Source organism: Sceloporus occidentalis, unplaced genomic scaffold, assembly GCF_023333645.1.
Source record: "Sceloporus occidentalis isolate IW3139 unplaced genomic scaffold, rSceOcc1.0.p SCAF_195, whole genome shotgun sequence".
Lineage (NCBI taxonomy): Eukaryota > Metazoa > Chordata > Lepidosauria > Squamata > Phrynosomatidae > Sceloporus > Sceloporus occidentalis.
In genome coordinates this window covers 1-102973 of record NW_028317175.1, presented here as the reverse complement: position 1 = coordinate 102973, position 102973 = coordinate 1, and the positions used below count along the sequence as shown (strand labels likewise).

The 102973-nt window shown below is 38.0% G+C and overlaps 2 protein-coding genes across 2 annotated transcripts; one reads left to right on the top strand and one right to left on the bottom strand.

The window, feature by feature from the left end:
* Positions 1 to 13889: 13889 nt before the first annotated feature.
* LOC149278284 (suppressor of cytokine signaling 1-like) lies at positions 13890 to 14525 on the top strand. Its single transcript, XM_089502149.1, has one exon. The coding sequence runs from the start codon at positions 13890 to 13892 to the stop codon at positions 14523 to 14525; it is 636 nt and encodes a 211-aa protein (XP_089358275.1).
* A 33745-nt stretch (positions 14526 to 48270) lies between these two features.
* Positions 48271 to 101121, bottom strand: LOC149278283 (protein CLEC16A-like; the record flags this gene model as incomplete). The annotated part of the gene is made up of 18 exons (XM_089502119.1): positions 48271 to 48626; positions 56062 to 56217; positions 66934 to 67101; positions 69499 to 69703; positions 70735 to 70886; positions 81863 to 81983; positions 84918 to 85046; positions 85555 to 85605; positions 87970 to 88014; positions 88379 to 88488; positions 88795 to 88917; positions 89260 to 89360; positions 90256 to 90382; positions 90962 to 91190; positions 95513 to 95626; positions 98386 to 98439; positions 98810 to 98984; positions 100998 to 101121. Coding segments are annotated over 18 exons (2540 nt in total), but the record flags the coding sequence as incomplete, so codon positions are not given.
* Positions 101122 to 102973: the final 1852 nt, after the last annotated feature.

Sequence of the window (102973 nt, the reverse complement as noted above, 5' to 3'; positions counted from 1 at the left end):
TGATGATGCTTTGTAGTTTTTGGATGTAAGCTATCGGGAGAAAAATTGGAACAGTACGGAACAGATATAAGATCTTGGGAAGGATCAACATCTTAATAGCTGCTACTCTGCCTAACCAAGAAACGCCCAAAGAAGGTAGATTAGAAATTGTGTGTTTCATGTCTTTCAACAACACCGCATAGTTTGCGTCAAAAAGATGTGCGCTAGGGAACGTCAAATGCATACCCAAATAAGGGAGATAGGTGGATGTCCAGGTGAATGGAAATCTTGATTTAAGGATTTTAACTGTTTGAGGAGAAAGACCCATATTAAGGATTTGTGATTTAGTTTCGTTGATTTTATAATAAGAGACATCTCCAAATTTCTGTAAAACGTCAAGTATGGATGGGAGGGATGACAAGGGATCCCTACATGCTATAATGATATCATCAGCGAATAAGCCTATGCGATGGTCTTTCCCGCCTATCTGTAAACCTGATATAGAGGGGTCAGTTCGTATTGTCTCAGCTAAGGGCTCCATCACGAGAGCAAATATGAGGGGCGACAGGGGACACCCTTGACGAGTGCCATTTGAAATATTAAATCTACGCGATAAAAATCCTGAAGAATAAACTACAGCAGAAGGGTTGGAATATAGGGCTTGTATAGCTGAAAAAATTTTGTCTGTGAAGCCAAATTTTGTGAGGACCGATGACAGAAAACCCCAGTGCACCCTGTCAAACGCCTTCTCCGCATCCAAGGAGAGAAGCAGAGAAGGCATCCGACGAGTTTCAGCACAGTAAGTCAGGTTAATAAATCGTCGTGTCCCATCTACTGTTTGTCGGTCTTTAACGAAGCCAACCTGGTCATTATTAATTAAAGACGGAAGAATATCGTTGATCCTGTTAGCCAGGATTTTAGTATACAATTTTAAATCAACGTTCAGCAGAGATATCGGTCTAAAATTTTCGGGCCTGTTAGGGGGTTTACCTGGTTTAGGGAGTGTGATGATAATTGCATGTAACATCTGTCTGGGCCCGGGGATTTATTTGGTTTCAAAGAGGAGATTGCCGATGTAATCTCCTCTCTTGTTATAGGCTGATTCAAAAGAAGTAAATTGTCATTGGTAAGGGAGGGGAGATGAATAGCTTTCAGAAAAGAAGAAATGGAGAGTGGTGTCGGTTGGGGGGTATTCGGGTCTAGATGGAGATTGTACAAGTCCCCATAATAATCTGCTAGTACGTTTGTGATCATTTGTGGATTTAGCACCTTCTTCCCCTGTTTATTGTATTGTTCTTCTCCTGTTTATTGTAAAGAAATGTTTTTCTGTTTTTGTTGCACTCAACTTGTTCGCAATTTTTCTATATGATCACTGTCGCTAATGGTATACTACTCCTTTTTTTTTGGAGTTGGGCGGGTTCGTTACTTTACCCAAATACTATAACTTATCAAGATGGTGATTAAATTATCTACTTTAAATGTGAAAGGTTTAAATAGCCCCTTTAAACGAAATTTATTTTGGAAAGAATGTCGCAATTTACAGTGTGATGTAATTTGTGCACAGGAGACTCACCTGCTCGACTCCGACACCTTTAGGGTTAAACATAAGAATTTTCCTCATATCTTTTTTACACCTAATACAAAAAAAAAAGGGGGAGTCCTCATAGCTATTAGGAACTCAGTGGCGTTTCACTTGTTTAATGTAACCTATGATGCTAACGGTCGATACATAATTTTGAACTGCGACATTAATAATGTAAAGTTTTCTATTGTATCACTCTATGCTCCTAATAGGCGACAGGGGAAATTTCTTTCTCACCTCCTTACTACTCTTGACAAACATAGATATGGGGCGATTATATTGGCTGGGGACTTTAACAAGGTCCTCTCCCCTTGCTTAGATAAAAATCCCCATGACGCCTCGGATAAAACCACAGACATTTATAACATTCTCTTTAAAGAGGACCTATATGATACATGGCGAACCCTTCACGCTGATGAGAGGGACTATACGTTTTTCTCTAACCCACATCACACATACTCACGTATTGATCTTATAATGGTAGACAAATGGCTTCTCCAGAAAATTGTCTCTTCCACAATTGGAATTATATCGTGGTCGGACCATGCTCCTGTCTCCATCTCCATTAGGGAACAATTTAACACTCCGCCTACTGCCCCCTGGAGACTCAACCACTCTATTTTTGGTGATCCAACTGCTAATTCTACAATAGAACGGGACCTTACTGAATTCTTTCATTTTAACTCCCCTGCAGATACTAATGCTCTTACGAATTGGTGTGCCCATAAAGCTGCCTTGCGTGGTACTTTTATAAAATTGGCCTCGGCCCCCCAAAAAAGCAGATTAGCCAAGACACAAGACATTTTGCACAATATTAAACTCATTGAAGACACACACAAATTATCCAGGGACCCTACTTTGCTTAAGGAACTTAAATCATTACGTTTCCAACTATACCAACTTTTAAACTTTAAATTCGACTTTTATCTTAATAGGACGAGAACCCAATTCTACTGGCAGGGTAATAAAGCTGGCAAATTATTAGCGAATCGCTTTAAAACAAGAATAGCAAAAACTGACGCTCCAGCTTTAGAACATGACCTCTTCTAACATTTCTCTTCCCTTGAAATATACCTTCCTCTACTGTCCCCCATGTTAGCTTTCCTGTTCCGTTACCGAAAATGTTATGGAAAATGTTTGCTGAATTCAAAGAATGCTCTGTGAGAAGCAAACTATTTGGGTAAAGGGGTGCATTTCTGGATGTTTATGAATAGCTCCTTTAAATATGAGCCATCTTACTTTTAACCATTTTCCTGATTATTATATGCTTTCTGTTTTACTAAAAGTCACGGCAAAACAATTTATTTCACTGACTCTTCCATAAAATATTGTAATAATTTAAATATGTCGGTGTTTGTGGTTAAAAAAAGAACAAAAAAGCCTACATTAACAAATCATTGGCGGAGAACTGTTGAAGCAGTCCCCCGTCCCCCCCATTTATCAAAATAGCTTGGATCTTTTGGTTCGCCAGACTCTATTATAATCACTTCACTGTAGCGTGGTAAACGTCCCTGATTTCCCATGAATATTTAAAAAGTAAATTGTTGATAGCAGCTTGTTAAATCAGCAGCTCTGCATGCTTTGTTTATGGAGAGATTCTCTAACTTTACAACAGCTATCACTGTCTTAAGGTTAAAAAGCTAGCCTTTCTCAGGAAGTTGAGTAATACTGCGACTTAAGCTGTTCCCAGGAATTGGCCGTAGCTAAACAAAGAAAATAACTCTTTGTATTACAAGACTACATTTTTTTAAAAAAATCTCTAAAGCTAAAATTATCAGGAGAGTTGTAATATATTTATACATTATGAAAGCCCAACCCCAGTGAGCTTCTGCTGCAAGAAGAGCTTACTTGGTTATGGGGTCAGGAGACAGTCCAAGGGTCAAAATCCAGAGGCTACCAGATACAAAACGGAATAGGAGCAGGATGGGGGGCGAAGGGGAACAGTGGGTGAATTCACTACCACTGGGGAGCTGGTATAACCAATCAATGATGAACTTGCGTGATGCACTTTTATAGGGTCATCTATTCACGCTATAGCGTTAACGGGTGACATTTTGCATGTTCTTGCACCCCGTTTTCTATTACCTATGCTGGAAATAGGCAATGTGCCACATTCCGCACCGTACTTGCAGTTGACGCAGATGGCGTGCACCCTTGCTGTGCTGCAGATACCCGAGAGGTGGCCGGGAAGACCCAGAGAGAAGACATGACGGTGGCCACAATAGTATCACTGAATTATTTATTGTAAACCTAATCTAAGATTTAGATTAGATTTGTGCATTTGGATTCATACATATTTTAATTTAAACAACATTTTGTTAATTTATAGGAATGCCCTAAAACGAGGAGGAGTCCCCACTGAAACAAACGAAAACAAAACAGAGAGCTCTGAGTTTTTCTTAGAATTTTGTTTTTATTTTACTCACTCTGACATGCTCACTCACTCTCTCTCTCTCTCTCTCTCTCGATTTTTCCCTACCTTCTTTGTCTAATTTTCCACGGCTTTGCTTCTTATTCTCTGCTTCTTCTCCTTCCTCTTTTTGGATCTCACTTATCTTTGTTCATGGATCTGTTTGCATTTCCATGGCCTCCTGGAGCACTTCCACATCAGGGTGGAGGCTCATGCGCACCATGGGGGTGCCCATGTTGCAGTTGTCCCTTTGGTGTGTGCCGAGGCTCTACTCTGATGTGGAAGTGCTCCAGGGGGCCAGGGAAATGCAGCTTTTCATTCTCCATGGATCTCTCTGCTTCAGGGCCGGCCCAAGGCAAAATGCCGCCTGGGGCGAATTTTAAAATGCCGCCCCCCCCTTATCTACCCTTCCTCTCCCTCCGTCCCTAACGCCCCCCCCCCATTATCTACCCTTCCTCTCCGTCCCCCCCCTTGTACTTACCTTTCAGCAGTCCTGCGGCGAGTCTCCCTGTTCGGTCTCGGTGCCGGCTTGTAATGCTGAGTGCCGGAAATCTTCTGGCACTCAGCATTACAAGCCGGCACCGAGACCGAACAGGGAGACTCGCCGCAGAGGAGAGAGAGAGGGGCGCCGAGCGGGTACTGACAGCTTGGTAAGCGAAAACCACTCGGCGCCCCTTTCTCTCTTTCGGTTTTTAAAAAAATAAAAATAAAAAAAAAAAAGTGCCGCCCCTTCAAAAGTGCCGCCTGGAGCGGTTGCCCCACTTCGCTCCATTGTCGGGCCGGCCCTGCTCTGCTTTATTCTGGCCCACTGGAGCAGTTTTGCAACAAGTCGAAGCTTCAACGTGCACCATGGGGGCCACCTCTCCACCATTACTTAAATCGGGGAGATTTCATCTTGTATGACTATTGACACACGTGTTAAAATTAATTTATCGTGAGGGAGGCTGACAGGTATTGGGTCCACTTTTGACATCCAAGTAGAAATTAGGTAGTTGTTCATGCGTACTGCAAAGCTGATCTCTGAATTGGAGCTTGGTGGAAGAAATTACTTTTCTTTGCACCCTCATATTGAGGGAAACAGAGTTAAAGCAATACCAACAACAAGATCTAGCTCATACTTATGAGTCCCAGTCATCCTGTACTAAACAAAGTCCTCCACAACTCAAGAATAATACTTCAGGATCCTGGCAGTGATCACAAAGCAGAGGTATTTTCAATGCCAGGAATTCACAAAACAGAGGCTTGACAGAGGCTATTCCAAGTCTGCGCGTTCTAAACAAAGTTCAAGGAGGGGATGTTTTCCTCAGTACAGTTAACAAATTGAGGACAGTAGGAGATTACAGTGAAGGACAAAAGACCACTCAGTTTTCAGGACATGGAAGACATCATAAAGGATCACAGTGACAGAAAGCACAGAAAAAAGTGCACACTCAGCCTGGGCACTGGTTGAAGAATTGGAATGAGGCAGTGGATAACTACTCCTAGCCATCTACACTGGGCACAGAGATGGGAGAAAAAGTGGACAAGTTCTGGCTAAAGTGTTTATGGTAATAGCACACGCTAAAACAGTGTCAGAGCTCCAAAGTGCCACGATCTGAGGACCTTCTGGAGAGATCATTGTTGTCCACTGGGTAGATGGAGTCACACTTCAGGACAACGAAAACCTGGAACAGTGGCTTTCTTCCCCCCCAACACCAATGAACTTCATTGAACACCAGAAGTAGATGTTAATTTATGCTACAGCCCATTAAATAAAGGGGAATCTGTTCCCTGCTGCAAAGGGAATAAAGACTGGTCCTGACTCATTTATCTGTACTACTTTCCACAGCATAGATAATTTGGAGTAAATTAAATATTCAATTTCAATGTTTATTGGAACCACACCATAAAAATATAATCAAAAATGTATTTTCCAAAATGGATTCATATCAGAGAAATATCTCAAGCTAATTTGTGAACAATATTGGATCCAAGGAACTTATAATAGTGATTTGTCAGTTTTCATCTTTTTCACAAAAACCATGATGCCATGATAGCAAACATGATGGTAAATGAAAACAATGTGAGCAAATTTCCAAAAATGAGGGAAATCTACCTTTTGCATTCTGGTATCAGTTTTAAAACCACTGCCCTAAAAAAATAAAGACCACAAAATTGTTATGAATACAAGGATGGAAAGGGGAAGTCTTACAGAGACTAGGTCATTTCTCCCATTTAGGATCTTGGAAGCTCTCCAAGACTTAAAAAACAAAAGAAAAACAATAAAAGACATGAGTTCGCAAACCTGGAAATGACAAAATCTGATCGTATCATCAGGATACAAGGGGACAAAGGTTTTGCAATGGCACAGTGTTTATCTCATTGATAGACATTCTTATATACTTAGACTTTTAAAGCCAAAGCAATGTGTGAAAAATGTACAATGGCAACAGTCATGAAATATTTCCAAAAAAAAGGAATAGAACAGACGTAACAAGTTACAATGGATAGGAAGATGACATAGTTAAACACACACACATTAAAGAGAACAACTTGTGCATGAAATTTAAGAAAAATGTATGACTCATCTTATCTTTAGGAATAACATGCAGTCTCTTTGATTGAAGTCATACCAAGTTCCGAAGAAACCAAATGAAGAGATATCTTGGTATGATACTGCAAAGATTATTCATAGAAATATATTTTCTATTGCTGTAAATCAAACATCCATAATCCTATTTTATATATATTAGGTAACGTATGTGCCCATCACTACATCTTTAAATTAGAGTATAGAGCTGCATGTTTTACAATCCATCCTTTAGGGGTATATTACACGGGTAATACTTGTGTTGGTGTCAAGACTATATTCCATGATATATGTTTTTGCCTAGGTGGATATTAATGGTGGCTACATTCCAAAAGAGTGGGCCATAGAGGAATTATTTAAAAAGGGAATGCTTTTTATCATCGCATGACCTACCAATGGTATTGTGTTGGATCACTGATCAGCTGCAAAGCATTTTGAGGCAACTCGTGGAGGCTTATTAATCAGCTTGCTATGGAAATCCAGGGGTCAACTCAAAGTTGGTTCTGCATTTGGAAATGCCTTAGGGTAAGACATTTTTGGAGTTCTCTGGATTATTATTCATGAGTGGTCTATTTGAGACCTCAGTGAATTTACGTAAATCAACACAAAATATTGCAAAACCTTAATCCCAATGTATTTATAAATAATTTGTTTGATCTTAATTATCACTGTGGTGCAGCTATTGTCTAAACCAGTGAATTAATAGCACTTTGCCTAATGCCGCCGTTTTACACAGTGCCTGTTACTTTACAGTAGAAACTGACCATATTTATAAAACACTGAAGGACTACTAAATGAGGACAATAGTTATAAAGTGCAGTTTACCACCAAGCTATTCTCGAGCATAGGGTTAAAATGCTAAGAAATAGAAAATAGAGGAAATGGCTTATTAGAACATAATGTAATTTTTGATATTGGGTTGTCGAGTTTGTTACATTTAAACAATTTTGTGAATTTATTTCTTGCAATAATGAGTCATCTTTTCTAGGAAGTGAAACATGCGGCAGTAAAGATTTCTGACCTATTTGTATTTGGCAATACCAACATTGACCAACAGAAGGCGCAGTTACTACAATAATAGTAACATTCATCAATCCATTGTATGGCCTCAAATATCAATATCTTAGAATGAATGGACTGCTAATTTGTAGGTCTTAAAATTCCTGCTTATGTGTTACGGACAAGTACCAAGTGGAAACAAGATACTTACACTTCCATTTTTCTTTTATTCAGAATATTTTAACCAGGAGGAAATACATTTTACACTCCAGATGTATATATATATGTATATGTTGTACTCCAGATGTAAATGAAAATAATGTATTTATAATAAAAAAAACATTTAACTATACCGTACACTAGTTCCATGCCACATTGTGGAAGTCAGCCCCCATACATTCATTTAGGCGTTACATTACATAATACAAATGCACCAGTTACTTATACAGGAGGTGTTAAAGCTTTTGTCGGTACATGTAAGAAAGAATAATGCCCCACTACATAATAGTCTTGCTATTTAATTCCTGACTACTTAATCTGGTATTACATCATCAAGTAGTTATTCCAGCACTGACAACAGTGGTCCATTATTTTTGAAAACGTACACATACTCATGTATATATATTCTATATATATATATTCTATATATATATATATATATTCTAGAATATATACGTTAATGTGTACGATATGCAGGGCTGTCAAGAGTTGGATCATTTCTAAGGAGAGAGGTGCAATTATGTTCCATATTACTAGCTATATGTAGAGGGCAGGAGTAGACCTGAAGTGTAAATTTAGGCCTAGAAAGAGAAAAAAAAGAAATGTTACTCAGGAGCTGCTTTATTGCAATATATCCTTGTATAATTTTTTTTATTAAAGCTTAAAATTAAAATATTAATTGCACTGCATTAAATGTGTGCTTTTTTAGTTTTGGATATATTTATATTAACATGATGCTCTGTTTTACTTTAATGAAATCAATTAAAGTTAGTAGCAAAACTGAAAGTGTAAAAGAAAGATTAGGTCAATTCTAAATGGTTGAAGTTTTTCTTAGAATTCCTAATAAAACCTAGACAGAATACAATTTTAAACCAGTGTTTAAAAAAGGAAAGTTTAATTTTATTTGTTAAACTATAAAAAGTTAAACTCAACCACATGTGGCTATCAGGAACAGGAAACTGTTTCGGAAAAAAAAAAGAACCTAACATAATCAAATAGCCAAGGGTTGGGGGCAACACAAAAGGAATTGTTGAGAATTCTAGGAAGCCGAGAGAGGCCACATCAAAAAAATTTACCACATTTTATCATAGCAGATGATTTTTACAACTTTCATAATGTGGTACGGTTTCTCTGAAATAAACCCAGACAAACCACTGTCTCTCAGTGGGATCAGAAACCAGTTTCAGGAACTAGAACCAACTTTGATGGTAAATTAAGCTTCTAAGAGAATGCCTATAGCTATCACAAATGAGTGAATATTGGTTTTACTTCTTCATCTGTATTTGATAGATTTGAGAATAGAGCTCTGACGTTCAGCTGTGTTTATGGGACCTGCATGAACGCAAAAGTTCTTTGCGCTGGTGCTACATTTGTTTTTTTTTACTTGTGTCGCGCTATATCTGCCAGTCTAGATCATGAAATACGACCACTCTAGAAAGCAATGTGATAAGGACTAATTGGCTTAAACTAAATAAATGTGAAGACAAAGGAATATATTCACCTGCCACCAAAGCGGGTGAAGGTGGGCTGAAGGTGTTTTTGAGCAATGGCATACTGGGCATTTACAAAGTGTGCCCAATGGCCAGTCTGGGTCTGGTCAGACGCTGTCATTAGAGATGGCATATTTGAGGCTCTCCCCAACTGGCCCATGGTCTCCACCGCCCACAAAAATCAAATAGTGGTGCTCCTGTCTGGGAAAGTGGGGTAGTGTTCGAAAATTAGGGTTGCCGCCATGTGCTTAGAACATCTGGGGAGTTGACAAATTGCTGCTGAGAGCAGTTCCAAAGTGTACAAGTGTACTTGCCAAAATGGATAATAAACTTTGCAATTGTTTGACATGTTTAGTTTGTTGTACACATTATGCTCCCATAAGGTAATAAAAATATTAATTCCAGAGTCACCTTATTTTCTTATGAACAAAAACCTTAAAGGAAAGTTTAGTTTCCCATGCAGCCTTGTCAATAAAGAATGCATCTTAAAATACTTTAATATGCAATCATAAACCTGTTAAAAAAAAAGAAACTGCAGCTTCAGAGCTGCAGTGCAACAACCTTTCTGAGGACCTCATTAGGACCTATTTTCATGCCACTGATTGCCCCCTAAAATAGCAGTGCTTTCTGCACATGCAAGTGGGGTCACTCTGGTTGAGCCAGCGCTGGAGCTAACTGGTATACCATGTGGATGAAGTGTGGAAAAAGATGTGTTCAGCTTCACAGATCACAGGGAAAAAAAAGCAAGAAATTATTACTTCGGTCCTGTCAATTAGTTAAATGGACACTGTGATTGTCACCAATTGTGGCTGCTGAAAGTGGCCAATTGCCCCATATCAACGCAATAAGGGTAATTAAAAGGTAACACTCAGCTATCATACGCATTATCGTATGCATTAGGGTGTGAAAAGGCTGCAGCCCATCTTTATGAATCTGTGAGATGTGGGTGTATAGCGCTCATAAAATGCACAGAATGACATTTAAACAGTAATATAAAAAAAAATGAAGAAAAACCCCAGAAAGGTTAATAGTGATACAGCGGTGTTACCATAGGGGTCCAACCAAAATTATTACTTTATATAAAGACAAATGATAGACAACCCTGATTCATTTTCATGCAAAAATCTATTCTAATTAAGTGTTTCATGTAATTTGCCTCTGTTCTGTAAGTAATACCGGTTGCTGGATATATTTATAGTGTTCATTTCTAAAAGGATGCAGTCTTGTTTCCTGAGAATAGAAACTCATGGCCATCTAGCTGTATTACCTACACCATCTGGTATAACCAGTGAGTTTGCCAATCTCTTTTGTATCATTTGTGTTCAAACCCTTTGGAGTGGATATTCCAGCAATCAAATTCGGTGCTGGGCTTCATGGTAAACAAAAGGGGGCTAGTAAGGGGGCAACTGCAACCGGAGCTGCTCTGATTTCATGATTTTGACTCACTGCCTGAAGCTTTTTCGTGTTTCACTTGCAGTTCCTCATACAGCCACTAGGGCGTTAGAGTAACAAGGGCTGTAGCCGGCGTTTTAACCCTTTCTTCTGCTCCTTTATGGCTAATCTGCACCTGCGGGGACTGGATTGCGTGCATGGAGTCTTGTCGCCCTTGTTTGCCCTGATATTTGAGGACAGTGAATTATTGGGCTGGCGACCTTGGCTGCACAGTGCCAGCCCTCCCCTGATAAGCAATGAAATCTGCCTCCCTCCTGTTTCTTTGTAAACTGAATAGAAAGCGAAAGTCCAACCGAGCAGCTTTCAGAGAAACGCAGTGCCTCTAAAGAAGGGAGAGGGGAGGGGGGGTTCATAAGAGAGCGCTGAAAAGAGAATGAGACAGTCAAAGAGATGACAACGAAGCAGAGACACTGTGCCCTCGCTCTGCTAAACCCATCACACTGTCTGGGCTCTGGGATTCTCCTGCACTGGTTTGGATTGTACAGGAGATTATGATTTATTTCAATGGAGGAATCATAAGGACTAGTCTTTTTGTGATTGTACCCTTGGAATACTCTGGTGATCTTCACCATCACGAATACGCCGGTTTGTTGCTGTGCAGGAGGGAGACACCACAGCCAAAAGGTGAGATGCAATATGGGGATCTGGAATCAGACCGGTTATTTCTATTTTATCCTTGATTTCATCCTTTTAGCTTGGATCATTCACTGATTTCATTAGAACCTAGTATTTAAATGGCAGGTCTCTTTGCAGGGTGTGCAGTGTATAGGGTATATTATTAAATAATGTTAATTCCTGGCTTTATGATGTAGATATAGCAGAGGGATTCTTTCTATGTACTCTGTATGTCTCTTATGATCCCTCTGTGATGAGGAAAGCAGGGCGCAGAGCCCTGCTTACTGATCACTGTCTGATCAGTAGATGTTAGAAGATGGAGATACAAAGTTTCCCCCTCTACAAATAAACAACATATAACATGGACATACTATTAAAAAACATTCTGAAACGTCACCAGGGTTTCCCTTTAGAGCAAAAGAAAAAGAGTAACATGAAACATGCATAATATTTTTAAAATAGTTGGTTAATAAACAGACCCCTAAAATTGACACCTAACTACAACTAATTCATGTTACTGATGTTTGAAGAAACAGAAGCAGGTTTCAGTTTGGACATGTTTGAACCCTGGGAAGATTTTAAATACAGGGCAGGGCTTCAGGCTAATGAAAGGCAAAACTTTACCAACAGTGGCTTTTAATTCTTTAAATCCTGAAAGTGAGGGATAATCTTGCATTGTCCTGGCTTGCAAAGCACCAACAGGTATGTAATATAATGCCTCACCAGTATTTAGGGTGCTATGATATGCTGCATATACCAATGCTCCACAGAGTGAGAAATATATCAGAATTCTCTGATACAGCATATCATTTAAAGAATTACTGCTTTAAAAGAAGCCTCAGATCTAAACATCTATCCTCTAGAATAATTTGGGATTCTGCATGTGCTTGCTTGCTGGTGTTATATTGCCCTTGTTTATAATAAGATACTGATATGAAGGTCATAAATAGTCATCATACTTTAGTCCATCAGGCAACTTTGTCAGTAATATTTGCTTGCTTTCTTCTTTATTCTGCCTATTTCTAGTTCATTTTCATGTAGAAACTACATGCCAAAGCCAAGAAAATGTAATAATAGCCTACAAGCTGTGACATGCTGTTACCATCCAATAAAGCACAAAATATGGTTCCTTCATTGATGCTCAATGCTCTTCTTTAAATGCATATAAATACCAGCTTCTGCACTTTGGTTGCATGCAGCATCAAGTCTTATGTTTGTTTTTTTCCTGTGATCATTAAATTATGATGTAATTCACAAAAAACAAGTTTTTTATTAGTTGTGATGTTAGTACAGTTGCAGAGGTTTGAGTATATAGGTTTGAGTTGGCAGACTGCGTAAAGGAATTTCTTCTGCATGCACAGCCTTGGTGCTTAATACATAGTTGGAAGCACAGAATGGTTTCATTTTCTTTACATGGTTAACTATACAATATATATATATATCTTGCAGGAGAATAGAATACCTGTATTGTACTTCTCGAGGCCTTTGGAATTACCATGCTTTATCTGAATTTAAATACCTGGCAAAGCTGCTGGGGGTGGAGTAAACTTCTCTGTGAATATAGTATTTATTGCAAAATCTGTACTGGTAGTGAATAGGTTACACATACAGGAGGGATACGGATATGAAAATAAATGTTCTTTAGGTTGCCAACAGACTAGAACCACCTCTGCCAGCGGCCATTCAGAGAAACGGCAATCAAACTAAATGCTTGTTTTGAAATCAATGCCTGCGTGCAAGAGTACCTTTAAAAATGGCTGTAGGGAATTGTTTTCTGAGAAGGCCTTCTGGCTTTTCAACCATTTACTGATGCAGTCAATAAGTGTATACTACATCTACCAGAAAGTCCTGAAATCTAAAATCTCAAGCAGAGGTAAGGTCAAGTCAATCAACAAAGATTTATTGAACCGTGCTGTCTGTAAAAGATGTTAAAAGATATATTGGTAGGAAGCAATTTAGCGTCGACAATTTTCTATGGTAAGCGATGAGTAACAGGATAGAGGAAAAGTGCAGAACTGCATCATTCGTCAGAGCTTGTGAGCTTGACTTTACCAAAAAAAATCATGACTTACTGCAAACTGTGTAAAAATAGATGTAGTTTATGATGGTGTTGGCAGAACTTTTGAGTACCAGGGTGGGCAGAAACACTAATATTATATTGTTGGTTGTTCTTGTTGGTTTGCTGGTCGGTCAATATGATACAGTGTGGTAATATATTGTAGGTAAAAGGACTTTTTAGTGAAAAGATATCTCTAAAAACTATTTTCAGCACTGAGATATTTTAAACAGTTTGCATGTTTTAGAAATTGGATATTAACGCTTCACAATGACCTTTTCCCTTATGTATGATTTTAAACACAATATCCTAAGCTCCATATTTCTTCAGTACTTAATAGATTTGTGTTTTATAATGCATTACGTGTTAGTGCTTGTTTTTTATGTAGCTTTCTATTTACTCTAATTCTAACCTTATTTTTCATTCTGTCTTGTTTTCAGAACAGCCACTCAAGAACTGTAGTACCGTCGCTAGGACGGACGCTATGGAAGACCACAAAGGTTGGTCAAGTCTATAGGATGGTAGCACACAGCAAGGTGGAAGCAGATAATGCAGTTGCAGACAGAAGATCACCACACCTGGAAGCCTCAGTGTCTGATCACTCCCAGCTCCAGCCTGGCAGAGCCTTCCACCATAGTCCAGGACGTCCGATCCCTGCTACTCTGCTTAGTGACACTCATTTCAAAACCTTCCGCTCTCATTCAGACTTCACTGTCATTACCAAAACCAGCAGCATGTTGGATACCTGTGGATTTTACTGGGGACCTATGACAGTCAATGTTGCCCATGAAAAACTCAAACCTGAACCTGTAGGTACCTTTCTTATCAGAGACAGTAAGCAGAAGAATTGTTTTTTTGCCATCAGTGTTAAAACTGCCACAGGTCCCATCAGCATCAGGATTACATTTCAAGCTGGGCGATTTTGCCTTGATGGCAGCAAAGAATCGTTTAACTGTCTCTTTCAACTGGTGGAACATTATTTGACTTCTCCCAAGAAGATGCTGGTCTTTCCGTTGCGGAAAGTTAGGTTAAGACCTTTGCAAGAACTCTGTAGAAAAAGCATTTTAGCAACATTTGGTAGGCAAAATTTGGACAGCATTCCTATCAACAGGGTTTTAAAGGACTACCTAAAGTCATTCCCGTTTCAGATATGACAACACATGGCATTAACAACTAAGGCTACAAGAACGAACGTGTTACTAATTCAGCTTCCTGGGATTATTTTTAAATGTTATTTAATGGTGGTCAAGTTTATTTTTATATCAATTTAACTGTATTTTGGAATGAAACTTGAACATTTGACTTCTAATGTTTACAAAACCAATTGTTTGCACAATGTGAAAGGGGTGACCTCCCCTCGGTTAAGGTTTTTCTGCTGTGCAGAAAACAATATTTTATTACATTTTAAAAGTAATAAACCTTACAAAATATTTAAAAAAAACCCCAATGTTGTACATATGCTTATTTCAAGTGGACACTGAAAAAATACCTTAAGGACCAGGATTATTAAAAATCTGTAGGAGCAGAGCAATGCTTTTGTGTATATTCCATCTTTATACGGCTAGGTTTCCACTTGGGTTTTTGTCCTGCGTTTTTTTCTTGATGAAAAACGCCAGCAAAAACGCCAAGAAAACTGCCACTGCATTCCCCTGCGTTTTGGCGTTTTTTCTGGAGTTTTTTCTAGCTTTTTAGCCTTTCTGTGGAAATTGCTTTTTTGACCTTAGGCAGTTTTTCCAGCCTTTACAAATTAGAATTGTCACCCAGCTAAAAGGGATTAGGATTAATGGCAAGTATCTTCCCCCTCCTGATGTCATTTCCTTGGGAGAGTTCTACCTGAACACGCCCCGGCGGACCCTTTTGTCTCTTTTCTGTGGTTTGTAAGGCATGCTTTATTCCGAATGTCTGCTCCTCTAGGAAGATTGGCCCCAAATGATGGTGCAAATTGTTTGCTGTTGCTTTTGGCAGGCAGGATCCGGTTGGGTATGTTTGTTTGTAATGGCATGTTTGTTCCAAATGGTGTAAAATTCAGTATGAACTTTGTTTTGTGTGAAACTGTTTGTTTCCAGCCTATTTCTCGTAGGACACACAGATACTGGGTCCATCCTCTGCATTGTAACTGTGGAAAAAAAACGCCATAAAAAACGCCAAGGCAAAAAACCCACATGGCTTTTTCATTTGGAGAAAAACGCCAAGATTTCCTTGCAAAAAACGCCAGAGTGTCAACATGCTGCGATTTTGAAAAACTGCCACAGAGCCCCAAAAAAGCAGAAAAACGCCAAAGAGGACTGAAAAAACGCCAAACAGAAAAACCCCAAGTGGATATGCCATTGTGCGATTTCCTATTGCAGAACAGCTAACATCTGGACGGCTGAATTGGTGTTTTTATGGGCGTTTTTAGCAAAAAAAAACCAAGTGGAAACCTAGCCTACAAGAGACGTTCAAAAAGTTTTCCACACTTTTTAAATATAAAATATATATATAAATGTACCTCGTATGATTTTTACAGGACAAGTAGGGCTTACAAGGGGGTAGACCTGCCACCTTCCTGGTGGAAAGAGCCAGATGGATAATGATTTAAGTAAATGAGAAGAATGATTGAGTGTGACAAAAAGGGAGCACTATATATATATATATATATATATATATTATATATATTATAAATTAAATATATATATAATATATATATAATATATATATATATATAAAATACATATATGATTGTGCCCATTGTATAAAGGAAATCTATTCTCTGCTGTAGCTCTGGACTGTCCTTGTTGGTTGATGTGCTGATGAGGATTTTGCTTTATTAAAAAGCCAGTGAGTGAGTGAAAATGTAAAGCTCCCCCTACCCGGGCAAGTTATTAAGATACTCCTCTATTCCTGGTTTAACTTGTTTTGCAGGTGCCCAAGAGAAAATATCATAAGCACCCCACAAACACATTTGTGCGGTCACTATATTGAATATTCTCTGTTTCAATAATATGAGTCATTTGGTGCAAGCAGATGATAGTTGTGAAAAAAACAACCGTTTTTTAATTACCGGTATATTGTGACCAACTACTCCATAAACCACACTTGGCTGAAAAAAAAGTAATCTTTGTATAAAACATACACAAGGTCCAGCTACTGTTAGCTGACGTTTCTTCCAAACATGTTTCCGTACCCCTTCACAAGTTGTTTCCACCAGCTTTATTCCTTACACCATGCACAATACCTTTCACAAAAATCCAGTAAACAATTGTTTTTTACATTCAAAGGCATACATCTAAAATCTGTGGCAAAACACGTTTTTTGATTATTTGGATCATTTTGCAGCAATTTGCTTTTTAATTTATTTGATAGATATGGAGACATTATGTCCAACTATTAAATAACAGTTCTTTGTTAATAAAAGTTCAGAGAATGTCGCGTTATGTCTTCATATCATGCATTAAACTAGTCAAACCCGTACAGCTGCAAATTTGTCAGGCTAAGAAGTACACATAATAGATAACGTATTAAAATATGTTAATTTTTAATAGAATTATGTAACACTCAGATGCAATGTAAAAATATTGGAAGACTCCATCGCAGTAATCACATTTTTTTCTCCAATTTAACACAATTACGGTTTTAAATGGTGTTTGCTACAGAGAGCACGAGATATAACTTTCGAGCACCAGACTAAATGAAATTCTCAGACAATGAGATCTATTCACCAAATGAAGAATTGATAGGAGACTTTGCAGAGCAGTTGTGGTTTTATCTCCTTAAAGTCACTAAACATTAGAAATGTCCAACCCTTGTGAGCCTCTGTTGCATGAAGAGGGTTCCTAGCCATGTATCATGAATAGTTGAATAGCAGGAACTATCCAAAGTCTCCTTTCTATAGAATTCTGCATGATACAGAGCCAGCTCCATTTGAGTAGATTTTGTAAAAACTAAAAACATTTTTTGTTGGGGAAAGACCTGAGCAATGACAATAGTCTCTGATGTATTTAGGTTTTATACTGACCTAGGCCTGACCAAGTCCATGTGTCCTCAAACCCACATTTACCACACTCTTTACCCACATCAGATTCATCAGTAACTTCAGCCCAAATTAACTATTCTGCCTCTTAACTGTTATAGTGGCAAACCCATTTGACTGATCCAACCATGGCCATTGCTTAGGTTTTTGTATTATTTAATTATAGGTGGAAGTAATAGGGATAAAAACACATTTCTGTGCATGTGATGTGATTCCTGTGATGTAATGCAAGGTTTGCCTTAAACAATACATTTATGAATAGCGTAATTTAAAAATCATAACTATAACAAAACCACAAAAATGACCCAGCCTCTTGGATTATCATTATGTATTGTGTTATATAGCTCCATCATATTCCGTAGCGCTGTACAATGGGTAGACAGGACATAGCAAATAATATATAATATAATAATTTGACTTACAGAAACAACAGGTGAGGAGGGCCCTGCTCAAATGAGCTTACAATACTAGCAATCCATTCAGGAAGTCCAATGACTGCAAGTCAGTCTTAGCAGGTAGTAGAAAGAAAGATTGTTCCAGTCTTTTAGGGCTCCGATTTGTGGTGTCACATGCCACTTGGAGAAGGCAGTCAACTCGTCAATGGCTGACTTTAGCTTGAGAGCAGATGGCAGCAAAAACGTACAGAAACCGGCACTCGCTGATGTGTCATCAGTCCCAGCTTCATCCAGAAGATGTGACCATTGTCCCTCTCAACCTATGTGGACACCCCTATCAGAGAACTGTGCTATGGGCTACATTGGGCAGGTAATCTCTGCTCAGTGACCATTGCAGCTCAGGGAAAAAAAGCATTTACACATAGTCATCTATAATTCAATAATTTAAAAATTCCACTTATACTGAAGGAAAGCATTCCTGGATATCTTTAATGTCCCACTTCACATGGTCCAACAACATGCTAACCTTTTAAAGGCAACTTCATTAACATACTTGACAGTAAATCTTGAGGATTAATATATACCATCCTCACATCTTCAACTCCTGATGGATTAGACTAAGATTAAGACTTCTTACCCTTTAGTCTACCATTCTATCAGAAGATATGGAGAAATCTTTCTCCATTTCGGCCCAATAAAGGTAACAACTAAGGACGTTTTTTCTCGGGCTCTATCCATATATCCAGGGCCGGCCCGACAATTGAGCCGAGTGGGGCAATCCAAGCCCTTTTTTTTTTTAAAAAGCGAAAGAGAGAGAAAGGGGCGCCGAGTGGTTTTCGCTTACCAAGCTGTCAGTACCCGCTCGGCGCCCCTCTCTCTCTCCTCTGCGGCGAGTCTTCCTGTTCGGTCTCGGTGCCGGCTTGTAATGCTGAGTGCCGGAAGATTTCCGGCGCTCAGCATTACAAGCCGGCACCGAGACCGAACAGGGAGACTCGCTGCAGGACTGGAAGGTAAGTACAAGGGGGGGGGGGGGGCGTTAGGGATGGAGGGAGAGGAAGGGTAGATAAGGGGGGGGGGGCGGCATTTTAAAATTTGCCCCAGGCAGCATTTTGCCTTGGGCCGGCCCTGCATATATCTTATCTTGAGGTGCAGTGGGTTAGCCAATTTGGTATAGGTACAGAGGCAAAATAGGCAGAAAAAAGAATCAATGAGAATAAAGTGACAGTATAACATTACCCGACCGTCAAACTGTGGTCGCGCTTAATCCTGTTATGAGTGAAGTCATTTACAAGAAGCAAGGCTTTTGTTGTTATCAGCAAAGAAGCTATTTTTAAACAGGCATTGAAAAAAAAATGCTGAAGGCAACCCACTAACCATTATGAAAGTATTCCACTGTACACAAACAGAAACTATTTAACAAACATATTTATTGTTCAAGATACAAATTATACATAGTTTCGTTAAAGGAAATATCCACCTGTATCTTTATAGCTATTTTTTTGAGTACTTAAGAAGAACTCATTCTGTGCCCCATCTAAAATTTGTTGCTGAAAATTAAGATCTCATGCTAAAACCATGCCTACAAGTTACCAATTCAACGCTCAGGGCACAACTAAAAACAGGTGCTAGCTGCTCATATGCATGTATGTATTTAGTGCGTGGATGCATGTTTTAACATCCTAACCATTGTATGTCAAATGTAATGGTGGTGAATTGTTATTAGTGCATATTAATGCCACGGAAGAAGCTCATTATAGCCAAAGTGGAACAGCCAATACTGTGATTATTTTTCTCTCCCTCTTATGGAAAGTGAAATATATGTTTAAAGATCCTAATTTAGTAGTGTATAGTTTTGTGTAGGAGTAGCCTTTAACGTTCATTTTACAGAACATTTATGAGCGGCCTATAAATGTGTCAAAATCTATTGGTTTATATGACGGAAGATTTTGATGTGTGCAAATGCACATACAGACTGTAACTATCCTCAATAATAATAATTGTGGACTCTGCATTATTTATTCAGATCTAAATTTCAAGTTGTTCACAGCAACAGGGTATATATTATAACTAATGAAAGGTGGGCAGTTGAGTGAAACAGCAAAACATATGCATGGATTAGCCATATGGACTATATGGGCCGAATGGTTCTTATCTTCTCTCAAATATTATGTTTCTATGACTACAAGATGGCAATTTCATGTTCCGTAACGCAAGTAGATAACATATTATCTCATTTTCTCAAAATACAGGGATACGTTATAGGAAGAACTGTGGCTTGTCTCAAATACATTTTATATCTTTAGTTTAATACTTCTGGGCATGTCACAATTAAAAATAATACACTGATATGCAAATAAATTAACAAAAAGTGAAAGCTTCAATATGGGAATTTACTATGATGGTGACGGTTTCCCTTTAATTCCTTGAACTTACTCTTAAAGTGGCAGGATCATAAGAATTGAGTTCATGTTCTCCTTTTTAGTGGCTTGGGGTTACTTGTGCATTGTTAACTGAATTCAGAGGTTAAGACTTTTGTGTTCTATTCAATCCGCCAGTAATAAAAGCTCAGAAATAAGCAGTAGTAAACTTACTTTTTGAGAACCTTTTTTATTAGAAGAAAAAATAAATATTGCTTGATGTGGAAGCTCTATCTTTTACACAGAATATTTCTTACGCCACATTTTCATTTGTAATATTCATCATTATGCATTGAATTATACATAGTCGCTTTGTTGTTACATCAAAGCCAAATGTTCTGCCCGGCCCTTCAGGTTTTTTAAGGACACTCTTGACAAAAACTTATGTAAAAAAAAAATAAAAAATAAAAAAAATAAATTTGTAGATAAAAGTGCCTGCTGCCAAATACCTTATTGATAAGCACGACTCAGTAGCCTAAAGCTATAGTTTTTGTGTTCCCCTTTCTTGGAAGCCCGTCAAGTTTGCCTTTCGCACTGCTGGTTTGTATTAAGCAGAACGTTTTAAAGTTAGGTTTCCTGTATCCATTTCAGTTTGGTTTTATTTTTGTGTTTATTCAGTATTAATGTGTAAAATAAATACATCGGTTTTCTTTTTTTTTCTTCTTTAGCATAAGTTAAATGTGCTGTTTTTTAATGGTATACCCCACGCAAGGTTAGAGGTTATTTCCTAAATTCAGTCTGTATTTGCTTTAAAATGTTACTTAATAATAGCTGATAGAACAGGCTAGAACCTGCTAGAATCTCCATAGTATGTCTGGATATGTGAAACAGTATTAAATGCAACAATGCCATACCTCCTAAGTGTTTCTGATTTTCAGGTATTGGCTCGCATAGCTACATTACTGCTTTTGTGGGTGGTGGCGGATCAAGGGCTGGTTGGTGAGGTCCTCTGATCTCTACTGACCGTCCCATGGAGCCGTAAAGGACCTGCAACTCTCCACCCTCAGCCCATCCACTCCATGTGTCCGTGCACAGAGACCAGCGTCCGTGACAAGGCCTGTGGAAGTCGTTATTGCTTAGGGGGCATTTAGTCAAATGTCCTTCAAAAATAATTCTGCTGCCTATCCCTGAGTCCCAGACCTCTCGCCACATGATTTGGGTACTTGAAATATTTTTGGTTGTGCAATATTGAAAAATGTATTACAGTGTGATGACTGTACAAACATGAAGTACAAGCATGAAGAAGGAAAAGGGTAAATCGATGTGGGATTTTGGCTCCTTTACAAGATCTTGAATAGGACAATGGAAACAGCGTTTCAAATGAGGATTTTTCTATCACTTTATTTTTTACATCTTTCATGAGTTGGTCTTAACATCAATGATATATCATCTGGGTAAATGGCAAGCGTGTGTTTTACTCAAGTAACTTGTCACTAGGGACTTTCTAAGTAAAGAGCTGTCAAGTGTGTGTTGCACAAACATTGCTTTTGACTTCATTCCCACGCAGTATGAAAATAGTATGTAATGCTGCTGCACACGACATCCACATGCAGAATGTACAGTGTCCCAAAATTGGAGTACGTGGGACATGTTTCCTGATGGCATGACTGTCCTGAGTGATCTGGGATACATAGCTGCACAAATCTATATACTAACATATCTATAACCAGGCCTGGACTGGCCATCTGCGGCAGGGCCGGATTGACTTAGGGGCTGATGGAGCTGCAGCTCCAGGCCCCTACCTTAAAATAGGCCCAGTAAGGACCGGACTGACTGGGCCTATGCGGCCGTCCTTAACGCAGGGCAAAAGGGGCACCTGCCCCTTAAGCCCGCAGCAACTGCTTACCTGGCAGACGCGCGCGAGCAGCGTCTCTTCTACCGGCAGGGGAGCGCAAGAATCTAACGGAGTCATGTGACGTTCATCACGTACGTCACATGACCCTGCTGCATGTCTGCTTCCCCTGTGCAGATCCGTGGAAGTCTGCGAGCAGCGCGTACATCATCAGTTCAGGTAAGGGGGTGAGGGAGGCTGTATGGAGTATGTGAGATTGAATCTGTGAAGGAGTGAGTGAATGAATGTGAATGAGTATCTGAATGAGGGAATTAATGAGTATCTGAATGAGGGAATTAATGAGTATCAATGTATGAATGAATATCTGAATGAGTGAATGATTAACTGAATTAGTGAATAAATATTTGTGAATGAGTGAATGAATATGTGTGTGATAGCATGGATGTGTAAGGGGGGGCAAAGATGCAACAGGCAGACTGTTTTGGTGGCAAAGATGCCACAGGCAAGCTGTTTTGGTGGCAAAGATGCCACAGGCAGGCTGTTTTGGTGGCAAAGTTGCCACAGGCAAGTTGTTTTGGGGGCAAAGATGCCACAGGCAGGCTGAGTGAAACAGTCCGTGGAAACCCTCCGGATGCGGGTGTCAGTGTGGCAAAGCCTGTCCTGGTGTTTTTGATTGGGTGTCAGTGTGGCAGAGCCTGTCCTGTTGTGTCCTGTTGTGTGTGTGTTTGGGTGTCGGTGTGACAGAGCCTGTCCTGGTGTGTGTGTGTTTGGGTGTCAGTGTGCCAGTCCAGAGCCTGTCCTGGTGTGTGTGTCTGGGTGTCAGTGTGGCAGAGCATGTCCTCATGTGTGTCTGGGTGTCAGTGTGGCAGAGCCTGTCCTGGGGTGTGTGTTTGGGTGTGTGGTGTGTGTACGAACACAGAAAAGAACCCCAGCCCTCCAATCAGCTTCCAGGTTACTTTATTCAAAGAAAGCAAAACAAAAAAGCAACATTTCGGCCAAACAGGGCCTTTGTCAAGCTCAAAAGGCCATGTTTGGCCGAAACGTTGCTATTTTCGGTTTGCCCTTTTTTCCTGCTAGCACCCAGCTTCCTGGGAGCTGAGTGCTGAACCATTTCTTCTTTTTTAACTGTCCTGTTGTGTGTGTGTGTGTGTGTGTGTGTTTGGATGTCGGTGTGGCAGAGCCTGTCCTGGTGTGTGTTTGGGAGTCGGTGTGGCAGAGCCTGTCCTGGTGTGTGTCTGGGTGTCGGTGTGGAAAAGCCTGTCCTGGTGTGTATGTTTCGTTATCTGTTTCCTTAATTTACAGTATGTACTATTTAATTTTTACTTATCCAGAGATAAAACGCCCTCCTGAATTTGTAGTGACTTCAGGGGACAAAACATTCAAGGCCCTGAAATCATTTAGTGGAAAAGTTAAAGGTATTGTGTTATTTACTCTATAATATTTATTTCAAGGATTAGTCGCACTAAATTGTGGCCTCCGGCTTCCCATGTTGAATGACCAAGTATTATGTATATGTATGTACATATATGTTTTTTCATAAAAATGGGCTGCTCAGTCTGAAATGCCCCGGCCTATTTTTTGTCCCAGTCCGGGCCTGTCTATAACCCACAAGAAGCTCCACTGGGTTCCTTTGCATTACAAAGCTTTATGTGTAAGAATGGTTTTACTTGCGTATGATGAGGAAATCCACAAAATGTCTCATTTCCCAGCCCATGAAACACCATCTATGCTTAAGAACTCAAACCCCAAAAGTAGAATTAGGACAAACTGGCAGGTGTGTAAAACCAATGTTAGATGGCTGATTCCGATTCATATGGGAATTATGTCAGACATGGTCAGGCATTTAACCTGACCTCAACCTAAATGCAGCTGTCTCCCCACATTATCACTGACTCATTCTACCACATGCATAATATTCAGCTGAGCAACTTCTGAGCAACAATCAGTTAAATCTCAGCATCTTGATACATTTTGACTTCATGTGACACTGAGAAAACATCTAGTCCTGGCCTAGGCAATCAAAACTTTTACCGTATTTGCTCGATTATAAGACGAGGTTTTTTCCAGAGCAAATGCTCTGAAAAATACCCCTCGTCTTATAATCGGGGTCGTCTTAAAATCAGACCTCAAATAGGTCTGACTATGAGACTAAGATCCAGATCCCCTGCAGCGATGCAGGGGACCTGGATCCTCCTGTGTTATGCCCCCCCACCACCACTTACCGGTGCTTCTGAGTCCCCGGTGCTTAGTCCGGGCAGCATGTAGAGCTCTACGTGATTCGCGTAGACAACTTCCGCTCTAAGCGAATCGCGTAGAGCTCTACACACTGCCCGGACTAAGCACCGGGGACTCAGATGCAGGGGACCTGGATCCTCCTGTGCTATGCCCCCCCCTCAACTTACCGGTGCTTCTGAGTCCCCGGTGCTTAGTCTGGGCAGCGTGTAGAGCTCTATGCGATTCGCGTAGACAACTTCCGCTCTACGCGAATCGCGTAGAGTTCTACACGCTGCCCGGACTAAGCACCGGGGACACAGATGCAGGGGACCTGGATCCTCCTGTGTTATGCCCCCCCCAATTTACTGGTGTATCTGAGTCCCCGGTGCTTAGTCCCGGCAGCGTGTAGACCTCTACGCGAATACACGCTGCCCGGACTAAGCACCGGGGGACTCAGAAGCACCGGTAAGTTTGGAGGAGGGAGGGGGAGGGAGTGTTAAACGGGGGCTGTGACGGATCGTCCTGTGCCCCAGACTGGACACATCCGCCCGTCAGCTCCTTCCCTCTCCCAGTAAGCGGACACGCTGTGGCTGTCCGAAGAAAGCAGTCACAGACCAGCACTTCCCTCAATCATGAGACAGGACTTCATGCTTTGAGGTTAAAAACAGAACTCTCTTTATTACAAACACACAGAATTTATATACAATCTACATTCACTGTGCACCGAACCCAACCCCCAATCCTATCAGCCACATCCCATGACAAATCCCATCAGCCACATCCCCTCACAAATCCCATCAGTATACAGGGGATGTATCAGGTGAGGGGATTAAGGGATACAAAGGGTTCCCCCACCTATTTTATCCCCCCTGTAGTGCGGGTGCCGTCTGGGCAGACAGGGCTGTGCTGGCTGATTAAGAGCCCCAGCCAGATTATAGGATCGTCTCTTTGAAGGCTGGAGCTGCAGCCACATTCAAACAGGGTACAAATAAATATAATAATAATAATAATAACAGTGAAGATCAGACATAGGTTCTTCACAGGGGCATAAGGCATTTCTGGAGGCAGAGTGCTCTGTGAAATGCCTTTTAACCCCCTTAATGCCACAATAAGAAAAAACTAAATATATAAGCTGGCTAGCTAAAACATAGTATTAAATGGTATGCCTTCTAAAAAGAAAATTCAGGGCCAGAATAATGCTGGTTAAGTGGCTCTGGCACTTTAAGGTCACCGGCTGCGACATTGCATACATGCAGCTGCTGGATATGCATGGCTGCACACCAGCAGCCACACACTTTTGGACGCGATCTGCCATTGAAGCATGAGTACATGGACCTATCCACCACCGGCCCACCGGTCATTTGCTCAATGTGCCAGATGGACAGTCAATGGCTGGGTAAATTCCCATCATGTCTGAAAAGTTATCATAATCTCTATATAGTAATCTCATATTTAAAAGGAATGCTACTCTTTGTGTATCACAATATTGATAAATTTACATTGTGCTATGTTTTCTAAATTTACTATAAACCTGCTTAGCATTGCTAAAAAGTTTGTAATACAAAAATAAAAACAAAATAATAGCACATTGTTAAATATATCAATACCAACAACAAAATAAATGGTAAATAGTTCCTGAATTTATCCCAAAATGCTTTTACCACCAAATAAAATGAAGTGATAAATAAAGTCTTAATTTAGTAACAATCCGAAAAATAATATACCGGTTGCATACTTACATAAATAAAATGCGTTATGTGTGTAATGAGGACTTTGAGCCAAGTACTCTAAGTGCATTAATCAAATTAGCCACTGGAATTCATAGATACTGTATTCTGTAATACAGATCATTTTTAATAAAATTAGTAAATTACAAGCTATTTTAATTTTTGCAGAAAGTTCAGATACCACAGTTTCCTTTGTGCATTTTTGTGGTTTGATCCAGCAGTCTGAAAGAAATCTTACCTTTTTGTTTTAATTTGTGAAATTGGATGTGGAGTATTAATCAAAAGAATTACACTCGGGAGACTCATACAAAGGAACTCATTCCACAACAAATGCTTTGGTTTCCTATGACTGTCCTTTCTAGATTTAGATTAGAAATACTGAACTGTCATATTACAATAGGGGAGGTGCTTTAATTAAGGACAATCATATAAATTAGGGATATCACGGGTCCATTAGCTCACATTATCAGATGTGTACTTTCCTCTGGAAATGCTCTAAGCCTGACACAGGGCAACACCTTCAGCAGCCACCATGTTCATTACAAAGCGCTGGGATATGATGTATATAAAACTCAGCTGTGTTTGTTGGCAACTTCCTGAAGTAGAGTTCGAGCATATGACATCATATCCCAAGGAGACTGGGTAATACAACCGATGACCTAATTATTATTTACCAAGATTGTTTTGTCTTTTTTATAATATACCTGCAGCCAAATGAGTTCCTAATTCACACATGTATAGCGGCATGTGCAGACATACAGCCATTTTCATAGACATTTTTTTAACACAACACAAACATGGTTTGAGGGGCTCAACATTTTGTGTTACATGTTGCATACCAATCCATACACAAACACGATTGCTTGATTATCCAAGGTACTCTGGTGGTTATCCACAGGCAGCCATTTTTTTATTCTTGTAAGAAATATACCAGTATATTGATATGTGTATACAATACAACATTTTTAGCATATTTTTCCTAATACTGTGTGTGTAACAGTAAGTGAAGAACTTAATTTTGAGAAGCTTCAATGAATAGATAACATACAGGATAGAAAACAGAGAAACACTGGTAAAACAAAATGGATGCAATAAACATTCACATTGACACTGATATGAATAATGTCCATGTTGTGACAAACCCTGTAGCACGAGGGATATAAATGCCACAGTTTGGGGTCTTAAGCACAGTCCTCTAGGGCAATCAGAGTCAGGAACACCAGCTTGTAGCAAAATCAGTGTCTTATTTTTAACTGTTCAAACCCCAAAACCAAATCATAAAAAGAAACACCTAGCTCCCAATTGGATCCCTCTCTAACTATACTATTCTGGTCCAGACTGACCAGCCTAAACACGGACTAACTCAACCTCCCAGCCAGACCCAGCTATGCCAGGCTCTGGAAAACCTCCCCCAGGCAGCACACAAAAGGTTCAGGCAGGTATTGCTTCACTTGGATCAGGGATGGTCTTCTACAGGGCCTCTCCTTGCCCTGGGAGCGCAGGGAACTTCTACTACCCCCAACAGTCTCTCTCAGCTCAGGCTCCAGGAGGTTTTACTACCCAACACCTGGGCCTGATGCTGGCCCCATAGTAATCCTGGACTGGATCCTGCAGACCTCTAACCTATTGGAAAAGCTGGCACAGATTTTCCACTGTACGGGGGAGATGGAGCATTGGCCCACCCTGCTCTCCTATTGCTCCACCCCAGGGACCCATATGTATGATCTTCATAGCACTTACGCACAAATGCCATGCTAATCATCTCCCTGGGGTTAACAGCCTCACAATGTATATACGTCTGTTAAATCCCAGTCAGATAGCTGTTAAAGTGGTGTAGTAAGAAGAGATATGCACAGTTTCAAATAGGTTATAATAAACTATCCCCATACAAATAGGTATTACCAGGCCTGCTAATACCAGCATCAAGCACAATGGAGAACTAGAGGCATTCTAGACAAAATCAAATTTATTTTCAAGTTCAAGTAATAGAGAATGAACACATTTTCATTTTATGATCTTTTTTCTTTCCTTCGTAGGCTTACATAGTAAACATACTTGTGGCTTAGCACTCTGTTGCATGTATGGTGTACGATACGTCACATAGCTGCATGTGATTAAAGAAAAGCCACAGAATGATGATTCAATTTAGTTATCTGTTCCTGGAAAACAAACTACTCTATTTCCCCGAACTTTGGTGTGATAATTGCAGTTTAGATGTAGACATTAGTATTGTGGAGCTAATTGTCCTCTCTCATTGCTTTAGCAAGCTCAGCTTTACGCCTTAGGTCAACAAGGGTTTATGTGACCTGGCATTGTTCGAAGATAAAGCTACACACAGATTCTCTTACTAGTAGCTGTTAAAGCCTGGGATATATATATATATATATATATATAAAGGTTTACTGTCTATAAAACTATTGCACATTTCAAAAGTAGAATTTTAGTTTCATGCACCCAGATAGTGAATGCCACAAAATATAACTCAATACGAACCCAAGTGTAACTCTCTTTTGCATCCTCAACTGGTCAAATCATTGTGTTCTTGTAGTGTTTCATTTGGGAAAAAAATTAAGGTGAGTTTAGGCTCAACCCAACAGAACTCAACAGGACCTCTACAGCTCAGCAAATATAAATTTCTCTGAATTGTAACAGGTCATATCATGTTTCAAAGCTGGGTTCAAATCGCCTATGCCTTGGTACCTATCTCTACAGACAGGGGCGGACTGGGCCGGGGGGCAGGGGGGCAATTGCCCCCCAGGCCGCCCTGAATCCGGGCCGGCAGGCTGGCCGGGCGTCCGGCAGATGACCATTCATGGCAGCCGCAAAGTTAAAAACTAAGCGGCTGCCACCGGGACTGGCCGCCGTGCCCCCGAAAATGATGCGCGCGGCAACTGTGGCTGTGCGTCGGGACTTGATGTCAAATCTCGGCGCACAACACTGAAGCCACGCCCACCAGGACACAGAAGAGGAAGAAGAAGAGGAAGAATGAAGAGGAGGAGGAAAAGTGACAGTGCCAGAGGAAAGGTAGGAAAATATTAGTAAGTGTGTGAGAGTGATGGGTGTTATGCTGTAGTTTATGATGAATGTTTGTGAATGAGGGTTTCAGATTGCATGGAAGTGTGGGGGGATAGCATGGCATAGGGAGGCTGTCTGGGCATGATGGGAGTGTGATTGCTGTTATCAATATTTTTTTTTTTTCGTCCTATAATTCAATAACAGTATTAATAGATATATATGGTTGCAAACAGCAATCAGCCAGTCAGCCAGTACATGCTAGAACCTGGGCATGATAGGATTGTGATTGCTGTTAATTATATGTATATATATATATGTATATATATATATATATTAATATTGTTATTGATTTTTTTTTTTTTCTAATTTTGGTGTGTTACTTTTAATAAAGTATTTTAAACGGGTTTTTTTCGGTTTTGGCCAAATTAATGCAGAATTTTCAGTTTAGGTCCAGAATTTTAATTTCGGTGCATCCCTACTATATATTAAGCCAGTCACTGAAGTGGTAGGCCTACACCACATCAATGTTTGGCTTAGTATATAGTGATAGGGGTTGTACTGCAGTATTGTCAGTGTCTGGCTCAAAGTATAGGCACACATTGACAGTGGTACAGCGTAATCCCTAAGTATATAATGATAACAGTTATGCTGTACCACCGTCAATGTGTGCCTCAGTATATAATGATAACAATTTTGCTGTACCCCTGTCAATGTTTGCCTAACCATAGAAACTATGCAGTTTTAAAGTGTGTGTGGGGGTGCCACATACAGGATCTGCCACAGGTGCCAAATACTCTAGGTACGCCCCTGCATCATGCAGCAGTCAGACCCAATGGCCATTCCTCAGCTCTTCGTCCCACGTCTTAAAAGGGGTGGGATAAAGAGCTGAGGCACGGCTATTGGGCGGCGCGGTGCGTGCACGCCGGCCGCTTTAATTTCATTAGGCGCCGGTGGAGTGACTGCTATCAATGTCGCTCGCAGCCGCTTTGGTGGTGCAATGGGCCACTTGACTAAACTTGCCCCCAGGCCTTAGGCTGCCAGCCCTCCCCTGTCTACAGATCTAATTTTCAGTTGCTGTCATTCTTTGACTCGCTGATTATTGACTATTGACTGCTTGCTTTTTCCTTTGTACAAGATACAAAAACTAATAAAGCGCTATATGTTTGCCTTTTTCATAAAAGCAAATATATAAGTTTCCAGGAGAGTACAATACATAGATCATAGGTCGCCTACATGCTCAGAAATATATCTATAGCAAAACCATAGGGAAAGCTAGCCTTTGACAGATGTTGGCTTAGATAAATTCACTTAAAATTAACTGTAACTTGGGACTTTTGTTTGCAACAAGAGTTATTATTCTGGGGATATTTACAGTACTTTTAAAGCTACGTCTTATCGCATGAATATAATCTAATTTATCTATTTTTATATATTGGTGGATTTCTTACAGTGTAATTGTGAAAATACGTAGCATGCAGAAAGGCATACTACTGTCTCCATGGTTCTTATACTATAAGTATGTAACATGTATGTGTCATTTATGTGCCACAATATTGTGGAACAAAACTAGGTGCCATGCTTGGTAATGAATAATTACTAAATTCATTAGCATCTGATGTCATTATTGTCATCATCAAAGGATCTTCTTCCCGAAAAAAGAGGCTTTTGAGGGCGATCTGCCCTTTGGAGCAGGTGATATAGGTGCCTTATTTCTGTCCCAGTGTTTAGCCCAGTTCTAATTTTCATTTGAAGAGATGTAATTGTCGTAAGATCCTTAAGCCGAGGCAAAAGTAAGCTGAGTACTGAGAGTCCTGGATACCGTGTATTGCTACATGCTTCTGATAGCAGAGAAATTACATCACATACCAGGAAAGGCTTGACATCTGCATGAAAGTGATAACACTTCTAAGAATGTGCGGTAGCTTTTAGAGAAAAATAGATCAAAGCGAGAACATTGCCTTAGAAACTAGGTAGCAAAAAAGTTAATATGACATTTTAAGGCATCGTGGTTCTTTCTTTGTGCCACATTATAGTAACGTTACAGGAACAGCACACCTAAATGGAACGAATTAGTAACTAAGCAGCTGTAGCCTGTGGCCAGATTCCGTTTTTTTTGCATTAACTGTTTTACAAAGAACTCACAGCACACAACTTCTATTATTCTGAACAATTAGAACAATTAACCTCAGCTTCTAGTCTGGTTAGTGGCATTCTAGTTCATCAGAATAGTAGGCTTTCATATAGATTGTGGCTTCCGTTAGATACAGAAAGATAATGGAGTTTGGATGGACGGTTAGCATCCAATAATGTTTTAATCATTGGTGAAAAGTTTCCAAATTTAGTTTGGAGTTAGCTACCGCTGACATATGACATGTAGCTGTTTTTATCATGTTAATTTGGTAGCAGAGACTATCACATCCAGCAATGTTTTGAAGACTGAGCTAACAGCCCTGGACTGCCCATCTGGAGGACTGGGCTAATGCCCAGAAGGCTGGTAGCCGAAAGGGTCTTATATTAACTGATACTGCCGCTCCAGCAGCATATTGGGTCCTGCTGTATTTGTCCATTGGCTGCACGCTTAAAGTCAATGCTGCCTGGGCGAGTATAAAATGTTAGCGTCCCTTGGCAGCTGCTGGCCGTAAAGTGCGAGGGCTGCTTAATCATACCTTAGTCCGACACTAAAGCCAGTGCATTCAAATAAAGTAATAATAATTGTGCATTTTATGTGCAGCATATTCGTATTTAGGATTTTAGAATTATTAGTCGTGTTTTCAATATGTAACTTGCATGTCAAATAATACTACTGCTCCACAGAATAAATATGTTAAATGTGCTTCTTTTAATGGTGTTAATGGTTTGTAGAGCTATGTATGGCATATGACATCTTAACTAAACAGAAATAGTTTTCTAATTTTCAAGCCGTTACTAGCCACGATCCACTTGTTTACAGGATACATTATATGATAAGTAGTCATGGCTGGCCTAGGATTTTTAGCACCCAAGGACAAAACTCAAGGAGTAGTGAGTGATTGTCGGCGACCAGATCACTGTCTACAAGCAGGCAGTGCCTGGGAAAGCAGCTTGTTACTTCCAAAGAACAAGCAGCCTTTTCAAATAAAGGGGGGGCATGTATGCATCTTGTTTTGGATTTAAATGGCTGTGCCTTGGAACATGTTATTAACCGTGTGAAGTTAGTACCCACTTATAATCAAGGAGCCAACACCTTCTGTGCACTCAGTAATAAAATATCACAGACTTCATTAAGAGCTGATTAGTCAATTTCAAGGGTCCTACTTCTGCCCTAATAAGTTATTGGAGGGTTCCAGAGACCTGCTCTTGTACCGCATCTACTATTTTAATAAATAACATAAGATTTCAAAGTATGTAAAATCTGTAAGAGCTGAACACATTCTAGAATCTGGCGGAATCTTAAAGTCTATCTCATTTTCCAAGCATTACATTTTTCTATTCAGCACATTAAATAAACCTTTGTATTGGTGCTTAGACCTTATTGTCCCCTCTGTTTTAATCATTTTCCATCTGAAGAGTTGCATGATCTGTAATCAGCATAATGTTGATTGTAGTTATCCTGAATGCTAAAGACCTTTAAAATGAGCTATAATTAATCAGATACGCATAGAAATAATCTTAAATTCAATGGTTCAAAAAGCAGTTTCATGTTGTTTCTCATAAAATCACTTAATTTGCTCTTGAAAATCAGGGAAATTGTTATTAAAACACAGACAAACCTTAAATTCTACAGTAGTCCTGTATAGTAGACTTCTTGTCTCCTTAAATTGTTATGTGCTAAGCCAGCAACTGATGTCATCCCGTCACTTAGTCTGGACAATTATATCCTTTTTAATGTGATATATTCCGTTATCTTATTTTTCTGCTGACGATATATATGAAAGCTGTGTTATTTAAAATGTGTGACATTTTAAGGTTAGTGTGCCTTTAAGGTATTTGTTGGCTTGCGTCACATTCTGGACTGCCCTTATGGCAGGAGCAGACTAATATGTCAATGGAGAATTTTTATTGCGCCACTAAAATTTGACATGTTCCCGGGCAGTGATGCACTATACGGTATATATGGGCTATATGGGACATGGACCTACCCATAACTACCATGTATCTTTTGCCATTTTTGTATGTAAAACATACAATACAGCACATACTAATAACAATAATATTGCATGGTCAATGTGTTTTAATACTTTGGTGCTAGGACCATGTCTCAGTTGTAAAGTTGGCAAAAATGTGTTCTCTGATACCATTTGGAGTGGATGGTGGACACCTGGATGACAAGTGGGCAGCATGGGTATGATGGATGCCTCAATGTGTCCCCAGCAGGAGGATGTCTCTTGAGAAATGTATGACCCAAGAGAATTTCTTACTTATATTCTATGTGGTTCTAATGTTTTCCATATTGTAAGTGATCCTCAAATACCAAGCAGAATACAAAAATATTAAATAAAATTTTATTAATGTAATCCCACACCTGTCACAGGCACTGACAGTAGTTTACAAGTTAAAAAAAAAACAGGGTTCAATTTACCAAGCTAAGATAAGATTTGCTTATTTAATAACTTAGTTTACTATAATATTGTCCTGGGGTTCAAGGATGAATTGTGGCAGCACTATTAACTTCTTATATACCAACATTGGCACTGAGTCTTCTTTGTTTAAACCCCTATACACAATCCATGTGTAGGCTGCCGTATGTTCCTTTGTTGTCTACTGTTGAAGAATAAAGAAATACTGGGCGTTGGGAAATGTTGCCTCTGCATTAATTCCTTCAAACAGAACTCAGTACACAATAGCTTCTTTCATCCATTTTTGCCTCTACAATAAATACAGAGGGATGCTTACCAACCTACACTTAACTAAGAATAGTTGGATTAAGCAATTTCTCATAATAAAATATATTTTGGCAATTGGTGATAAAAAAGGCAAGATAACTACCATCTATTAAATGTATTGGTCATAAATTAATGGAATGAACAAATATAGAATCTCAAGGTTTTTTACTACAGCCTCTTGGTGAGTGAGCAGATTCTCATGGTCGCAGAGTCTGGAAATGACTCATATTTTACATTGATTTAATATCTGAGCATCTTTGACATCCTGCACTTTTCACTGGTATTGTAATATCTAAATTTTACAAGCCGAAACTCTGAACAGAAAACTAAACTCTCAGTACAGCAGACATTCTGCTTTCAAAGCACATATTCCCCCCCAAAAACTAAAATTACATTATTTTTCACAATACATTTGCCCACTAACCTCTTGAATGCATAGATAGTGACCTATATAGTATAAAAAAGAAATCGGCAGATTTCTTTTTTTTTGGTAGTTTAAATACTCATATAATGTTGAGATGTGCTGTACTAGTATGATGAACAGGAAAAACGTTGTTTAAGTGTCACAATATATATGTGTAGTTCAGACACCTTTTCCTGTACAGTCATCCCCTGTCACATAGAATCACCTTTAATAAGTTTACAGTAAATGATCCAGATAGCTGGCTCCAGACAGTTTTCTTACAGTAAGGTCAAAAGTTATCCTGAAGGCTCTGACTAAGTAAGTATATAATTTTATGACCAACTAAGACAACAGAAAAGCCTACATCTTATTGACTGAAGTGTTTTATAAGTTGGCTGGCTATTTTAGGCTATTTTTCAGTTACAAGGGGAATATTACTTTCAGTATTAATCCAGTATTAATCAGTATCCAGTATTAATTATTTACCTGATTAAATGTTTTTGGAAACAATCATTTCCCCTGCTATTACAGGCAAGCATGTTTATGGTGAGTAGACACCGTTTCCGTACATATGAAATGAGATGATAATAAATATTTGTGAATATACGGAGAGGGATAACTATATATTTGTATAAAATGAGATGTAATTGTTTTCTTTTCCTGCTCTTATCCTGTAAATTCGCTTCCTGGGGCCCACATTCACTCTCACTCCCTCTGATGCTCTCTAAATGTTTCCCAACCTTCTCTGCTGACCACTTCCACTCCTGCTAACCACTTCAGTTTCCGAATCTTCTTCTGCATTTTCTTCGTCATCTTCTACCTTTTATTGTCTCCCTTCCTTTCTCCCTTCTATCTTTGGCCACATCTCTGCGGACATAAAAGGGCGGGACTTTCCACCAAATGGCGGTGGGGGAGAGGACGTCACCAAAAGCAATACTCTTTGCCTTTTCTGCCTAGTATATCTCCTGCAGACTTAGTGCCACTGCTGAAAAATGCACGTTTTTTTATTTGTTGGGAAAGGTTAAAGTCCAAAACGCTCGCTAGTGCACTATACAACACTCTACTTAAATTTTTTGGTGGATTGGGGTTTTATGTTTCTGTTTATTATTTTTTCAAGTAAGTATTGAGTTTTTGTTGGTCAATTCACACATTTTTGGTTTCTGACCTTACAGATAACCTGCATGTAAGCTACCTTTGGACCACCCCATGGTATAGATATCATGTACTTCTCAGTGATTGATTCAGATAGTTCATAGCAAGCTGCACAAACTAGTCATCTCCATTATTTCAGTAGCTCTACTAGACAGCATCAGTGAAGTTGTTAGCATTGGCAGAGTCAGTGGTATGGTCCCCACAAAGTCTCTGTCATACACAGTATTCTTTTGCTGTCCTATGCTTACCCCAGTTGCCTCTCAATATTCCATGACATAATGTAATCCTCACTGGTTTTCATTGAGATTATCCTTAGATCATCCCGTAAGAATAGAGAAGATTATTGGCAAAATCACATATCTTCATTGTCATGACTGACGTGAACTAGGAGCACACACCAAAAATATTTTATTATTCATATAAAAAGACATATGTTTTAGAAAGGTTAGTTTCATAGTACGTTGAATACAACTATTTCCCCAAACAACCTTTAAACTAGCTTTACATATTATTATTTATTTGAAGTGTCATAATCAAAGCTAACATGTTGAATGATAACAGATGGCAACAACTCTTATTTTTACCATATGAAGTGGGTGAGAAATTAGAACAATGATTGGCAGAGATGCGTAAAGGGAAAGGATAGAAATGCTTATTCCCGTAAATTGTAGAGAGGGAGAGGAATTCCTGTTTATTTAAGATAAAAACTGTTTCTGGAAACTCTTAAAATATCAATGACAGTAACAGTTAGTATATGTAATGTTGTCATTTGCAGCATGAACAAGAAGGATATGCATATGGATAATATTTTCATAGAAAACCAATAAATACCTTAAAAATGCACAAATAATGAACTCTTTGACACATTGGGGGGTTTTGTATCCTGTTCTCAAAACATGCATGGAAACAGGCACAAAAATGACAACCATTACCCAATTTTCAAGGAAGCATGGAAGGAAATTTTGGTGGACTGTACCAACTTGGTGTTAACAAGCCAGTTGGGGTGATCAGTGAGCTCTCTTTTAGCCAGCCTATTGAGCCTAAGGGTCCCTGTTGTGCGCCAGCCCTCCTGGACCTGGGGCCCTAGACCCAGCCAGTCTAGACCAGAATATATCACTGGCTGGAATATCAACTGCAAAGATTCCTAGGGAAACATCACTTCACTGAAGCAGTGGGGAAACCATTTATCAGAAATATGGATTTTAAGAGCAAACAAGTAAAATGTATTTTTTTATAAATGTGATTGCATTTAAATTAAATCTATTATTAAATAACATTAAGTATGCTTTAAAGCTTTGATTCCAATAGGTCAAAAAATGTAATATATTTCATTATATATTGTTTATCTAATTGCTTCCAGGAATTCTACAGTCAAATACTGCGTGACCTTGATTGACCTCCATTGGGAATCTATATTATGGAGACTTATGCTTAAGGGAAAAAGAAGAGATTGAGTTTGTGACTTTTCATGGATGGGCAGTATGTACTGTAATCAAGTAATTCATCTTCAACCCATTTAAATGTAAAGAATTAGACTCTAAATGTCAAAATCTAAAGTAAAAAATAAGCTGGTAAAGATATATTTTAGAAGGATATTTTATGTCTAATATGCATACTTATGATCTATCAGGATTTGTCCAAGAGTCTTAAGGTTTTTTGCCCCAGGGTAAAGGGGCAGATTCCTTGGGTCACACAGCCTGGAGCTGATGCCTTCATATATAAGACTTCCAGTTAGTGCTTTTGCTACCAGTATGTTATGGTTGATACCCCTCCTTGAATACAGATGGCTGAATGAAGTGCATCTTGAAATAATGGCAAATCAAGAATTCCATGAAGACTGGCATTAGAGTTATTTGGTTAACACACTTGGTGAGTAACTAAATGGAGTCTTCACAATGGGCTATTAAAGGACTAATATTTATCAGGTAGTCCAATGCTGGCCTGAGAGTGAGGATGGCAATTATCCTCTGGGCCAGTGTAAAATTCTTCTAAAATAGTAGGTCCCCTCATGGAAGGGGAGATGTTACGGGACCCAACATAAAAGCGAGACTGCTCACCAAGTGTGTGCAAGTAGCTAGAAAGAAGGCTCTGAACTAGGTAAAGGTGTAAGCGGGTAAAGCAGTATGAGGGTAAGGGAGTTAGTAAGGGACTATGTATGTCTGTTATAGTGAGTCTGTATATGTAAGTGTACATGTATACTTAAGTGTGTGTTAGCATGAGTGTTTACGTGTAAATGTATGTGTTAGCATGAGTGCGTAAATTCGTGTTAAAGTGTGTGATTGTGTGAGTGCGTATGAATGCGTGTGTGTTAGTGTAATATGGTCTCTGGCTATCAGTATGCATCTGACCGGTAAGTCTCTCTCACGTGTAAAAGTGAGTTGGCTGGAAACCGACACATTCCAGACAGGACACTATTAACCTAAGGATCGTGAAGTTTAGCCAGTATCCTCAACATTATGGTATGGTGGTATAATTCACGATGCTGTGAAAACATTTTGTTATTTACTCTAGATCAAATCATTTCAAAGGGAAAGGAATGATTTGTTTGTTTTCAAGAATTAACTGGACAGCAGTCCCCTGAAAGTTTAGGGAAATTCATAGATCTATTCAATTCTGGTCATCATGCTGCTTTCTGGAAATTCGTAAAATACAGTAAATTATTTTACGATTCTCATAGTTCCTTTGTAAAGCAAATGTTACCATAAACAACATCCCAAACTTGACAGTCATTGTAGAGGTATTGCAGCATCGCAAGGGTAATCTACATCTCGGTCACTTTACGAACAGACAGAAAAAAACTGGAAAATAAAGTTTAAAAACAACAACATCCTGTGAAAAGTAAACAAGTTACAGCATTGCCCTGGCTACCATTAAACAACCAAAGAACCACCATAGTGGGGTCATGAGAGAACTATGCACTTAGCATTAGTTTCGAATTAGTTTTTGTATTTGATGTGTAGGGTAAGGCCAAAAGCAAAACCAACTAAAGAGAGAAAAAACACACCTATACAATTTTAAATAACCAAACATACTCATGCTTGAACACTTTCGGCCTGTGCGTCTTCCTCCCATAAACATACCTGGGGTTTGACCTGGAGTCTCCAAGTGAAGCTCTGCTTTCCTGGGTCGCTTTCTCCATGCAGGGGAAGAGCATTTGGCCATGTTCACTTCCCACTCACTTAAGATTGTCAGGGGCTAGTCCTGCCTCTACAGAGCAGAGCCCCCAAAAAGTGGGAAAGCTGCAGGTAACCTACCTTGCATAGTTCATGCTGAGTCTATCAGACTTTATGACAGTTATAGAGCAATGAGTAACATATACACTATATGGACAAATAGAATCAGCAGATCTGCGTCTCAGCACTCAATGACCCGGCTCTGTGACTTTATGCAGTCTTCCGCTTCATGGCCGAGTTGCTGCTGTTCTGAATAGTTTAGCCCATATCGTGTACCAACAGGGACAACGTTGGAACAAAACAGTGACCAAAACCTTTATTAGTTTCTTTGTTAGGAACTGACCCTGTTCAAAGAATTTGGACCACCCCTGTATACAGAAGTTTATATATATATATATATATATATATATGTATTTATGTTCAAATGTGTACTACTGAACGACATGCAGTAAAATTAAATATGTTAAATAAACCTATTATTATTGTTGTTAATATATCTCTGCGGTGTGAAGACGTTACGCCATTATGACACCAACTCTCTAACTGCCCTTAAATAAGGAAAACTGTATCAGTGATATTTCATAGTATTTATTGAGCTGTATTTTCCTAAAACTAGAATATTTTTATTGTTTTTGTAGCACTTATATTCTATATATGTAGTGTAGAAATGTAAGCATTAATAACAATAGTCCTCAGATCTGAATACAGCTAAAGCTACTTTAATGCAGCTTACATGGGATATCTTATATATTTTGGAAAGCACCTTATCACACTAGTATGACTGTTAATCATATAAAATTCTTATGTACAAACCAACAAAACTAACACCTAGACTTGGAAATTTATAAACTGTTCTCACTGGGCAAAGAAGGTAATTTCCAGAACTAGAAATTGCTCTTTAACATTGTCACCAAAGAAGTGGTTGGATCATAAATGGTAATCTTCAGTGAATTCCATACGATCTAAGGTTGTTGGGTGTAATTAACCACTGATGTTTAATGCTATATAAAATAATCAATGGAAAACCCTGAGTATAATATGCTCGTCTAATGCTTAAACCACCATTAAAAAAAATAGCAGGAAGACACTTTATGCAGGAAATGCTATAATATGATTATATATATATATAAAATATATATATATAGTTAGGTCCCAAAATATTTGGACACAGGTACAAGTTTTGTTATTTGGGCTGTTTACTAAAATAAATTAAAGTTACAGTTGAGTAAACAATATGGGCTTAAACTGCAGTCTCTCAGCTTCAATTTGAAGGGTATTCAGATCCAAATTGGAGGAAGGGTTCAGGAATTAATATGTAATACTAATCTGTAGCCCCCTCTTTTTCAAGGGACCAACAGTAATTGGACAATTAAACAGCTGAGTCAAAAGCTGTTTTATGGACAGGGTTGAGCAAACATAGGGGGTTCACCACAAGGTGCAAACCATTCATAAACCACAAGAATAGAAAGGCCAGTTTAGACCTAGATTATCAACCTGTACCAGAATGATGGGAAGAAAGAAGTATGGAGAAGGCTTGGAATGGGTCATGATCGGAAGCATACCGCATCATCTGTAAAACACGCTGGAGGCAGTGGGATGGCATGGGCATGCGTGGCTTTCAATGGCACTGGGGCATTTGTATTTATATATTTGTATATTTTTGTATTGGTTGTTAAAGATCTTTGATGTTTATGATGGCTTTTGCCCAGGGGCGGACTGGGCCGGGGGGCAGGGGGGCAATTGCCCCCCAGGCCGCCCTAAATCCGGGCCGGTGGGCCGGACGGACGAGCATTCAATGCGGCTGCGGCCGCAAAGTTAAAAACTAAGCGGCCGCGAGCAGGATTGAATGCGGCCGTCATGCGTACCTGGCTCAGTGCACCGGAAGGACAGGAAGAAGAAGAAGAGGAGTAGGAGGAAAAGTGAGAGTGAAAGAAGAAAAGGTAGGAAAGAGTGGATTAGTAAGTGTGTGAGAGTGATGGGTGTTATGCTGAATGTAAGTGTGTGAGAGTGATGGGTGTTATGCTGAATGTAAGTGTGTGAGAGTTATGGGTGTTATGCTGAATGTAAGTGTGTGAGAGTGATGGGTGTTATGCTGAATGTAAGTGTGTGAGAGTGATGGGTGTTATGCTGAATGTAAGTGTGTGAGAGTGATGGGTGTTATGCTGAATGTTTGTGAATGAGGGTTTCAGATAGCATGGATGTGTAAGTGTTGGGGGATAGCTTGGCATAGGGAGTCCGTAATCACATTCCTTTCATGCCCAGATTCCAGCATGTAGTGGCTGCCTAGGCATGATAGGAGTGTGATTGCTGTTATAAATAATTTTTTGGTCCAACTTCGGTGTGTTAACACTTTTATTGGACAGAATAATTCAATGACAGTATTAATATATATATATATATAATTGCAAACAGCAATCACACTCCTATCATGCTAAGTCAGCCAGCACATGCTAGAACCTGGGCATGATAGGATTGTGATTGTTGTTATATATATGTGTGTTTGTGTGTATATATATGTTAATATTGTTGTTGATTTTTTTGTCTAATTTTGGTGTTACTTTTAATAAAGTATTTTAAAGGTTTTTTTTGGTTTTTTTTTCAGTTTTGGCCAAGTGAATGCTGAATTTTTAGTTTCAGTCCAGAATTTTCATTTCGGTGCATCCCTACTATATACTATGCCAGTCACTAAAGTGGTAAGCCTACACCACATCAATGTTTGGCTTAGTATATAGTGATAGGGGTTGTCAGTGTCTGGCTCAATGTATAGGCACACATTGACGGTGGTACCGCATAATCCCTAAGCATATAATGATAACAAATATGCTGTACCCCTGTCAATGTTTGCCTAACCATAGAAACTATGCAGTTTTAAAGTGTGTGTGTGGGGGGGGGGGGTGCCACATACAGGGTCTGCCACAAGTGCCAAATACTCTAGGTACCCCCCTGCATCATGCGGCTGTCAGACCCAATGGCCATGCCTCAGCTCCTCTTAACACGTCTTAAAAGTGGTGGGATGAAGAGCTGAGGCATGCGGTGCGTGCACGCCGGCCACTTTAATTTCATTAGGCGCTGGTGGAGTGACTGCCGCACGACGGCCGCTTTCAATGTCGCTCGCAGCCGCTTTGATGGTGCAACGGGCCAGTTGACTAGACTTGCCCCCCAGGCCTTAGGCTGCCAGCCCTCCCCTGCTTTTGCCCTTCCCAACTTCAAAATGCATCGCATTTTCTTGGACAGCTTTATAGAGGGCGTTTTGCTTTCTCTCTATATTTGTTGGATTATAGCATTTCACTTGTTGGTTAGTAAATCAGCTAACATTAACTAATTAAACTTTAGTGTTAGAATCATTCAGAAGCTGAAACCTAAAGTCAGATCTAATGTACCACTATGCTGTAAGGCGGTGGTGCATGTTAAAATGTAAGCGGAATAATTTGATCCATATGGAAGCATTCAAAAATATAAAAGGTATATGCCCACTGACTAATTCTGTCAGGCATCGATTAACTTTCTTTGTAATGCCGTTCTTACATATAACACAATATTTATTAGGAATAGAATCTGGGAAAAAATATGGGTGAAAAAAACATCTTGCACAGGATTCTTCCACATGATTAAGTGCCATTGCTGGGAAAAAAAAAACAATTATGTTTAGCAACATCCCCCGAGTACCGTACTGATCCATATTTCGAGGGGTTTTAAAAAAAAAAAAAAAAAAAAAAGTTTTTATATTCTAATATATTTTTTGGGGATGGAGACAGAAAACTCATTTTTTATTTTACATTTTTGCTTAAAGTGTTTGAAGTACATTTTAAAACCTTTTTCCATCATCCAAGAACATGACCAGGACTTTGCTTTGAATCTTTTTAGACCTTCATAAATCTCTTGTAAGTAAGGGGATGCCCTGATGGGGGTGGACATCACCTGTGTGAATTTAGATATTTATTTGGAATTGTTTAATACGTTTTTCCAGTGTTTTTGTTTTTTTAACCTTTTCTGCCTGTTTGGCGATCACACAGTGACGGTTAATACATAGACAGAAATGTATTTAGTATAGATAAGAGCACATTTCATATGTCTAAATGTCACTGAAGTTCTTCTCGTCCAGAGTCACTTTTGTGTGGAACAAACCAAAAGAACCTAAACTGAATCTACCATTGAGGAACAATGTCATGATACAAGAATGGAAAACTTAGCATTTTGTGTAAAATGAAACTAATCATTTGTCTTAAAACAAAAATGGCTATTGAGATGATCCTTCTGTAAGACGAAGCAAATGTGGTAGTGTTGCCCAGACTACAATTACCTGCCTGCTTAACTATTAACATAATTCCTGAATTGGCATCGAAGATAGAATTCCTCCCTTTCATGATTTGCGAATACTCTTTTCACACCTCCAGCTAAATGCTATGCAGAAGATGTGTTCATGCACATAACTTCTTGTTAGTTCCAATGTTGGCTCGATAAACAAGCATGTGTGTTACATGTTTCAACTGATTTTAATCGGAGCACTTTCCTGTCACTGATTGGCTGCTTGAAGCAGTCAATCACAGGCAGGAAACGTCCTCCCATGGAGTAAGAGGGCACCTGCTGCAGCAGGGATGCAATGTCTAGGTCAAGTAATTGCTGTATTTTACATATAGTTAGCAATTTAGGTTGAAAAAAGACCTAACTCCATCAAGTTCAACTCTTTCACCTATAGAGTCCACTTTTAATCCTAAAGAAGACCAAAAAATTAAGCTACTTTTAAGATTTTTATCTTTGTTTTTTGGAGAATGTATATTAAATGAAAGTACTCACAGAATACTTTAATATGCATTCTTTTTTTAGTGAGGGTGTCAGGAACACTAACCTGTCCCTTTGAAATAACTGTAATTCAAAGACTCAATAGTTAAACTTTGGCCTTTCCTATGATGCAGCGGTGAGGAGTATTGACAGATCTGAAGCAAACTTTGAAGGTAGTTGAAAGAAACGAATGTGACCTTGCTCTGAAAACATTTAAATAGATAAAGTGATTCAGCAAATTTCCCAAAGAAGGAAAATAAGGAGGATAAATGTTAGAGCAAAAGGTCGTAGTCTAAAACTAGTGGATAAGAGGGTTGTGTGTAATAAAAGGACGTTTTACTTCTCTGAGAGGTTGGTAAATAAGTGGAAACGCATCCCAGCAGAAGTAGTAGAGGTTAATACAGCGAGGGGATTTAAACATGCATGCGATTATAATTGATCTAGGGTAACCTACATTTTTGAAAGACAAGTTAAGCTATTAATAGATACAAAGGACATTTCTGCTCCTTATTGACCAAAAAGCCCTGACCACCAACCCATTAGTAAATATATTAAAAAAGGGAGCTGTACACAAATCTCATATATTTGACAGTATGCACATATCTGTGCATGCTGGCAAGCTGGTCTACCAATAGAAAGTGCTGCTCTTAGCCTGGCCCTATTATTACAGTACATTTAGTTGACAGAGTGCCAGCAGATTCCACAGCACTGTAACAATAGGGAGGGTACAACATTACCAATAACACTAACATATTTTAAGACACATTGCTGCAGAAGGAAAAGATTCCTGTTCTTACAAAATACAGTCTATTAAAAGACTAGGGATACGAACACACAACTGAGAAAACTACAAGGTCACGCACTTTATTAACAGTTAATGGTTTCTGTGTTACCATTACATTAAATTGTCTCTGATTGGGCAGTCTGCATAGGGATAAGTCAAGGGATAACTTGCCAATAATGGCCACAAGTGGGTCTGCGTGTAAATGGAAATAGGCACAACATACTCCAGTCGCCAGAAGCTGTATGGAAACTTGATCAGAATCAGAACCATAATAAAACTACATGGGTTTTCTTTTCCTTTCGCATATGGATCTTGCAGATTCAAAGTAAAAATGTTGCAAATACCTAGTGGCTCGTTGCACCATGGTATTTAAAAGTAGCGGTGCTTTAGGCTTTCCCATAGCAACACCATCTGGATTGCAGAATATACAGTGATAACAGAGTGGATATCTTTTCTTGCATGACCCATACAGCTAAGAGCTCAGTGATACGACATCACGTCTCAGCACTCTCTGAGAGGAATGTAAGAAAGTGAATGATGGAACTCTACGCGCAAAGAGGCACGCATCCTCACTAGCAGATAAAATAGACTGCATTTCACATGTGCGGCTCAGACGTACATACATCTCTAAGGTGCCTGTGTCGTGCAGCAAGACAGTCAGGATGGGCGGTAATACTACTTAAACACTGGGGTTTCTTCATTCAATTTTTGGTTCCTCCATAGTTTCTTTATTTCTTATTCCATTTAATTTTTGTAACTGCTTTAAAAAACAGCAAACATACAACACTAAGTCCTCACAAAACCAAAAGTTACTAATATTATAATTTACATTGTTTTTAGTTACTACTATGGGTAACATTAAAATTTTTTAATATTTTGTTCTCGTACCAGCAAGAATCGGGTTAAAGCAGAATTCACCATGTTACCACGGCGTTCTATATTTAGATCAATATTTATCACATGCTTTCACCTTTATATGTTTCATTGCAACTATGAAAAACTATTAAATTATACTGCTATATGCACATCCTTGCATTAACATCTATAATAAATGAGGATAGCCTAACCACTAAAAAGTACTTTGTATGTTGCCACTGTAACATATAGATTTTCCTTCGGTGTAGGATCAGTATGTCCAATGAATTATTTTCATTCTGATTTCCCTAAGCTATGACCCGAGTTCTAAGCGTATATTCCATGACTTCACATTCCCTGCCTTGGCTTACGGGGACCATCCTTTCACACTCACCAGTGTCCTGTGCACAAGATTCCAGCTCTCGAGTACGTCACGTGTGACTACAGAGCCCTGAGCAAATAACTAGTCACACTGACCCGGGCGGCTTAAGAATTGCTCTATTACTATTCCTCTTAACTTTCCTTCTGTGTCTCCTCCTGCTCAGAGCAACCTTGGCGCCATTGAGACTGAACCCCAGCATTCTACCAAATAGATTTTATTAGGAAAGTGACCATTAACAAGCCTTCATCACTTTTTGTGACATTCCAAAAGTCCAGAACCTACTGTGATGACTTAATTAAGATTTATATGGTTACATTCTAGAGAGCCTCATGCATATGAGGTCAGCATACGAGTCCTGGTGGTTCCTGACCCATCTTTGCCATATACACTAGTTTTGGATAACTTGGGAAGGGCTATTGGTGCCATGCTGTCACAAAAGCAAGGGAAAAGGCAGCAATTACCCCGTATTACCTATTATTTCAGAAGGTTATCCCCTCAGAAATAAGCTATGACATATGCAGCAAGGAGTTATTAGTGTTCAAGTCTGCTACATTACGTTGACATTGTCAAATAATAATAATTTTGAAGGCAGACACCACAACTGGATAAAATCATTAGTAAACTACATTTCAAGGTCTTGACATTTATTCATAAAGGACAGCTATGCAGCAATAAGCTCCAATGCTGGAGGTAGACCATCTTACCACTGCAGGCATTATGCAGCAGCCCCTCCTGTACACACCATACCATCCCATCCCATCCCATCACTGCACACAACATTATGTGGCAGCCTCACACATACACATAATGTGGCAGTTCCTTTGTTGTCTGGCCGAGTTGTGTATTCTTGGTCATGCTGGGCGGGCATACAATGAATGCTTGATGAATTAGTATTTTAGCAGAGTTAAATTTTATCATGTTAAAAATAAGTATTAGCTCATTTAACACTGTGAAGCTAAAAAAACCCACCTTTTCACACTTCAGAACATGTAGAACACCTCTGTTGTTCCAAGGAACAAAGCATGACCATATTTCTATTTCATAAAACCAATTCTTCAGAAGAATTATTTACTTTCCCTGAATTGTAGATGCTGCTCTACATTACTACAGATACATTCTGACCTTTTTCATTTGACAACTTGACAATTTAGTCCATCTATTAGAAATAACAACTCCATACCTATGAGAAAGAACTCTGGCACTGTCACATTCACATGCCACATTTCACATGAAATGTTGGTAAATTCTTCTTGCTGTGCTATGATTTATTATTGTCACGTGCAGCCAGAGGATATGTTTCAAAGAGGTTCTCATCGGGGAGTTTGCCGTAGAGTTTTGGTTTCAAATCAGAGACATCACTACGCATTATGAAGGGTCAACTCCAGTGAGCTCCTGCTCCACTAAAAGCTTGGTGGCCCCTGTATAGTCCATACTGAAAATCAGTCACCTTTATACAGGGCCAGCTCAGCCCTTCATACTGGATAGCATATACACCTTGTGTATCATCTTGAAAACATGTTAGGTTCACAGCCATCCATTGCTTGAAGTTATAATCTCTGCTCTACAGACTTTACAAGAAGTTACAAAGAAGGACAGTATGCTAGTTGGTATGGAAGTAAATACTTAGCTTTTGAAAATCACTCTTCTGAAAGTGTTGAATCTCATCGAGAATGGTTAAAAATCAACAAATAGCTATATTTGAGAAGTCTATGCACGTTTAGTGAATCTTGTACTTTTGAGAGACTTTTGATGATGTATTTCCCAATCCATTTACAAATATCCTTGCAAAGAGCTCTACAACAAAAGTTAATTATACAATAGGGACATTTTATGTCAGAGGCTGCTGTTGGACAAAAAGTGACAATTTGCTAAGCATTCTTTCTTAATGAAGGCAGTTCACCTTGTTTGATTACAATTCTCTATATTGTTATTATGACTGACTAATTTTGGATGTTTAATTTAGATTTACAATAATAATTCTGACACTGTTGTAACACAAATAATGAAAACTGTTTTCACCACGAAATTTTTTTAGAATTGTCATTACATATTTCCCCCTGGATCAATGTTTATTAAAAGTTATACAGAATGGCAAAAAAAAGCTGACTATAACAAAATGCATTAATGCCTTTAAGTCTTTAGTTTCAGAACCCAATAAGTACAAAGTACATTTATAAAAGACAATACATTCTCCGCAATCTTTAATTAGGCCACAGTTAATGGAAAACAAGGGTATATTAACACTTTTTGACCAAAATGTTGTGTTCCCCATCTCAGGAAGATGTGTGTTATATGACATGTATTTCATGTTTATTACAACCGTTGTTTATTTAAGATTCACCTGTACAGCAATTGTCAAGTAAGTTCTGGTCTCTATTGCACCGAGTTCAGGCCATCATCCATTATTAGCATCAGACCTATGTCTAATTAAATAAAACATAATTTAATCAATGGGGAGAGATTACCTGGTGTGGACAGAAACATGTAAATTAATGTACATGGATTTGTGAGAATCTAGTTTAAAGTGCCAAATAGTGCAAAGTCCCTTCTGGATTCCCACCTTAATGCCATTGGAAAAGAAACTTAAAAACATAAGAAGCAAATAGAATAAAGGTTATAATAGCCTATGTTTTTTGTCATGACATATTTCAAACATAACAAATTTCATATTTCCTAGTTTTTATTCAAAAATAATTTTCATGAAAACAACATGTTAAGCAAATGAAACAGATCTTTTCCATATAGGGTCTTACTGAACATTCATGGAACATCTGACTTGTACAGTAATGGGACCCCAGGGACTTCTTAACCCTGCAGGAAATGCTGAATACATACATCCTTGGTGATGCAGACATCTGTACACGATAGATGAATGTTCACATTTTCTGACCATTACAGCTTTCAGACGATTGTCCCAAAACGTGGTGTTTTTGTCTCTGATCACTGCGCATCAGTGTTGGCTTTTTTATCATGGTACACACTTCCATCATCTGCCTCTGGAAAACATTCTGATTCCGCTGGAACTTGAATGACGCAATTCAAAATGTGAATGCTGTGAGAATCCACGGGGGGAACCAACGTAAGGGACTCCACGCTCAGTGCATCTGTATTTTCATTGGATATCAATGAAATGGTTGGCTGGGGTGCTGGAGTCAAGCTGGGTGCCAAGTTTGCTATCTCTGCATCGGTCTTCATGGAACTCTTCCGTGTTTTGGAGGCTGCTGAAAGTGTTTCTTCAGAGTTCTCTGCTTCATTACAGATCGTCTGTTGGGGCTGGTCAGGTATTGAAGCATCATCTAAAGAATTGACATAGAATGAATATTAAAAATGGACTAGATGGACTACGCGGTTCTTATGTGATGTAAAGAAGTATGTTTCTATACTATGCAAGGACTGTTAATTTAAATGTGGTCAATGGATTGAAAGCCAAAAGCAATAGAAAAGGTAAAAAAAAATAATTAAAAATTAAATTAAATTTGTTAATGGGTCACCGTGGTTTGGTTTGCCTAAAGCCAAGTCGTTGGCACATACTGATATCAGATAAGAAAAAATTAAATTGTAATTCCTTTTACAGGGTTATAAAAAGTAAACTACTAATTTTAAACAAAATCATAATAAAAAATAAAACATTAGGAAATAAACCCAACATCCTTACAGAAAACCAGTGTTGCTGGTTTAAAGAGTTAACTTTGTTTAGGGAAGGAAGGCACTCCAGGTCTAAATATCGGTCTAACGTCTGTTCAAAATGTCCATTATTCCCAAATAATATAATTATTAGCCTATTGTTTTTCACAGTCAGATGAAATCAGAATGCCTCGCTTTAACAACTGGTATCAAGATACTGTGGATGTTTGCAATCAATCACACAGATGATAGAAAGAGAAAAAAAGAAAAAAATGTGAAGCCTCTAAAGATATTATACTCCTATCATTCATAATAGTGCAGTGAGTGTTTGCGGCCAAGCGAATAAAGAGAAAGTAATGTGGAATTGATGGGAAGGTGAAGTGTCTGATCACCATAAAGTTATTAACCATGTAATTGTAGTGTTGACATTCATGCTGGATATGTATATTTATGGTTGTGAGCACACTCAAAGTAATCAGATGAGAAAATATGGGCAACGTAACGGATCGAAAAGTTAGCCAATCAACTAAATGCTACCACTCTATTACTCAAACTAGTAGACACCCATCGCAAACAAATAGTAAAATGAAAACTACCAAGACCATATGTACTGATGGTTGCATCAGCCTGACAATAATAATAATAATAATATCCTCAAACTTAAAAATGTGATTTGAAAATGGAAACAGGACATAACAGGTAATGCATAGCATGACAATCTGGACTTACAGAAACAAAAGGTAAGGAGAACCCTGCTCAGATGAGCTCAAAATTCAGCGTACTATTTATATATGCCTGTGCCCATAAAGTTAGAGAACGGATATTCTAATTTTTGATGTAAAAGTTGTTCCAGATTCAAATATATATATTAAAAAAAATAGAAAAAAATTACATTCATGCGTCATACTTTCTCTTTGAACCTTAGAATAACCTTGACTAAAAAATTGATTGTTTTCCAAATAAAGATCACAAATTCTTTTTCAGTTGGAGAAGGTTGCTGAAGGACACTGTTCCGAGAATTTAAAGCAGTGGATATCAGGACACTGCGTGAAGCAACATGATTAATATCTTAAGGTGTGAACCTGCCAACCCATAAAATCTGGTTCACGGAACAAACAGCGTGTTTGTAAAAATTCTTGCTAATTCTTAAATTGGAAGATAAACTTAATTTTAATTTGGATCCCTGCCTACCAATGAACTTGTACAAAACTGAAATAAAATGTTGCGTATGAGAGATGAGATAAGCATGCAATGTCTAAGCATTTCTTCAGAATCAAAGTTCCCTTTAGTTACACACCATAAAAAAAAACAAGAACAAAATCTTGCATTTTTGAAAAGAAAAAAAAAAAAATGCAAAAGAAAATAAAAATATAATTAAAAAAAAATTGTGAATCGTAACACGAACAAGGTAATGTATACATTACCTGCTTTACACGCTACACTTGGCCCTCGGGCACAACAAGCATATAATGGTTGGGTTAGCACAGTGCAGACACATAACACGGAACAGGAATGAGACTAATCTGACCTGATTCTGTGTTTCTATATTATAAATGACAAATATAGGGCTCCAGAGATTCATACATTTAATTATGCATTATTCAATCTCATTTTAAAATAAAGATGAATTGTTTTGATTTTTAAGGCACGTTCAGCAACTGTATCATATTTTCTGGGGTTCGTTCACTAAAGCAGGAGTTGACGGAAGAGCAGTGGTTTCAATTCCATGAAGTCACTGTAGGGTCATTTCTGGCAAATTTCTCTCCAAGAAGGAAGGCCCTGCATAATGTATAGTTCAATCAGCGAGGTGGCTTCTCTCAATAGATTTCACTGATTTAAGCATGCTTTATACAGGGTCAACGCAGCTATTCATGTAGTAGGAGCTTATGGAGTTTGGCTCTTCGTAACATAAAGCAAAGTAATTGAGGTGAAACAGCAAGTCTCTGTCTTAGATACCTGAGATTATGCCATTAATCCAGAGTCAACATATTCACAGCGCAAGATGGAAAGTTACACAACGTTTAACAAACCTCCACGTAATGTATCAGTGAAACTATTTTTTTTGCTACAAATATATTACCCTGCTTTATCATAAGGGGAATTATACAAATACTTGATTGGAGGAAAAAGTGCACACGGAATTTAACCAAAACAATGGAAACTGGACTGGAAAATGAATGCAACAGTATAAAAAATGTAAAGAAATAAATCTGATAATTCCCAAGAAAATATTATTACAGACGCATAAAATTTGTGCACAAGATGAGCATGGTGCGAGCTATTTTTAGATATAAAATGGATTTGAATTAAAATTTGCTCTGTTTTGGGGTATAATATTAGTAGGTCTCTTAAGAGTGGTTAGTTGGTATTTGTCGGTGATTTTCGGTATCAGTTATTATACGAGATGAGGTTTCTATTGTCTGTTACCTGTGATGCACTTAATGAAATGAAACTTAAATCAGTAAGATGCGGGAATTTATTATCCAAGACACTCACTGAGGCAGATGCCGCTCTGGGGTTTAAACCCAGTGTCCACCGTGACTGTCTGCCTCCGACAGACTAAACACTCGCCGTCTTCCTTTCCTGCCAGACCTTACTAGAGGGAAACATAGCGATAGATCATAGAGGTTGGAGCAGTGGAAACAGAGGAAAATACAAAGAAGGAATGAGAGCACGGGTTACATGACATGTTATAACAGCAGCTTAGACAAAGACAACAAAACAGGTCCATGCAAGATATTTAGTAAAAAAAACAGACGGGTTAATTATAAATATTCCCTGAAGATTAGTTACTTACCTTCAACAGTTGCCATGTGACATGGATATTATCCATTCAGTAGATTTTGGACATTAAGACCAAATGACAATTTTTGCCCAGAGTTCTTTTTGCTACCCTATAGGTAATCTGGCCAATACTGGACATATTAGATCTTCCTGTAGAACCAGGGATGGGTCTTACACATATTGGTCAGGTTATCCTATTCAATGTCCAGTACCTTCAAAACTATTTGCATACTTTTTATACAAAAACATTATAATGGTGACTAACGCAATTAAATAAAATAAAGAAAAAGACATTTTCCAAGATTTTTTGAAGTAAAACTGAAAATAGCTGCAATGATTTCTATTAGGGTGGGGGTGAAGAAACTAGATTTCCTTCCTCAGTTATTGAGTACTAATTAAATAGAAATTCAGATTGAGATACTCAGCTGGCTTAATGCCACCATTACTGCTCATAAGCAATGATGTGGCTTCAAAGGAAAAGCCATCAAATGACTCTCTGTATTCTTGTTTTATTACTGTGCACACCACATGTGCAGACCTATATACGCTAAAAAAAATACACATTTCCACCGATGATTTACAAAAGCCTGATAATGAGTTTCACAACCCAGAGGATATATTGCTTCATTCACAAACTTATATTGCTCATTTTTTTTTTTTTTGGTTAAATGGATTGTTCACATCTACATCTAAGAATTAAAACAAATGGGCATACGGGGCAACATGGATTCTATTATTTGATTATCACGACTACCTAATAAAATCAATTTATATAAAGGCAGACACAGATAATATGCTTATGAAGCCTGCATTCTGAGAATAAATTCTGCAGTTTAGTGTAATTTAATCCATGTACAGTATATATATTATATATATATATCATGTGTATATATATAGAAGCCACCACTGCTGGTCTACTGTCAATGCATATAAAATAAAGAAATACCAAGTCAGATGGCTCTCTTCAAGGTGCGTTTCAATGAAAGTCATTTAATGCTTCTTTTAATGTACTATTAAAAGACTGTTAAAAGTGCATTCCTATTCACTTGGCATTTTTAGTTAATCGAAAATGCTTTTATTGATTCTCCTGCCTGAGCTAATTACAACCTTAAATTAATGGGGCTGGTAAAATAAAAGGGTGGCGCTGGGAATGAATAATAAGTCTTCATGCCGGCCTGAATCACCGGAAACACTTCTATTACGCTGAACAAAATAAATGCTTGTGACTACTATTTCAATAGTAATAAATGTGTGTAAAGGCACATGCATAAAATAATAAAAAGATAATAAATCTTAGAAGTCTAATAATTCACTTCTAAGAAGGAAGAGGCCAATCTAGGCTTTTCAAACCCAACAGTACCCGAGGACTGAAAGGGTATGCCGATCCTTGTGAAGCTGGGCCATTTCTGTCCTGTGTGACATTCTGAATATAAGAGGATAGATTAGAAACAGTGCCAGGCAATGTCTGGAAACAATGAGAGGGCACAGTAAGCAACCAATGGTGCTCAGGAGACAACTTAGAGCTCTTCTCGCAAGTAAAGCATGACAAGTGTAGCTGGAATAAACTGTTCTCTCTTGTCATTGCTTCCTTCAGATATGTCACGTTGGGTCAAACAACGTGATATGGTAACTCTATGCAGCTATGTGAACGTAAGTAAGCATTCAACATACCAGCTTGTGATGATTGTAGCTATACGAGAATCTGTGGATGTGCCAAAAGTATAATGAGCAAATTAAAAAGGCACATAGCTGCACTCAGTCAACCTTAATTTTAGTGATGAAGAACACATGTGTGAGCAACCCATAGTCTAAGGAATCCACATAAAGATGTCTGACTCATTTCTTTTTATGCATTATATTAACACTAACAGCCTTTCCTATAAAATTGTCCATAAAACACTTTCCTTCAAAAGACCCACAAAACTGGAAAACAAAATCAGAACTGTCTACACTTCGGTTTAGGGTAACAGAATGTTTTGTAAGAACTATAACTCAATAGTTTAAAGATTTCATCATGTTCTTTTACTCTCATGACCTTTTCCAATGTAATACAAATTGGTAACACAAGAGTAACTTTCCACTTTGGGATGTATTCACTTTGGTTTGAGTTGGCTTAGCTACATCCTAGTACTGGGTAAAAACTAAATAAGTATCACAACAATATTCACGATATGGCCAAGTTTGAGGGACATCTCTGACTCCGCTGAAATGTACTGACAGTAGCCATAAGTTGCAAACCAAAGTTCTTGCTTAAGTCAATATGAACTCAGGAAAATCCTTTAGCTGCTTCACAAAAGTGCCCATCTCTGAGGCCCAAGATCACCAGATTTATTGAAGCACTCCTGCCAACCTCATTGCAAAAATTATAACCCTCTGGAATGAAAAATATATCAAACTAGATCTCCATGTTTGAGTATTCTGCTATTTGGACCACTTTATGAGATACATAATTTAACTATTTATAGAGTGTAATATCATTGCACCCTGGCTGATAAATTGGGTGCAAAGAATTACACGCTGAACAGGGCCTACGGACAGAGTCTATGGGAGGGATGTAAATGGAAGGTATTTAGGACTCACAATCCTCTATAGCCTGTACATCTTCATCTACTCCTAATTAGCAGATGCTGAGACTTTAACCTGCAGGCCTCGGGCAAATTTCTTTTAGCATATCGTAATTGTTGCTTTGCATTTTAGTAGACAGGGATCTACTGCATGTTTAGGCATTATTATTTGAACTGTTTAGAAACCTGCCTGTTTATTAAATTGCTGGAATGTCCAGAACTATGGATTGCCGGAAAGAAACCTACATTATTCTTAAGAATGGTGGACTGTTTGGGTATAATTATCCTCGCACCAGGGGCGTACCTAGAATATTTGGCCCCCGGGTTGGATCCTGTGTGGCGTCAGCCCCCCCCCCCCCCCAGCAAGAATATTTATTTCACAAATTTGCAAACTTTATGTCAACTGAGAAAAAAATAGAAATCTGAAAAAAAACCAGCCTGCCTGTGCCAGCATTGACCTTTTAACAGCCTGCCTGTGCCACATCTGTCCCCCTAAACAGCCTGCATGTCCCATTTCTGCCCCTAAACACTCACTCATTTATTCATTCATTCACCCAATCACTCTCCCACACCCCCTTACATCTCTTGCAGATTTCAATGGTCCTGGGGCTGGCTGAGCATTACTGGGGCCCTCCAGACATCTAGGTGGTCACTGGGCCGCATAACGCAGGCAGGCAGCTTACCGCTGTGGTACCCCCACACAGTGGGAGGAGACTCTCTTTCCCGCCCAGGGGAAGCAGGAACCTGGGCAGGAAAAGAGAGTTTCCTGACACAGTGTGCAAGCTCCACAGCAGTAAGCACTGTGCGTTCTACCCATCCAGGTGATTGTAGTTATATATGCGAGTATATGTACACACTACAATCAAGGCAGAATAAATGTTATATATGCATCTACACACAAGTAATCTCTGATAAAGTACAGCTACGATTTCACTTGGATATTAATAAACTAAAAGAAATATATGTTTAGTAATTGAAAGTAGAAATTTGAAGTGCTGAATGTAACACTTCCCCTAATTCATAATTTATGCTTGGACTATTTTGCTGACAAAAACGCAGGCACTGATAGACTGTTGCCATAGAAACAGGAAATATTCTTAAAGGTTTCTGTGCTGTTCTAATGTGATGAAACCTTCAGAGAAAAGAATAAAAAAATACGTTAAGCTTTATTTCCTTACTGTACTGGCGGGAGCTATTATTGTTTTATCTAAGTGGCACTGCACCGATAATTTCAAAGAAAAAAAAAAAAAGGTGTTCTATTTTCCCCATAAACGTTTTACTGACATGTAATCATTGTATATCCCAATCATTTTTTTTCAGTGTTTATCACACCTCCCCAAGTTCAATTTTTTTTTTAGCTCTGTGCTGTCTGCTTAATCCGTAGATAATTACATGATACCCACATTGGGATATCTAATACCTTGTTTATCATCACAATGCTAACCCATGAGGATAAAGAAGTGAGTTCTCAGCGCAACAAGAATAATAGAGCAGGGCAATATTGTTTAAGTCGTAACTCCAATGATCTAATTGTCCAAAGCCCAATATTATGATTAAAACAGGTAGATGGTGCAGTACTTTGCTCTGAAATAAACACAATTTAACAAGTAATGCAACTTTAAGTATGTTTCACAGTTACACGTTTTCCTGAATGCAATGCTTTAACTGAGCAATTTATGTTTCTCCTTTCGATCAAAAGTGTTCAAGTTTGTATTACTGATAATGGGCCATTGAGAAGGAAAGAGAAAAACCTTGATACCTGCTGGGCTCTGTATTGTAGAAGGAGTTGATGTTAAACTGGCAGAGACGGAATCACAAGGTCCAGTGCTTCCACTGGAGCTGCCACTCGATGGAGGGGACGGTGATGACGCTGGTGATGCGCTATGCTGGTTTATGCACTGGGCTACTGCGAAACCTGCAAAGTAGGGCAGACCATCGTTATCAATATACAGTGCAAAGTGAACTTGAGTGTGGTGGGGAAGATAAATAAAACCATAGCCATAACAACAATGTATACAAAAACTAATGAGTCGTGTATATGTTTCATGGAAATACACAAATGCAGTAATTCTGTAATAACTGAGAATTCTCATCAATATGCATATCGAAAAAGTTGTTTGGTGTCACTCATGCTCTCGAGTTTGTGGGTGACTTTCTCAACTGAGATGCTTGGCTCGGCCCCTTAGGACATGATGGCAGCTAGAAGGCTTGGGTGCTGCCGGCGTGGAAAGATCCTGATAAGTTTCAAGCTGTAGCTCTGCCGCTAGGTTAAAAAAAAGCATTGAAGGACGCTCATACACAGAACAGTCGGCTTTGCTGCCTGTCAGGAAGTGGACAGCAGCTCCAGGTACTGCGAGTGAGTGGAAATGGTAATGGTTTTAAGCAGACAAACTAAACAGTCAGCAAGGCAATAACTGTTAAAGAGTAACATGTTAAGAACAGTGATATATTCCCAGTGAATCCGTGCAAGGGAGAGGAAAATGAAAGTAATTAATCCTTTTATTCAAAGCCAAACAACATTTGCATTTTAAATCTTAGACATATTTACACAAAGCACTTTATCTCAAAATTACCGGTATTTGATAAGTCAACCTTTGAAACCGAGACCAGTAAAATTATACTCAGTAAATCAGTCCTGCCGTTCAGAAAGGTTCATGTAAGGTTAGCAGCAGCTTTCCACATTATCATGATTGAACTTGCCTTGATTAAGAATTACTTTCACTTAATCCACCCATTCCTTAGTATTCTTGAACTGGACAAACATCTCTCCAAGCGCTATTACTGGGCTGGTGAGATTGTTAAACACCGTGAATTTGAGAATTTTAAATGGAGTCCCGTGTATATGTATGGATTATTCTCTTCTTGCATATGTTAAAAACAGCTTCAGACGTTGCTGCGTGGTTCATACATTTCATAAACTTGCGGTGGATTGACTGGTTGTTTGCCCACCACCTTCCCTCAAAGGCAAGGTGTTTTGAGGGCAATATTTCACATCAGGAATGGTGGTTCCAGAAGAGGAAGACTGGGAACCTTGTTTTTTACTGTAACATTACTATTGGCAACTTGGAGGCACTTAATTATGCTAGTGAAAGTATAGATTACATTACCTGAGGTTTTCCTGCTCTGTTGGTTAGTGGGCTGACCATATATTCTAAATGCATTTGGCACAATGCTTGACTAGGGTTGACACGTGTGCCATTTTGTGCAATGGATTTTCATGGAAGCTAGAAACCATATTAGGCTGCCCACTTCATGAACCACCTGGCAGGGTTCAGATGTTCCTTCACTTTTTATTGGTGTGGAAGTTACAATTGGTCTCTGATTTATAAGCGATGTTAGGAAACTTGCACGTTTAACTGTAAAATTAAATCTTTCCTCTTTAACAAAAGTTTTGTATCTACAGTGAAAAAAAGCAAGACTTCTGCTGTAGAGGAGTAACATTGCCACCGATCTTCCCACTACACAAAGAAATTTTTTTTTTTTTTCTCAGACAAAGCATTTAGTGTAGGCGATATACAAATAAGTGCAACTCATTCTCTTCGACTTTGGCCATTAAACTGCCTTTTGCTAGCCTACTTAATTCCCTTACTATACACCATATGACTAATGATCAATATCTGAGGAAATTCCCAGCACAATATTATTCTAAGAACCTCCCTTTGGGCCAGTAATGTTACTCTGTGCCTGAGGGATTTTGCGTTTCCATGTAAAACTGCAAAACACACTGAATTTAATAAAATCTTAAAAGCATCACATTTAACACCACACATAATTTATAAAGTCACTTTATAGAGAGTCAATCATGAAACTGGATTTACCGGTATATTTGGGCAAGGAACCCTTTGGTGCAGAAGTTACAATTCACCCCTGCTGAAAAATAATAACTAATGACAGATGCCTAAGAGGGTATACATTTTTGTAAATTGTTTATACAATATTATTAATATTTAATAATATCACAGTTTTAGGATTTTTTTGCAGAGGAGGGGAATTGCAGGTTAGTTAGCTCCAAACTTAGGTGGCGTTAAGTTTTGTTGCTGATATAATTTTTTAGTTTCTTTGATAATGGAGGTTAGGTGCACAATAGGCACAATACATTGCGTGTGATTTACAATGATTAAAGAAGCAAAGAGAGAGAGAAAGGGAGAGGTTTTAAATAACGGAAGTGCTTTAGATTACAGATGTACAGAGGTAGTAGGACGTTTTTGAAAATTATACATGAGAAGAATAGTAGAAACGTAGAGAAGTATAATGAGTAAAACCAGGAAGTATAGAAAATAGGTGTATGGTATGGAAATGTCAAAATTCACTCAATAGAGCTGTCATTTTTACGAACTTTGGACAGGGGCTAGAACATTGTTCAGCAGGGTGTGAAACAGACTTCATTGTCTGCATCAGGATAAATAAATATTTAACTACATACTAATGCTAATACAGAAGAAATGTATTTTATCCTTGACTGATTGTCTTGTGGCTTCTTAATGATTCACATGGTTTTTATTAAGAAGTAGAGGGCCGCTCCGTCACAAATTTCTGGCACCCCAACTGTAAGGCTGTGCTTAATGGATCAATAAAGGGTTCTGATTTTCTGTAATTTTTCATCCGGCTTGTGAGTTTGTTTGACATTGTTTTAGCGTCTTATACATAACGTGCTTTTTTCTGAACAGCTCTCCACCCGCAACATTTCCAGAGCCAGTGCTGGAGGAGACCGGGGGAGACCTGAGGTGAGTATATCACATGTACAAAGATTTTCAGCTAAACACATCTCCTGCGCGGCATTTAGCTGGAGGTTGGATAAAGGGCAACTGCATTCTGTAGAACCCCTCATGCATTTGCAAACAGACACAGGGAATATTTAAAGTGCATATGATGGCTATAGTGTCACTTTTTGTTTTATCTCAAGAATCAATTTCTGAGTGGGGTCTGGGCTTTCTACAGTATTAGCAATGATAACACTAGTGCTACATTTAGTTACAAAAGTATTACATTTAGCAGTGTAGGTGGAACAGCACCTTAAATAGTGGCATGTTTGGCTCCCACAAATCTCACACTCATAACCTGATTGAACAGTTCATCATAACGCTTGATAACAATTATTTGTACGATTAAATTACTAATGCCATGGCATAAATGTGGTTCTGGATTACAAAGGCATATGGGGTTGAATGAAAAGAAATAGCAGTTCATTCGGTAAAGGATAACATCAATTTGCTTTTTATAGATTAGTCTTACAATTAAATGTGGAATGTGCTGACGGACAGCTGTAGTGAGGTAGTGGTGGATGATGGTCTCCTGCCGGAGCACTGAACAAATACTGAGGCCTAATTACAAAGCAATATTCTCTTTTTAATGCACCAGGACAGAAAAAGACAAAACTGTCTCAGAACGAAGATACTGATGGCTCATAGACTAGCTAACATTATGAGTAGGTACAAATATTATAACACAGAAAAACTGCCTATGGGGCAACAGAAGTGATTAGGTGACCCTGAGGCCCCCTAGGCTGAAAAACAAACCTCTGACCCACACCTTGAGGCAGTATTTCTAAACGTGCACGGAGTGGAGGAGCGCTTATTTTGAGACTGTTTTGAGGACTCTTTCTATGTGAAGTCTGCATTCCAAATGTTATGAATACAGCCACCTTAAGGGTCTCCACGAGCGCACATTTGTATAAGAGCACAACCCACTTGGTTATGTTTGGTATTTCTAAACACAGGGCCGGCCCAAGGCAAAATGCCGCCTGGGGCGAATTTTAAAATGCCGCCCCCCCCCCCTCATCTACCCTTCCTCTCCCTCCGTCCCCCCCGCCCCTTGTACTTACCTTTCAGCAGTCCTGCGGCGAGTCTCCCTGTTCGGTCTCGGTGCCGGCTTGTAATGCGGAGCACCGAGACCGAACAGGGAGACTCGCCGCAGAGGAGCGAGAGAGCGGGTACTGACAGCTTGGTAAGCGAAAACCACTCGGCGCCCCTTTCCCTTCAAAAGTGCCGCCTGGAGCGGTTGCCCCACTTGGCTCCATTGTCGGGCCGGCCCTGTCTAAACAACACAGCCGTCCATGTTGGATGGCTCATAAATTGCAGACACAAATCATGTTAATTAGATCAATCTCCCAGGGTGGTAGTCGTAAAGAGAAAACTGACTACCCCTCTCTCCATCTCTTCCTTCTTCAGAGTTGATTTTCAGATACTGGTTGCTCCGCTTTCCTCTGTTATAAGCGACCAGGGAAACATATTTACCATTTTATCTGTTTCATGATTAAAATTCTAACCATTTCCCAAGATAGCATAAACAAGTCTATCCAAAATACACGTCAGTGGACACTGAGCTCACAAATACAAAGAGTACAACTTCTTTCAAGTACTCTATACCAACAAAAGGGTGAGGTCAACAACTATACTACTCATGTCGCACTCTCAATAGGAATCACTCAGAACCGAAAGGTCAATATACCTTTGTTAAGGGATCTTGCCATACCTACTATGTAAAGACCAGGATCTAAAATATTCTGACCCCCCTCTATTAACCAGATGATGCAGAGATCAGGTTTCAAAATACACAGATCACTTATACAAGACAGGGAAATTATCCTGTCTTGACCTTGACTGAGATAGGTGGGGTACCCATCATCCCTGCTGGGAGGTATTTAGGGAAGTGAACTTGTTACTTAATTCTACCGAGTCAAACTCGGACGCACTCTCAGTCACATAAAATTCAGATGCCATTATGGCATAAGGCTCTTCTAACCAATAACGCTTCACCATTTTTATTAATAGATCTCAAAACAGGAAATAAGCAAGAACAGCAAACTTCATATTTGAAATTAAGCTCAAAACACTCCATTACAAATTAATTTCTAATTGAATCACATACTACTGGGAAATCATCCAGCTTGCATTGGGGTTGAAAATTTTTCTTTGGCTGCTTAGCAGTGATAAAAGCTCATAAACAAGAATTTCACCTTTTTAATGGGAGGTTAGTTTAAAATTTATGGTGCTCCAATTATTGGAGAGTGTTCCAGAGTTGTGTAGTAGGAAACCACTCTACGAAGGAGACAGTGTAAGGTATAAAAATAGTAAATGGAAGCTGTTGGCAAGTTATGTGTAATGTATTGATTTTAGAGTTTTAGTTAAATATATGTTTTCTACTTTTTGCATATTATTTTCAGACAGGTGCATTTGAGCCATGCATATTTGTTCTAGCCCTGTTAGCTTAGCCAAATCTACTAGACAATCAAGGTATTATACTGCTCACTGTGAACAGCAGAATGGCTCATTGTTACCCAGCGGGACACTCTTGTTAATGAAAGTCTATGTAAGAGTGGACTTCGTTAGCATTGCCATAAAGAATCACCTCAGTGTGGGGATCGCGCAGGAACAATCACCCTAAATAGCAGCCTCCAGGTCTGCCGAAAAACGTAAGTTTATATTAAACAATGAGATAAAACCAGACTTTTTTCAGTGCCGGCTTATATGGCACTGGGTTTTATGCTTAACGAGAATAATATAGCTTTTTATGGGACTTCCTGCAACATGATCAGTGAGGTCACTCCCAGCCGCGGTTTATAACCTTCCAGTTACCTGCAAATGGCGCTTGGTTATTCTGATGCTCTTAGTGTTCATCACCATGTCCCCTGCTGTCTACACCGCACCTGGACTCCTCTCCTTCTACCACTCTGGCTGGTTCCTAACAAGGGCATAGCAGCTAAATCTTATAATCTAAAGAATAAAAGATTGAAATATTCAAATGAATATTAAAACATTTGCTTAATCATACTCCAGGTTAATAGATACTTGAGCTAGTTTGCTGGTTTCTAATTGTTTCTGAAACCTCAATACATGTTGTCAATGCATTGCATTCAGCCATTCAGAGCCGTCTTTAAACATAAAAGGGCCTGGGGTAAACTTTTACTGCAGCCCCTAAGCCTAGTCTTACATGAGCGTGAGGAAGATCTGCGGTGCTTGAGTACAGACTCAACCTTCAAGGCTTCCTCCATACTATCCATACTGCCTGCTGGGATCTGGGATATAATGTCATATCCTAGTGTTCTCCAAAAGCTAGAGGTACGGAGGGTTTTAGGAGGAAGCATCCATGGAAGACGTTGGTGCTTACTGTTACATAGATTCCAAACGCAAGTCTATGGCAGGTGGCCATTCATTTTATCACAAAAAGAAACTCAACAATGAGAGCATACCTCATTTCCAAACCCAAATTATGCCCGTCAACAACTCCTTCGAGCGCGCACTTTATTACAAATAGAGTAACGATCACACTGCCATTGCATTTGTGTAAGCCTTCTCTAACAGTTAATTTGGTAATGAGAAGTGGTCACATGCATGGAAACCATGGGCACTGGACACTGCTGGTATGTCATGGTCCCCGAAACCTGATAGCTGCTTAATATCAAATGAAAGTGAAACAAATCAAAGTAAAATATATTTATCTTTAGTTCTGTCTCTGCAGGAGGTGAGAGTAAATGAAAGAGAAATCTGTTTTACTTCTTCTTTTATGTGTTTGCATGCAATAAACCCTGGGGTAAAGTACAAAGTCTGGTCTATTGCTTTCAGTATTGACTTCTCCTTGGCAGTCCAGGTTAGGTTATGTATCGCCTGTTCCTGTAACTAGAGATCATTTTTCCCCTTTTCCTGTAAACTCACACACATTTGTTGTCTGTAGCTTATAACATATCACTCCTTTCATCTCTTTCAACTTGAAGCTTCAGATATGACCACAATGTTATTTTAATTTTTGTACCAGTCTCTCACCACTACCACCATCATTAGGTCCCTATACAAAAAAAAAACCCCTTCCATCAAGAGACTCCTCTCAATATGCACTAAATTACTCCAAATCTCTTAAAACAGAAACAAGAAGAAGATAAATAATGATTCTGGAAACAGGATATAACTGTACAGCGAGTTGCTAAACAAAGGCCTTCCTTGGACTATGAGTAAGGAAATAAGTTTGCATATTATGGGAAGGGTATGATATGATGAATGGCGATCAGCCATTATTACAAAATCAAAGAATATTGCAGGAAACGTAGATGTAAAGGCGTTAGTCATTATGTGTTTTATTACATAATACATCACAATGTGCGTACAACTTCAATAGATTTTTTTTTTTTTTTTTTAAAAGGGAAGCAATACTCACACGTTCATTCACTACCCTTTCACGAGATGAATAAAGTCCCTGCTATAAAAAGGTAATTTATTGTCCCTTTGGCAACCATTCAGTCTTTTCACCGGGAGACACTGAATGGATTTATAGAACATTATGTCACGCATTGTATTTCACATACAGTGCCATGCGTAAGGTAAATGCTTTACTTAGAGGAAGACAAACAGCTCTCCGGCAGAAGTGGTAGATATTATCACGGTAAGGGAACTTAAACATGCCTGCGGCTATTTTTCAATCCAACAAAAGACCGAGTACTGAGGCTTGAGACTTTACATCAAGAACAAGGGCCGGAGGCTTATCTGCCATCACATTTTATGTTTCTATTTTTAAGTATATGCTTATAAAAATGTTCTTTCTTGGGAAAAAAAACAGCGTTGTTACATAAGTGTAACTTTTTATTTAACTCTGTACCGTTTCAGTTGCTATGCTAGACAGGTTAGGACTGTTGGTTAGGCGCCTTCTATTAGAATAAATGTACGTTGAACAAATTTGCATCCTCCTGAATGCTTATATCGATTGGTTGCTTCAAGCAGCCAATCAGTGGCAGGAATGTGCACCCATTAAAATCAATAAGAGGACTTTCCATATATGCGCACGGGGTCTGAAACTCTGAACACACCCCTACACGCAGCGTTCACCAAATCAAGCGCACGAGTATGTGTTCAGCCGATCATAGCTCTGGCACAGCATTAAACTGGGGGGGGCAGATCCATTTGGGGCGATTCTGCTGAATTTGCATGTATTTACAAAACAGACCACATAAAAATGTACAGGGACCAATGCTATTTCCAGTTGATGGATGGAGTGTCCCTTCGTGAACACAGCCTACATGTGCTAATCGCCAACTATTCTCAATCACGTTCTTAACGATAATTATTCATTTCTCAGCACACATTTATGCAAGGCCAGATTATAGAAAGAAATCAAAGCAACGCAAACCAAAAAACCTTGATTCCTGGAACACAGTAGTAAATACTTTAATTGGATAGATATTAGCCACAACGTAAACGAGAAACAGGCTGAGGTATGACCCATTAGCAGAAGCACTCAACTGGTTACATTTTAGGATTATTTATCCTAAAACGGTGTACTATTCTGGAAAAGTTTCAGGAAACGCTTGCACTTTAAACATCAATGGGGATTTCTTACTTCATGTGTGCAACGCTTTAAAACACAAGTAAGGCAGTAAAACAAAAATATATGTTGTTAATGGCACAGTTTACGGGAAACAGATTGGGCTCTTTTAAAATCTCCCATAATAATAAATCAGTAGGACCTGAAAACTACCATTATTTTCGGAAGACCAAGGAAATCAATAAGATCCTAAAGATTTCTTTCCTACATTATCAGTACAGATCAGCTAATTTCTAATAAACATAGCACAAGGGACTTACGAGTTACCATCAATCCATTTGGGCTAAAAAGTGGATGGATAACTAAACCAGTAATTACATAAATTTGCATTTATACAGTCTAACAGCAGATGTCTGTTTAATACGAATCCATATAAAGTAAGTGATGTGATCAGGTTTACACATATTTGATGCACAAAATAATATATTACAATGATCGTGAACAAAGATGAACAGGTGACACATAGGTGTACATTTGTTCCTTATAGGATATTCAGTTTATAAAGACCTTGACCTCTCCTCCCTTACTTTTTTAAATGCATGGTGGGTAATTCCTGCCCCTTCAAGATTCCCTTATTTAAGGATGTCTGCATTTGCTCGTCTTCTGCTGCTCCATGCCATAGGTAGTCTACCTGGTGGAGCCACTCTTGACTTTGAAGGCCAACCCAAACAAGACCTCTACTCTGAAGCTAAGAGGGCTCCGCATAATACATAGTTTATCCAGTGAGTTGATTATATTCAGCTCAATTAATTTTACTGTAATTCACTGATTAGTGAAATGACCCATCCAGAGACTTCCAGATCAAGTGGTCGGAGGACATCTTTTTAGTCAATGTCTTGTACTTGATGCCTTTTTTTTTCTAATGGATATACGGTGCTGTGAAAAGTATTTCCACCCTCGCTGATTTCTTTTATTGGTGCATATTTGTCTCACTTAAGATCGTAAAACTTATTTTAATACTAGACAAAATAACCACAATATAGAAGGGGAAAAAAAGCTATCCAACCCCACCTGCCTTAAAGCCCAAGCGCAGTTGGGTTATACAGCAGGACAATGATCCAAAGCACACAAGTAAGTCCACGAGGCTCAAAAGAAATAAAATGATGGTTTTGTTGTTGCTTGTTGATCACTTTAATAAATAAAATTACTTTAATAAATAAAATGATCGTTTAAAAGCTGCATTTTAACACCGCTCATGACTATAACTGAAACAATAGCAAAAAATATTATAGTACATTATCATCTAATCAACAGCTGTTCCATCTACAAGACGAGAGGTCAACTATTCTAAATCACTGGAAGCCGGTTGCTTAACATGACAGTCGGCTTGTTTTTTTCCGTACAGTTAGGCTATATATATATAAATTATTCTCTGGCATCTGTTTGTCTTACAAGGACATAGAATAAATGCAGCATATTTAATGAAACAGGAAACGGAGTGTCGTTCGGTTGATGTAATGTTTAGTCAGGCTTACACAACTTGAGTCACAACAATGGGAATTGCAAAATGTATTTACCTATCATTTTTCCAATCATTTCCTGAAATATATAATCGAAGCTGACTTACATATAGTTTCTCTGCTATTGAAGACAAATCATTTAGCTTTTTTTCTGCTGGATTATTGAACAATTATTTAGAAAACCGCTATGTAGCTAAAATGATGTGTGTGTTATACTATACATAGTATAATATTCATATGTAATATTTTTTTTCTTTTTTATCTCCTCTCTTTTCTTTTCTCTCTCCTCTCTGTTATTCTCTTTCTATGTATACTTCATCTTCTCTCTCTTTTTCCTCTTCACTTCACTCCCCTTACAGCACTCTCGAACAGCTATAGATATACATATATAAAGGCAAAGATCTATTTGTGTCCCTTGAATTTGTGTTGATTATAATAAATATCCAATTCAATAATAATAATATAATAATATATAATATATTTAATATTGGAGCTAAGTATCTCCCCTGAAATACTCCCGTTATTGAATCCATACCTAGATAACGAAGGAAGGAATACCTTTGGTTAAAATAACTACATTTTCAAAAGGTACACTTTTGTTTACTTTTTTGTATACTTTACGCCACGCAAAAAAGCCAAAAAGTCTCATTATTTCAAATGTAAAAGGAAAACAAAATATGTTTTTTTTGTGGACCACTTTTCAATGAAATTACACAGAGTACATAATAAATACATTAATAGTGCTATGTAATATTTGGTTGTTTTTTTATACAGGTTGCAAAAATGCATAATAAGGTAAAGTTGGCACGGCCCCATTTGACAATGCAATTTCTGTCAAATAAGTAAAAGAAAACATGCTTTACCTGGTACTTTGTCTACCGATGCAAAGACAGAGCGTTGCACTGTGACATCGCTCAGGCCACGGCGAGATTGTTCGTAGAACCGGAAAGGTAGGTGCTGACTTGCCGAGGTCGACGCGTGTCCAAAACCCATAACTTCGTTAGATGGCTGGACAGGGAGATCCAAAAGAGCTAGCCAAGAAAAAAAATATAATATATATAATTTATGAACAATAAATTCAATTCAACGTGGTTTTATGATTGACAGATGCTGCCTACAAGATAAGTAGAAAGTTTAACACCATATTGTGCAAGGTTATAAATGTAGTTCACAACGTGTGTTTATCTGGAGAAGGGGCACAGAAATGGCATATGACGCTCAATATTATATATTTGCAAAGTAATGGTTCTGGGTAGCAAGAGCACACATACTAGTTATAATTGTGATCAATTATGGGGATCACCTGAAAGAAATAGGGAATTACTAGGTGAGTCTAAACTCAGTGAGTTTATATTGTGCCAAGTAGCAGCTGCTATGGCTAACAAATTACTAACATGAATTAAACAGAGTATCAATGCAAGATCTACAATTGTTATTTTCGAGTAGTTCGAACATGTATTTACTTAATATGTATGTAGGTAGAAGCGTGTTGTGTACGAATACATTTTATTATATGTGCTGAAGCAGAAGACAGCTGGTCGGGGACAACTGATTTAGATGACAATGTGGACAACTTTGGTAAAAGGTAGACTTAGTATAGTAACATAAATATAAATACATTATTAAAACAAACATATGGTGTGTGTAAAAGGAGGCAAGTGGTTTTCTTTTTATGAGAAATTGAGTAGTAGGCAGAGCACAGTCCGTATCCCCAGTTGTTACACATGAATATATAAAAAACAAGGTACTTCTGTAGCACTTACAGAAAAAAGGAACGTCAAGAAAATGGAAACAATAACTTTTCCAGTAAAAGTCAAAAAACACTGCAATTATGTACTCCCCTGTTTACTAGGGCTTTAGATACAGCAGTCAAAACACGCTGAATACATAAGTCCGTAGTACCGTGTCTAAAACATCTCATTAATATAACAATTATACTCCTTTCATTAAACTGCACATACTGTAGCCGAATCTGCAGAGACCGACCACAATATGTAGTATAAAATGCCGACCCTTCACAAAGAGCTTTGTTGACCCTGTATGACAGCAGTACCGCTGGAGATCAATCCAGTCTTTAAGGGGACCAGATGACATCAAAGCTTTTTTAGGATTTCTGAATGAATGCAATGCCACTGTTTACTTCTTGTGTTTATTGATGGTCAATTAGTAGAACCCTTGGAGATATTTCATTAATGCTATGAAATAACATTTTAAATATCAGTGGCAGTCTGTGGCAAACACTAGAAGAACCGGTACATCACGTGAGGTTATTGGTCAGGGATTTGTCAGCAAGTGATTAATGCAGTGCCCTGAGAACTACCGGTACATGTATTCTTCAAATACTTGATGACGTTTAGTCATCCCGAGACATATCATTCTCAAAATCATTCCATGAAGATAAAAAAAGAAGTGAAACACTGAAGATACTTCGTTTTCCACTTTAAAAGCAAAGTAAGGTTGACAATTTCTTTGAATCGAGCAGAAGTTTAGTCTGAACAGCATGCAAGAACAATCCCTAAAAATATTCTGACTCACAATGAAGTTACCGAGAAAAAAAATCAGTATTTAGGTCTTGAGGAACATTAATGTATTAATTGTTTTTTAAGAAACAATTATATATCTACATACGGTACCACTACATTATCTGTAAGAATATAGTTTTTGTATTTAGATCATTTTAAATAATATAGCACGTAATATTTTAAGATATTTTATGTTTTCAAAGTTGTTTTGTTTTTTTGAATCTTCAAATGAATCCGCTTGTCTTTTGGAGAATTATAGAGAGATCGTCTATTGTGCTCTGTTTAGTTGCACATCAGATGTAGGAGCCTTCCGTCCAAGATAATATCATTTATGGGGCCATTATAGACTTTCAGGACCTCAGTCCTCAGTCCGTACCTCTGAGAAGTATAGGCACGCTTAAAAAGTTTAGTATAAAGTCTCTGTGATAACACCTATTATGGTTTTTATGGAAATACCACTGCAGATTAACCCCTTCACGAGAACATGTACAAGCTCACAATGCATTGTCATTAATGGGTTTAAGGATGATCTGTTGTCCTTAAGGGGTTAAAAATTGTTCAAGTTCAAACGTTTACAATGGAATAATGCTGAGATCAGCCGACAAAGACACACAAGCAATTCAAAACAACCAGGATAAGAGACACATAAGGCTGTCCTGATGAACAAGAGCTTATGGAATTATGAAAGGAGGGTAAGAAAACATGGCCAGGTCTTGACTTCCCATTCTCAAGCCTGATGCTCTTATTTAATTTAACGAAGCAGTGAATGTCATTAAACCTCACATGGTAGTAAGATACAAGGAGCTTTTTAGACAACAGATTAAATTCCTTATCAATACGAAAAACAATGAATATCTCTTTAGCTATTTATTATGAAAATGATACGCCCTACATAAAAGCGTTTACCAGATATCCTCTGCATCTTCATGCGGCGTGCCTGAATACGCCCTTTTGCTAGCCTCTGCTTGGCTATTATACAGCGGATGTGATCAGAAAAGATGAACGTAGCTTGGAGTATTGGGAATGGCTTTGAGTGGGGTGTTGAAACCGGTTTGTGTATGGTAATATTCAAGGCTCTGCTGTCATCCTCTACACCAGTCACTTGCATATCCTAGAAAAAGAAGATTGGTTATTCAAGACCTCCGAGCCATTTAATACGCCTTCCAGGTATACCATAAGAACACTTGAGATTTGGCAGTCAACATGAGCCCTCATTTGTGAGAGATATACGAGTGTGTGAATATTTTTCAGATCGCTATGTCCGAATGGTGTGTATAAGCACAGATCTGATCAGATGCCATCACGGAAGGACCATTTTGTAAATGCCTACCATAAAAACCATCAGCCACATGAAGCTGTTCCATACAAATATATCTGCTTATAGGCACTGATCAGGGCCTTTTTTTCCTCAACCAGTCACTGCCACTGACTTCTGCCTTCTTTTGTTATAAATATTGTGCACCCACATAAGAGATAAAACACTAAGGATTGTAGTCTTAAAATAGTCGATCTACTGTTCTTCTCTTGTAGGTTTTAGGGTAAACATGCACGTTTATAATAGTTGGTGAATTTATATTTGATACACCATTTCTATTTGAGATGATATACTTCCTAGTTTTAGTTCTTGTTTACAGCGACAGTAAATTTATTTACTTTTACATATTTTTCAGATTGAGTTTCTGTATTTAAATATTTAAGTTTAATTGTGCAATATTGCTGTATTTTTCATTTACTGCCCATATTGTTTAATAAGAATTGAAAAATGAAATTTGTAATGTTTAAAAAGTTGCCTTTTTTTATTACTACAAAATACAGATTGCCTTTAATTCGAACGAAACCAACAGTGTTAAATTCCGCTTCCAGGTGGCTGCTACCCACTCGCATGTAGTACCTGGTGGTGTACAGAGCGTCCTTTCGCGGTTGAACACAATTGGAAAATAAACCCCCTGCAAAGCATGAAAAGGCTGAATGCATTATTAGAGATAAAAGTAAAAGTAAATGAAATTCCAAAAAAATGAGAAAGAAATAGATTTGACAAACTTTATTGAAATTTCAACTACCCCCTTTTTTTTTTTTACCCCTTTAACTCGTACATCGGAAGGTGTAAGAAACATGCAAAAAATAAAGTGGAACAATATTTACCTGTAATAAACCCGCGAACTTCACAACTCCCCAACCAAGTCTTTTGCTCTCCGGTTCCACTAAGCTCATCTGATAGATATCAACTGCCAGAAATCTTTGCACGTGTTCACCATCTTTTGTTATTACTGTACAAGCTATTAAATCACTGTTATCTGTGGATAAAGAAAACAAAACATTAACATTTTTTATATCACCTGTGTTATCACTTAACTTAAATAGATTTATTTTGTATCTACCTCCAGAACTCTGTAAGATGTATATCAAAACAGAACTGACTATTTGCATATGAGGTTACAAGCTAATGTTTTACAAAGAGAAATAAATATGTACATTATGCTGACAGTTGTGCTTACATTGTTGAGGCACATAAAAAAAAACCGTTGGAATGTCATAAAACCTCTAAAATTTGAAAACAGAGAGTACAGTGGAGAAACATGACAGTTTTATGGGTCTTTACAATATGTGGTAAATCTGGTTAGTATGATGAGGTGTGTGTATATGAAGAATTTAGTGACTCTGTGACTGCATTTGAAACGGCCAAATAGAGACATTTTTCTTTTAAGGAATGTGGTTATTTTTACCAAGTATTACTGCAATACCAATTGATAATGATTTATTCAATTCTGAAACATAGGGTTAGTTCCATGTGAGAGGCCTAAAAAACATATCTGTGAAGTCTCCGGGTTTGACCCACACTCGACGGGTGAAATGCTGCTATGCTGGGTCTCAGGGTCACTCTCTCTTGGGCAGGGGAGCGGGATTTAGCCACGCCCATCCCCAAATTCCCCTCCCTCTCCCAACCCATGTAATGCTGTCTGGGGCAAGCCCTGCCCCTCACACATCTAATCACAATCACCATACATGGCGCCTCATGAAGCCACTTCATCAGAAGCGGGAAAGCGCTGGTTAGCCTATCATGGGAAGTTTGCACTATATGCACGTAATTTCAACAAATTAACCAAATTATGTATAATGAGACAGAGATAAGAAAAGAGAGAGAGAGAGAGAGAGATAAGAAAAAAAAGAGAGAGAGATAAGAAAAAAACGAGATATAAGAAAAAAGAGATAGAGATAAGAAAAGAGAGATAAGAAAAAAAGAGAGAGAGATAAGAAAAAAACGAGATATAAGAAAAAAGAGATAGAGATAAGAAAAGAGAGATAAGAAAAAAAGAGAGAGAGATAAGAAAAAAACGAGATATAAGAAAAAAGAGATAGAGATAAGAAAAGAGAGATAAGAAAAAAGAGATAGAGATAAGTAAAAGAGAGAGGAAAATCGTTCAAGATACAGGTTGAGTATCCCTTATCTGAAATGTTTGGGACCAGAAGTATTTCGGATAAGGGATCTGTCTTCTCACGGTCCTTTGTTCAGGTAGCGGGGAGCAGTTGAAAAGGAGGCTGGGAAAGAATCCACTACAGGAGAGGTCAGACACCTCTCTCCTGTCCCCCTCCCTCAATCGAGAGTATCACTTATCTGAGCTTCCCTTATCTGGAGAAAAATCGTATTTCTGATCATTTCAGATAAGAGATACTCGGCCTGTACATATTAGTAATAGGCAAATTTCAAGTACAACTGCAAATTAATAAAATAAGTAAAAGTAAAATGCCAAGAACGACTGCAACATAATTAAATACGTTCCATAAGTCATTCGGTTGCTTTGCTTTCCGAGTGCTTAATGTGAAAACAAACTTACACGACCGCTCTGATCGCGCTAGTGGCTTTCAAAGATCAATACGTTTAATTAAAAGCTTTAGAGCAAACCACTGACAGAAGCGTGCCGTACGCACACACCAGCGGCTTAAGTGATCTAGGATATTTAATGTGAAAATCACACACCAGTTTATGACCTGGAAAAACGTGTTCACATATTTCTATACACACACACTTCTACACACTAAAAGCATGTGATGCTGTTTACACAAGCTCTAAGTATTTTTTGTAAACAGATAATAATAATAATAATAATTAATAAGCTGTGATTAGCTGTAGAGTTCTGCGAAATTATTAATATTTATATAATATTTCCGTTTTACGCAGTAGACATGTCTCACATTAGCTTCTTCATTGCTGCAGTAGAATACAAAGTACGTTCACAGAATATAAATCTCAGGCTACAGCATAAGGGTAAATGAGAGATTTAGAACAATGTTCTATTGATGCACCAAATACATAAATATGTATCACAAGGTGGTAATACAACTTCGAAAATCATAAGTCTAAGCGCTCAAACAGAGAAGGAAATTCTCAAGGTAAGCTAACCTAGAGATCTACCCTCCTGATCCATATGGGTCATCATGGCACCTAAAGTAAAGAAAAGTGTATAGAAATGAATGGGCAATAGGCAGTAAGAGTGTATTCAATTGTTAATGAAATCTATTTTTTAAACCCCTAAATTAGCAGATAATAATTTGAGTTGGTCCACCCTATGGGTTAGCCGGCAAATGCTCCCCCATCTACCGCCACCTGACGTCTAAGAGGTAGGTGATGGTCTACGTCACCTCCTGGAAAGGTAGTTATTATACCAGACATTGTGGATACCTATAAATTAACTCAACAATTACAAGGCCTCAGAAAGGTCCCTTAAGGCACAGCTTATAGATTGCCTGAAGTGTTCTTCTCGGAAGCATCCTTATAATCATTAGTTCCAAGATCAATAGCTGTAGTAAACAAAAAAAAATGATGGGTATTCCTAAACACAATAATTCCTGTTTCCAATACGATGACATTTTTTTCTACTATATAGTAACATAGTTCATAAGGTTGAAAAAAGACCAAAGTCCATCAAGTTCAACCTATATACATATTGTGTCCCTACTGTGTTGATCCAGAGGAAGGCAAAAAACCCTTATGAAGCAGATGCCAATTGCCCCATACCAGGGGGAAAATTCCTTCCCGACTCCAAATATGGATCCCTGGATCAACGTTCTGTCCCTATTAATCTAATATCCATAACTGGTAATATTATTGCTTTCAAGAAACACGTCCAGACTCCTTTTGAACTCTTTTATTGAGTTTACCATCACCACTTCCTCTGGCAGAGAGTTCCATAATCTCACCGCTCTTACTGTAAAGAACCCCCATCTGTGCTGGTGTAGAAACCTTCTTTCCTCCAGCCGTAGAGGATGTCCCCTTGTTATAGATACAGTCTTGGGTATAAATAGGTCCTGGGAGTGATCTCTGTACTGCCCCCTTATATATTTATACATAGTTATTAAGTCCCCCCTAAACCGTCTTTTTTCCAAACCAAATAACCCTAATTTCTGGGTACTGTAGTCCTCCCAATCCCCTTATTACTCTGGTTGCCCGTTTTTGAACCCTCTCCAGCTCCACTATATCTTTCTTGTACACTGGTGCCCAGTACTGTACACAGTATTCCATGTGTGGTCTGACTAGTGACTTGTACAGTGGTAGAATTATTTCCTTGTCGTGGGCATCTATGCCCCTTTTGATGCACCCCATGATTTTATTTGCCTTAGCAGCAGCTGCCTGACACATACATGACAGGGTCAGACTGGGGGAAGAAAGCCGGATCTTGGATGCACATTATTACCGGGACACATGCTATCAGGCACAGGACCACCAGGTATTTGCCCGGCTTACCTGATGGCCAGTACAGGCTGGTAAAGTGGTCTGAGTTGGTCAACCATATATTTACTACATGGTTTCTAAATACATAGAGATTAAAGTGTAGTTGGTCCCACTTTGCTTTCCACTAGATTTTGGAGTGTTTCTGTGGGAAGTTTTGCCCATTCATCCAGTGGAGTATTTGTGAGGTCAGACACTGATGTTGGACGAGACACCCGGCTCGCAATCTCCGTTCCAGTTCATGCCAAAGGTGGTTGAGGTCTGGGCTCTGCGCGGCTCAGTCAAGTTCTTCCACATCAAACTCATCCAACCATGTCTTTATGGACCTTGCTTTGTGCACTGAGATACAGTCATGCTGGAATAGAAAAGGGTCTTCCCCAATGTGTTCCCACAAAGTTGGAAGCGCAGCATTGTCCAAAATGTCTTGATAAGTCCCCTTCAGCACACACAAACATTTTGGACAAATATACGGTATCTATCTAGCTATATATATATATATATATATATATATATACATACATATATATATATATATATATATATATATATATATACACACACACATATACACACACACACACACTTGGAGTTTGGGAACTTTCACCAACACTTAGTGGAGCCAACAACTTTCAGTAAGGCAGCATTGATTTCATCCTAAAATAGATAAGGTTATAGATTCTCTGGAAGAGCAGTTTGTGGGAATGATTGATTTACAGCATCCTCAGTGAAACATCACTACTGTTCAGAAATGACTGTGTCATATATATATATATATATATTAACATATGTCACAAGATGCAGAAGAGTTGCAAATTTAGTTCTGAGAAATCCTACAGAACACCCACTGGATAACAGTCAACTAACTCAGCTGTAAAAGTGAGAATGGGGTGTGCGTTTTACCCAAACCAAAAATACACTTCAAGTAAAACCTGTAGTAAAAATATACTTTGCAACTTCCTCTGTGACAAAAAGCACTCTGTTCCCATTTACAGCTAAGAACTATAATTAATGTAAGACCATTGTGGCATTTCTTTGCGTTAAAAACATATTTCACGTTTAATGATTTTTGTCAAGATTTTTATTTCACGTCGTTCTTCAAATGACACGTGGTCCTTAAATATATCCTGATCATTGTTTTTTTTTTATCTAGACCTTTTTGAAGAGTCTCAAATACAGCAGAAAAATCTATATTCTAGGTCTAATATAATATTTTAAAAAATAATAATGCCACTCCCTAAGCAACCTGTTTCGTGATGGATTGTTACACTGTCTGGCTTTTAGGTATCTGAAATATTTACACCTAAGTGAATGTTTATTCTGCTCTAGAAAAAAAAAAAAGAGAACCGTACATTATTATCCAATACTAGCGATCAAAGAAATGGTGAGGATTGCCCTTTAACCAGCAGTATGGAATCTGCAGGCACTCTATGAATTAAAAGTAATGTGATAACCTTCTTTTGTAAGAATCTACATGATTATTCCTCCCCAACGAGCTCCCCATCCCTCACATATTGTTGAGTTGCCGAGGTGTTAACCAAGGTGCACTGACACTAAGGTTGAAAGAGATAAATCCCTCGACATTTTGATTTGTGCACCCTATTGACTGTTAAGAAAGGAGTAGACTTTATATGTGACATATATATATATATAAACCAAATATTTTACTTCTGGTGAAAGCTGTGACAGTGACGATTCCCCTTTAAAGTCTAATAACTTCACCTTTTCATATAAAAGGTTAACTGGAGAAAAGCAATATCGGTGTTGTAGGTTTTACAAGAATGTGCATTTAAAGCATCCATGAACATTACTGGGAAAAGATGAGGGAAACGAAGAGCAGACGGATTCCAGTGAAACAATCAATATGTAGGAACCAGCGTTTCCCCAGAAATGCAAAACTAAACACGGCTGTTATATTTACTTTACTTAAAAGAAGGACAACGTGATAATGCATGCTACAAATCAGATTTCCAGAAAGCAAGTGACACAATGGAATGCAGTAATGTTAGCTTAAAAGAGATATAGTAAAAAAACAGCAGAAAGAAAGAGTGTGTGTGGGTATTTTAACGTGTAAACATATAACTTTGGCTGTGTTAGAGTAGGTGTGTCTGGGTATGTTAGTGTGTGAACATGTGTATTTGTTTGGGTATGTTAATATGTGTGTGTCTGGTTGTCTTAGTTTGAGTATTCGGGCATATTTATGTGGGTGTCTGGGTGTGTATGTTAGTTTGTGCGCATGTGTGTTAGTGTTGAGTGTCTGTGCAGGGGCAGACCGAGACCATCCAGGGCCCCAGGCAACAAAATGTCATGGGCCCCCTGTGGTTATGCCCCTCGCCACACTCTATAAATGACCACAACTCTTTTAGGTTAAGCCCCTCCCTTGTGGTTACAACCCCTCCTATTTTTCAGTATTTCTAGAAATAAAAAATATAACTTTTAAAGAGTGTAAACCCATATATTTACTATGACATAACTGCCATCGCTATACACTGTTCCAGACATTACTGTGGTACAGCTAACTGCCATCACTATATACTGGGCCAGACATTGATGGTGGTACACCATAACTGTAATCATTATATACTGTGCCAAACAGGTTGAAGAAAAAAAAACAGAGAAAGAGAAGAGATAAAGAGAACAAGCGAGAAATACAAACAGATTTGGGGTGTGCGACCTGCGACCTATGCCTGCAACGTAGGTGCTGTCAACATAGTGGGGGTTGCCGGTATACAAGCAACGGCAAAATGAGTTTTTGCATAGGGTGACAAAAATTCTTGCACCAGCCCTCCATATAGAGTGTATAATATATAACATACACTCTGATATATACCTTGCTTTATTTATTCCGTTTTTTTGTGTATAGAACTGTAAAGTGCACAATTTGGAAGAGATCCATGTAATAATTCAGAACTTCATTAAAGAGTGTTTATAACTGCTTTGTTAATTACAGCAATTCAAGTTCCATTTTAAGGAAGCAGGTAAGAAAGGACAGTATACAGTATTAAGTTAAGAAACATTTATGGGGAAGCTTCCTCCTTGCGGAGATATGCAAAGTTGCCTTCTAGGAAACAAAATGATTTCATAGACTTTGGGGGTAATTAAGTATGCAGGAAGCGTTTAACAATGTAACATTGTTTTGTAACTTTAAAAGGCGACAGAGTGACCAAATGTTTCCAACTAACTTTTGCTGTTCATTACATATTATTATGGGCTACATAACAGCGTACATCATGTACCAGTTTTCAACTTTTGAATCAAGTTGTGCAATAATATTGTGAACTTTCTACAATTCCCACATTTTAGCAAGTATTGCCTGCAACAGATACATTTAAAGAAATCGTATTCACTCAAGTACTTGTGCCTACATGTTTGCTAATGTTAGCTTATTTCAAATGTATGAGATGCTGTATTTTCTCAATCCTAATATTAGGTCTCATAAGGGTTGAGTGATAAGATACCAGATAGAGTGTAGGATGTCTTATCTTCTGATTTTCACTATGAAAGGGGAAGCTTGCAAGTTCTCCAGTATTTCTCTATAATATATACAATATTTGCGGTCTACTTTTTTCTCTCGATTTGTCCCAAATGTAGCCCCCGCCCGTTACAAATTCCCTGACACGGTGATACAAAGCAAGATTCAACCCATGTCATGTTGGGGATGGGGGGAGCATGTAAAACATTTTACTATATAGCTTTAATTATATATATATAAAAAAAAAATGTAATAGGAAAATGGGAGCGCTGTTGATATAGCCTATCTAGATTTTAGTAATTTCACAATGTCCCCCATGACTTATAAATAAATTATAGTCTATGAGTATGGCTGGCAGAATAGTTGAATGGATAAGTTTATGGTTGAGTGATAGGAGGCAGAAGGTTCTAGTTAATGGGGTATATTCAGAGGAAGGACTTGCCACTGGTAGGGCACCTCAGGGATCAGTTTTGCGACCTGTACTTTTTAATATTTTTATTAATAATACTACAGAAGGACTTAATGGTCTTTTTTGCAGATGATACAAAAGTATGCAACAGGGTAGACATTCCGGGTGGAACAATTCAAATGGTCGAATGAGTTGTATAAATTAGAAGAATGGTCAAGAGCGTAGCAGCTGCAGTTTAATTTTAATAAAGGTAAAAAAATGTACTAGAAACGTAAAAATCCTAAGGCAGAATACAGCATTGGTGGCACTGTACTGTCAGTAACAATGGAAGAGAGGGACTTAGGAGCAGACAATGCAATGAAGCATCTCAAAAAGCAAGCTGGGTTACATAGGGAAAGGTATTAGTAGCAGAAAGAGAGAGGTGGTTCTGCTACTTGATCTCTGGTCAGGCATCACCTAGAGTATTGGGGACAGTTCTGGGGACAGAAGGCTATTGACACAATGAAGAGCGTTCAAAGAAGAGCTACAACAAAAGTAAGTGGTTTACAGGACAGAAATGATCAGGAAAGGTTAAAGGGTCTTAATATGTATAGCTTGGAGGAAAGAAGAGAGAGGGGGTGCAATAGAAACATTTAAATACTTAAGGGGGTTTAACAGAGTACGGGAGGGAAGCTTAGTTGAAAGGAGGAGCAATGTTAGAACAAGCGGTCATTGTCTAGAACTTGAAAGCTAGAGCCTAAAAGTAACGTAAGGAGGTCCTACTTTACTCAAAGGGCAGTAGATACATGGAACAGTCTGTGGCAGAGGTTAATACAGTGAGGGAATTTAAACAAACATAGAGCTTTTCTCACTATAGGACCTGACCAAAGACTTATCGGGGTTTAAACCCCTTACATCAGAAACAACGGGGGCAGACTAGATGGGCCCGAATGGTTCTTATCTGCCGTAACATTCTGTGTTTCTATGGATAATGGTCTTTAAATTATACTATCTTTTTAATCTAGTCATAATCTGTTGTAAAAAGTAAATCGGTATTTTCATTCACTAAACTTTTCGGGTATATTTATAATTTTTATTTGTTAATAATAACAATAACATATTTAGAAGAAAATATAGTCCTGCTACATTAGCCTTTCTTCTTTCTTCATTCAAACGCTTATTTTAATGGTGGCTTCTTTGATCTCGTTCTCAAGCAGCATGTTTTTTCTTGACATCGTTCTTTCCGCTCTTCCCTTTTTGCCTGCTTTGGGTCAGCTATTCCTGGGGCTACTCTTGCCTTTGTTGCTATAATTCCAGGTCTGGGTTTTCTCTCTACTCCTATACTCAGTTTCCTAGTCTTTCCACCACGGGATTTATTGCTCAATTTCTCTATTTATACAGAACAAAATCACGATTATGCAAGTTGGCATTAATGCAGTTAACAATAACTTTAGCAGTACTTGTTGGATCAAGTAAATATAATTTATTACAAATTGCAAAGCTCGACATTTTACTTTAAAGCTAAAGGCCAACAATGCTACTGTTAACGTTAACATACTATGTAGCGTGTTTTTGGGTTTTTTTAACAGAAGTCACAATCACTACGGAGGGCTTATACACTAACATGACACACATTCACTATCACACGTAACATGTGTCCCCAAGAATTCTGCCATTCCTGGGCCACCCATCTGTTTGCCTAAGTCCTCCATAAGTGATTTTGGTAGAGATTTCCAAATCGAGAGCTATGACAGTAAGAAAAATTATTAACGTCATTAACTCAGTAAATATACTCCTTTGGATTGGGAGAAGCTAGGTCAAATAACTCGAAAGAAAATGTACATTAAGCAATTTATTAAATTACAAAGAAGTTAATTTGTATGGTTGGTTTTCTATGGACACAATCTATGCTGGAAGATGAAATGTAGTAAATATAGTAGTTAAATAAGACATTTTAAAAAACATTAGCAAATTAAAACACCTACATTTAATAATGTTCTCTACAAAAAAAATAAAAAAACAACTAAACTGGAATGTGCTTTCCAATGAAATCTGGATTTTTATCATTAGATTTCCTTGACTGAATCTGTTTCAGTAAACTGCATAACATATTGTATTAAATTGAGTTATATACATTTACGCTGCCAGTAAATTCATAATAAGAAAGCTGCTTGAACAAACTCTGTTAAGTGATCCTAACTGGCAATCTGTAATCAATTATAATTGATCGGTATGGACCTCCCAAAACAAAGGCTTACAATATTTAAGGAAAGAGAGCATCCCATCTGTTGCTATACCAAGAATCCAGATTTCAGATATTTCACCATTTAGATGTAAAGTTTGCAATATTTTAGCACTTACTGATATTATTTTAAGGGTTTGTTCATACTAATAAAACAGCCCTGTGCTCCTGATGGGTCCCGAGGGAATATCCAAAACCATATGTTAAGAGATGCATTGGCCAAATTATATTTACATTGTGCATATAGAAAAGGGAAATTTTTGGGCTGTTTTCGGAATAAGCCAAGGCTGAAGTACAAAGCTCCACACTACTCTCCTAACACGTGCTTTTACACAAGAAATTTCTAGGAGGTCTCAATTATATGCACTTTAAATAGGGACTGACGCATTTTTACAGTGCTATGGTTACATGACATCATTTTCTGCCAGAACATTTCACGCATATTTCCCATGACTGTATTAGAATCCAAGCAGGAGGCTGTAACACGCATCGTGCACTCTACACAGTCCGACATTTTATATGGTTAATGCGACGGATACACCGTCCGAAGCCGCTCCTTGAGCCCAGGAGAGGAGCCAGGGACCCCGGATACGCAGAGTTCAAATACAGCGCTAATGGAAAAATTGCTTTTAGGTGTCAACAAGGTGGCCCTGGCTCTCTAAGTCCAGCCAGTGCGTGAATATCCAGCCGTCTGCCGCACTTATCTCATCAGAAGGCTGGATATGCGCACCCATACACATACTATGGTTTTTATGTCCACGTAGCCTGCAGGCGGCTACATCCAACCCCTGGCTGCGTGCCGCAGCACCGATCTGCCATTTGTCAGCCACCGGTCCACAGCTGCCTTTAAATTAATATATATAAATGAAAACCAAAAAAACCCAACTATTTATATAATGAGAATAAGAAGTAGTATTGGAATAGTATGAGATGTGAGATTTCCACTTACTCATAATACTGAATAATAATTGCTAATTAGCATTTGGGAATTGGGCAGTCCACCTAAAAACATTTGTTTTTCATCATAATATACAAATACATTTAATTGACACTGGTGCATCACTGATATTATCTATTATTATTATTACCTAGTATCTGTGTTTTGCAATTGCCATGTCTCTAATTTCTCACCTAATATAGGTAGTTTGTAAACTGCTCTCATCATAAGTAATTAAGAAGGATTGCAACATCCGTGCAATCAGATATGAACTTTAAAGGGAAAATTCTATTAAATTACATTACATGGATAGCAGAAAACCGAGTAGAAACACAATGCTCTAGCATCCTCTTTCTAGAGGTAAGTAGTAAAGAAAACTAGGCACAAAGGGTCGTAAGAGAAAGGATTGTGGGGCAGCCACAATCCCAGATTTAGTGAATAAACCCCAATGAGACAAAGAGCCAAACACAGTGTCTGAAAAACCTTAACCGCTCATCGAAGATACTTACTCAAGTCTAAAACATCATCTGTCTTTATGAGATCTTCTTCCCTTGTCAGGGGTAACTGAGTCTCTGGTTCATTTCGGAGCTGAAGTGACAACGAACGCAACATGAAGAACACTCTAATTGCCTGAAATCAAAAACATAAATGTTTAAAAATGAGCCAAAGGTCTTATTAGAGTCCGTTATAAAGTGAGATTCAAAAAAAATATATATGTTCTTTTCATTTAATTTTTCTTTTATTCATTTTCAAGAACAGACAAAAATATATATTCTTACGGTAATGAATGAGATATTGGTTTTAATTTTCATCGCCACATTTACCGGCAACATAGGATTTTGTTTTGTCTTTCTTGATATTCTACTTTGTGTGTCCCTGAAAGGCACTTTACAGTAAAACACAGAATAAATTACAATATGTTTAATCTCTTGGAACAAACGGACTAGATTCCTGGTCTATAACTTGATCCGAGTAAGCAATTTAAGATGCTTCCCAACACTGAAACAGTGAGGTAATATTACGTTTACAGGAAATCTTGTTGAAAAATATTAATAAGAGGCAATGCGAAATTTGGATGTGGACTCTCGATTACGAAAATAAAAGAAACGTAATCAATAGGTGATTCATTTTATTTCAGTGCATTAAGTCCTATTTTGTATGTTAACCCCTTCCCGTCCAATAAGAAGCTGCTGCAGATACTAGGATCATAAACCCACCTGAAAAAAAAAGGATAAAATCGAGTCGTGCATCATGGCCATAAAACATTTGTTGGGACATAAATGGTGACGCAAATGATGACTTAAATTGTGACCTAAATAAAGATACCTTCTGTTCTTTGGTGTTTTTTGCATTTAATTGTTACCGGCTTGGTCACAAAGAAGCCAAATTTTCCCATATGGTTCATTGCTGATTGATAATGTTGGCATTATGACTCCCCAGGCTGGAATTATATATATATATATATATATATATATATATATATATATATACACACACACACATATACATATACACACATGTTAATTGCACTGGTACAAATGCAAAACTGACTCAGTTGGCAGATAGACCAGAGTGGAAAAGAGTGAAAAAGAGTGAAAAAGAGGGAGAAATATTAAATACATATTAATACATATTTTAAAAAAGTAAAATAAATGGTTCCCAGCAACTCTCATGTGATACCATAGAGCTTGGGGCTAAACAGAAAACTAACACTTTCCCTGCCTGTCTTTTCCATCTATACTCAGCTTTCATGAGGTTTTTTTTTTAATGAAAATCTGATATATGTGTCACACACCTGAATTGCTTATCATAATGGGTTTTTTTTTAAATACATATATGTACATTTGTTGGTATGCACACAGCTAAAAAAAAAATCTGTGATAGAATCTGTCTGTTGAAGTCGCCAGCACTGTACACCTATAGAATGGTCCATAGGTGGACGGACTCTCTGACATAAGGGTTAGTGGCTGCCTCGGTACAGAGGAGCCGTATCCAGCTATTTTAACATATAAGGTAACTGGAATAAATCTGGTTTTTGGAAAATAACAGTATTTTAAGCTGCGATGCCGATGGTTTAAGTTACCAGAATATGCCTATTCCTATATTTCAAGAAAAGGCCAAAATTACTTTTGGATTGCCCAGCCCATATCTATAGAATAGGATTCTAGGAAATCATCTGCACCCTTTCCAAGGGGCGGGAGTTCTTCTTGTCAAGAGCAAGAAAGAATGCGGATAATGCAATCATTTAGATGGGTTTTCCTAGAAAGGTCATGAATTTTCCAGCAAGAACCACCCGTAATGCGTACATAAAACAAATCACACAGTTCACATAGTACAGACAGATGAATAGATCTGTGGTACAATAAAGTTCCCACTGATGACAGAGAGCAGAAATGTAATTATGCTTCACCAACTACAATAAATAAAGCTACTGCCATGTAACACAATGTAACTGGTTTTTTTTAACCAAATGTAATCAATACACAAAGCTCATTGACGGAAAACATATTTCAGTAGAAGACGCGACACAAAGTAGATACCATAAAGACGTAGAGAAACTTCAGAGAAATTGTATTAAATTCTTTGGAACCACTAAAGACTAGGGGATTTTTGTAAAATCTTGCAAGTGCAATCATTGTAGTTTTGTTCAACTCATACCATTAGAAGTTAATAGGATCTTAATATGTTTGCACATCCCCCGCTCAAAATGCCACTCTCTGCTATATTCTTCTGTTTAATTCTCTTCATGCCTCTGCTCCATTATACCGTTGCCCTGGGCCATAACAGAAAAAATGGAGCTCCTATGCAAACTTTATTGAGGGCCCTCAACACCTTCTGGTTTACTATTATTATTACTATATATATATATATATATACATACAAAGATACATACACAAAATTAAACTGGGTGTATGTGCTAACACGCACTGACAGACATGATGCACAGATTCTTGCCACTCACATGTACAATGGCAGAAACACATTCATCGATACAAACGTACACAACGCTATGAGATATACACCGACATCCATATACTCCCACCAACTGATACACACATCCCATGACCCCTGGTTTTAGCGGGTGTTTTTACCAGGAACCAACAATCATCATTTGAAAATCAATCCTATTGGACTGTAATGCCTGTTCCTTTTGGCATCAGAAAAACAAACAGTGTTTGCCTCACGGACGCCTCTATTTTAATGAAAGAGAGCAGTGTTGAGGGCAGCACTCTCTGAAACAGCCTTTGTTTTGCCCCTGGTTCTATTGACTATGCACACGTAACGCTGCATACTGCCGTATGCTCCCTGCTTGAAGTAGAGGCTGTAATAATTTGTAGGTTTTGCTATAATGATTGATCTTTAAAGAGCAAAAAAAGCTGATTTATACGCAGTGTTAACCATGTCCTTTAGCAAGTATAAGAAATGTGTTGTCACTCTGTGGAAAGAAACCAAAATGGATGTGGTGATTGTTCTGTGTTCCATTGTGTGACATTTTACTGCTAAGCTGATAGCAATTGCATCAGACCATAAATATCTTTACCAGATCCGAAATCAGGAACTTACTCTGCGTGTTCTTTCAACATCTCCGCAGGGCAAACGCTTCACAAAATCAATACCAGTTAGAGGTGTTCCAGTTGGAGGCAGCAAAATGGATTCATCCATCATCAAGTATTCTACATTAAGGGGCTTGTTCTGAAACACAAGGATGATATTTTGGTTTACCTTACAGGTTTATAGTACCTAAAAGTCAATCAATGTATTGGGCCAACACAAGTAGGTGCAATGACAGGGTCCTCATACAGTATTTTCCAGAACAAGATGGTTACTGAGTGAAGAGTCCACAATGAAGTGGCCTAGATCTTGCCAGATTATTAATATACATCTAAATAACTTGAGGGTATCTGGCAAAGATATGTTATAAAGAACTCAATTTATCATGGACTACTGCATAGCAATTCATTAGATGTAGAGGTTTTCTGAAACTTTAGATAGTGAGAAAGACAACAAGAATATTTGACACCATTGGTCAAATAGGTCTACCATGATACCTATGTTAGTGTTCTCAGAAGCTTCTTAAGTATCCATATGGTATGAAAATACTTCACTCTATTACTTATAGATACTCACTTACAGTATACTGTATATAAAATTATTACATAGCAGGAGTGGAGAAAATTACGGGCGCTTTACAAAAACTTACCATCATGCTCCTGTATTCATCTTCAAACATGTCCATGAAGATATCATCTCCCTAATACAAAACAGAAATAAAGGAAGAAAGGATTTAATTTCAGGTTCTTTCTCAGGTCATTCCTTTCCTTCTGTTTAACTTAGACATATGTTTCTTGTTTTGGCAGTACATTCTTGATACGAAAAACACACTTAAAAAGACGATTCCTTGAAAAAGCCTTTTAGCAAAAAAAAAAAAAAAAAAGTAAATCAACCTAAAATTATGAACATAGCTAAAATCGATTTCCTGATGTGTGCAGACTATTTATCCGAACATATTTGACAAAGCTAACTATATAAATCCATTAACATAAGAGCTAGTATGACAAATCCTTAACTTATTACGGAAAGATGTCGAAATCCTGTGTTTCGCGGCAATGTATCCCGTAGGTTTCTGTAAAAACCTCAGAATGTAATTAAAATGATAAAAAAATGGTAGACTTCTGATGTGTGAGTGCTAAGTCACCATTTCACCGGCTGTCATTCTCATTCCATTTGTGTTGCCAACATTTCCCCTGTACATATTGTTAAAAGGGTGGATGGTCAACCCAGGAGGGAAATTGTATAAAAATGGAGGTGACTATGAACTAGGGTCAAGTTCACTGTCCATTTAAACATGAAGACGTGTCCGAGTGGACCTAAAGGGTTTTAATCTAGTTTACATAGACTTGGATACAACAAAAATCCAAAAGCAGTTTTTTCTAAATTTGGTTTGTGGCCATGCTTTCATGTTTTACATAAAAACTATTGGATCGGTATTAGAGTTAAGCACAAATGGACCAACAAAAAGGTGGGGGAGACTTGCAGAAGTCATTACATAATCCATTCAAAAAGGCCTTTATATTACTTAAATTAAAAAAAGGGAGGCCTAGCTACCCATTCACAATTTCTCCCTTTGTTGCCGGCTTTGCGATCGATAATATTTCTGCTCAGCACACTTAATTTCATAGGACATACAGTACACTATAATTATCATGTGGTCAACCAATTTGTTATTGGAAAAAAAGAAAGGCTTCCAGCTGAGTTTGTGGTTAGGTAACTATAGCAGGGTCCATAACACTTACAGCACTCAATGTTACTGCAAGGCTATTAGATCCATATTGTTATTGGCATCTATCTGTCCATCTAGCTCGCTTCCACAAACATCTGGGAACTTTTTCCTTTCCGATATTAACGTCCCTTCTGCCAATGTCTTTCACAATATGTTATGTGTGTGCGTGGACATATGAGTATCCGTGAGCTTTCAGAAGAAAGACATCTGGGGATTCCGGAAAACTCATAATAGCTTTCAGAATAGGCGAACTGCAAATTTTACAGAATTACCCTCCTACCTGATTTTACTATGATGATTATAATAGTTTTATTTTTACTTTTGCAGTTCTCCAAAAGAATATTGTAACTGATTTTTGAGCTAGCTGTGACAAGATAGATCACTCATAGGTCCCATCAAAAGATGCGCTGCCTGTGGGATCCTACAACATTGTCGCCCGTTGCCCCCAATAGAAACTTCACTAAGTATCCTAACCTGGGTAAAAATTTCGGAAAACCTGAAGGCTGCAATTTCCCAGAAGGGCAAGCAGCTAGAAATCACCGGAATTGGACTGTAAAATGTTCAGGAGAATCATACAGTTCCATTTGAAAATTCTCTCTCTCCAAAACACAAAGTGATATATTCATGGAAATAGTGTCATATAATTGATTCTGAGTGTATGTTACGCCACAAATCCACAAGCATTGATGTACAAAATCACTGGTTGAAAAAAGATGTTAAATGTCTAACACATAGAAAAGAGGGTCATCTCCATAGCTGGGAACTCTGAGGGCCTTGGGGTGATAATTGGAACCTAGCTGACCGTTTTTATTGGGTAAAGGAACACTCCTACTTACCTGCTGTCCTGTAATATATTACTGCTGGTGAAATAAGTATTACTCAACTCGATAAGTATCACTAAAGTACTTTGTGAATACTGTAATATGTAAAAAAAAATTAAAATAATAAAATCCCCTATTTTAAGGAGAATCTGCATCTCGTGCCTCTTCTGTGGTCTGTTCTTTCTCGACAGATATTGGCTGCTTGAAGCAGCCATACCGTGGCAGGAAAGCGCTTTCACTGAAATCAATACTCAACCAGCCAGCTCTGGAGTTGATTGGTGGCAAGACACACGACACACTATGTGTTTGGCCAAACACATCTCCCACAACCCAAGGAATTGGAAAAGGGGGCAAATGCATGTGGGGGATACTGTTGAATCCCTCCATGGATTTGCAAGGGGTAGACCCCAAACATTTTAAGGGACCTTTAAGCTATCATATGCATGCCACATAATTATTTGGGTCATGCAGTGTTCAAGCAGCATATTAAGAATGTGTTTATATGAAGACATGCCTTGTGAAAATGACGCAGAAGGTGGACACTTTCTTCTCTTGCACCCTATGGAAGAAATAAGAAGCATTATGTTTTTATCACATTATCACAAATTTCATAACTTACACTTAACACGTGAAATGGTCCTATTATGGTCTATGTATCGTGTGCTTCTTCCTCGCAAGGACAAATGCATGCAGAAACATTTTTCTGTTTTCAATGCATCTAATATTTTAAACACAAACATAATTGATGTATGTATCGTAGTAACAATACACACTACTATTAATTCTAACACAATAAAACTGGGGAAATGTATATATTTAGAAATACAAAAGGGAAGTAGGAATCAATGGATTGATTTTGCCAATACACTGAACATGACTGATATACACAAGTAATCAAGACATACAAGTAGACAAATCTTTACCTCCAAGCAAGCAAGATGGACTTCTTTTATGATACAGCCGCTATCCGATAACACTAGTTGCTTAAGCAGAATGCACGCGAGTTCCAACGTAGCCAGGCGAACTTTACTATCTGTAGCAATAGAACAGGTCTGAATTAATTAAGATGTTTTATTAAATTGATGATTTATTAGTAGATCTCAGTAAGTATGCAGAAAGAGGATTCTTCAACCTTTGCTTTACCCTTTTATGTCTAATTTTCGATGAGGCAGGACTACAATCACAGTCGATTGCCAAAAAGTAAAATGGATACATTTACATATTATGGAAAAGAGGGCTACAGAGTAAATAAATTTCTTAATGCTGGGATACAAAGTATTTGAACAAATCCTTAAATTATTATTTCCCAATATAAGTTGCTACATTTTTAATATGTTACCTAGCTGTGCTGCTTGGCTCATTATCCTGATAAGCCTTTCGGCTAACACATGGTTGTAGGCACGGTTTTCCTTTGAAGGCTTCAACGTCAGCTGGGTTTTTTCCAATTTAGCTGGATCTATTCCTATAAAAACAAAATGAAAGGTTGAAAGCAGTGGAAACCCCCATTGCTGCACATTATCTATAGGAATTTGTACTGTGCACTATTAAAATGTAAACAAAAATTGGAATAAGATACTGGGAAGCTCTGATCAGCCTTATGAGTAGAGCTATTTATTTATGTCACCCACACCTTACCTGACGGGAGCTTTATGAAAGCTTGGGTCTGTTAAACTGCGTTCTTCAAGAGCGAAGATGTACAGGTAGGAACAGACCCAGCTCAAACACTTTCTCTTTTTTAATTATAGCCAAGGATTTCAGGATTTACTTGAGTAGTAAACAATATAATGCTTTGTGGATTACTTACCAGTGTTATGAGACATGGCGTAAAGAAGACACAAGACAAAGAGAGTATAGTAGTCATCTTCTGTGCATTCCAGTGTACTGTAAACCATGTCAAGAAATGGCCTGCACAAAAAAAAAAATTTCAAAACATTTCAAAAAATTGGGAAATTTCTTGGAAATATAACAAGAACACTTATACAAGTTCATGTGAAACTAGAAAATATAATTAGAAAAGTCAAAATTTCAGGACAATGTGTATTTTACTCTGTTCTGAATTTCACAACTAATTCTTGGATGCTATTAGTCTTTAGTTTTCTTTTTTCTAAATTTAGCAATGTTGTGACCACGAAGAAGAAAGTATAATTTATTTTATTATACATCTGTAATGCTAAACTGTTTTAAAGAATGGTGCACACAATCTTGCTGATCTTCTTCTGAGAGTCAAAGTCAAGAATAATATAAAAGGGAGTAGGTATTTTTCTTAGCCGTATAAATAAATATGACTGTAATAGGTAAGTGCAACATTTTTTAAAACAAAAGTCATTCATTTTTTCATTTCAAGTTTGACTGTAAACACCAAGAATAAATAAAAGTCAGGGTTTTGCAAACACAGGGTTATGAGGTTTTCTTGCATTAGTATATAATGGCTAAAAATGTGTGTGTGGGGGGGTTAATATTGTGTTACATGCATTAAATTGTTTAAAAAGAAAACCCTACTTGAAAAAAACATCTAATTTGTTTGAGTGGCCTAAATATAAAACATGGCAGCCTTCATCCTTAAAGGCGTAAGGACTTTATAGCTCAACATATACATTCTTCTACTTGCTTCCTTGCGCTTTATCTATCAGTTTTCATTCCACATAGAGATGGAAGCCCAGTCTCTTAAAAGATACTGTAGTAAATGTTACTTCTGAACTAGCGCTACAGAATGATGCTGGTAAATGCCATCAAATACAAGACTATAAGCCTTATTTCCCTATAACCCTTATGATGACCAGCGTAAAACACGGTGCTGTACCTGTTCTGAATAGCTTGCGCTCCAGCAGCGGCTGCACTTTTCTCCTCGTCTGTAGTGTTCTCTTCTGTCACACTGGACGTGGTCTTCTCTGCCAACTTTGATTTTTCCATAATCACCATCTCTATTTCTAAATTAGAATACAGAGCAGAAAGAGAGGAAAGTCAACTTCCATCAAATCAAATTCCAGCGCACCTCCCTTTCCACGGTCCGGTTTCTGCCTTTGAGCAGCCTATCGGTGGCAGGAAAACGCTTCTGTTAAATTCAATGGGGGGCACTTTACACACATATGCTCCAAGGGTCTCAATAGATCCCCTGGAACTCTCACGCAAGCCAGAGCTGGGACTGTTTGGTGGCGAGTATAACTCATATGTAGATCTCCTGCTAGCCTAGAAACTAGAGGGTGGGAAGAAGACAGATGCTTATGGCGAGATTGTTTAGAATCTCTCTATGCATTTTTAAGGGTGGGGAATGATAATTTAACTGTTCAGCTATCTTGTGTATCAAGCTATTATATGCATGTGCAATGGACTGTCCCTTTAAGAGATAAATCCCCACTGAATCTAATTTAGTATACAGAGTGGGCCAAAAGTAGATATACAGTAATGAGTACTGATCAAGTCACGTCAGGTCTCTTAGGTGCAACACCCCTAGAAGCTGCTATCATTTTCAATACCCAAAACAAGTGGCTTTTGATTTATTGCCTCACCTTCAGTATCGACATTTGCCTTCATGCCTTTGAGGCTATTCTCTGAACCTTTAGCCTTATCTGGATCTTCCTGAATATCTTCTGGTCCTTTATCCTCCTCTTCCTCTTCTCCTATATTTTTGTAATTTGGTCTCTTTTGCAGTTTCTTCCTCCCCCTTTGTCTGCTAATCTCTAAAGATTTTTCAAGAGTCTCTTGCGGCTTAATGAAGCATCGCACACTGGCTTCCCCCTGTATAGAACCAAATACAGTGTTATAAAAAACACACACATATATACATATATATATATATATATATATATATATATATATATATATATATATATATATATATATATATATATATACACATACATATATATACACGAAAGATTAAGAATTGTGAAGACACCACATTTCCTTTTATGCACTGCTAACCTTAAGTTTTGCATTAGGTTATTGTATATGACTGGCACCAAAAAATAATAGTCCACAGTCACAACAGCTACATGAAAACACAATTCATTTTAGAGATGATAATAATGAGAATCAAATCACAAAATTTAAAAAAAAAAGTTTATTTCAAATAAGAAGAAATGTTAGAACAAGAGGTCATAATCTTAAACTAGAGGGTTGGATGTTCAGATATGATGGAAGGATTTACTTTATTTTAGGGAAAGGGTGGTAGATAAATCAAACAACCCCCATGAGAAGCTGTAGAGTCTTATACAGTGAGATGGTTTCCATGGGACGAGCATAAAGCCATCCTGAATCTAAGATTAGAACTGATTGATGTCTGAGAAAATGGAAAGACTAGATGGGCCAAACGGTTCTTATCTCCTGTTCGGTTCTGTTAAAAGCTGTGTAAGTGACAAATCTAATTTATTCCTAGCCGTGACAATATATAACCACGGTATGACCGTTGTTTTAAAAAGGCCATAGGAATTCAATGGAGCCTGAAAAGCTCCTGAGTATATGAAGGTAATTATGATATAAACTTTAACTTCCAACTAATACTAAACAGGAAGCTTTGTTCTCGGCCAGTAATCACAGAAATAATTATGTGACAAAAGGTACAGTACATTTCATACTCTTTCACTACTGACATTTTCAACTTCCAGCTAACTCAAGCATGCCAAGCCATGCAATAGAAGACGATGACCAGGTCATGAATGTGAAATGTGTGTATCTTTTGTCTTACAGAGAAATATATACTGGAAATCTGAAGTGTAAGAATTATATATTTATACATACAGTAAAGAAATCTAAGCTATACTCACTCAAAGTTATCATTTACTGATAAGACTTCAATTGATAAGATCATACATGGATGGAAACAAAAAAGTAGAAAAATCAAAGTACCAACCAAACCCTTTATAAAAGGATCAATAAAGCCTATCAAAAGGTTGGCAGGGACTGATTAATATTAGCAAAGGGTATTTGGTTCAGGAAGAGTCTCTGAACAAATGGACTTTCAGACTAGCTTTAAAACTGGTGAAGGTTGGGGAACATCTGGACAGAACATTGTAAGGAATCAAACAGGAGAGAACCCTTAGAGGCACATATGTGACGATAGCAGAGAAGAGGTGTAAGCCGTGGATAAAGCTAAGAGGGCCGTTGGAACAATGTCTGGGGAGAAGAGATGTAGGGCATGAAGTCGTTATGGGGTCTCTGAGATAAGGAAATGTAGACAAGAATATATGGGGAGGCAATGACGGAAGTGGCAGAATGGAAGATAAAATTAGAAGTCAACGATTGGTAAATAATTCCGGCAGAAATGTGAAAATAAATGTAAGCGTAAACCCTTAACTCTTAGAACGGTAGGCCAGACCCCAATACACTACATTTTCTAGCATCTGAGAATTCATTTATAAAACAAGGATGCCTAGCCTGCCTTCACTACCGATTAGAAGGTTTGTGTCAGTATCAGGATAGAAGTCTCCATTTATATCAAGCTAAGGTAGGTAAAGTTTAGTTTATAAATGGGAAGGGGGGCAAAAGTGTGGAATGTTGTATAAAAAGTAATATTATATTGTGTCACTTAGTAGAGAGGAAGTAAAGCACCAGAAGATTTTATGTTCTAAACAAAAGAGAAAGGTAAAATTCCATGACTACTTTGAAGTGTGAAATAATAATAATAACAATAAAAAAACACTCAAAATCAGATGCCTCATTGTAACGGGTAGTTTTACCTATGGAGATATTCTTAAAAAGAAATTAACAATGAAAGATAACATTTCTTTGCTACTACTCAACTACTTGAAATCAAAATTCACCCTATAGGAAATGCTGTGAAATAGAAGTGGTTTCCTCATAGCACGGGTCAAATAATAAAATCGAATGGTGGGAACATATATTTAAGTTTAATATATTACAGATGTGTAAAAATGTAAATGCTTTACATTATATAAAACGCTAGGTCTTTGTCTTCAGACAAAACTCCTGTTTTGGTATGAACACATGAAGAGTCTGTAAGTACCCGTAATTCTTCGTGTTACGGGAAGGAGAAAGTAGGTTAAAAGACTGAAAAACTACGGGCAGGTAGAACCAAACCACATCTGTATTGTACAGGAAGCAGATGGGAGCCTTTCTTACTCAACAGGAAGATAAATAATAAGAGCGTGCAGTCAGACACAACTTTTAATGATACACAGGCCGATTCCAAAAAAGAGAACAGCTGTCATTTCCAAGGACAAAAGTCTAAACAAGATCATCAGACAAAAACACCACACAGAATTCATGTAAGAGTGGTTACACGTATCTACAGACACTGGCAAGTAGTCTTCAATAGCCAAAAGTCGCTTTAGTTGTATGAGTGATACATTTCCAGGAAATGTGCAGTTTAGTTTTGTTCTTCTGAGAACTCTTTACCACAAGGTAAAACTTTAATTGTATGTAACCAAAGAAAGATATGCTACCTCTGGTATTTTAAAGAGAAGTTCATTTGTTTCTTGAGCTTGGAACTAAGGAATTGAGAAGAGAGTATTTCTAAAGAACTAAGACAACACAAAACTGGAGATAATATCGAAGCAAACTAAAAAGCCATATAACAAAAATCAACAGGGTTTGTCATGCCAGAGAACTTTACAGTGCTTTCATTCCTTCTATAAGTTGTATTTTTTTTTTTTTACTTTTACCCCCTTTGGGAATAAAGATAATAAAGTCCATTGTACCTATCGTACAAATAGTCCAAAAGTCTGCTGCAGCTGTAATACGGACAATGTTTCTGGCCATTTCTTAATTATGATCATCCAAGAGGTCCTCTATCTGCCCAGATCTTGACTGACTCTGAATCAAGCAATCAGTAATATCCCAATCCTGAACATTATTTAACTCCCTGGCAGGGTGTAGGTACACGATTACGTTTAGTAGCTAATGCAAGCAGCATGTTTGCAGCTTTACTTGGCTCATCAGCATGTAAAAGAGCATAAGGTGCTTTGGCTGATGAGATACCATCAGGAAGTCAAAAATTATAGGATACAAGTAAAAATACAATGTGAAAAAATAGAAATTAAAAAGAAAAAAAAGTCAAAGAGATAACAGATCAACAGATTGGAGCAAAACAAACCAATATAAATAAAGAGAATACACATTTAAAAAAAGGAAAAAAACATACTAGAGCAAGTCAGGCTAAGAGATCCAAAGCAGTGGAGTAGTCACTTACAGGAACAAAAAAATGCATATGGTAAATTGAAACACCAAGAAAAGTAAATGACAGATTTGAAATAAAAAAATGTGTAAAGGTCCACAAATAGTATTTTATTTACAATTTCAAATACACACTCACTCATTCATAGTATCTATTCTATTAGTGATGTCATCCTAGTCCGCTTTTTGACAGACAATCTTTGGCATTTCTTCTTAAACACGTTATCAAGCTCAACTGGTTGCACACATTTAGTCCTACTAATATTTGGACGGCTTTTTCAAATTTCCAGAGAAGTCTTTATATTCATTATGTGCATCACAATCAAACTTTGTCCCTGTTATCTCTCCCAGAACAAATATTTTGCTTCCATGAAGCTAAATTATACTAACAGAAAATGCCAGTGTCTTCCAATACATCAAAACCTGTTTTAGGCATATTACTTTTTGCATTTACAAGTCAGCGCTGTGTAATATTGGATGTGATCATTTGCATGGCAGGTTTCTCTAATACGTGAAATCCCTGACATACCCTCTTACCTACTTGAAGCGGCTGCACAGAATGAGTCAAGGCAGGGCCAAACCAGATCCAGTGCTAGACTCATTAACCAGAACCAGGCTGAACCCGACTCACCCGCTCCGTAAGGAAATAATAAAGAAGGGTATGGATCTGGCTCAGCCGCAGCTCAGATTCCTGACAACCTGGATGGAGTTGAGCTTGGTCCAACTTTCCCACTTATAGCACCTTCCTGTGAGAGTTTCCATACCTCCTGAGCATTTGATACCTTGCCTACATAAAAACGCTCTATACATCTGTTTGTACTACAGTAAAAAATATTTACAACAATATAAGAAGATTCAGTTACCATTAAATACTTTCTGAAGACACCAAAACATTTTCACAAACAGCATGGAAAGGATGTACTTACAGAACTTCTCTGAACATTTTGTTCTCCTTTGGCTGAGAACATCGACAGGTCTCCATTTAATATGACATCAGCCAAAGCGTTCACCAGAGGTGCATAATGTATAGCCAGAAAAACCTTAAAACAATTAAAGTGAATAATAGTTATTAGATGAATACACGTTTAATTGTGTCCAAATAACCTAAAATGTAACTCATACATTGTTCATAACGGAAGCTCAGAATGTTTGGAAGGTATTAGTTCACCATCACAGTGTTCCAGAGCCTAAATGTAATAATATATGAAAAGCAGGAACATGCTTAGAAATTCCATGAATAAAATACATTTTTCTACTAAACGGATATTACAACGGCATTATTAGCCATTATATGTCAGCAGAAAAGTAACATATACATGCTTCAATATGTCAGATATACTAAAGCATTTATGTCGGAAGCGAACTGTAACTACTTGGAGATTTGTATTGGATTGTGCATTTTTTATTTAAAATTGAACACCCATTTCCAATTGATTGAGCACTTTCAGGTTGCTGATATTATTCTACATAAATGTTATCTGAAGACCTCCTTTGCTGTCTACCTTTAATGTCGGTGGGAAATGTTTTAATGTCTTAGCATAAAGGAGGGAAAATGACTTTTTCCTGATAAGTTTGCTTATGAAGATGCTCCTTCACAGTAAATTCAGTGTTTGGCTCAATATAAGCAATTCAACAAAGTACTACTGCTAGCTTTTTAAGCAAGATCCTTTTTATCTATAGCATTTTTATCATCAGACCCTATGTATTGTATTTATGACTTTGTAATTAAAGAAATATTGTTTTTTTGTATATGATCTAACTCATTCTATATGCATAATACTCTTTATACATCAGTATAAAGTACTTGTAATATGAGAGAAACCTTTCTTCTCACCACAATACCTCCTTACCTCCTCCCCATTGTCTACCTCTCGTTATCTCAGGAGAGGGTTTTCTAGTGGGAAGCAAATGTTAGTTACCCATTAATAGGATAAATTAGATGACCAGTAGTAGTAGCTAACTGAGCAGCATGTACCTGAGCAATATGAGACGTTTCATTTACAATAGCCGGGGTGGTAAAGATCAAACCGACAAAGGTTTGGAACCAAAATCGGACTACCTTGTGTCTGCAGCCTGCAAACTGTGTCTCTGCCCAGACGGGACTCTGTGTCTATGAAGAAGCAGCTGCCAGAGTAACGGGGAGGAGAGCGGCTAGAGGGATACGAAGGGCTTTTTGTGCCTCTAGTTAACCTACTCTAAACAGACTACTGTTTCTCCCTCCCCTGCTGCTCCAGTGAGCCTCTTAACATTTCATGGGGGGGGGGCAAGTACCCCCTCTTGCCCCCCTTGACACCCATAATTAATGAATGGTGAAAAAACACAAACATTATTAATCATGCTGTTAGACATCATTATTTGTACTCTCTAATAGCCAAGCAAACAAATCTTAGCAGATCTGTCGTTATGTTCTTTTTTCTGATCTTAAAAACACAGACGCTATTACGAAGCTTTCTTAATCTCAACGGTAACATCCGATCTGTGCATACTGTTTTGTCAGGTAACAAAAAAAAATTCCTTGCAAAGATTATGGCACAATTTTCTGGGAAAGTTTTGGGCATTCAACAGTACTAAGACTTATGTTTCTAATGCAGCGTTCATAAACGTAAATTCCCCGGCCCCTCCTGGCCCCTCCAGCATCTATCCACCACACCCGGGAAATTAAGGTAAAGATCCACGGGTGGCCGGTACCACCTTGCTAAAAATGTGTAAGCCGTTTCCTGAATCCCACTGTTGATGGAGCATTTCTGAGACAAGATTAAGGTCTTTTCCCCACAATGTAATATGATCAGGGTGTCTTTGGGACGGCAAGTTGGTTATAGATTGATACAGTTTAGAGATTAAGTGTGAAGGGACATTAGATGACGAGCATAGACGCTCAAATGGAAGGAGCACAAAATGAGCTGCGACAGATAGTGTGGACGGACTGAGGTCTGATCTTCATAAGTCTCTTTTGGCGTGATTGATCTAGAACTACCAGAGGTCCTTAAAACGCGTTCATAGGACATTGCTCTAATTTGCAGAAACACTACTTAAAACGTCCCAAACCACGTGGGATATCAGAACGGCACCTTTAATATATACTGTGTTGAAAACTCAAGTATCCTTCAGACAAGGACAAACTACGGACAATACAGTCAACTGCATATTCGTTTGTTTTTTGAGACTATTTTTAATAAGGCTTTAGATTGCCTGGAAGTGCATTATTCAGAAGATCTATTGAAATGCCCTAATCTGCCAGCAAGCATTGTTATCTTCAGAGGTTTATCAGGTCAATTCTTGTATAAAGTTAAATGCTTGGAGGGCGTCAGGACGATGCACATTTATTTATTTTAAAGCAAAGCTCCAAATGGGATGAACTCCAACTGCTGAAAGCCATTCCAGTAATAGAGAAATCAATGAAATCCCATGTGCTAAGGGTTAACCATAAATAATAGAAAAATACACCTGAATTTCATGTGAAGCATTATAATGTAGAAATTATTTTATTTGCACGAGGACAGTACTACTACACTTATGCGGATAAAACAGTTGTAAGGGAAATTAGATTTGGCTGAATTTCAATATTACCAAAACCCACATTTTTTTCTTGAATTCACAATTTGCCGGTGACCAATTTACGTTTACATCCATAGTTTACATACAATATGAGGGCTGGCTAGGATGACACAATCCTTCTACTGATTTTTGTATTTTACACAAAAGAAAGTAAATTATATTACATAGTAAATTGTCCAATTATACAGGGTCAAGAAACTCTACAGTACTACTCGAGGGTGACCTCTCATTTTAAAAACCATACCTGGGAAAGAAGGTACAAAGACACCTGAGGACTAATTCTTGGTCGGTCTGCTGCCTAAGGGAATAGAAAGAGGAAGATACAGTTCAAATCGGACAATACCAAGAACAAACAAGGTATATATATATATATATATAAAATAAATGGGTCATGGTTATTAAGAGAAATTCAGGGGCATTACCATGAAAATCAATAGACCTTTCTTTATAGATTTATATATAGCACTATATATATATATATATATATATATATATATAAATATATATATATATATAAATATATATATAGTTCGTGTATCCTTCCCTTGTACAATAAATTGCTATTCTGCCTTCAGAGTTTTAACTAAATGAACCTTTTTATATGTGCATTTGTTATTGTGCCTATGGAATACCACATTGCTTTCATCGCTACTGAAATAGCTTTTTACCTGGTGCTGGTTCACTAGCGAGTAGACATACAGAGGAAGCAGAAGTCTGTTAAGCAGGTGGTCGGTAAGAACGTCATTGAGAAATTCACAGTTGATGATGAGAATGTCATTAAGGTAGTTCAAGTGATCCAGATGCTGTGACACTAAGTTGCTCAGGCTTCCTCTGTTTTTGTGTCTGAAATGGGAAGAACCGTTCAAATAATAGCGGTCAGATACATTAGATAGATACAGTCTCATGCATGCCCCTGAGACAAGAGAAACCAACCACACGGCCTCCAACTAAGTATCTTTCCCAATATCTATGACTACTTTGCATCATTTGTGCTATTATGCCTCAGCCAAAGGTGCAAAATCTAAATATTAGGGGGTTTATTCACTAACCTTAAATCCAGCAGCTTTGAGAAACTTGGAGATACTAAGCATATTAAATGGCCATCGGGCTCTAATGATATAGGAGAAAATGACGACCTTCTCCACTGATGATCATGTTGGTCCTTCACACTGTATAGCCTATTACGACCTAATAGTACCTTGCAACAGTGTGCAAAGTTTATAATTGTACTGATGCCTCAAAGACTCAGACTGGTATCCCTGCCTCTACTGACATTCAAACGATTATTTGTATTATTTTTTATTTGCTTATTAGGCATCAAGGTATATAAATGTAATATATATACAAACATATATATATATATATATATATATATATATACATACATACATACATACATACACACACACACTTTCATTAAAAAAGTTTGGGGTCACTTGGCGGTTCTCATGAAATACAAGGAAACTTCTAGCTGTGTAACATTAGGGTTTTCTAATTATCAATTAGCTTTTTAAACTTGGATTATCAAACACAATGTATCATTGAAACGCAGGAGTGATGGGAGTGATAAAAGGCCTCTGTACACCTATGAAGATATTCCACTAAAAATCAACTGTTTTCAGCTACAGTAGTCATTTACAGCATTAAGTCTACACTGACTTTCTGATCCATTTCACATTATTTTAATGGACACAATTTGTTAATTGATTAATTCATATACATACATACATACACATACACACACATAACTGTTTTAAATGCTGCTACTTTGCTTGGGAAATGTCTTTTTTTTTTTTTTAATTACACTGAATTAAACTATAGCTTGCGTCTTGGGAACAAACATTTTGGACTTTATAGACATAGAATCCAAATTCTAATTTTAACAAAAGACCAATCGGGGAAAAAAGGAATTTTAAAAGCAGTGGGTTAAACGTGTTGGAGGACGACAGCTCGCTCGCTTGGGGTTTTAACCATGCCAGCCTCCTGTTAAAAAAAAGAGTGTTTTGTGGGAGAGGGCGTTTAAGTCCCAAGACATTACTCCATTAAGTGTACGAAGAAACACGCGCCAGAGGCTGTGCCACATCCTCTCGTTCTATCCTTTCCCGTACGACAGCGTGGCCTATTAATTTAGCCAAATTACATTAACTTTAATAGATTGCTTCGGAATATGGATTACGCTACCACTCCAATCACTCAAGCACAACAAGCAAAGGTTCAATTAGTACATCAGGAGGCTCCTACAGCGGCTGCTGACCCTGGAGAAGCTGTGAATAATTCATGCAATCCAATTAAGAAGCAGTCATACGATCATTCAGAACGCAGGAGATTAAGGCCATCAGGATTAAGTACTTGTTTATAATGCAGAAAATCAACACAAAAGGAAGGTTGTTCCCAAACTGGCAGCAAACCCGTTTCCTATAACAGTTTTCATACATTAACATTCGGCAATGGCGTAAAACCAGAAGCATTGATAAATCCACCGGCATGAATAAAGCACCATGCTCCTATTATTACTTAGAGAACGTCCCAGAATACACAACTGTTAGATCTGCCAGATTTCGTGTAATTGAAGGAAAATTGCTATAGCAAAATTTCCGAAAATGGTCGTATATATGTATTTATATATCTCCATTTTATCACTTACTCTGTATGGCCATGTACTGCCCATCCCGCTACCCAATGTACCCGTAATAAAGAAATCAATTAGTAAATCCAATTTTACTGGCAAAACAATACAACCCTGTATAGGAGGTATACATAAAAAAATGAGCAGAATAACAAATTAAATTTTTTTACTTGCAAATGTACATTTTTACCATCTGCATCTGAAACAAGGCGTACAGTTGGTAGACTTACTGTTCATCGGTCTGAACACACTTGTCGAGTTCAATGACGTGGATTCCAATAAACCAAACAAGATTGGAAAAATACGGCACTGCTGTCTTATCTCTGATATAGTGCAACATCGGCTGGTTGTTAACTACAAAGATAATAAAGAAGAGTTGTTAAAACGCAACTTTCATTTTCAAAATCAACATTGTGATATTGGAGTATTATGGAATTTCCCACTAAGTTTTCCACGTTTTATACCAAACAGGTATTTTTCTCAGAATTACAATTGACTATTTTGGAGAGGTTGGATGTATCCTAGCGTATCCATAATGTCACAAACGTGCCCCAGGTTATGACAGGACACAGTCCCATTGACTGGTCATTCTATCGGCTTTTTAAAATATTGATTTGCTGACCAAGAGCTGCGATTAGTAACACAGCTGTTGAGATATTTTATATCTGTAATGCAAGTCCTGGCAATCTTCCCCTTTGCCGAAACAATCATGACCTTTATTAGGCAAACAAGGGAGCTTCAGATCTTCCTCCATAGAAATTAATAGCATTCACGGCGAGGACATGCGAGTAAACTTCTTTACAATGACATTGTTCAGGAAAGTGTTCCAAGGAACTTTGGACTTCTTCCAAGAACGATATTATATGATTCAGTTACATATTGTTGCCTGACATTGAGTGTGATTATGTTGTTACAAGGAAAGTTGCATTCATTTGTACTGCCAGGCAGCACTTATTCCCCCCTTATCTAACCAACCTTGATACATAAAGATTACTTCTCCGTTACATAATATATGATACAATGTTTGTACTACTGGGTTCATTAAACAGATGAGACGATAGCCATACGCTCTGGATTTGTAAGGTCAGCATCGACATTAACATTTCATTGTGTATCTCCAAGTCTATAACATTTCCTCAATTAATAAGCTTGTTTAGAGAAGGCAGGCGGCATATCTGTTTGTGGAACATTTAATGATATTCTTTCAAACTCGGATTATAAAAATGTTAAATCCCCATATGATACCAGACATGTAAAATCCGGTTTCCCTGTAATAATGTGCACACATCATATCTTTTTTTTTTTTAAATACAACATTAGAATAAAAAAAAACCCCAAAAGTGTATTATATATGAGTGATTAATTATGGTGGCACAGACTGGAAATCAAAAATGAGTAATGGATACATGCAGGTGTCTATTAACTGAAACTGTGTGAAAAAACCTTAAAAGGTCCTGAAAGCTATAATCGCCTAAGAAAAAATTAGCAAAAGCTACCGGGCTATAATCTTTTACGTAAAATGTAAATTAATGCAGTTATACAAGCGTTTTTAACGATTAAAAAGACCCAGCTGTAAATGTGGGCTAATAATAATAATAATAATAATAATAATAATAATAATTTTCCCCAATATAAACACCCATATTTTTTAATTCTTTCAATGAATAATTAAGTATCTTGCAGAGATTTTTTAATTTTTTTTTTAACATTAGTGTTCTAAGTTAGTTAAAAAAAAACAAAAACCTTTTTAGATCAAAACCTCTATCATCTGGTCACATAGTTTTCAATACGTGGTAAATCTGCTATGAAGTTACATATGGTGGCAAAATGTTTTCCGCCTAAGTTTGTTCTTTTGACACAATCCATGCTGATCAAACAAAAGAAGCCATCTGCCACAACTAATATTAGAGGTTTGATAGCACATTTCATACACTCGGTTATTTACATGCTCGGGTGTACTTCCTGTACATGTTCAGTAGCACTCCCATTAAAGTCAATGGCAGCAGCCGTTAGCATGCGTGTGATTGGCTGGAGCTACTCTCATTGATTTCTATAGGAGCGCTAGAAGTATATATATGAATGCTTACAAGACGCAGCCTGCATTGATTAAAACACATAAATGCAAATTGGACTGGATTATGTATTTAACATGTAAATGAGATTGGGTGTAAAAAGATGGCAAAGGGAAGGTTTATAACCGGTTAAG

Excerpts from the sequence above, each read along its gene's own strand:
- LOC149278284 (XM_089502149.1), top strand. The coding sequence starts at position 13,890 with ATGGTAGCACACAGCAAGGTGGAAGCAGATAATGCAGTTGCAGACAGA.